Raw genomic sequence first — 104823 nt, forward strand, 5'->3', positions numbered from 1 at the left:
TTTTACAGAAGAGTGAGAGGGTTTTCTTATATTCTTAGTAATATTTACAAAGAGGCCTCCCCCGGAGGGATCCCTCCCTTTCCCTCACTTTTTCCCAAAAGTAACACAAAAAGTTCAATTAAGTTAATAGGAATTCTAGATACAGAAGTATTTTTAATTAAATTGAATTTACGATACCCCACACTTATCATTGATATACTCACAATACAAAACATTTATCTTTGCAAAATAAATCAAACAAATATTTAGTTCACAGTAAACAATAGGTGATAACTTACAACTACTTGAAGGGAACCACTTGGGCGTAACAAGAACGTGTACCTACAAACAATATTATTCTTAAGGAAGTTAATAATTAAAGGAATGCATAATAAATACTCAGATAATCAGAATATAGGTTTGATTCAAAAGGTCAATAAATTATTATGCGTGCATAGTTCCTATAGCACCTACGTTGTTCCAAATTTAAAAATACATCCAGCCATATGTTCACTCAAATTATTAGCAATATAAAATAAAATTAATTTTGAGAATAGATGTCTAAGAATTTTGAGGCACCAGGGGTGCTATTCTGAACCACTCTCGTGGCACGAGAAAACTGTTCTGTCGTGTATTTAGTATGTAAATACACGAGATAATACGGCCACGAGAGCGTTGGGAATACCAGCCCAGGTTCTCTGTATCTCGGAGGTCCATTACTAAATATTCGTCGGAAGTTTTGTCAGAACTACAAAACGCGAATCTGACTTAAAATAATGTTTGCGGATAGGTAACATAATATGCTCCAACAAAAATAATGTAAAATTATTTCGATTTCGTACAAAACTTGTATTAACAGTAAATTTATGACACCGTAAGTAGTAAGACCTATCCGTTTAGCAAATTACAACATTTTGTAAAACGCATTTAAAAAAAATCTATGTCGGAATTATACAGTAAAGTTAACGTGTTTTTACTATGAAATTTGAATCCATTTTGCATCGATATTTTTATCAATAAATAAAAGATGGCTCTCCATTAAAAATAATGAACTTTATTACGTTTTTAACTTACGATTACAATTATTATCGATGAATTTGGATAAAAATTCAATTAAAAATAACCGGCTAAGCCGATGATCAGGATTTAATACAATTTAGTATTCACGAGATGATTGCAAACACCGGAAACTTAATGATATTATCAGTCTCGAATTTGACTTAGCAGTACTTTACACATATAATTTAAAATCTCGCTTCGTATAATCGGGCTTGTAAATATAACGTCTTATTTTTAGCGTCAAAACACACCACAACTAATCCGTTTAGTTTGCAATTTGAAACGTTATTGCTTTGATACAGAGGTAATAATTACTACACAGGCACACTAAACAGCCCGAGTAATTGGTAAGAGACCCGCTTTATGACAAGCGTAGCCTTTAACAAAATATATACTTAAAATCTGCAGAAATGGGTCAAAGTATTACTCTACGTAACACTCAATTTCGGTTGATCGACAGATAGCAATTTAAAATTCTGTTCAATCGCCTAGTAGTTTGTAAGGTATTTTCGTTCTTATGTTGCGAGACTTAATCAATTAAAAATTGCAAAAGCACATGGGTGTTATGTTGTTGTAGCTTTTTATTTGCTACGTATAATGTTGAATTACACAGATAATTAAGTGTTATAAAAGTGTGGAAATGTATACCCCAATATGGCGCATATTTAACATATGCACATTTGTGAAATATGTATAAGAAAAATAAAATATTGTAGACTATTTTACTTCATGGTGCTGGAAAGTATTCATAATATAATACCAATGTTAAATGCCAAGAGTAGAGAATTAATTATAAAAAAAGCTTAAAACTAACATAAAAGAAAATACGTCCACTGACTTTTAGAAGCCATACTAATAATCCAAAGGACACGTTTGGATTTTATTTCTTCTTTTCGTTTTCCGCGTCCACTCCTAAGACGAGCATATGGATATCACCAGACCACTCCGGGTTACCTTATCGATAGCCAGGACTCTCGCCTCCTCCAACCATGTTAATCCTGCATTCCGTAGTTCCGCCGAATAAAGTCGAAAGATCGTCATCGACGGTCTTCCAGGACTTCGGAAGCCCGTAGGTGTGCTGAAGAAGAGACAACTTGGGTTTAGAATCTCTTGAGGCATCAGCAACACGCATCCAAGCCAAATCCACCGCCGCATCTTTAAAATTTTCGCTATAGGAGACTTCTGCGTCCGTTCTCGGACTTAGGTAATAAAATCACCTTCGTTTTCATTTTCGGTGTTTTAAGTTTTGGTAAGGCGTCAGGATTTGCGTTGATACATTTCGTTGTGACCGAATATATACTACAGTCTTTAAAATTTAGCTTGATTAAAATGACAGCTGTCAAACTAATTACAATAGTGATGAGAAATTACTGATCACTGATCATGTACCGATTAAATCGATTTTATTAGTTTTTTTATGCAAACATGAAACTCTGTTTCCGAAAATTTATATAAAAACGCAAAAACAAGCCTATTATTGTGTGTTTAAGACAATTATTTACTAAAAACTAAGACATTAAATACTTTATTTCATGAAAAACAACAAATTATTTATTTTTTTCGATCGATTTACATTGATCAATTTGTCCCATCTCTAACGATTTTGCAAAATGATGTAACCTTGTAAGAACGTCGTTAATAATTAGGTTTATTTTAGTTTTAAAGCTGTTTTTTATATATTTATGTTGATTTATGTCAAGCATTGTATTAAAAAAATTAATTAACATACCAAATACGAATGATTTTTCGTGTGTCAATATAAATCACTCCTTAGACGTTACTACAAAGTTATGTCATAACTTTTTCTGACAACTGTCATTCTAATCATGCTGCATTTTAAGGACTATAGAGATCCAGACAGCACACATTGTGTTAAAAGTTGCTCCAACAATTTCAAAGCGGGTTGCGAGCTCTTTGTGCAGACCACGATCCTCAGCTATGTGAACTCCCAAATATTTAAAGCTGTCAAGTATTCTTAAATATATAAACTTATAATTAGAAATCAAACACTGATTTGAGTCTACTGAACACTTTATTTTATCTTTACAAATATAAACATATAAAAATAAAAACTTCGTGACAATTGTTTCGCCTTATTAGGGCATTTTCAAACGAATTTTCAAACGACATTCGTTTGAAAATACCCTAATAAGACGAAACAATCGTCACGAAGTTTTTATTTTTATGTTTATATTTGTAAAAATAAAATAAAGTGTTCAGTAGACTTAAATCAGTGTTTGATTTCTAATTATAAGTTTAAATATGGAGTTCTACAAAATAAACACCAAATCAATCAATAAATCAATTCTTAAATATGTTTAAAAAAGATTACCCTCAAATTACGCAACTATAACATAATACTTATGTTTAATTATTTTTTACTTATTTATTAATACATACATTTCATATTAGACAAAATGGCGTAAAAAACTCTGACAAATTTTGCTTGTATTAGGAGTAGGCTCAATACATGAAGGATTCGGAAAGCCAGAAATATTAGTATGCCTAATGTTGCAATCGGTCCCTATATGGGCAAATGCCGGTTCTAAGAAACCGATTTGTTGCGGCAAATATGTTTATTGAAATTGTTTCCAATAAATAAAGATATTATTAATGAAACAGAAAAACAGTTGTAGCACAAACGAGAAAAAAAATACGGTTTATTTGGTATATTTTTTTAAAATATATTTAGAAATTATTCAATGGAATTGCATAATATTAAGATTACCATCCTTAACAAATTTTCTGATTCCTTGCTTCCAATGTCTGTCAACCAAATACTGTTGGTTTTTCAGATTTCCCGACTAAATAGTTTAGATCCATTACATAGAAATGATTTTGGAATACCGCTGTACGCGTTATTGGAATCACCGAATCGTTGGAAACTTGATGGAAGCTTTTTCATTGTGAGGCAAATAGATATACGGCTTAGTACAAAAAAAACAGGGTAAAGGCTAGGTATTTATCATAATATGCCGATGAAAATAACGTTTTTTACCCAACCATTATGAATCTATGAAGACGCACTGCATAGATTTACCAATTTCAGCAGATTTCGATTATTAGTTACGAGTACGTATATATATTTTTAAATAGCGGATTAAGAAAATGTAAGTATATGTCGCAAGGCATGTTTATTATTTTCTAAATTGAATCAACGAGTATTCGATAATACGTATAATTGAATACTTTAGATTGCTGTGATAACGTTACGTAAGAAGGGTAAGCTACTACGCAAGTTGCAAGAACTTTTATAATAATATTTAAAAACCAATTATAATAATGAAGTGCGCGGTGAAAGCTATTGATTTTTTTTTAACTGTAATTATTTTCGCTCGGTAAAGTGTTGATGAGGTATTATATATGATATTATGCGGATAGTTCGGTTACTAACAAGTGTTATGAAATTTATAAAGCAGGCGTATTTGGGTTCGTTCTGCAGGGCGCTACTTTCTAATGGCGTTGAATACGTAACGAAGTTATTAATTTGAAGGTAACATCAAAAATGTTACTAACATTTCAGGACCCGTAATTCGAGGGAAAGGTAACAGAGTATCTTCGATTGTCTATAAAATAAAATCGAATTTTCTGTATAAACAATAGAATATTAACGCAAAATATTCCGTTGCAGTTAGCATTCTTTCTCGGACTTCAATGAGAGGAATAAAATCGCACCACCTTATTTATACCTAATTCTTATACCAAAACACAAAAATTTTGTATTTTTAAAATTAGTAAGATGTTAGGATCCAGCGGAAAAGATCAATAGTTTATTTGAGCACGGGTGCCTCTCAAGAGCCTTTATTATGCTTGCTTACGTTGCTAATTTGTCGGCAGTTCATTTCGATACAATAATTAAGGACGCACGGAAGTTGGCAGCTAACAAAGAGGGAGCGAAAGGATATCATGAATCATTATATCATATTTTCAAATACATTCTAAACTTTGAAAATGCGATACGAAGGAAAAAATATTTTAAAATTAAATCTTCTATCGGCTCCAAGGGTGATATGTAATCAATCTTCTTCCTTTTCCGCTGCTACCGGGGGCGGAGGTTGGGCACAATCATCCTAAACCCTTAACGATCCTGGACCAGTCTAAACTGCGCTATTGCATCCGGCACACCGAACCACTGTCAAAAATTTCTGAACCATGATGCTCTTTCACGTTCCACACCTCCCATACCCCATATTTTTCCTTCCACAAGTTGTAGAAGGCAAGGCCTGCCTAGGGTTTACCAGTAAGGCAAGCCCATTTTTTTTATTCACTAGCGTGAAAACATGATGTTTGCTTTCTTCATCTTAGTAGTACAGACTATAAAGCACCCAGAAGGCACATTATGACATATAAAGATAAACAATATCTTGCGAAAATATGCATGGAATGTTAGGCAAGCCCGGCTTATGGGCTTCTATGGATAAAAAGAAGAGCATGCTTCTCGTTTCGAAATATGTGACTAAAGTATGGCGTTTTTCTTCGTTTTGACAGTGGTCAGTGACTCCCTCTCGCTATTCATGATGTTTAAAACCGCTTCATTTGAGACACGATCAGTCCATGAGATTCACATAGTTGGTAATGGTTGAACGATAGGTAATAAAAATAATTTATGCAGATTGAGTACGGTAGCCAGCAAAAAAAGACCATTAATTAAAGGTTCATATGAATAGTATGTCGATGCAGGTAACTTAATGGCAGTTAGTCAAATAACGTTTTCCTTACATACCTATCAAAGAACATTACATTTAATCGACTACCTATTCATACCGATAGACCGTCAGTAGGTAATTCCGGCCAGTTTGCATATAAATCAATAAAGCAAAGTAGCATGTAAAAACAGTAGCATGTAATTTTACGATTTTATTTCGTAAATAACTAAATCAAATCGGATCAGGTATGTTCGGATAATGATATACTAAATTTTTATTCTAATTTCAGTGCCTATCGAGAAATGAGAGAGTAAATAATGTAACCGAGTGAAACGAATGATCACGATCCTAATAGATTGAAATAAAAATTAAAAATCATCACGAGGTATCTACGAGGTTTATCTAATAAAATATTGTTTCGGAGAACTCGTGAGATTTTTCACACCTCTGGAAAGTAAGATATTAAAAAAAACTCCATAGAACAATTATTTTTAATGAATTCTTAAGTGTTAATCAATAAAAACGATATTATTTTTGAGAGCAGTACAATTATCATAAATTTTAAAGCTAACCGGGTCTGCATCCGTTCATCAATATAGTACAAAGCACTTAAGAATCTTATTAATAAGACCGAATGGACGGAACTGTCGCAGTAAACTCTAATGGATTATAATAAATACATTTATGTATTATTTGATTTATAATAATTTTTTTTTAAGGCAATGAAAGTTCAAACCGAACAAACCAACCATTGTTTGCTTTAAAAACAATATCTCCTCGATTTTTTTTTCAATTGATCGCACTGTAGGCTTGGGCAATTTAAAATCCCTAACTACAACAGCAATTTTACCACCATTTTCTATTATTTCCAAAATGTTTAATTTATTTTTGTCACAATAGATCTTCACAGGTCGCAGAGACGTCAGGAGCTTGCATAGCACTGACCCCCGCCTCTAAGAATAAGAACGTCACTACAATGCGAAAAATATCGCGTTATAACGAATTCGCACTCGCCGGGGTCGCGATCAACGGGTTTACCTGTACATGGGTTTTTGCAATATTGATATTCAAACCCAAGCATCCGGAGTCTTTATTCGATCCTTATTTTAGTAATCAATAAAACGGCCAGACCAAAATCGTTAAAGCTAAAGTACTGCCTGAGGATAATACGATTCTATCAAAGATAATTTCAATGTCGTCTTCACTTTCGTATCTAAGTCGAGAAATAGCCAAAGCAATAATGACAGCGCCCGGTTGTGTTACTTTGGGATTTAACGCGATTTCAATAAAGATAATATGGACTTCAAGACACCAGCAGACCTTTAGATAATAAATTACAGGTAAATTACAAAGTGCAATATACCAGGCAGAATTACTAGTGGGTATAGATGTGTTTACTGCACGCTATTCCAATAGGATATGACATATAGCGCAGATACAAAAATAATACACAGCTGAAGGAAAGCTCTTATTAAAATTTAATAATGCAACTAAGTCAACTTTACAAGCAATGTAAATTTCCTGTTTTATAGCGTTGTTATCTTTCACTATCGCATTCCTGTGATATCGTTCGACTATGATATATATATTTTTTAATATGTACATTTGTTTCCCTGTTCCGGTTTATGCCTTTAAGAGAGTATAAAAATATACAATATTTTGAGTTTGTCCAAATTTTTGTACACGAAATACTGAATTTTACCCTCTAGGAAGTCATTAAAATTAACAAATTACAACAGAGATGGAGGACATTTTAGAGAAGGGAATATGGAAGTCAACAAGCTACAGAAAGTGGCTTGGTGGGATTTTAGTTTAAGTAAAAATATGACAATGGAAATTTTAAATATTGTAAAAATGTATTTATTATATGATTTAAATCAAAATAAAAAAATTTAAAATTTAAAAGGCATTTACAAGACTTATGACCTATCGTTGGTTTTCAGGCGATGCCTAGTATTTGAAATAATTCGATCAAATGAATCTCTTCACAACAATAAAGATTTCAACTCTTTAACTTCAGTTAAATCAACAGATGGAAGAATTGAAGAAATATGGACGTTCAAACATAGGCAAATTGTGAATGTTACATAAGCCCTGTAAATGCCTAGACTTCCAAATTACCTTCTCTAAAATGTTCTCCATCTCTGATTTAATTTGTTCATATAAAAATATAATAAAATACCTCGGTACCTTTTCCATTCCATTTCCGTCTTCAAAATTATTTATCCTTTGCATCCGTTCATCCGAAAAACGGAAGTTAAACTAGGCGGTTTTAAGGGTTTTTGAATGGGCCTAGTTCCAGTATCAAAAAAAGATTAAAAGAACCAAACGATATCGATAAACACGCCAGTGGTAAATATCTATATTGTTTAAAAAAAAATTTGCTCTAGTGCCACAATACGGAGAGAAAATACGAGAATACGTATGTATGAAGAAAAGCGAGACCGCGTTTTCTCTTAAATCCATAATTTCAGCATACAAAACAAAATAACGGAGACAGTACTTAGTTAATAATTACAGTTTGTAGCTTCAAAAGTATGTTTATGTTAATAAATATTTTATTTACATAAACATACTGGGGGTGAAATCCAATATTTTGTCTACAAACATTTGGACAATCTCAAAATATTGTAATACAACCAACTGGTTTAAGAAGAAGTTTAATAATTTGAAAATTGTTTTCATGCGTTGCCTAGTATGTGAAATAATTCGCTCGAATGAATCTCTTTATAACAATAAAGGTTTCAGCTCTTTAACTTTACTAAAATTACAGATGGAAAAATTGAAGAAATATGCATGTTCAAACACAGGAAAAATGGTGAATGTTACACAGTGTGTAAAGTGGCCACTTAAACCAGCCAACGACAGATCAAAAGCATTGTAAACGCCTAGACTTCCATATTCTCTTCTCTAAAATTTTATTCATCTCTGTTGTAATTTGTTAACAATCGTATTTGTTAAGTGAATTAAAATCTTCGTTCACATTTCCATGCATTCCGCAATATGCAATATGAATGTAATGTATTCGAAGTGAAAAATAAAATTAGGCATTCGGTTGCTTTAATACGTTGAACGCATTAAATTATGTTATCAATACATTGTAGCTTTGACAACGCTCGAGAAAAAGCATTTAAATGAATCTTTTATTAAGGAAACAGTTTAGCACTCGCCAACAAAGGCGGCGAATAATAATTAATAACGCTTGAGAATTTGATAATTAAATTAAATAACTTAATCCAATAAAATTGCAGCTGTTATATCGCCACACCATAAAGTGAACAGTTCATAGTTTGTCCGGATCGAAGCAATAAAAGTTCGCAGCATTTTAAAGCGACATTTTTTTTACTGGACTCGGTTCAAGATTTTCGTTAGCACCTTCGCTATAGGCATGAACTTAAGGATATTTGTGCTTAACCCTTTGTTCCCCGAACGTAGATCACGAATATGGCATCCTATGTACAATGTGCAGATATCACGCACTGAAAATATACAAAATAAACTGTGTTTTTTGTTGAAACTTGACTGTAAATTCGATCAATATATTCAAATATGTAAAAAAAAAACATCTAAGATACAATGCATCTATTGAAAATTGCCTCTGGTCCAACTGACTATCCCGAATGCGAAAGTTCGGCCCTACAGGAAATTCAATAAAAAAAATGCATTCATGCGCGCGGTAAAACTTAGAGCATTTGCGTTGTGTTGCATTGTGCGGCGAAGTTTCTAGAAAATGTATGAAAAAATAATATAATCGATTTTAATAAAAACGAACTACTTTGCATGACGTCACTAGTTATTCTAAATCAACCACTGGTAAGAGAGTCGCGATAGGTTTCCGGTTTACGAAAAGTCAACTGAAGCATCAGCTGAACTCATTCAGAAGGGAAGAGAACTTGAGACGTCACACGCGAAGTGATTTCAAAAAAACTTTTAAAAATCATAGCGCTGATAATACGATACATTTTTTTTTTTTTTTTTAATTTCCCTTAGTTCAATGGTCTTATAACAAATATACATAACACTAAACACTCTATGATCCTAGAAATAAAATTCTTAGAAATAACCATCTTCTTCATACTCCTCTTGTTTCATCTAATTATAGGAAAAACTCATATTTATGGTGAACTTTCAACAATTTTAATGAAATAACAAAATCATTATACCTACACAGATTTATTTGCGAGTATTCATAATAACGCGCGGCATTTGCTTTCCAAAAAAATCATAGATTTTTTCGTTTGGATTTTGTTTACTGTTAGTATAATTTTTATTTATTTGGGAAAAATAACAATTGTTATACAAAAATAAAAAATAAAGTGCACACATCCAGTTAAAGTTTTTACAAATAAAATGAGAGAATATGTCACACAGTAAAGAGAAAAAATAATATAATGTATAAGACAAGAGAAAAAAAGAGCCAGAAGGAATGAGGAAATATATTTTAGAATATATTTTAACTTACTGTGGTGTTACTTGTGAAAATCGGTAATTGGCTTATTTGTTTTGGTATTTTATATATGATAAATATATGTAGCTCTGGGTTATCCGAATAAAAAATAAAAATAATTTGAAAAATAGAGTTTCTGAACTGTTTCTTTTTGAATTATGTTATTTATATGTATGTAAATTCGAAAACGATTACATAATTTTCTTAGGTTTGTTAAGGAGAAGTAATTTTAAACAACCAAACAAGTAACAGCTCTACGCAAAACTGATCTCCAGGAGTAATTTTTTAAAACTAATTCATTGAAAATGGCCGAACTACTCAAAAATGTCCAAATATGTACTGAGAGTGATTATTTACATCAAATGTATTTACATATAAGATATATGGGTTATTTTACACCTGGACAAATTCGTACCGTTAAGGAGCAAAGGGTTAAAAACTTTTCAGTCAAAAGAAATTAGTACACAGTAGTCAAACCCTCTATCGACTACAACACAAAACGGACAAAAGAGATGATATAACATTTTCTTTCAGTAACACAGTGTTAAAAAGTCTATCAAATAAAAATAATTCATTACAATAAAATCATTTTGTTTTTAAAACCACTTATTTTTTACTTAAATACCAAAACAAGGTTTTTTCATATTTTAAGCTCAAAAGTGACAACCCTACATACTTTTTTGTTAACGAAAACTAAAAAGTGAGAAAAAACTATGCGGACAATTGAAAAACATCTTATTTCGATTTGTTTCTATACTTTTGTAAATGAAAAAAATAAGATTTTTAATTGATTTTTTTAAAGACTATTCTATAATTCTAATAAAAGTATATGCCCAGACGAATGAAATATACAGTTCATGGATGAAATAAATCCATAATCTTTTTTGCAAAAGGGCGTTTTAGCCACGATGGTTACTCTCGGGTACAAATCCTACAAAAGGAAATCAATTGGAGAAATGTCCGCCTCGTAGTGCAGAGGTTACCGCGTTCGTCTTCTATGCTTGAGATCAAGAATTTGATTTCTGGGAGGGTTTAAATGAAATATTTTTTCACCGGGTGGTTAAACACTGCTATATTTTACTGTCCCTAGACTGGCACCCGAAGCGTAAGACTGATCAAATTACCGTCAAATAACAGGTGATCGAGATATGATGCATTTAATGTTCTAATGGAGTGCTCTATGCATCACTGGATGCAGAAAGAAAAATAATGATGGTGATAATTAAATGATTCAAAAAGTGTGTTAAAACAGACCATAGGCATCATCTTCATCATTTCTCTATCACGCAGCGCCATGGGTATGCCCACGCTATGCCACACCCAGGGTGCATAGGGTGCCAGAGTGCATTGGTATTCTACTGCGATTGTAGCGTACCCAGATCATTTTTTTAGAGAATAGAGTGATCATTCGTACGTTTCAGGTGCCAGTCCAGTAACAATAAAAAACGGAAGTGTTGAACCACCTTATAAACCAATATTTCACGTCTTCTTGCCAGGAATCGAACCCAGGATCTTAATTATGGTAGGTGAACACTCCAACCACTACAAGGCGGACTCATCTCAACTCGGTTTCCTTTATCAAGATTTTTACCTGAAAACAGACATCGTGTCAAAAACACGGTTCTATTTCATACACACTACTATATTCTTCATCCGCCCGGACACAGACCATAAGCATATGTGTGAATAAAATAAAAAAGATGAATTAATGTTGCATAAAACGCAGAGCAAAACATTTATTATATTAACGTTGATTTTCTGCCTATGATAATAAAAATAGAAATATTAACGTGTTGGAACATACATCTTTAATTTAACAAAATAAAAAAAGTTAAACAAGTTTTGCGAGGTAATAATGTAGAGGAGATAAATTAAGTTAACACCGGGGTATTGAATCCTCCACAGTCTATAAATCGAACAGGTAGATACAGTACATCGAATTAATAAACTAGAGATAAATAGCATTTACCCATAATAATATTAGTTTGACAAATTAACGAATGTTTGAACATGGTCAAACGGGTAATAGCATCATAAATCTACAAGTGTTAAAAGATTTTATTATTTTAGTTTTAAAAAAGTTACTAAACTTGTAGTGCTCATTATTTATTTAGTAATGCCCGGTATTTATTTATTCTTTTAAATTTTTTTAATTTAAAAAAAAAATAGGTTCCCTCACTGGGGGGAATAATGTCCGTGTCAATAAAAACATTTTGCATCAGTTTAAAATATGCCCAAAATACATTAAAAAACTATTATTAATATTAAAAGCATTAACTTTGTGGTAAAATATTTTACTAAATGTTATTAAATATTTGTATATACCCATTTACCGACTTTTTCTTTGTCTACTAGATTCTTTACGTACCCATTATACGATGTTGCATTGTAATAGTCACCCTATACCTATTAAACTCACGCCTCTCCCTTTATTCTCTCCCTCTTTTTTCAACAATGTCTCCTACAACATTAAAAAATTTCATTAACTGTAATCAGTGCGTGTAAGGGCGCGCCTACTAAAACCATGTCGACGCAATTTTTATACTTCTTCTTGGACCAATTGGTTTAGTTGCAACATTTCGAGTTAATCCAAATGTTTGTAGACATAAGACTGAATTTCACTCCCTAGGGAGGCATCAAAATTAAAAAATTACAATAGAGATAGAGAACATTTTGTTCGTTGCCTAGTACGCGAAATAATTCTATCAGATTATTTTTTTAACAGCAATATTGGTTTCAGCGCTTTGACTTCACTAAAATCAATAGATGGAAGAATTAAGTAAATATAGATGTTCAAACATAAAGCTAATGGTGAATGTTACACTGTGTGTAAAGTTGCCACTTAAGCCCTTAAAACACCTAGATTTCTTTATTCCCGTGTCAAAAATGTTTTTCCTCCCTGTCGCAATAAATTTCGATTTTAATAACTCACTAGGAACATTAGACATTCAAAATAATGTTGATTCTAATATGAGTTAAATAAAACGCGGTTATAAAGACTGTGGAGGCGGTTCTTATTAATGTGATTAGTAACTAGAAAAACAATAACAAAACGCACTTAAATATTAATAAAACATTTATTTTTCTCTGCTTTGATTTCTTTGTTTACTCCCACATAATAAACGCACTTAATAACATAAATAAAGACTCGTGTAACGAATCTAAATTTATGGATCATATAATACAGATGACGTAATTCCATCTACCGGTCTAATAAATACTTTAATTTTATTATATAGTCATAATAAAAAATAGGATCGATGGGTGGTACCCGTGTGTCATCTTTGCTTACCCCTTCGGCGAATTAACTGTTATGTCATAAATTATATTCATAATGTCGAAACGCCGGTTAAATAAATGACTGAATTGTTTTAAATCCGTCTTATTAATTTTGACAAATTGTCTTCTTACGTTGAAAGGGTTCTACACATTTTGTTGATAAATACAAATTTTTGGAAGATCGCCATCGCAAATTAGAATTTTATATTATATTCAATAAAAAAAATCATATGGGACAATATATTATTAAGGGATGGAAATGGCGAATCGCAAATGTGATTTCCGGAAGTCACTTATTTTTTTTCTATATTTGCTCGTATGTGGAGCATGTGGAAATCACCAGACGTCTCCAGGAGACCCTTTTGCCAGCCAGCTATTTAGCAACCTCCCACATTTATCCCGCGTCCCTTCTTTCCACCGAATAAAGCCGAAAAATCGTCATCGAAGGCCTTCCATGACGGCAAGATCTTGGAGGTGTGAAGAAAAGGCAACTTGGGCAAGATTCTCCTAAGGCATTAGAGAATACACGCAGTAAGGTATCTAGGCCAGGTCCACCGCCGCACCCTCGAAACGCTCATTTCAGGAGGCTGCTTCTTATTCTCATCAATTAAATATATATATATTACAACATAATGTGTTTTAAATTATGTTGTTACTATCAATATAATTATTCTTTCAGTCAGATGCCGGCCCGGCCCATCTGCGTATCTGTTGCACACGTATGATACAAAAGGTCTAGTTTTTTTTGTATTATTGCTTATACGTGGCGAATTGTTATTCCAGTAATTAAATTTTAGTAAGCTAAAACTCTAAAAACGGATATTCAAATAAATTATCGATACGAAAAGTTGAGACTTCAATTGAATTGTTTGAAAGATATGTTTACCCTTTTTATTTATTGCTCTACATATGTTACTCGTGCAATTCAACATTAAAACAATAAAACATTTCGGCTCAACACAGGTTTTTACCAACAGAGCTGAAATATATAGAACCAAATTTAACTTAATTCCTGTATTTGAAAATAAAGAAATAAAAATGCGGGGAGAGATAAATAATAATTCTCTAGGTATTTGTTTATTATTACAATATTTAACTTTCAATTTATTATTTAAAATTATTAACGAGAGGTAATGTATTGTTATTACCATAAAAAAATATCTCTGAATTCTTTTAAAAAGAATATTTTTCCATTTTGAAGTTAATAATAATAATAATAATCATGGTTTATTAACAAAAATAACAATTACTTTATCTACTACATACACAATTAAGTAATAGATTTCTCTGGATCATGTCTAGTCTGCCTAACTAGGTACAAATTGTTTTAAGGCAGACATTTTTATGCAAAATAAACAATAAAATTACTACCGACTAGTTAATTGATATATACAGTTATACAATATAATTTATACCATTTATTATTTAAGAATGTATTTTGAGTAAACTTTCCGATTTTTCTCGAACTAAACCCGGTAACCAATATTTTACCAATTTATTTAATTGAATCCGGGTCATGCTTTTGCAATGTTTGGGTAACATATTGAACATTTCGGGGCCCAAAAACCTGAAATTTCTTTGCCCGAATTCAGAGTTTGTGATAGACCCCATGACCATCCTCTAGTTTGATTTCTGGTAGTGTGGGAGTATTCCTTTTGGGATTTGGTAGAATAATTTGCTTTCACAAATATTATTATTCTAAAAATATATAATTGCCTTATATTTAATAATACAAAGTTACATTTAATAATACCCCAAAATTAATTTTTAAGATATTTTGTGAAATTCCATTAAAGGAATTGAATAAATAAAATGTTTCAACAAATATTTTGCTATTAATTCATTAATAGTTAACGTTTTTGCAACAATGGTCATGAATTTGACTCCGGACAAGGTCAAAAATTTCAAAAAAAAAGAAATTCTACAACATATTTCACAGTCGATCGACTAACGCGTGAAGCGTGAGAAAGATCATCTAGCCTTCATGTAAGAAATGATCGAGCCACAATGACCCTACCAACGCAGTTGCCAACGTATTATATGCTGGTAAGGGCATAAGATTAATATATTTACTGCTCTGTTCAACAAATGTATGGTCTATGTTATATTTTTGTGCGTTTTTAATATTAATAATATAAATTTACAGAGGTTTATAGAGAAGTTAAATATATTTATAGTGTTTAACATGTTGTTAATATATCTCTGTATATTATGTTTCCTATGAATATTTTCATACGCAAAACGGATTCCCCAATGAAGACACATAATTGTTATTCTTAAAAATATTATTCCTAAATATAAGATACAGTTTTGGCGGCATTGTCAGTTAGAACCTTATCAGAATAAGATTAAGAAGTATATTAAGCAAAACTATGCATTAGTTTCAAGTACCAACAAATTTGTTTAACTTGGATGCGAGCTTTTTTAATAAATTAAAAAATGCATATAAGAAATAAATATTCAACGCAAAACGATTAGCGTCCACCCACAGTATAACACTCCGAACTTAATATGAAAATTTGGATCGTAAATCATTATAAATTACACTACAATGCTTAATTCTTATAATGCAAAGAGAATGGGTGTATATTTTAAGCAGGGATGACGAAAAGATCGCTGACGGGAACAATAATTTAACTTAGTAAAGACTCGGAACATTATTATTATATCTAAAACGAGCCACCTCATCATTTTTAAGACTGATCTTTTAAATCAGTCAGTAGATATTATGTAAAACGAAATAATTTGAAAACGGTATGAATTTATTTTACGGTATGAACTTACTGAAAAGTAAAGTGTTGAAATATAATTAGTAACTTCATTATAATGGATACAGTAATATGGAATAAATCGTCAGTTGATAGGTAAAACTTATTTATGGACTTTACGTCACTAAATTCCTTATGTTTCAACGATCTCCTGAATGAAAAAATCACCAAGTCCATTATGTGATCCGAAACAGCTGTTTATGACAGCATAATTTCAGTCGCTACAGTTTTGCGAGCGATGGATGAAAAATATAGAACCTAGTGACGTAAATTCATTTAAAAATAAATATGAACTGAATGAGTTTTATTTGTCAACCAAAATAATATGTTTGAGCCTTATTCTGTAACTAATTCGTTTTGTAAATACATTCGTATCCCATGAGAGGACACGAGAGCGAAATACAATTTTGATGCGTTAGAGTGAGATGGACAAATGGACATATGAAGAACGAACGGTCTTACGAAACGAAATTGTATCAGAATACGTCTGCTGGATGGGATCGTCAAGAACTTAACAAAATAAAAGCCATAAAAATGTCTGTTTTTTAACTCATTTGAATAATATTATATAAACTTTTATATACCCAGTAACACTTTGTAGAAAGGTATTTTAGAAAAAAATAATTAAATTCAATTACTATTACTGAATTTCGAATTCTTCGAAAACCGTTTTTGTATAAATACATTTAATTTTAAAATCAAGACACCAGCCTCGTAAGTGACGCGAAAACGATGAAACCGGTGACTAGTTATTCCACATTTGTAGATATAAGTATCACTTGTCTTATATTTCTATAATAAATTCCAACGAACTTTCACTAAGAATTTCCCGAACTTTACCAATAGTTTTAGAGTATTAACTTGTAAACGGGATAAAAATTATGTTGAGCGTAGGCAAATAAAAACAGATTTTTGCTTTCGCAAAATTTTTGTCGTCGAACGCGCCAATTGCACTACGAATCTCCATACGATTTTTTCCAGGATTTTTACATGAGATTAGCAGTTAAGTAAAAAGCCTACCTCCAGGATTCAGTTAATATTTCACACACAGAACAGTGTTTTTCCATCCGCCTGGACGCAATAAAAATTTGAACAAAGTAATAAAAATGTATTACGCCTCAAAAGTTTTAAAAAATTAAAATAATTAAACGAACTTTAATGTCATTGTTTAGTGCAGCAAATTAGATATTCACTGTACAACATATATATTTATATTAGTAAATGTACATTTTTAAACTAGCGTGTAATGATAACTTACGTTTGAAATAAACTACAAAATAACAACAAGAGACGACAGAAAACATAACACGATGTCTTTGCATTATGTGTAGAATGTACAAACGTCGATTCCTTTAAATCAATACATCTTATCCAAGCACGCCAATTATTCTGACTTTTGACATGTCCAAATTAAAGTATTTGTTAGATTGGTCATGCCATGGATTTCTTAGTATTCCTAGTTTTCTGCATCTATCAACATTAGCATCGTGTATATATAACAGTCGTTGTCGGTCCATTCGCTCTATATGTTCGAACCAACTCAGCATCATTTCTTTAATTCCATCAGTAACGCTTGTCTCAGCCTTGCGTACTGCAGAGATCTCGGCATTTTCGTACACTTATTATAAATAATATATAAATAAACATTTTATTTAAAGCGGTATTAATTTAACTCAATTTAAAGATGTCGGTTATATTAGGGATATTACATTATTAGTTCTTAGATTAAAATCGTGTGTATAGTACCAAAGCAAAAGTGAAATCAACACCAATCCCAGAGCATCAGAAAGCTATTTGCACATAATTGTTTACACGGATAAGACGAGTGGACCACTCGCATTGGCAGCCGATATCAGCTCTGTAACCCTGGTAATGTTCTCACAAATGGCGAATAAATAACGCGGGCAACGCAATTGAATCTAAATTACACGACGTTCGTTTTCACTTGACGTCACGTTTTTCCGACCAGTTAGTAATCCTATACTTGATACGAAGACAGACAATGTCGAGGGTATTCGAGAGGATCTGATATGGGCTCGATAATAACAAATGGGTACACGCCTGAAGAAGAACTCTGTATGGAGTGAGCGGAAACTGAGATGGCGTTGGATCAACTTGTATCCATTGTTAGTTACATGGCGCTTAAAAAACATATTTTCGGTACATACATATGATCAAACAACTGCAGTTAAAATGGAGGGAATTTTAAAGTTCAATTTTATTCCGCTATATATTGTTTGTAGTCAAACTTGCTCTTTTGGGTATTTAGAGTATATTATAATTTTATGAAAAAAGAAAAGGTTTTTTTTTACATTTTAAATTATTTCTGACTCGATATAACACAAAGACATGTTACACGAAATATTTAATACCTATTCGTTAAATGGATTTTAAAAGCTCATTGTTTATTTTATATATAAATATGTATTTTGACATTGACGAAGATAAAATACTTAAATTTATTTCAACAGAGAAAGAAAAATTTTTGAGAAGGGAATATGGAAGTCTAGGCATTTACAGGGCTTATGACCTGTCATTGGCTGGTTTAAGTGGCCACTTTACACACTGTGTAACATTCACCATTCTGCCTATGTTTGAACATCCACATTTCCTCAACTCTTCCATCTGTTGACTTTTGTGAAGTAAAAGAGCTGAAACCTTTATCACGTGGGTGAGATTCATCCGGCTGAACCAAATCACCTACTGGGCAACGCCTGAAAACAATTTTTCAATTTTTATACTTCTTCTTTTCCCTTCTCAAAAATTTTTCCCTCTCTGTTGAAATAAATTTAAATATGAACAACTCCCTAGGGAGGAAATCCAGCCAGTCTGCAAGCATTTGGACATAATCTATTTATTGACACTTTATATACATACACAATAAATATACATATAAGGGCGGGCATATTGCCTTAAGGCAATTTCTTCCTACCTACCCAAACCGTTCAGTTTGAGAAAATTATAAATATATGGACATATTGAATCTTACAATTTTATACAAAAATTAAAAGCAAAGATTAACAAAAATAAATATATGTATAAAAAAAAAATAACACTTTACTATGAAGAGAGGAGAGGGGATGGGAAGGAAAGAAGAAGGATAAAGGAACAATTTAAATATTTAGATAGTGACATTTCTTGACATAATCAAACATTGTTAAGATAAAATACGTTTAAAATCGTGTTTCATTTCAGAAGTGATTGAAAATATGTATAGGGATATTATTTGCACATTTCTCGATACACCAACATCAAAACATTCATCACTGCTGTTAATTTTGACTAATGTTAGCTAGAATGAATTTGAAATACTTGTCATTCAAATATGAACGGCGAGCTTGTATACGAAGAAAGTTTGACAGCTGAAGATACGATGTCGCATTTGATTGACAATGTCGAATGCTTTGGGGCACTCGATAAATTCGATTGGTTTTTGATCGACTTCAATCGCATGGCTGGTTCAAAAATACTGTCACTCGTCAATTGACATAAATCGCATGCTATTTTTAAAACGTCCAGCACAAGGCCTCGGGTATTTAAAAACAAATACATACAATATTAGATCGTCTATTTTCCATATTTTATAAAAATAATAATATTATTTAGGTCTGTTATAGCAAAATACGACTTCATTATTGTAAAAATTAGAGATGCATATCAAGTCTTGAATGCATTGTTGAGCAATGTCCGATGTCTTGCAGGGTACCCGCTGGCACAGCGCGGGTTTAAACTGTGCAACTCGGTTATAAGCTTAGCTTTACCCTGTCTGCGTAATATATAAGTGTGAAAACACTACATTTAATGATATGAATCATACACGCATAAAATATGTGAGTCGAGGTCCTGTAAAAATACCAAGACAATGTGAGATCATAGCCACACACAAGAGGGAGTAACTTTGCCTAACGAATATAATGGAAAATTAAGTTAATTAATTAAAATATTTTAAAATAATAAATCAACATTACTAATTAATTTCGATGACCGAGAAAAGTATCACATTATCGCCGTTTATTAACAGTTTACTGGATTTTATGGATATCTTAGAATCTAGATCCTAGTAGTTATTTAAAATAAAACTGTTAAAACGTTAGATGTTTATGGCTATTTTTGGTCTAATATTCCTGGGCTACTAGGGGCTGGACAATAAATGAAGAAATTACGCACCGTACCGGAGTCGCAGATATCATGGATCGTACAACGAAATTAAAATGGTAGTGGACAGTACACTTGGCAAAACAAAATGATGACAGGTGGGCCCAGATTTATAAAGTGGAGACCGCGGGCAAACAAAAGAGGTGTTGGAAGACCGACGACATTAGCTCGGTAGCTGGTAGGGCATGGATGAAAAGATGGCGGAACAGAAAGGAGTGGAAACGTTTGGAAGAGGCCTATATCCAGCAGTGGAGAGAATAAAACTGATGAAGAAGAGGCAGAATTGCAGCTTTGTCTTCAAACACTTTAGGGCCGTTTTTTCACAACTCGACATTCGCTTGAAACATGATTTTTCAGGTGGACTTTTTTGATTCTCAGCAACCCGTGAACAATCTTTGTTTTAAAAAATTACACCTTACAACTAAGCCTGGAGGTAATATTATTCATGACATGGTTGACATGAAATATTTATTTAAAATTGTGGTCCTGTGGCTAGTGTCTCGGACTCACGGACCAAAGGTTCGTGGTTCGAATCCCACTCTACCCCAACTTGATTCCATTTTCTAATAGTGAGTTATTTACAACTCGTTGAAAATGGCCCTCAAAATGAAATATTTGGGTAAATCATAAGAACGCAAATATTTCTTTAAAAAAAAAAAAAAGGCGTTTCTACACTAGAATATTTCATAGTCCCTAGACTGGTACCTAAAGCGTAAGACCGATCACCTTAACTTCATGTAACGAAAAATAATCAAGATACGCTGCGATTGGTGTACCAATGCAGTGCCCTATGCGGCATTAGGCGCGGAAAGGGAATAATGAATGAATGAATAAATATTACTCATAATTTATACATAGTTTAAAATTTTCTTTTGTATTTCATTAGCACCCAATATAATTTATTATATTGATGAAATATTGTTTTTTGAAAAACGATTCCCATCAATACATTAATATTGAAAATATGACATTTTAAAAAAATCAGGATTACTTGCTAATCAAAAAAATTCATTATTTATCGTTTGATATAAGGTCAGCTAACTTTTTCGATTACTTGCGGGTATGTTTTTATGCTTTTTGCAGAATAGTGACGTATTTTACGTTGCATTTCACAAGTTATATCCGACGAGCAAGCAAGGTCTGTTCAGCGAAGACAACGAAATAATTAAGTGGGTATAAAATGTGGCACCGCGTGTAAATCAAAGGTTTAAGCACTTAACCCGGGGCGCATAAATATAGGCGAGTCTTCCTTAACAAGATCGGCTCCGCATGAGTCAACTGGACTGGGCGAACTGTTACCTGTACAACTACAAGAGGTATTCAGTTCGAATCCTGAGATAAATTAAGTAAGTAAATGTTATTAAATATTTGTTTTAACCAAATACCGACTTTTCTATGTCTACCGGTTTCGAAACGTACCCGTCTCTTCGTCAGAACACCAATTAAACCAACATGCAAAACCCACTATACACCTTTAACATAATTGTTGCACAAGGATATAAAACGAACACGACATGCATTTTAATAAACAACCCTTAGAAACGCTGATTAGGTTATGTAAATATTTTATTTTGTAGGATAAATAGTTGAAAAAAGAAGGAGGAGATGAAGGGAGGGGCGTGAGTTGCAATACTGCAACTCACGCCCCTCCTTTCATCCCCTCCCTCATTTTGCAACTATTTCTGCCACAACATACAATATTTTCAATCAGTGCATGTGCTTATTAATATGCATATCGTGTTGGTTTTTATATTTTTGTGCAACAACTATGGTATAGGCTCATATTGGGTTTAGCATGTCGATTCAATTGTTGTCCTGACGAAGAGACGAGAACGTCTCGAAACCGGTAGACATAGAAAAGTCGGTATGTGGTTATATACTAACATGAAATATATTACTATGCGAGACAAAAAACATATGAAAAGCTAACTTTACTTTTTATGCGTTCGGCTTTATGCGGGGGATATGGTTCAACTGTCATTGAGTTCGCAATAATATAAAATGTATTGATTGAACAGTCTAGGTGCCGTGTGGGTACTGTAATCCAACACTATTTAGGCTTTAACCAATTACGGTGAAATTAGTCAATTGTAAACACGAAGCTATGAAAACAGAAAAAATGTGACCGAAAAGGCAAGATATGAAATAAATTACTTGACATTTCAGATTTTGCAACGAATATGAATCGAAACTGTTACCCCATTTCAGAATAAAATTATCTGTAAAAATATCTAAATTCTTCATCGAATAATAACTATACTGGTTTCACGAGGACATAAATTATTTCTTGTTTACAAAATTATATTTTGGATGAAAACAAAAGGTTAACAAGACTTGTTTATTTCGTACAAGTCATGCGAATCATTTTATTTTTCACCATAAGTCAGTTGCCGCAATTTGTCAAAACTTTGATCAAATAGATGATTTAGTTGGGCCACCCAGGATCATTTTTTTTATTTCATACCTAATCGTTAGAGAAATAATTTTATTTTAATTGAGATTTTTACAACAATTGCATAAAAAATCAGTAGAACTATATGAACAATACTAGAGCCAATAAAAAAAATCCACTGTAAATCTAATAATACATAATATATAAGAAAAGACTTTACATAATTATATGCGTGCGACGTTTGTATTCATGTGTGTATGTGAAAGTATGTGTATGTGCGTGTGAGAATGAATGAGGGAGGGTGCGCGTGTGTGGTAAAAAAGTGTAAAACAAAATTCAAAACGTGTATTTATATTAAAAAGGGTATTTATTTATTTATATATAAGCCCAACGGTCATTTTTATGGACACATTTATACATAGAAAATTATTATAACAAAATTAGAAAGACTCAATGGTTTATAGTAGACTTAGTGGGAGTGGAAGCGGGAGAGAGGTGTTTATAATTGAATTTGATTCAGTGATCGTTTGAAAGAAGACAACTTGTTATCAAAGAAATCAAGACTGGTATGTTTGTTGGCAGACCTAAGAATTCTGGGCATAGGGGAACGAAAACCATAGTTAGTTCTATGGTTATCGGTATGAAAGAGTAAGTTTTGTCTGAGGTTTCTAGTTGGGATATTTAATTTTATTGAGCTCAATAGTTCAGGCGTATCAAAGAGTGAGTTGAGAATTTTAAATAGGACTATAAGGTCGGATTTATTTCGACGGTCTTGAAGAGAAGATATATTCAAGGTAGTTTCTAACTCATTATACGTATATAGGTCTCTGGATAAGCTCAACCTCCAGCCTATCTTTCTTAAAAATCGATGTTGAACTGTGTCAATATTCTTGATATGGAGACCAAATAACTGAGGAATATTCTAGGTGCGGGCGAACTAGGGAACAGAAGAGAGTTTTAAGGGTGATATTTTTGAAGTATAGGAGAGAGTTTATGCTTAAGAGATTATGTAAGAAGGTTGCAAAAATTATTAACTAGATTCACTGGTGGAACCCTTTTTTACACGATTTCAAAATAACACTGTACAATAATTAAACAATAATAAAAAACTAAACATTTATTTAGAAATGTAAAATTATACCATTTGAATTTCCATACATCGAGGTTTGCGCAGGGAAGGTTGATAGTGAATAATCTATTTTACGATTTTTTAAGTATTTTTTTCATGTTATATTTGAAATTGCTTGACGACCCTTCATATACTGAGCCTACTCCCAGTAAATGTAAAGTTTGTCAAGAGTGTTTTTTTGCCATTTTGTTAAATATGAAATGTATATAAAAATAAATAAATGAAATATAAAATTAATGCACAATAAATAGTGAACCGGTTCTTTTTTTTTAAATACCGAAATTTTACTATACAACGAATTCTATCCACCGTTGTTATTTTTTCTACGGTACTGCGCGATAGTACAAAAGAACCCTTTTAAAGAACCTATTCTCCGTGTAAAAAGAGGTTCCGGTCTATTTTAACAAGCGGTCGATGTAGAGGGGTGAATTTAGAAAGTGGTAAATTTATAAAAAAATAGGTGAAAGATTTAATCAGATAATTCAGATAAGAATCTGATCTTATCAAACGTACAAAAATGAGATATGCCTGTCTAGAGTCTGGGTAACAAATTAAGTTCATGTAAGGAAGGACACCTTGCGTAATAAATATATTTTACCTATTAATTTATTATATTTTGTTTCGAGATTTTATCGAAGAAGTTGAGAAAGCAGAGATAAAATTAAAATTAGGAGCGCCTGATGTGATCAGCTAGATCAAGGAGGGGGGGGATCTTCAGGTGAACTGGCCATATAATTAGAATGGACGATGACAACCGCATAAACCGCCTTACTCTCTCCGTGCCACAAGGACGACGAAGACTATGAAGAAAGGCGATGGATGGACTGCATCAGTGCGGATACAACAACGTTGGAAGTGAGGAACTGGAGAGGAAGAGCAGCAGACTGACAAGAGTGGAGGAGACTCCTGGATACAGCCAAGTCCCACGCAGGGCTGTAGAGCTTGTGACGATGATGAATAATATAATCTTTACAAAAACATTTTAGAATAGCTTTAATTTTGTTCGTTTTATTTTTTATATTACATTCTGCTTATGTTCAAGTGGCATTATGTACCTATTCTTAGTTTATTTATTTATAATTAAGTATTTCGAGTTTTTGTCAGCCTCACCAAGAGGTCTCGGGTTCGATTCCCGGCATGGTTGATATGAAATATTTATTTATAAGGGTGTTATCACAATAGAATATTTCATAGTCCCTGGACTGGTACTTGAAGCGTAAGACTTATTATCTTATCTTCATGTAACAAAAATGATCAAGATACGCTGATATTGGTGTACAAATGCAGTGCGTTATGCACCATTAGGTGCGGAAAGAGAATGATGACTTCGAGTTTTCTTAATAAGTGTCCTAATCGATATAAAACTGCTAATAAATACACTAACAACAAATTACAATTTCGTAACAGGCTGAGCCGTGTTAAATGACGACTAACATAACCAGAGGATTCACCATATTATCGTTAAATGCTGTTATGTTGTACCTTTATTTTCCTTGAAATAAATATGTTTATGCCATGGAATTAAGAAGAGTCCAGAAGGAGCGTAAAATCATATTTAAAAAAAAAATGTGAATGTGTCCAATAATTCCCCCACTATGCCCTACTTTCGCCGCGCACATTCGTGAAGTCACCGAGTAATGTTGCTTGATGGGGAAAAAAACACAAATGTAAGGTAAAAAACAGGCAATCTGTTAATTTCTCTAAAATATTATTGTGCACGCAGAAACATTGATTGACATAACAGAGTAGATAAGTAAAGGGTCATTTAATAAGAGTAATTGAATAAATGAACTTTGAACTTAAAATATAAAACAAATTTTATTTGACATAAAACTAATATTTCTATATCATGTTAAATAAAATTTTATGTTTTAAAGATAATGTCGTTCAAATGTCCCCCACGGCGTTGTTTAATCCGAGGTCTTATTTTCATTACTTTTTTAATTAGATGAGCAAAGTAGGGTAAAAAAATTGACTACCCTGGCAACACTAACGAAATTTCTATTTTGTTTCTTCGGCAATCTGACAGATGGAGAAATAATTCAATTTTTAAGTAATGCATTTGCTACTTAAACATTCGTTTGTTAATTACACGTGAAATGTGATGCCATACTGTTTCTTTAAGATCCTAGCAGTATTTCTACACTTAAAAAGGACACAACACGGCATAGTTGAATTCAAATAAGGGATTGTGTACTGAGCGACGTCTACAAAGAAACTAATGGGTCAAAACCTAAATCTACTCATTTATGAGTAGTTTAGTCGCCTTCTGTTTGATGTACGTATTTCTGGACTATTCTTAATTATATGGTTTATGCATATTCAATAAATTTAGAAAAAAAATTATCGAGATTTTTCGAAACTTTGATCATTTTTTAATGTACTTCAAATTATAATACCGCTTTATTATTTCGATTATACATCATTCGCTAGAATTTTTATTTTTACGGGTTATATTTCTTTAACATTTTATAGTGAATCGGAGATCGTTTACCACAAAACGGATTGCCAAAGATATAAAATACCTGAAAGGACTTAATAAATTATTCGTGTTGGCGGGAATAAAGCCACCCATTACCGAGTCCAGATCGAGATTCGTGACTGAGGTGACAATACTCTCCGCGAACGGTCGCCAATTCCAAAAGACAAAAAAGTGACGACGAGAGGTGAAATTACTAGCAAGTAAGGGCCTATTCTACTACAAGTATTCATTGTTTTTGAAAATCAATCCAAAAAAATATTTTTTTCTTATACGAGTAGAAGGGGTGTGAGTATTTATAAAAATAAATAATTAAAACTGATTAGAATCGAAATAATTTATAATGATTTGTAAAAAAAATCAAAATTTCCTGGTTCCCGTGCATAGTGGCATAGTACTAACAAACATTGTTTTATTTAATTTTTCAATTTATTATTTCCAAGACAAATTTTAATACGCTCATTGCCATGATTAAGCGACACATGTTTATGAACAAATTTGGCGATTGATATCTTTTTTTGGGATTCAACTCGAGAATATGTTTTTTTCTACTTTGTTAGATTAATTTCTTATTTTCGACACACTTAATTCATCACAGTATGTAGAGGCGTAGCATATTTTATTAAAGTTTGTTTTTTTGCAGTACACCATGCCAGGAGGAGCAATTACAGTACAGCCAACCTTAAGAAAAATCACATTTCATTTTTGTGTTCTCACCGGGAATCGCAGAACCTTCCGTGCGCGCTTCGAGCGTCTTGGCCGATCCACCACGGAGGCTGCTTTGTTGAAGTGTCTTCTCGCGACTCGAGAAAGAAATAAAATTTAAATTTAAAAAATAAATTGTCGATTTTTGTTTTGGTATTAGAATAGGCCTTCGGAGGCCGAAAGACAGAGAAGAGTTGCGGAATAGGAAAGGGACAGAAGATCGAGCCTCGTGGCAGACTGTTAATTAATTAACACATTAGACACGACCGCCCTCAGGAGGCCGCCTCATTAATCCGAAATGGCGCACTATACTGCGGTACCGCACACGGAGACTGGGAACAATCGAGAAAAACTGCTCCTATTAAATCGGTTTAATCGACCTCTCTAGACAGATCAGTCGTACTTAAAGAAGTAAACATCAGGAGGGGTATCACATATCCCTGAGGGGTGTCCATTTCAGAACCTTTCTAAGTGATTATTTTACTATTTTTTAGTTTATTGTACATTATGTGTTTCTCTTTAATTATTTTATGCATCGTATTCATTTAACTTTTACAATTATAAAACCGAGATTAAAGCACGGCTATCGGCAGCAAACATATGTTATTATGGCTTGTTTAAACATCTGGGATCCAAATTGCTCACTAGAAAAACTAAGACCATTATTCACAAAACTCTCCTCAGACCGGTCATAAAATATGGTGCCGAATGCTGGGTTATGACCAAAAGAGATGAAAATATAGTCTTAGTATTCGAAAGAAAAATATTAAGGAAGATATTTGGTGCTATCAACCAAAACGGAGTGTGGACGAGGCGGTTTAATCATGAATTAGAGGCACTGTATGGCGAACCCAACATTGCACAATTCATCAAAATAAGAAGATTACAATGGTCGGGCCATGTGCACAAAACGAATGATAACCGTACCCCAAAAATATTATTTATACCACTCCGGAAGGCAGACGAAGCAGAGGCAGACCAAAATTAAAATGGCTGGATAATGTGGAAAGTGACATTAGAGCGATTGGCCTGACGAACTGGAGAAGAGCCGCGGGGTGCAGGGACGAATGGAAACAAATTCTGGAGGAGGCCAGGGCCCACAACGGGCTGTAGCGCCACTGATGATGATTCATTTTATTACGTAATTATTATTTTTATTGAAAATATATTTATTAATTATTGTCAATAAATACAGTAAAATTGATTGTGCGCTGATATTAATAATGCATCAAAAAACTGTTTCTTTTTCTATTGGGTTCCACTTACTTAAGAATAATTTTTAATTTAAGATTACGCAGGTACATTTTTTGAAAGGGTAAATATATATCTTCATAAATAAACAAATGCTGTATTTGACATGTTATACGAAAAAAAAAATATTGTTGTTTATATTGGCGAAAAACTGCTATTAAATATAAAACTTATAATAATAATAATAATAATCATGTTTATTGTGTATGCATATAATTGGTAGAATTCCATATTTAATTTGGTAATGTATCTAAAATAAAACAAGTTTATTGAATTATGATTCTACTTTATTTTTTATAAAATATACAAATACAATATACATTTGGTATATTTTATAAAAAATAAAGTAGAATTATAATCCAATAAACTTGTTTTATTTTGGATACATTACCAAATTAATAATAATCATGGTTTATTGACAAAAAATGACAATTTCTTTATCTACTACATACACACTTTGGTAGTAGATTTCTCCATTCAAGCTGTGAATGTATAAGGTGACATTCAGTATGAAAATATGTTGTTTTACTACATGTCTTTATAAATTAATTAATTTTTAAAATTGAAATATTTACGTATTCATCCACTCTAATTTATTTAAAAAAAAACTGCATTTCTAAAAGCATTAATATTCCCATTAGCATGAATATCGTAAGATTTTTCTAGTGTTATGGGTGTTTTCTGAAAATTGAGAAATGCCGTTTTTATGATCATCACTAATTTCAGAAGGTGATTACAGTTTTTTTAAAGAAAGCGGCCTGGCTGCTTTTAGCAAATCACAGAATCGACCTTACTGCATTCGATAACACCAATATAATTTTTTTCAAAATTGTGGACTGGCTGCTTTCTGCATCCTACGTTTAATTGGTCCTACTGAAACACTCCCAAGAATGGCTTACCCTCTTCCTTCGAACGTTCGACATTGCAGTCGGTAGATAAAACCATCACTGTTTTAATTTTTCATTTATAAATAACCCTTTTAAACATTAAACAAAGCCACGTTCATCACAGACGTAAGAAGATATAACTCAGAAGCCACGCTTACTGAAGAAAATAAAAAGACGCATAGAGTCACCAAGTATTTATTTGCATACCTTACGAGCATTGACCTTAGGTTGAATTTCCCTGTCAGTTTTATTCGTGCTGTGTTTCTCGATAAAACTGACAACGATGTCACATCAACTGAAAAATTATAGCATTTAACCTTTCGAACCAACTAGGTAAAAAGCGGCTATGTTCATGTTTTAAAAATTGTTCGAAGTTCAGTCGAGTCAAATCGATTGTAAATTGCTGTTGAATCATAGAGCTGGAAAATACAGCCAAAACATTTACATTTTTGAACTCCGAAATAACATACAAATTTAATGTCCAACCATCTGCTTTGGAAATAAAACATTTAAAATAATTTTGTTATAAAATGAGCTCATGATTTATTTAGTAAGAATCTGATGTTATCTTTTATTTTTATTTATTTGTTACAATACAAAAAATACATTTTAATTGTGATGAGTGTATTTCAGATCAATAGGTAAAAACCCGCGTCAAGCGGAAATGTTTTACAAAAGAAATAATACTTATCAAATACGATATTAGACTTGTTAACCCTGTTCTTAGCAATGTATCCTATGGCATATATATTATGATTTCATTTTTTCTCGCGAAGTTAAGCAGCATAGTTAGAACTGCTTAACCATATTTTTCATTCGTAGCTTAATTATCACAACTCATAATAAACTTTGATTCAAACCGAAAAAAAATTGTTTAAAATTCTAAAGCCTTTTACCCATCAAATGTTTTTCACAAATCACAAATCCGAAATGACAGTACGAAATAATAATAATATACAAACATATTAAATAAAAAAAACATCCTTAAGTACCGTACAACGAAAAAAAAAGTTTATAACAGAATTATTATTATAAATGTAAAGTTGTTAGAAAATACGTTTTTTTTAATAAAAATATATCCAAATATAATTGATAATTTTAAGAAAAACTTAAAATCGAATAATAATTAATACACACATGTTTTTTAATGTTTTTTTGTATGATTACGAATAAAAACAGGCATTAAATTATCAATAATAATTTTAAGGAAACTGTAAATTAAATATTAATACTTAATAAAAACATTTTTATCCACCAATATATTGACTGTTTGACACATTTCAGGTAATGCGGTTACAAGATTCGATCCCAGCAGAATGCTCGTACGAGGTTTTCCTGTAATTTGAATGATTTAATACCAAAAACACGTACTTCATTTGCTCGGAAGAATTTCTCTTTTGTGGTCCCATGACTGTTCAATGTCCTGGATGAACATTTTAAATTCTCCAAAACGAAAGCCATTTTCAGAAAGATTGTACAAGTTTGGATTTTGTCTAAGGGAAGAGATTATTGCAGGAGACAGAGGATACCGCATAGATAAGATACTATTAAGAGTGTTGTCCAGATGTTTTTTTATATATATGTTTATGTAATAATTTTTACTTTTAATCTTTGATATTATTTAACAATGTACAAGCTTTACCCTCCATGTGGCGGCCTCCGCGGTGCAGTGGTCAAGACGCTTGACTCACACGGAAGGTTCCGGGTTCGATTCCCGGTGAGAACACAAAAATTAAATGTGATTTTTCTCAAGCCTGGGTGTTCTGTGATGTAATTCACCACTGTAATTGGGCCTCCTGGCCTGTTGTGGTGCAAAAATAAAATAAAAATTAAAACTATGTTGTATCCCAACTTAACACAGGAATCTTGGCCTCATTGAGTTTGGGATAAGTAATTATTTTTTTTGTTTGTAATATACATGTTTTTGAATGAATAAAATACTTACAAAAATAGCAAATAACAGACAACACGCGATCATTATCATAAAACATGTACTTTAAAAAATTGTTTTCGTAGAGACGATGAGAACTAACTATATCAAAACGGATCAACATGCATTTGCATAAATATTATAACAATTTAATAAAAAATATGAAAAGAACTTACGTACTGCCTATGCTATCTGCCTTTTTCTAAAATTTGCGAGACAAGCAAATAATTACTTCTGTCACGAAAGTGTGAAAAGAATATAATATGAACTCCGTAAATTTGAGAGATAGAAGAAGTTTAGAGATATATCCTTTTGTCATATAAGAGAATCAGATTTAAGTATTTTTTTTATTTTTTGCCATCACTACCAAAATATTTTACTATCCCTTATAAAATTCCGCTTGTCTCTTCTAACTCAACAACAAAATCTAAAAAACCCTCGAATACTCTACTATGCGGTTATTTATGAAAGAGTTGCATTCAGGTCGGTCGTCCGTCATACTTTTGTTTTTCAGATCCTCCAATAGCCTTTCTGGGAATATAATGTATTCACGCCTGAAAATGTAAAAAATGGTATTCCCAACAAGGAGTGTGAGGATCGGGGGTGTTAGAAGTGTGGTTCGCGAGCAATAAACAGCCGCGGGGGGCTGACACCCGCCTACGCCAGATAACACCCGGCAATCCTTTGTTTTTAAATGGTTCATTCTATCTTGAAACGAGAACCATTGCAACAGATAAACGAGACAAATTTAATGCTTTCAAAAACCATTCGGTAAGTCTTTTTACTTTTACTTATGTGCACCCTGGCGAATATTTTATATTCCCAGAGAAGAGCAGACTACTGCCATCAATATGTATCGTCTTTTTTAGGTGATCCCGTGTAGATAGGATTCGTTCCGACATTTCAACTACTGTTGCAGGAGCCAGTTTCACGGTAAAGTATATGTTGTGCAAATATTTAATTGAGTCGAAAACACTCGTCCAAGATTCTGGTTCTATTGTATTAATTACACGCTTAAACACTGACAAACACATTGATCCTGATAAATATTATACAAAGTATATCAATATTTCACGTCTTCTCATCCCCCTCTCCTTTTTCCAAACCATACCACCAGAGTCTACAGTTGCGAGAATAACATAGAAAATATATTTTGTTAAGTGCTACAGGCAAGCCAAATTCAGAGTACAACAGTATCGAACTGCTTAAATAATATAGTAAATTATAATAACCACAAACATGGAAAAACAGACGGCCATTGTTTATATTTAGTTTTTGAGTAGTAATTTTGAATCGTTCGAGTTCTACATACCTCCAACAATACTAAATTCAGTAGCTGTTTTATGGTGTCATTCTGCCCCGCATATATTAACGCAACTTTTAAGTCATAATGAACTGAAAATAACTTTTTCCAATATAATTAAAGGCTCAAAGATTCCCAATTTTAGATTCGGATTTGATTGTAACCATTTGAATTGCAGATTTTTTTAGTAGTCAAATAAAACGCACTTCCGAGCACTTGTTACTCCCACGCCAAATATCAAACAGTAGGATAGCTACCACACATTACCGTTTTAAAACTCCTTAATCTCGCACCAACGGCAACGGGTTGTGTTATTTATCTGAGACAGAAACTTAACGATCTCGTATCTACAACTTTGACCATATGATAGCCCTCGAATGAGATTACAACTCTCTTCAAGCCTCAATGTTTTTATTTATTTATTTGTTATATCCTAATTAAACAAAATATTTCATTTTCTTATTACCTTTCTTACTAGGTAACCCTGTATTATGGGTACACATTTTTTCAGTTAAGTCATTGGGTAAAACACACTTTATTATAAATAAAATCTTCCAATAACTTCTTCGATAGGTCCAAAACCATTTATTTATTTTTTTAATTCCTTGACCTGCTGTAAGCTGTTGAAAACTTTTGGTCCCATAATTAAGTGACTTCGCTGTCCGCATACCGTTAGGAATTTAGGTACGTTTTCGTTTGCAGATATGCATGTTTACTTTTAATTCTTTAAAAAATCTTAAACAAAGTGACTCTTGGATAGATTTTTCTTATTATATGCTCATTACATTAAACCTTAATAATACCTCTTCTGTGGGTGTACGGGTGGCACATTCGAAATATATTTTTTGAAACTCTAATAACTGTCACCGTTTTACGATCAACTTAGTACCGAGGTTCGAGTTGTCAAACCGTTTGAATTGAAGATGATATTACTTTATGTGAACTTCAATGTTATGATACTATGAAAAAGCAATATAATAAAACGATTTGAATACGGTGGTTGCAAATAAAATAATGGCAGATATAAATAAACACATAACATAAATGGCGATATATTTAATGGTATTCGGGTGAAAGGTTGTAAATATATTTATGTATAAAACTGCAAATGCATTGGCCCTGGTTCTCGTTAATTTAAAGGAAAGATAATTTCAGCATAGCAAGGGTGAGTTTCTTATACATTTGTTGCATCCTTTCTTCATACAACAATGGGTGAACATAGAAGAATTCAGAGACTAACATTTTAAAATCCACACAAAAAAAAAATCAGAAGAATTTTGAAGAAATTGAATTAAGTTCTCGTATTTTTTGACATAAATTAATTGGTTTTAATAATTACATTATTAAATTATTGACGAGGTGAAAGCAAAAATTTCAAAGAAAATTTCAGTAAGTCCCCAAAAGAATTCATTGATAATTCTTATACGAGCAGAATACAAGACTTTGTTTTAAAAGGGACCGTATAAAATAAATTTTATAATTTAAATTAATGGTAATTACATGAAAAATATACGGTACCTAGTATCTACACAATAGGCCAATTTAAATAAAAGTTTAATTTTTAAATATTTATATGATATAAGCAACATTTTTTATTCTATTTTGTTTGCTTAGGAATATACGAAAAATTTTATATTATATTCCCGAGAAGCAAAAATCAAATATGTACAAAAGCAGAATGAAAATAAATGTAAAATTTCCGATGAATAATGTTATTTTCACAGATATTTTTTTTTATTATTTATAACTATTTCAAATGAAAATATAAATTATTACCTAATTAAAACGGAATAACATCAAAAATAGTCAATAAATAACGTAAATCGTACGTATAATTCACTCTGTCTTGATAAACATATTCACATATTCACAATACTTATCGAAGAATTATTTCAAAATATATATAACACAACTAATTATTACACCCTATTAAACTCAAGCTCCTCTTTTAATCCTCTCTCCTTTTTTTCAACTAATTCTCAAACAACATTAAATGTTTTCATAACCTAATCAGTGCATGTTCGTCATAATCAGTACATGTGCTTATTAAAATGCATGCCGTGTTGGTTTTATATTTTTGTGAAACAACTATGGTGAAGGTGTATAGTGGGTTTTGCATGTTGGTTTAATTGGTGTTTCGACGAAGAGACGGGTACGTCTCGAAACCGGTAGACATAGAAAAGTAGGTAAGTGGTTATATAAAAATATTTCGTAACATTTAGTAAAATGTTTGACCACAAAGTTAATGCTTTAAATATTAATAATACATATAATACACATTAAAAGGTTTGTTTTTTTCTCATTAATTGGGACCTTCTTCCAAAACACGTTAAAATCGAACAAAAGCAAGTTACTTACATGATCTAAACATTATGATGAAATAACGTAGAAACAACAAATGCAAAAAAGGCAAAGGATAAAAACATTAAAAAAACATACATATACATACGAGAATAACATAAAAGAGCTGGGTATTATCTTAGAGCAATAATCGTTAATAATAATATACACATTTTGAAGTAAGTACTATCAGAAAAAATCCACTAAGCTTCCAGACAAATTCAGTTTAAAATTTTGAGAATAGGTTTGATATTTATGCGCTGGAATGAAATTCATTTCGATTCACTATTTATTGAGTAGTATTCTTCGCGCTACATAAAATGGGTTTGTCCTGTCAGATCACGCATATAAGCAATGAGCTGTGTGTTCGTAATCCTATGTCATTCAATAAACAAACGCAATCTTTATCGACATCTTTACGCGCCAGGACATGTCCAGACTCCCTCCAGACAGATTGGGCGCCATAAAATGCTATTCTGGTATGTAGAAGTGGAGGCAGTCGACAAAGAATTTGTTCCGGCGGGATATCTCACGTGAACAATAAACACGCGCTACATATCCACAACCCCGTGATAGACGATAAACCGAGTATCAAGAACCTGGGACCTACCTCACTTGATTTAACGTCAGCCTCGCGAGACACGCGTCGGTTTTCCTCGCCAAATCGGACAACAACAACAAAGAACAATTATACAAAACATTTGTTTTTTGAACATAAATGAAATAAGTACAGACGCCGCGCGGCACAGTGGTGTGTCCCTATGCAAGAGATTGGACATAGGAAACTGAAAAATTCAAAGTCGTGATTTTACAAAACTTATTTCACCATTCGATTTCTTTATTAAAAAGTAACATATATGACCGAGATATCTTTTGAGACTGGACTTATTATTTAAGAGTTAATCGGATAAAACCGCTTTTCATGTATGGGAAGCAACATATAAATAAGAATATCTCGTGATTTTAGTCGATTTTTGTTCTGGAATTTATACACTTAATCTTATCATTAAGTCACACGTTTTCTTCAAAAACACATCCTGCTACTTTTTTTGACTGTTTGAGATATTATGAAAATAATATAAAATATGATTGAATATTTGTAGATTGTATAATATTAACTAAGCTCTGTTTTTTTTTATTTAAAAAATAAAAATAAATACCTTCATACAAAATAATATTTACAAAGTTTACATTTAAAAAATAATATATATAATAATACAGTCCACTCACACATTAAAAAGCATCGTCAGATTATAATACACGTACTAACCTACGTTAAAATCCTAATTAAACTTTATAATATAACGTAATCCTACCTTAACGCGGTGTTGTTAGTTAATGAACGATATTTTAAATGGTTTGGTTACCCGTGTGACCTGACCCTAAAAAAGGTTTTATTTGATCATAAATAAAGTTTAGTGATGTGCGACATTAATAATTCATACATTTACTTGTTGTTAGATTCGCGGACCGTGTACCGTAAGTCCATACCTATGATTATCAATATACAGGCGCCTACGCCGTGGCGCAGTTGATTAGACGACCAGCTGCTAAACTAGCGTCCCGGGTTCGATTTCTCCTAGTTACAATTAAAAAATCCAAAATCTTTTTTTTTGTGATGTATTTTTTAATGGCTTCCTTCTTCATCCTCTCTTTCCCACCAGCTCACAAGCCTCTAAAATAGAAGCATAGCTGGTTATTCCTTTAAAAAAACTCTTATATTCAATTTTTTGATTTGGTCAAATTATCAATATAAATTTTATCATCTCATCTTATCTTTTTTTGTTTTAATTTCAATTTTATTTATTCATATATATACATGTACATTATAAAATAGAAATTTTAATTCATATATATAGAAATAATAAAAATAAAAAGTAAATAAAATTAGGCAAGCATATATAAAAATAACACGTAGGTAAACATAATATCTTGAGAATATGTTAAAAAAGTAAGCGAATCTTGTAACGAAAAATACCCTCAGAGACGTGAAAAATGTCAGTATCCAAAGTAACATTGTTCAACATAGATAAAGCCCTTCCAAAAGGCATAACCATTGGCAGGTTGGTCCTGTATATTGGAATGTAGAACAGTCTCTGTTGACGCTGTCTAAGGTAAATTATCCGAAACATAAAAGCTAGCGCGCCGCATAATTTCAGGGTTGTCAATAATACTGCGAAGCAATCGAAAGAAATACATAGTTACATACACATTCCTTCTGGTCTTCAAACTTTAGCAATCAAGCATACCCTGGAGAAACTCAGTGAAATAAAGCCATGGATAATATCCGCACTCCCTCATGTAGAGATCCGAAGAAATTTCCTCTGAAATCCTCTCCACCATAAGAGAATACGTCGACTCACACGGTCACCAAATTTTCTAGGCGCTCTCAAGTCTACTTCGCATCTACGAGTTATTAAGAATTATCAGTACTTGTGTATTACCAAAAACCCTGGCAGTACGCGGAACGAATCTTAACATCTTCAACGAACAACCACAGACTGTTTCGATCTGATCATGAAATGTCAGGGAACTCACAAAATTAATTCCCATATATTGAACCTTCGTAGTCCGCAAAAGATTCTGGACATTCATTCTATGGCGGAAGAAAAGCGTTTTGTGGGCCCTGGTTAAAGACATAACTGAGCATTTTAAAATATTGAACAATAATTTATTTCGTCTTCCCCATTCAGATACGTTTATTATATCCGCTTGGAGAGAACGAAAATCATCCAAAGTTTTAACCCTCAAAAATAGCTTCAAGTCATCCGCGAATAATAAAAAACGCGATTTGACTACAACTTTTTTAATATCATTGATAAAAATAGAGAGCAGTAATGGACCCAGGTTGGATCCCTGGGGAACACCTGAGTAAGTATTAAAGATTTTTGATGCAAACAAGCCATGTGAAACGTATTGATTTTGGTTTCGGAGGGAGCTCGCCATTAATTTTAGCATTCCATCCGAGAAACCGATCTCACTTAGCTTTTTTAACATAACATCATGATCGACTGTATCAAAGGCTTTGGCAAAGTCATTATATGAACAGTCAACCTGATGTCCTGCATCTAATGCAGCCGTAATATAGTCTGTAAATATCATTAAATTTTTTTCAACCGAGCGACCCTTCCTGAACCCATGCTGTTCATCTATTGTAAATGACTCGACTCGAGAAGCGATGATTTTACTTATTAAAATTTCAAATACCTTAGCTGGCGCTGAAAGTACAGCTACAGGTCTATAGTTTTCTACGGATGACTTAGAGCCACTCTTGTGTATAGGAGTAACTTTAGATATCTTCCGAATTTCAATTACCACCCGTGTAAGGAAAAAACGACTTGATTTATTGGGTCCACGTGTAGTATTTAGTGAACATGATAAAAATGGAATCAATTCATTAGTTACGACATTAGACATAACTGAGCATTTAAAAATATTTAATAATAATTTATTTCATCTCCCCATTCAGATACGTTTATAATATCCGCCTGAAAAGTACGAAAATCATTCAAAGTTCAAAAATATACAACGTCCATCATCCAATCATCCAACCCTCAGAAATAGTTTTTAAAAAAACTCATTTCTTGGACAGACAAAAGCAAGTTTATCGAATCATTCGTCTCAGTTTCGACTGGGTTTTTGCCAGCTTCGACTCCACATATTATGTTTTTCATACAATTTATAAGCCACATTTTCTTAGTTATGAATATTCCATTGTATTGAATTTATTCAAGAGAAAAAATACATTCATATCTTAAAATTGTTTTTACGGGTACACCCTTCAATTGTATACTTTAGCTAGTGATACCTGCTTTGGTGTTTATTTCTCACTGCATTAACTGAAAGGTGATAAATAAAATAAATTGTTCGTGTTGTTCGACTAAGCAACAGTATTCTAAATAAAAATAATATGACTCGTGCAGACCGAAATACGGTCGGCATGAGCGGAACTGAGCACAATAACACATCGGCAAAAGGAAGTGCAAGACCATTACACATTTTCCGTTATTAATTCGAGTCCTGACTATTACTTTTATGGCCTGCTAACGCTCGTCTGATTTGTGGACCATAACACTCATTGAGAGTCCACCATATTCCTCAAATAATCATAAATATGAACGTGAGCAAGCACAAGCACAGAATTGTCTCACAATACTGCAGCCATTTTATGGGATACTAATTTTAGGAGGCTTTATTTTCATTCCGCTTTTCAATAGAACGAGTTAAATTTATATAAACTATCATTAAAATGTCAATTAAATTATTTATTTGAATTTTAGGACAGTACATAAACATAATCAACGAGGCATCATAATGTTATTTTAGATATTTAAATATATCTCAGTCGAATTGGCACATTAATTCTCTGTTCCCTAGAATTTACTCCCTCGCGAACAAACACACTGATAGCAAAAAAAATATATCTATTTGCTGTAACTTTACCAAACTTCAAGAACCAATACTATTTCTTAAAATTTTAAATAATAATTGAGTTTCTAGTATTTTCAATTGTTTTTTTTTATAGATGTATATTTTTTTCATTTCAAATTGTATTTTTATATTTCTAAATTGTTTATAAGCTCTGTATGTATAAAAGATCTTTGGGCATTAATAAATTAATAATCTTAATATTTCTTTTTTTTTAAATAACAAATTAAGCAGTAGAGTACAGTATCAGACACTTTAAAATCCAACCATCAAAAAGTGACGCACAAGAATACAAAATGTTACCAGGGCCCCGATCACAATGGGAAGATAACAGCGGTATTCTTCGAATGTCTTTGGGGTAAAATCGATTTTATTTACGAAAATGTGTAAAAATATGTAAAAATTTAAAGCATCTTCGTCGGTAACCTATAATAATTGAGCATGTATAAAAAAAATGGATGGGTATTACTTTTTTCATAGATAACATTTCATTTCACTTAAGAGACAATTGAAGATAACTCTTAATAATAAAAATACGTATATGGTTTTATTCCACTTTTATATATAAATTTTTGCAAGTGACCGGGTTTCGTCGTGACTGACATCGTCAGACTGCTGGGAGACTAAACAATTTTCTAGGTTATATACAATTGCAAGCAGGGTATTTTTATTATTATAATGAAAATGCAGTTCCACCAAGAAATGTCAGTAGAAAAACTCAATCTACGAAGTTAACTCTATTAACTTCCCACTGTTATAATAGCCCAGGTCAGATAGGCCCATTTCACCCGATTTAAATTAGGGTGGGTGGATATTTATTTATTATTTTATTTTTTCGTTTTATTTCTTTAGTCTTCTCGCAGGTGATAATTTCGCTAAAGAAAATCTAGGGAGATTAGTCAGCCTCGTGGTGAACTGGTTCGTGCATTTACCTTCCAATAAATGAAATTAAATAGTTTTAAAAAATAATCACTATACGATAAAAGTCAATCCAAAAGGCAGTGCAAAATAAAAATAAAACGCGACTACCTACTGGTATATTTCATATGCATGTTTAAAAATCTATACTATTGTTTATGTAATTCTTCTAACCAAACCCAAAACCACTAACCATTTTTTTTACCAATTTATTCAATTAAATCCAGGTCATAGTTTTACAATGTTCTGGGAATACATTGAATGTTTTGGATCGCAAAAACCTGCAAGTTCTTTGCCATAATTCAGAGTTTGTGATCTATCACAAACTACCACATGACCCATTTTCCTGGTAGTGTGGGAGTGTTCCTTTGGGAATTTCACAGAATAATTTACCTTTACATTCATTGCCATTTCTAAATATACAATTATTGCCTTACATCTAAAACCACAGTCCATTATTTTCTTCAGCTCATTTGTATGGAACTGCGAAGCTATAAACGGGATAGTTTGTAGTTTTATATAAACCAAAGTACAATGAGATGACTGGATTATTCACTGGTTTTATTCTATTTCGCGTTTTCTTTCTTTATTGTATTTATACGCGTTTTTGTGCACGGTTTTCTATGGAACGTATCCACCGCGTAAAAATAGAATCTGTTCTATTTTCTTTCTTGCGTCGGTATCGTGCTGAACTTCGTGATCTATTGGCTCACTCGAGCCGAAGAAAAAAGTTATGCAATTCTGGCGACAACTGAAAAACTAAAAATTAACACCATAACTTCACGAAAGATGACCTTTAATATAAAATCTGGTATTTACACAAAAAAATACCGTCCGTAATTATTGGTATCGGTATCGTTTCATAATTTGTGTCTGCGGCTCAAATTAAGCAACCAACAACTGAGGTACAACTATAGAAGATAAATGTTAATTCATAGAATTAAGAATAGTCCAGAAACCGCATACGCACATCAAACAGAAGGCGACTCAACTACTCATAAATGAGTAGATTTACGTTTTGACCCATCAGTTTCTTTGTAGACGTCGCTCAGTACGCAACTCCTGATTTGAATTCAACTATGCCGTGTTGTGTCCTTTTAAAGTGTAGAAATACTGCTGGGATCTTAAAGAAACAGGATGGTATCACATTTCATGTGTAATTAGCAAACAAATGTTTAAGTAGCAAATGAATTACTAAAAAATTGAATTATATTTCCATCTGTCAGATTGTCGAAGAAACAAAATGGAAATTTCGTTAGTGTTGTCAGGGTAGTAATATTTTTTTCCCTACTTTGCTCATCTAATGCAAGAACTAATGAAAATTAGACCTCGGATTAAACAACTCTGTGGTGGACATTCGACCGACATTATCTTCAAAACATCAAATATTATTTAACATGATATAAAAATATCAGTTTTATGTAAAAAAAAATATTTGAAAATTATTTGAAATTATTAGTTTTATATTTTAAGTTTAAAGTTCATTAATTCAATTTCTCTTATTAAATGACCCTTTCTACTCTGTTGTGTCAATCAATATTTCCTAGTGCACAATAAAATTTTAGAGAAATTAACAGATAGCTTTTTTTTCACCTTAAATTTGTGTTATGATTTTTTTCCCATCAAGCAAAATAACGCTGCAACCTCACGAATGCGCGCGGCGAAAGTAGGGGATAGTGGGGGAATTATTGGACACAGTCCGATGTATTCATTCAAATATGATTCTACGCTCCTTCTGGACTATTTTAAATTCTATGTATAAAGTAGAGTAAGTATTGTACATTGTTTTATTCACATTTCCGTAATCGTAACGGAAAATGAAAGGAGAATGGAGGCTTTGAAAATCGCCCTGTAGCTTTTGCTCCGCGACAGCCACCGCCATTACTCTCTGTTTATTTTTCATCTGAATTAACATTTATATTGGGATTGTAACAACTGGCTCGGACGTGTGTTTTCGAGAACCTGAGTCGCATTAGAATCAACGCTTTATACCGGCTGCCAATTCGATCGTTTCGCGGTGTGTAAGGTACTTACACGAGTATGAATTTAAATCTACACGACCAGCAGCTTGTAGAGCCGAGTATTATAAGTCAGTGTTTTTCTGAATGCTTTCTGGAATAAACTCCACATGAAACTACACAAAAACAACATTTGCGATAATTGGACAGAATAATATCGTATCAAGCAACACGTACGAAATGCAGGATGTTAATTTATTTTACGAGAGATTTTATATTGTAACATAAAAAAATGGCAGGTTACTAGAAAATGTAAATTGTTCATAAGTGCAATAAAACTCGTTTTTCAATTTCATCAAAATTTATTTGTAAAAATAAAAAACCTCGATTTCGATATTATGTATTTAAACACATTGCATTTTGTTGTAAAAGAAACTTCGTCGGTTCGATTAGTAAAGGCACAGCTTCGTTACTAACTAACAATTTTAGAAATAAGATAAGAAATTAACAATAAAACATTACAAATGGAAAAGATCTTAAATTAACATACATCGATACATAAAATTTTATTGTAATTTAAATAAGAACATTGTCAAATAAAACTAACGTTGATTACTACTACTACTACTATTACCATCACGCCATTTCTCCATAGGGGTAGGTAGAGAGAATGGACCGCCACACACGTCTATCTTCACATATATTACAGCTTCTTCCACATTCATACATCCTGTCATACATGCACTTCAGTTCTGTCCACTTTTGACAAGACCAGATTTAAAATTTTGGTTTATCTAATCATGCCACGATACGATATGATACGATATGCAAAAATACACAATGTATGATTTTCAGAAGCCCAAATCCGTTTCAGTTGATATTTAAAGTATCGTCAACAATTTAACAGTTTAATTTACCTAAAAACAAAACGTATGGGAAAATTTAAAAACTTACGAGGACAATTATGTTTTAAAACTTGGTGAAACGTAAAATTTAAGTTTACTGTGTGGAAAAAAATGCAAAAAAAAAAATCAATCAGAATAATAACAAATTTATTTTGTGTATACTATTTTGTAATGCTGCTTTTACAAAATTAAACTTTTTTTAATTTTCTTGAAAATAGTGATTCAATTAAAATAATGAATTTACTATAACCTGCAAGTATTATAATAAATATATTGTAACATTCCTATATTGCACTGGAGATGATAATAAAGTAAAAATAAAATAATAATAATAAATTCAGTCTGAATAAACGCCATAAAGCAAACTCGCCGACAAGTCAGGCATTGCCCCTTTATTCGCCATTTTAATTTTTCCGTCTTGCATTGCATTGAAAGTGCTACCTTAATTGAATTTTCGGTTGAGCGGACATATGAGAGAACCGGCCGACATATTCAGATTTAAAATCGAAGTTGCTTTCAGTCACTCGCGATAAACAAATGCGCAGACTTAACAACTAATTCCTCGAGCACACATGCGCTTAAGTGCATCAAGGAGAAAAGCGCTAGGCAGTAAGTATAATAATAATCACAAATGTCAGTAAATATTATTATACAACAACTTACCGACTTTTCTATGGCGACCAGTTTCGAGGAATACCCATCGAAAAAACGTTTTACAGTAGAATTTAATACAGTAGTTATCAACATACGGCTTTACTTTAGTTGTTGAAAACGTCGGGTTAATTTGTAAAAAAAAATCATGTGTATAACATAAATATTTTTACTAATACTAACGTTGTCGGAATAATACAATGAGGTTGTGGTCCCGTGGCTAGTTTTGCGGAGCCCACTTTACCCCAACTTGATTCCCATTTTTCTAATAGTAAGTTATTTACAGCTTGTTGTAAATGGCCACCAGAATTAAATTTTTTAGGTAAATTATAAGAACGCAAATATTGATTTTGCAAAAAATGTTCTATCTACTCTTTAAAAACGGGTGAAATTTGAAAACAAAAAAATTTGTTAAAAAACGAAATACCAATTTCGACAAATCTTTATTCTGATCAGTCTGTTTTTTGATCGGCTGGGAGGTATTAATTTTAACAATAATCCCGCTAAATTGCATATATTTTTTGTGCTTCAAGTCTTAAATGAATCAATATTTTGAGTATGTCTAAATGTTTCTAGACAAGGCTGGATTTCATTACGAAGGGAGTGTAAAGTGGCCACTTAAACCAGCCAATGGCAGGTCGTAAGTTCGGTAAATGTCTAGACATCCATATTCCCTTCTCGAAAATGTTTCCCCTCATCGTTGGCATAAAGCTCAATCTATTTTTACGTTATTTTCCAGAGAAGTTAAAAAAAACCCGAGAAGAATCCCGAGTGGACGGACGATAGTATTATAAGATAACACGGAGCAGATGGACAGAATAGCAGAAGGCAAGGCGTGGGACGTCAGGAGAGACATATTCAATTATGAACTGGAAATGACTGTCTGTGATCGCGATGAAAATCTAAATAATAATCACATAAATAAAACTCATTATTCGTTACTTGTCGAGAATGAAATGTGAAAACAAACTCGAAAAACTGTTATTTTTAATATTGTTATTTAAATTATTCCGTTTACAGCATTTCGGGGTTTAACTCATATTAAGGTATAAATATCAAACATATTGTAATATTTATATTTAAATATAAGTTTTTATTTTGTCAGCATAAGAGATAAATATTAATTTATTCAATAAAAAAAAACTGTGTGTAGCACACAAACATTATAAGTTTGCTGACCTATAAATTTTACAACTCATGTAACGAATGGCTGGATGCATTACGCTTTAAATGTAGAATGATAATAAATCCTATGGATTGTAAATCTGATGGACCTAATGTTTGTTTTCAAAATACTTAATCTCTGTTGCACATGGTCCCAACCGTGTCACCATAAGTCAAAATCTGCTATTTATCAAATCTATGTGAAATAATTCAGTCAGATGAATCTCTTCACAACAATAAAGGTTTCAGCTCTTTAACTTCACTAAAATCAACAAATGGAAGAATTGAAGAAATATGGATGTTCAAACAAAGGAAAAATTGTGAATGTTACACAGTGCGTAAAGTGGCCACTTAAACCAGCCAATGACAGGTCATAAGCCCTGTAGATGCCTAGACTTCTATATTACCTTCTCTAAAATTTTCTTTATCCCTGTTGTTATATTATGTTTATATTAACTCCCCGGGGAGTTGAATCCAGTCCTTGTCTACAAAAAATTTGGACGAACTCAAAATATTGTTGGTTTATTGTGTTTTTAGTAAAAGCGTTTTGGACGTACTTTTGTAAAATAAAGATAAATCTTTAGATACTTAAATGTTAGATACACATTTGTGAGACTAAATTGACTTTCGAAAACAATTCATTTCAAGTAGAAAGTATATGATCATACGAGTCAGCAAGAAACTATTTTCATGGAAAATATCATATTGCATAAAATATAATGAGTTCTGTAGAGCGTGTTTTGTTCATCAAATATTTAGTAAGATGTACATTATAATATTACATCTATATCAAACCCGGGGTCAAAATGTATCGCAATACACATTCTGTGGTTTGAAATTGTTTTCCTTATTCAGTTCGCCATAGAAAAATCATGTACACAACGTTGTACTCTGTATAAAATAAAAAGATGTTTTGTGGAGTGGTTATGTTAACAATTTGCAAACTATTATAAATAGAGCCGCTAGAAATCTACGGTCGACATAATTTAAAATCATATTCTCACGCTACATCGCGGCGAGCAATTTGGTCGAGATGAAGACGAAGCTGAAAGACGGCAAACCTACAGATTATGGCAACTAAAATACGAAACATGAAGAGATACATGAAAAAAATAAATACGTTAAAGCTTTTTTAAATTTATTTATAAAATTATGTAGCGGTCTTCATAAAAGAAAAAATATATATTGCGATCAATTGACAAAACTGAATGCGGCTCTTTATAAGGACAGGCCAGATTTAAAGGCCGTTTACACGTGGACAATACAATAGGAAAATATCACATACTACGAATACCGATAAAAATATATGAAATGGATTTAGAATAATATTTTTTTTTTAAATCAATATGGATATTGTGGAGAAATGTTTTCATGTATAAATATTTTTTTTAAAACACGTATCTAAAAAAACCCGACAAGTTTGGCCTGATAGTTGTGACGCCCAGATTTGTGATAATGTTCTAAGCATTTGAATGGTCACAATTTGAATGGTCAGGAACAAATAAACATGAATGGTGACGTATTGGGGGCGTGGCTAATGGAATGACCGTTTTTGCGGAAATTCAAAATTACGAATATTTTTTGTGCTACTCATAAGTAACAATTTTTATTTTTTTCAAATATATTTTTTAAGTAATATTTCCCTATTTTATTATTTACTGTTTCAGCATTTACTTTGTGAAAAAACATTTTGAATTTATTTCAAATGAAACACTTTGTAATTTTTACCACATAAGAGTTTAACATATAGTTTAATATTCTAGCAAAAGTTTTTCTAAATTTGCAAACTATATTATAGATGCAAACCATTCTTTTCATTCACACAAAATAAAACTTTTACATTCTGTCACAAATAAAGGTATTGGAATGAAACTTAATACTAACTAAAATAAAATACTGAAATAACAAATTCAGAGAAAACTTCCATTAATAATATTATATTCCAAAATTCTTCATCCCTGCTATCAATATTCCCCATAATTAGAAAAAACTTACCCCCTCCACCACATTGCCTTGCCCCTTTCACCTGACACCATCAGTACCTAAGTACTAATCTGTGTATATATTTTAGTTTAGTTAATATTTACACCTGATGATGGGTAATTCAGAATACCTGAAACTAGTAGTGTAATTATATATTAAACTCTAACGTGGTAAAAATTACTAAGTGTTTCATTTCAAATAAATGGACCATACAATATTATTTTGTCCCAGAAGTCAACCATTTTCCACGTGTAAACAGTAATTTGTAGGGCAAAACATTGTTCCGAGACATTGCCACAGAGATAGACGGGCAGACTATATCCGCGAAAAAATAATTACCTCCACCACCGCGCGCGGCCGCATTGTCCTCGTGCAAACGCGCACGGACTGTACCTTATGGCAACAGCGATTAGCTCGACGCGTGCGCGTCGCTCCCGCGTATTTTAAAAAACATATTTACTATTTAGCTCGTTGCTATATAATAAAAATAGTATTTTTCTTGAACTCGCTCGTAATAAACACAGTCGTGTAATGCTCACGTTTAAACTGAGGTTGAATGTTCGTATTGTCCCAGCGTTCTGTCCTGCGCGATCGAGGCTGTTCACGGAGCTGGGACAAAACAATATTGTCATATCTTTTTTATTGTCTACATGTAAACGATACTTTAGTGAACAAAAAAGGAGTAGTGTTTCACTACCGCAACCAATTAAATTGGGAGATGATAAAACATTCCTCCGAATCTTACACTGTCTGATATTCGCTTCAGATCGCTAGAGAATTTAAAAATTAAATTTAAAAAAATTACTTCTATTGCAGAAGTCAAAACATACCTGCTTTTTTTGCATTAAAGTATGGTGATTTTTTTACTAATGAAATAAATAGCTCAAGAAATAATAAAAAATGTTACAGATAACAATGGTAATTATAAAATTGATAGTTATAAAGTTATTGAAAAAAAAAATTGTTCATCAACCTATTATTTTTATTATCGGTACAAGCACGTTAAAGCTGATTCATATAAATTAAATAACAAACTAATAGTTTGTATCGGGTATCAATCAGTATTTATTTTATTTTATCTCCGTGGTATTTATACATTTGTCATATAAAATAAGACAATACGCCCGTTCGTTATGTCAGGCAACCGGCACAACACAATTTTGTCATTATTTTATTACATTATTATTGGGTATTAACACAAATTGCATCCGTTTTCTTCGAAATTTAAAAATGCATACCAAAAGTTTTAAAAAGGCGGTAAAGGTTATACCTACGTCATTCGAAAGAATTTTTTCTGCTCTAAAGGGTATTGTTTTTACGGTATGGCTTTTACATTAAATATATAAAATACGTTTAAGTTTGTAAGTGAAAATTCTTGATGGAAGTAATTCGGAGATGTGTCGGAAGCGATGAAACCGGTCACTGGATATTACAAATTTGTGGATCAAAGTATCACTCGTCTTTTATTTTATTTAATTATAAACATTCAAAATGGAGTGTAAAGTAAACGAAAATGAGCATTTTCGACACCTCCTTCTGTTCGCATTCAATCTAGTGAATAAAACTGCTAAAGATGCTCGCGATATTTGCGCAGTTTCTGGTGAAGATGCTATGAATTATTGACTAATTTAATGCAAAATAATGAAGGAGAATACAATATTGACTAATTTGTATTTTTTTGTTTGTCCACTTTTTATCTTCATTTGGAAAAAACGGATTATGTGAACACCTTTTTAATGTCGTCGCTGTTCAGACAAAAGCCACGTACCCTAAAAAAGACGGTTTTGAGTTCGGTATTCAAAGCGTAAATTTATGTTCTTTAGGAGGTAAAAGTCACCAAAGTTACAGAGAAAAAAGATGTGAATCGAAATTATTTGCTGTTAGTGAAAAACAGCGCTGTGACTTTCAGTGAAATCTTACCAAGCATTAATCACTAAAGGCAGATATAATTTATTAACAGTTGAGAAAGATTTTTATATTTTTTTTAAGTATGACAGTTTTCTTCATAAAAACAACATTTTGTTTTTGTTTAGGTATTTGTATAATAAAACAATATTGCCGTGGCGCAGTTGGTTAGACGGCCAACTGTGAAACAGGCGTCGCGGGTTCGATTACCATCAGTTGCAAGAAAAAAGATAATCCAAGAAATATTTTTTTCTGTTGGTCTGGGTGTTGAGGTATATTTTATTACTTCCTTCCATATCCCCTCTTTCCTACCTGCTGAGAAGCCTTGCTAAATATCATAAATATAATAAATAGAACGAACATATACCTACATGGACTATTTAATCCTATATATAAAAAAATCCTATATTAGAATATTCTGTAATTTTCTGGAGAATTTTTTGGAAGAAGATGCAGGCGGCAGGGGGTACGAATGATAGCAGTCGACCCTATCAAGAGTAAGTACTTTGAAAGAATCAAAGGAATATATATGTATTTTTTAAATACATTATGAAACGGCAAAATAGCTCTGTGACTTATTGTGTGTAAAATAAATATATTTATAAAAAGTATTTAATTACAATCATCGAACTGGCATCTGAAATTTAAGGCGTATCGCCTAACCCTGATGTAACAAATAATTGAGATACGTTCCATTTGGTTGTTCAATGCAGTGCCCTATGCGCAAGTGATTACTGAGAGGGAAATTATGATTTTCGTGGAATCGCTTCAAAATAATCAACACGTTAACACAATATAAACTGGCTTAGTAAGGGTTGTTTATACAATACAAAGTTGTAGTTTGTATTAGAAACATGCTCATTTAAACTAATAAAAAGCATATTGTTTTTTTATATGGAGTAAAAAATACACCAAAAAACATCCGACTTAAGCATAAAAAAACTTAAGAAAACCACCAACAATAAAACATTTGGTATCGAATAAAATGAAATTGGGATTTCTAGGGCACAGGGTACCAGAAGTATGAAACCAACAGTCTCACCGGGTACTTCGTGTCAGTTCGTGTTCCAATATCCTAGTTGAAATCGCTCTGCACATCTCTTCATAGCTCGTGTGAAATGTTCCCATTGCCCCGAATAGTAATGGCTACCGTTAACCACACCGTTTATTGTGAAGCAGGAAGATAAATCACGTATCTTGGTCTGTATGCCACCGGCCATTATGCTGAAGTACCACTTCGCTATCCCGTGAACTGGTTTCCTAATAATGCATTATGAATGTTCGCAAAAACGATGCAAAAAACTGATTCGTGAAACGTGTTAACTAAATTGATGTCACAATATTATTTATTATACTTTATATAGTTATCTCAACAGAGACAGTATAGTTTTCACACTTATATAGTGGACGAGCTAAACCGGCAATGCTTTGCTATTGCTAGATTTGAGTATATATTCGTTTATAGATTAAATGAACTCAATCAAAAGTTTGATATCAATTATCGTATTTAGTTCAAATAACATAAGTACATAAACATTTATTTTGCACTTTTTATACAAATACAATTTATATATATATATAAGGGCGGGCATATTGCCTTAAGGCAATTTCTTTCTACCTTTCCAAACCGGTCAGTTTGAGAAAATTACAAGTACATTGACATATTTTAAGAGAATCTTATAAAACAATTTACAACAAACATTAACTAAAAAATGTACAATTATAATTTTATACAAAAATTAAAAACCAAAATTAACTAAAAACATTAATATTATTTTGTTTCGGATTACATACATTGTGAGGATGTGCAGCGACAGGGAATTTTGATAAATAGGTAATTTAACATTGTTCTGTCACTGTTTTGCTGATAGCCAAAATCGACAAAATCGACGTTTCGTTGTCCCGATTTCCGCACCTCAAAACTGAATCGATTTTTTTAGATGGACTATCAGAAAGAAATTTTATTTTTCGTTCCTCTTTGCGTTTTTTTAAAAAATAGTTATATTCGTATACCGTGCGCCCGAAGACAGCAGATAAAACTTGGCGCTTTTGTTGGTTTTTGGATGGTTCTAGTTCCCATAGTAAACTATTTATCAAAAAAACAAAACAATAGGTACACGCCAACGGTAAATATCTATAGTGTGCAAAAAATCACTGCTATAGCTAATGCCATATTCCAGGGAGAAAATACGATAATACGTTTGTATAAAGAAAAGTCAGACCGCGTCTCCTCTATTAAGTACATTTACAAAATTTTTCCTTAATATTGATTTTACGTTACCATACAAACAGGTTCGGTTTTCTTAAATTAAACCATTGACACATAGATGCACCTTGAGCCCTAAAAAATTATGAAACTTAACTCATGCTAAACGCGTATTTAGTCGTTCTTTAAATGCCAACTGGGTTTTGACGTGAGCTTGACATTTAATTCGAAACCAAAATGCCTGATTGTGTATTAAAAGTGTATAAAAACTGTCCGGATAAACATAAAAGGGATGATGTAACTTTTCATTTCTAAGTAGGTCCCAAGGAATTTGCTTATGAAGAAAATAAAATAAAATAAAAATATTTAAATATATTATGTTTATATTTTTGATGCTGAAAAAGGAGGCATGATCTTGTGCCTGGAGAGAGCTCGTTCGCTTGCAATGCTTGAGGTCCTGGGTTCGATACCTGCGCTTCGATCCCGAACGCTCACGCGGCCGTAGAAAGCACTTTTATAGCGCGTATTTAGTATGTAAATGCGCGCTATAAAAGCTTTATCTACGGCCGCGAGAGCCTTTGGAATAGCAGCCCTAGGAAGGTTGACGTGAAATATTTGTTTATAAGGTTGGTGGTTTACTGCAATATTTTACTGTCCCTGGACTGGAACCTGAGTCGTAGCACTGATTACTTTACGTTCCTGTAACATACGATCGAGATGCGCTACATTAACTTAAAACATGCAGTGCTCTGTGCACCACCAGGTGTGAATGAGGACTTGATGATGATAATGTATACAGGTACATTTTGAGGATAAAAGTAACATATTATGATGTTACTTTATAATTTATAGTTAACGAAATAAAACCAATATAAATTTGACAAGGTTGTCATTAAAAACAGTCTACGCCCAAAAATAATTTAAGAACCTTTAGTTATACAAGTATACATTTTGAAAGTAAGCATTTCATATCTGACCTTTGTCGTTTGTCTTGAAAGAATAATTAAGATTTTACTATCTGTAATAAATATTGTTGTAATCAGAACAAGGGCCTTGAGATGCCATAAAAATCCACTTTAAAATTATGGATTTACTATAACCACTATACAAATAATAGCGGTTTGTTATAAAACCAACTGTTAAATCCAAAGAATGCGATATTTTAAACGATCGTAGACCACCGATAATAACAGAATGAGCGCAGAGCAGTATCGACTAACCTCAAATGAAATAGGCAAGTACGTAATAACACTGATCAAATAGAGCCAGGTTGTGGTCCCGTGGCTTGTGTCACGGACTCACGGATCAGAGGTCCAAGGTTCAAACCCTACTCTACCGCAACTCGATTCCCATTTCCGAATGAGTTATTTAGAACTCGTTGAAAATATCCCCCGAAATTGAAATTTTCGGTAAACCATACGAGCGCAAATATTTTTTTTTCATTTACTTTTAAATTATAAAATAACTATAAAATAAACTTATTGGGTACCTACTTATTTTCGAATAAACCTAGTTTATTTATTGAGAATATTTTTTTTATATCGCCATTTTCGTAAAAATCACCTCAAGTGCGCTGTCCAATAAAGATCCCAACATGTCTTGCAGCTACAGAGCGCATAAGCGGTAGAGGTTCTTGTTCTCCTTATCCAATTGTTTAATTTTAATGATATTATGGGGCTAGATTTCAACACGTCTTGCAGCTATAGAGCGCATGGATGGTTAGAAATTTAGCTCTCGTTTACATTTTATATCAATGTTGACAAAGACTGGATTAAGTAGATTTAAATTTATTACAACAGAGAGAGAAAACATTTTTGAGAAGGGAATATGGAAATCCAGGCATTTACAGGTCTTATGAAGCATGATGTTAAATCATTTAAAATTAAGAATTTATTTACGCTCAAAAATATTACTAGGCTTGTGACTAGAGATGCAAGGCGGTAAAATTACCGCGGTATTTTACGGGAATTTTACCCAATTTCGGTAAAATACGGTATTTTGAAAAAAATGTTGCTTAAAAACAGTTTTTTGTGTATAATTAGGTCCCTGAAAGTTTTTTAGAAAAAAAAATTACAAAAGTCCGAGAAAATTAAATTTACTTAAAAATCGTAATTTTTTTTTTTTTTTTTTGGATTAATATTTTCCAAGATACACGTTTGAACATCAAATACATTTTATCAAAATAGCGGAAAAGCGGTATTTACACTAACTTTTTACTAATTATTTGATAGTGGACCTACGAAAAGTCATCAATAAAAATTAGTACGTCAAATTCGTTTCTTACCGAAAATTACCGTAAAATACCGTAAATTACGTAATTTTGCATCTTTACTTGTGACCTGCTATTGGCTGGTTCGAGTAGCCACTTCACACAAACATTTACTACTCTGCATATGTTTGAACATTAATATATATATATATATATATATATATATTTGTAATTTAATAATATTTTTAATTTGATATATTTTTTATTGCGCAATATTATATATCCTTCAATTCTTACAACTAGATTTTTGTGAAGTAAAAGAGCTGAAAATGTTATTTATGCGGGAGAGATTCATCTGACTGAATTATTTTACCTAAATACTAGGGAACGCTTGAAAATATTTTTTTCAATGTGTATAATTATTTTTGGACCAGTTTTTATAAACAATATTTTGTGTATAATAACTCTCTGGGGGGTGATATCCAGTCCTTGTCATAATTTGGGCATACTCAAAACATTGTTGAGTAAAGTTTTTATTTCCGATCAAAGCCTCGATGTCAGCAATAGAACGTACGGCAATTGGGTATATTGTTCAACGTAAATAAACCATAGTAATGATTTAATGGTGTATTTCGATAGATAACATGTTCGAGTGCGGTAGGTATCGGGTATCGAATATCAGGTAACAGGGAATAACGGATTGACACTCACGTTCCTGTTATTAGCTATTTCTATAGACTAGATCACGATTACCAGATGCAATGTTGACCAACTTAATAGAACATGAATTCACATCCATCAACTCCACACAGATAGAACAATAAAACCGGGGAAAATTACAGGTTCATTTAAGTGGCGAACCCTCCATTACAGAAATCGTAAAGTACACAACACGGCATTTGACTAAACTTCGTAAAACTAAACAGTTGGTCGAAATTCTAGATGAGTATCAAAATGTTAAATCTAGTAATAATACTCATTTAAAGGCATGTTTTCCACAAATCTACACCTTTGATAGATTTTTTTCTTAATGGTGTACTTGACCATAACGGGCTGTGGTTTGTTGTTTTCTGAGGGTTGGGAACACTGAGTGGTAGAAGGGGACCTCCTGACAGAGCGAGCATAGCAGGAACACAGTTGGCATGGGTAACTCAAGATTATGTTTTGAGCTGCAGGTCAGCTCGCAACTCAAATACTTGAGCAGGAGTTTTGAACCGGCACGCAGATCAGCTCGATGGTTACTGAATCACCACTAACCCGCTGACTTAGCTGACCTGAAGCGTCGCGTATACGTACGATACGGACGAAACTCACAATGAGCCGCTGTGAGCTGTGAACCACCTATTAGAAGTTTGAACTGCAGCTCAACAGCTCGAAGCGTTAGAACCGTCTTTTTGAACTGGTTCAAAATTGAGTTACCTATGCCTAGAACACAGTAGTAGGTTAACTCACGTTGTAGTGTCCAGTTGCGTGAAAGATGAGGGCAATAATCCCGGCAAGTGCGAGCCAAGCGCTGTGAACGCTTCCTAATCGCGATTTTTTTTCGCGAATCAAAACGGTTTACGGTGAAGGTACCATGAACAGAACGAGTGTGTTTAAGTGGTGTAGGGAGTTTAGTGGAGGCAGAACAAATGTTCATGACGAAAGAGGAGTGGAAGACCACAATCAGGGGGAGACGATCAATGCACAACGATATTGTGAGAATCTAAACAAACTCAAAAAGAGCATTCGAAACAAAAGGAGGGGAATGCTGACGAGAGGAGTGTGCTTGTTGCACGATAACGCCCGTCCTCACACAGCCTTAGCCACCAAGGCGCTCTTGTATTTATTTAGTTGGAAAGTTTTGAACCATCCCCCGTATTATCCTAATTTGGCGCCATCAGGTTATCATCTTTTCACCTCCCTGAACGCACGTGTGGGTGGCTTAAATTTTCAACCGACGAGCTGGTGCAGAAAGTGGTTCTGAAGTGGGGGAAGGAGCTGGCGAGAGAGTTCTTCGAGAAGGGCATAAAGAAGCTCGTGCCTCGGCTTACCACATGCATTGAACGGGTTGGCGATTATGTGAAAAAATAGTCAACATATGTATCAACAATATTATGTAAAAAAAAATTCAAATACACCTTTTCTAAAAAAAAAATTAAATCTAACTTTCTGAACGTGCCTCGTACATAGTAACCCTTATAAAAATAAAAAATGTGTATTAATTATAATACACAATATAATAAAACAATTTATACATATAAACATCAACTACATTCCCTTCCCGTACATAATGGTGCATAGGGTACTGCATTGGTACATCAATCGCAGCGTATCTTAATTATTTATTGTTACATGGAAGTAAGATGATCAGTTTTACGCATCAGGTACCAGTCCAGGGACTATGAAATATTCTGGTGTGAAAACACCCTTTCAAATAAACATTTCATATCAACCATTTTGGGAATAAAACCAGAGACCTCTCGCATGGTAGGCAAACGCGCTGACCACTACACCACGAGGCCGACGAAACGCCCAAGGTAATTTTAATGTGAATTGCCATGTGTATTTGCACGTTCCATCTGAAAAAAACGTATATCAATACCACCGTATTGTACTATGCAAAATAGTAAAAATATCTGACGCTGAAAATCTCCTTGACTTGCATCAATAAATAGTATTACGTTCAATATTAAGAACTGCTGGCGACGCGATAATTAAAATATACGCGGCGTGATAAGGCTGTATACAGACAGCCGTTTATGTCGACAATAATGTAATGTATAAAGCATCACTAGAAACAACGGAGCTAGGTCCTAAGCAGCCTAGGGAATGGGCGAAGAGTGGAAATCTCTTCCGGGACGTGTAGAATTGTGTGTATGTAGTAAAGTTTCGCGTGTGCGTTATTGGTTGCAAGCACGGCAATCACATATTTCTCCCTAATTGACAAGCCGGCCGCGGTATTATCGGTTATCTGGCCGGCGTCGTGCTCCCAAATAACCAATAACTTGGGCCACAATACCCTCTGATGATGTACAAACGAGGCCCCTTACATCGTGTCGAGTCAATCTCTAGATGAAGAGATACGAACGGGCTCTAGCAAGTGTTGGGAGGTCAATATCAACATCAACATTACCATCGGAACGTGATTTAGGATCCTGCGTCATGGAGACCAAAAAGCATATTCATCTTGTTAATATATTACCTACTTTGAACAATTATTAAATGTGTGGGGAAAATACATTACAGATCATGCATGGCGATGAAAGCAACCACATGATAAACGATCAGACAGACATTCAAGTTACTTTAAAAAATAAGAAATAAATTTAACTTTTTACAATTTTAGACAATTTATATACATATAAGGGCAAGCATATTAGGCATTTTTTTCCTACCTACCCAAACTGTTTAGTTTGAGAAAATTACAAGTACATGGACATTTTCTAATTTGAAACAAAAATTAACTAAAAATCTACACTATGCTATGAAGAGAGGAAAGGGGATGGGAAGAAAAGAACGACTTAAACATTTTAATACTGATATTTCAATCTTGATTTAAATGTAAATAAAGAAGGAGCGTCTCTAACATTAGTTGGTAGATTATTCCACAATCGAGCAGCTACTAATGTGAAAGAGGAGGCAAAAAAATAGAGCGGTGAATGGGTATTAAAAAGGTTCTATCGTTACTAGAACGAAAAGATGGTCCATGTTGCAATAGAGGTTGGAAGAGCTCTCTCAGATAAACGGACGAAGTGGGATTATTTAAAATATTGTGAAGAAGTGATAGAATGTGAATGTTTCTTATACGCCTGGTACTGAGCCAGTGTAGTTGCGTGCAGTATTCAGTAAAAACCTTAATCTGCATACAAAATAACCTCAAGTATTTCCACCTTTTCCGTCATTTAAAATATCAAACAACTTCATCAACTGGTTAGGAAATGTAACAGGCACCTGCAATTCAACGTTCGAATGAAGTTTCACTTTATCCGATTTTAATAATAATCGGTGATTTACAAAATACAGGTACATTACGTTCGAAGCTTTACAACGTTACGAGATTATTGAACAAATGGCCCTAATGTAAAATGTTTCCTATGCCTTAAGCCAAAATACTTAATCTTAGTCGGCAAAATATCCGCGTTTATGTGTTACCTAAAAATTTTTCGTAGCGCACAATACTAGATTTTCCTGTTTAGAATAAATACATATAGCGTACTAAACTAACGAGTTGGCACGACGCTACGGGTTATCGACGTCGGCGCCATTAAAATTTTACCAGATTACGTAATATACTTGTAATATATAGGTTTCCATTCTCCATTGCGCATGTTATCCGATTTTTTTAATACAAGGTTCTTTAAATATTTTTTTCAACCGCAAAACAGTACATTACTAAACGAGTTTTGTTATTTTCATAAATCGGCCAAATGAAGAAACACAAATAATAATGAGGTTCAGTTCAGTGCTACGGGAAATTGGATGTGAAAAATGTTTTCTCACACGCGGTAAAAATTAGAGCATTTAATGCGGCGAAGTTTCTCGAAAATGTATTAATAAAATGAACTACTTTGATCGACGTCACGAGTCTTGTAAATCAACCAATGATAGTGTTGTGATTTTCTGGTCTACGTAAAACCATAAATATTCACCAATCAGCAGAACTCACCGCAAAAAAATTGTGACGTCACAGGCGGAGTAATTTGAAAATCGCAAAACTTCAAAAAATCATAGCGCTGATAATATGATACACAAAAATGAAAATAATAGGCTTAGTTTGATAGTCTATTTAACCTTTCCCTCACTAAGCATTCAAAAATTACACATGATCCGAACGGGGGACCAAACGACCCCAGCGCTTACTTGTATATGGCGTCAGGAGAATAAAACGTTGAAAGTGTTTATGTCCATGCAATAATTTATTAATGTTTTCGCGTACACATATTTTACTCATTCGTGTATTTTATTCATTTTTGTTAGTTTGCCGAATGCTTATGTGCATAAAGTAAAATGGACCCTTGTATTATTTACGTCTTTTTTTGTTTTAATATTTTTAAAAAAACAACTATTTCAAAATTTATAAACAAAAACGGGAAAATGCTTATTCTTATAAATTTCACGATTGCAAAAAATATACGGCAAATACCTTTAATAAAACTTGAGTTGTCGAATTCAAATCGGTCTATGGGGGATTCGAATACCCCCCTTCGGTCCGGCTAGGTTAACAACTTCTACAAAATTGTTTAATATTTATCACGAGGAGAGATCTGAAAAAAGGTCATTTTAAACTTTGCACAAAGACAAAAATAACAGAAATCCATACTATAATATACAAACCATCATAGGATATTTGGTTTTATTTACAAATTTACACAGTTTTATTTACTGCTTCATAAATAATATTGATGTGCTCTTGTTGCAGTATCACGTAGACACGAGTTTCTCGGTTGAGATGGCGATATTGTCAATTAACAAGTGAACGTCATACTATACAATGAGCGTTTATTGCGCTTTCTCGTTTCCCGCGATTTATCAAAATATGGAAATGAAGACGATGAATTTATGGCGGATGAATATTTATCATGTGTTCAACTACTAGTTTAGAAATATTTACGGAACATCATAGAATAAATTTTATCTACGCTTTGAACTCGGCTTCACCTTTAAACGTATGTACGAGTACATGTTCCATTCTGCAGTAAATGAACACGCTCTCAATATATTGCTAATTTTCTTCTTCAGTTGCAATATTAGGGGTTGATTGACAGCGAAGCCTTACATCTCTTTCTCCACTCCGCTCGGTCTTCAGCGATCCTATTCAGCTATGTATAGGATGTACAGGCCATATCATGACATATTTACTCCAAATACTCTCGGCGAAGACGTCATCGGCCAGTTGATCCATTAACCATTATCTCCAGTAAGTTGAGACGGATATTTTCATATTGCAGCATATGACCTATCTATTCGTATCGCATATCGTTTGAGAGGTGCCTAATTTTTTCGATCCTGACGAGAACTTCGTTATTTGTAATGCGGTCTCTTCGGGAAATTCTTAGAATTCGTCTATAGGTCCACACCTTGAAGGCCTTCAATCTTTTTCGACATCTTTCCCTTAAGCACCATATGTCTCGCAACCATACATAAAAATAATAAACACACATATTTTCACTATTTGCTTGGTCCATGTTGCTGGATACGAAAATCTTTGATTTCTTATTAAAGGCGAGTTTTGCTCGGTGAATGCGACTGCCAAGCTCTAATTTTTTAAGGTCTCTTTAACTTTTTGCAAATTTTATATGAATATAAAGGGGTATTTTTTTGTCTCATAATGCCAGTTTAGCACAGTCCATATCGAAGAAGTTTATTTATCATTTCCGTGACATTAGTCATTAGGTATTACGCCATAGTAATCATTGTTTATTGTTCGAGCAGATTGGAGCGGATTAAGGCTGCGGGCGTGTATGGGAATTGAACATAACGAAGTAAATTTGTACGCCGAAATCCACGACGCGTTCCTTCAGAAAAAGAGTCACATTGTTCCGCCGGCTCATTGTTGGTAGCGGTACATGACAGACTTAGACACAATTCACGAATAAATTGGTATCTCTTTATGTTGGCCGTAGAAAAACTCATATAATGGTGGTTCAATGACACGCATCCGAGTGAGGCGAAGATATGCAAAGGACCGGCAAATCTAATTACGGCTGTATCACCTATGGTCTATAAATCACATGGGACCAATGCAAATCACGTCGGACGCATTTTATACACGGTTATACACTTCTTGGTTTGTACAACGCTGTCTAATTTCGAATAAACATTCTCGGTAAAATACACATGTGTTGAGAGAGCTTTCTAGTATCTTCTATAGTATTTTTTCTATAACGATACGGGGGGCGGTCTGACTTTTTTATTACAAAAATATTCCCGTATTTTCTCCCTCTTTTTTCGCACTAGAGTGATGATATTTTTACACAATTTGGACATCCACTATTGGCGTGTAATATTTTTATGTTAATTGTCTTTTAAAGGAGCTAGAACCGTCTGAAAAACCTTTGAAAGCGCCTAGTTTTATCTGCCGTCCTCAGAAGTACGGTATACAAAAATGATAACTATTTTTGAAAAAAGCGAAACGTACCGACAAGAAAATTTCATTTTGATACTCTTAGAAAAACTATCACAATCGGTTCAGTTTTAGGGTGCGAATAACATGTCCGACGTGCAGTTGTCTTTTTTCCTCGGCATTCGGGAAGGCGTCTGCAAGAGTGACAGAAAAACTGTATTTAAATACCTATTCATCAAACCGCTCTTCGCCGCATGTCCTCTTAATGGTGTGATTTTGAATGGATCTGCACACAAGTGCGAGAATTACATGAAAGGCGATAACGATTTTTGTTTGGCTGTTAGAGGCGCGGATGAAAGCGGCTCGATGGATACATCAATCCGCGTAGTTTCTGCCAGGTAACGCGAAGTTCACACATAATCCTTTGGTACGCTATAATCCGATGTTAATTCATGACATGTTTCCATGTATACCCGCCAAACAATATGGATATTATTGTTTTCTACCGGAGTGACACATTGCGTACCGCGGCGTACACCATTGTTCTCTCTAAAAGTGTTTCGAAAGTCATAAACCGATAACGCATAAGTACGGTTAAAGGTTCAAATCCAATAATCATTAGAAAATAAATATAAAACTACTTTGTTTTTAACCACACAGCTACGCAAGCTTTTTTATCAAGAAATTGCATACTATTTTATTTTAACAGTGATTACTAAATATTACATCTATGCATTTGGAGCTAATAAGTCAAGTCTTCAAGAATCTAGTTTAGCTTTATTAATTATTGTTTTCCACATAACAAACAAAGATTAATAATAAAAATACTGTTATCTCACTGGGGTTACCCGTGCCGAGGACACTTAACAATATACTTTTTTTAAATATTTTTACATGTGAGAATAAACAAAGAAGACTTAGTGTACAGATATAATTGACATAATCATATTTGAAATCGGTCGGTAGAAAAAACAAAAAATAAGCGGGTAAAAAAAAGTTGTTTTATATTTATTTTATTATAATGAATAGCGACAAAGTTAATGCTTCAAATAATTTTTTAATTTCAATGTATTTTTTTTTAAACAAAGGAATGAGGAAGTTCGGTGGTTTTATTTATATTTTTATTTGTTATTATAGTACCCAACTAAGCCACAAAATGTGTGTATTTATATTTTTATGCATCGTATTATCATCGCAATGATTTTTTTTAATTTTGTCATTTTGAAATTACTCCGCCCGTGACGTTACAAGATCTCGTCTGCAAGTTCTGCTGACTAGTGAGTTGGTTTCCCGGAAACCGGAAATCTATCACAACACTATCATTGGTCGATTTGAAAGAACTTGTGGCGTAGTTCCATTTTTATTATTTTTTTCATACATTTTTTAGAAACTTTACTATGCAATTGAATGCTCTAATTTTTACCGCGTGTAAGAAAACTTCTTTTACATCCCATTTCCCGTAGCACTGAACTTCTTAAATTATCGTTATATTTCTTCTCAAAATCACGTATGTACACAAAAATAAACCTTCTTCTTTGAATACCTATGATTATAAACTATCAGCTATATAAATATTTCAAACCGGATAAGTAGATACGTAATACTCTTACAGGTTAAAATATTTTTTTATTTTTCTTGGTATATCTTTAATTGTTTGAAATATTATGAGACCAAGTCAAACACATACGAAAAACTAGCCTTAAATGTATTGTATTTTGCGGACGATGAGACGCACCGGACCATAAGACGCACCCCAATTTCTTGTTGAATTTTCAGAGTAAAAAAGTGCGTCTTGTGGTCCGAAAAATACGGTACAATATTTTTTGAAGTTCGTAGGTTTTCACGGTGTTATAATCAGCCCAGATGATGGACACTGAAACACTGCAAAAATTTTGTATGTTAATATAGTTCCCTACTAAGTTAAAGACTTTTCAGTGAAACAATAGTTTTAATATATATACTTTAATATTATGTCGGGGAAGTGTATTTGAAGTTTGTATTTTTTCATTTTATAATATTTCGTATGACTTATGGTCTCCGGAAGATTATTGAGTAATCCTGGAATAACATAATTTTATGTTCTTTCTACGATTCTAGAAAAGGAAAGATAACCGGCAGTTTTTAATCTAGTATTAAGTAAGTATAAGAAAAAAAATATACTTCGGATCAACAAAATGAATTTCAATGATTTAAGTCAAGGCTGTTTTATCGGCGGAACATCACAGAATTTCAATACCTTATATATATATATTTAAAGTAAAAATTAAAGTTGATATTCTTAAATCTATTTTTTTAAATTAATTATTGGCATATTTCAACTTTTTCAAAACAAATCCAATCCATTTTTTAATTGAGACTACAAGTTTAGACTAGCTCTTGTGGCAGCTTAGGCAGGTTCGAATCCCACTTTACCCCAACTTGATTTCCATTTTCTAATAGTGAGTTATTTACAACTCGTTGAAAATGTTCACCAAAATTGAAATATTTTGGTAAATTATAAGAGCGCTAATATTTCATTTTTTTAAATAATATATTATCTGAGGCGTTTTTATTGACATTTAAGTCATTAACTATGGAGTTTTATAAAAAAAAAGAAAAATATAAATAATGTCAAATTGAAATAGGTACTGACGAATCTAATAAATGTCAGTCTACTATAATTTTACCGTGCCGTTTAGATTAAGATGATAGTGTGAAATAGGCTATTCTCCGTCAGGTATCACGCGGCTGGTTTGTTTACTTGGAAATTCTTGTAATAATGAACAGACTTTAAGCATTCATTACCTACACCAAAGGTAGGTTGTGGTTCCCAGAAAAGGATTCTCCATTTGTAACCCATTGGTGCATATCGCAGTAAAACAACGAATTCAATACGATGAGCGATTAATCGTTTCACACTTAACTGATTTTGTTTTTTTTTTTTTTTAATATCCATGAAGTTAATTGTTTTTACGAATATTTAATTATTTGTGGGAGATGACACGAGCTGCGATTGTGGAGAGGTGCAGGACGATACTCATCTGCTGCGGTGTCCACAAATGCGGCTGACTTGTGAAGAGAATGATTTGATGATGGCCACTGACAAGGCGATATATGTCGCAGCACATTGGAGTGGCAAGGTCTGAAGTCCGGACCCGATAAGTAATTATTTGTGTGTTTTTAATTATTTTTGTTTTTAACCTTCACTTCCCGGTGATGTGTAGCTACTACACATTGCGTCCAATAACTTTATCTTCTCGGATTTAAATTTTCGGTATTCCTCCGTCATACTCGTACGTACATTTACGTATCGGCTGAAATATTATTTTATTGAATAATAAATACTTGTTGGGTACAGAAAAGCATAAAATATCAAATCTGAGATAAATCACCAATACAACCAATGTGTCGCAAGTCGCGGCGTATGAAGTAAAATATGCCGAATTTACAATTGTCTCACACTATTTAAGTACGTCTCACTCTCGATGCTACAGGTACATTCGCAAACGAGAAAGACAATTTTACGCGTCACGCAGGCCTACAACCGAGAGCCAGTACACTACACTGCCGGGCGCCAGCAGCTCTACGAGTTTTGCTAAGGGTTGTCCTCTCACTCGCGCTGCGACCGTCAACTTATGTTTTTTTTTCATGTTTTTAGAAATAAGATTTAAAATACTATCACTTTTGACTTCCAACTATGGACAATCGAAGTTATTGCCTATGAATATTCCATTTTTTTTCCGATTTAAAATCTCAAATTTTTGCATGTGTGAAATGACTACACAGCACCGAAACGCGTGGATGTTTTTGGCACAGTAAAAGAAGGGTTAAAACCACCGCGGGATATGGTATTACTCGTGACCTCAGCATTTCTTCGCGTGGAGAAGGTTCGCGCATTTTTTTTTTCATTGGTCCGATTGTCACTTGTTTTATAGTTCGTTAACGCCATTTCACCTCGTTTAACGCAGAGATTGTGTAGAATAAGTTATTTGATTTTGGCAAGTTATTAGATTGTATTGACAAACTTTTTGGATTTCAAATATCAACGGCAAATGAAAAATTATGACGACAAAAAAAGTAAGTTTATAATGAGAGGGATTTATTCCATATTTTAGGGAAGTTAAGCTGAGAAAATATAAAAATGAAAATCTAAACTTCAGCAGAAAAAATCACAGGTAAAAACTGAGCTCAAGCAAGAAAAGAATGGATAAGAGGAGAAATTTTAAATATGATAGAAGAAAGAAGGCAACTCAAGAAGTAACCAAGTGATGCAGCTCAAAAGAAATACAGAGCGATGAGAAACAAAATAAACAGAGAATCACAAATCGCCAAGGAAAGGGACTATCAGGACCAATGCAATGAAATAAATGACAACCTTAATTGAGGAAATTTTGATAAAACTCATGGCACAGTAAAATACTTCTTTAATGTTATAATCGGAAATGGCAATGCAGTACGATGAGACAGTGGAAAGGACAATACAATAGAAGGAGAGAATGGAAAAATACTACTGAAGATAAATAATCAAATAGGAGATGAAAAAGATACCTGGAAATACTATACAATGGAGAAGATAATATTGACCTTGAAAATTAAACTGAAGTGGACGCTGATGATCTGGGTGACCCGATCACAAGATAAGAATTTGTCTATGCATAGAAAAATTTTAAAGATAGTAAAGCACCAGAAGTTGATGAAGTACCGGCCGAGCTAATTAAATCAGGAGGAAAGAGACCTTCAGATGATCTGTTAAAGATGGTCCAAATTATATAAATGGGAATGATACACAATGAGGTGAGATGCTAATAATTATATGATGATGATAACAGCATAAAACTCCCATCTGATGCCTCCAAAATAATGACTGATATGATTTTGAAGAAATCGAACAAAAATTATAGAACATTCTTACTAGGGACCAGTATGGATTTAGAAGGAAAGTAGAACTCAGAGACGCAATACCGTCACTGCACATAATAATAAAAAAGAAAATCAAAAGAAACCAAAACACATACATTACATTAGTAGATATAGAAAAAGCCTTAAAGAACAACGAAGCCAGCATAATTAGATGTGGTAACGATAAAAAAGAAGCTAACATAAGGAGTAAGATAGGAGTAAGATAGGGATGCTCTCTATCACTAGTACTTTTTAATGCACACATTTAGTGTGCGGTTGATGAACTAAGAGAGCGAATGCGCCACAGGGAAGATGTAAAAATTCATGGACAAAAGATAGATATGATTAGGTTTGCTGACGACATTACTTTGCTTGCCGAAAGCAAAGCGGAACTTGGAGAAACCTGAACAAATATGAAAAATATCCTGGAGAGTAAAAATATAACATGATAATTAACGAAGGAAACTAAGATAATAGCCGTGGGCCGAAACGAGCAAAAAATTAATGTTATATCAGGAATTCCACTAAAGAATGCAAAGGAGTTTGTCTACCTTGGGAGTAAGATTACGTGAGATGGTCGGTAAAAAAAGCGATGTTGTTAACCGTATACATCAGGTAAGACTTGCGTTTACAAAAAATAACGAGGTTCTGAGTAGAATCAATAGAGGGAGGTCGAATTTTTAAGCATGTTTATCATGCTGATAGTTGATTTTGATATTGACAAAACGATATTATATTCAATTACAATTGAGGTACACTGTAAAGATTTGCTCTGAAAAGGGATACAAGATATTTAATGTTTTATAAACACTTCACTCACCTGTTAAGTGATTCCCCGTGAACTCAAAGTCGTCATCTTGATCCCAATGTTTGAGAGAAAGGTTGCCCAGCGGAGTAGCATTGGCGAATTCCAAATTGGCAAAGTGCCAATCCAATATCTGACGGTCTCGCACAGACAGATAAACAGAACTGTTAATAAGAAAAAAAGTGTGCATCTTTAAAATCAATTTAAATTTCGGCAATTACTACTTAGCTTATTATTTTTTACCCTTATCTGAACCTAATCAGGACGGCACTGTTGTGTTCTAAATAATAAATAAATAATAAGTCTAGTATGGTGTAGTAAACGAGCGATATTAAATGCATTAACAGCAGGCGCATCAGAATTCCAAATTCGCCATTACTTTGATTTGTACTTATTTCAATACATGCCAGCACTGTAAGTAACTAAATCTTTAAAATAATTTTGACCAATATTCTCTCTGAACGCATGTTCAAAGTAAGAATACAAGAGAACTGTCCATGCATATGCTGGCACTGCATTGATTATTTATATATTCTGTAACTCATGATTTACCACTAAGAAATATGCTTCCGACTATGGCTTAACTCGCTTAACCCACTGTTTCACCAAACTTGATATGATACATACAAATTTTGAAGTTTGTGCAAAACAAATATGCATGGCAATTAACACATGAGCTAACAAGATAAGATCATCCACTAAAAACAATCTTGCTAGATTTATGACGCACTTATATACTAAGAAACCACATTTGGTATCAACGAAACCCAAACACCCATTGTGGGGTCATCATCAAATGCTCTATCATCTCCAATGAGGAAGTTCAGTAGTTTTTTTTATTTTTTAATAGACTAATAAACTAAGCTAATTTTTTTTTTCACTTTTTATATATCGTATTATCAGAGCTACGATTTTTTAAAGTTTTGTATTTCTGAAATAACTCCGCGTGTGACGTCAAAGGTTCTTTTCCGGTTATTCTCGATCAGTTCTTCCCATTGGCCCATCCACGACAAGCAAACCGGAAGTCTTCCATAACTCTCATATTATCATAGGTTCATTCATATGAACCAGGGACGTCATTCAAAGTAGTTAATTTTTTATTATTTTTTCGCACATTTTCAGGAAACTTTGCAGTACAATGTAATGCTCCAAATTTTACCGCACCTAAGAAAACATTTATCGTATCCAATTTCTCGTAGGGCTGAAGTTCCTCATTCCACATCAACCCCAAGAAACTTCTTTCACATTATAGTACTTTCAGACTAGAATTATTGATGAAACACAGGAATGCATTCTACTATGGTCATCCAATTTACAAACTGCTTAAGTGATATTTTAAAAGAAGAAAAATGCAGAAAAAATGTATTCTATATTTACGCACACTAGCAAAGGTTGCTTGCCTACAATCCAATAATAATATAGTCAAAACAGAGTCTCACATTTCAGATGCCAGCTTAAGGACTAAAATTTTAGAGATTTATTAAATTATTTTATGCCAACTTTATTGTTAATCCAAGTAACATTAACAACTCTTTAGCATCTAATGAAAAAATGAATTCTTATACTCAAGTTTTACTTAAATGTTAAGTCAAATTAAATTATGTTCTGCATAGTATTATTTTATAAAGCGCTCGTCACGTATGGAAATCTAGGCATTTAGATTTTGCAATTATTACGATTTATTTACGATGACATATACTTAAATTTATTTTATCTCTATAGCATGCCCTGGCTACCTTGATAAAAACCTTAATGTGAGGCAGTTAGCTAGTTTAATAAACAAGACATTGTATTTGTACTGTTTCTCAAACTACGTACTAATCAACTCAACATTATTATGACATAGAAGCTATAGACATTTCGGTAGTTGATAAAATTATATGGGTCTTTAAATCTGGATTCAATCCCAAATTACATTTTCATAGATTAAACATTGAGAAATCAAATCAAGGGTTGTTTATACCTGGGTGGATTAGCTTCAAGTTCCTCCAAACTATCTTCAATTGTTTTCAATTGTTCGGTAAGTTGATCATACTGATTGCAGAGAGATGACATTTCTTTATGAAGACGTCGCCAGTTAAATTCTTGTACAATACCCCATGTGCCACTGCTTGGGTTTGCTTTCAACTTAGCCAACAGGTCTTTCTCCACTTTCATGGATTTGAGAAGTTCGTATATTTCCAGCATCCTAAAAAAGTGTTTAATTTGCTTTTTAATAATAGGGAAACATTCAGTAATCCATTATTAATGTATGTAAACTATAGTCGTGTCATTTTTGTAATTAAAGATAATGTATCACTTCTACAATAGTTTTTCATTACAATATAAAACTCAATTAAGCCCATTTAATTAAATGTAATAAATAAAGTACGTTTTTTAGTTTTAACTACTTCTAATTTAAAATTGTTCACCAGCAACTGCCATCACATGGCAGTCATGACTCGTGACGAAACCTGGTCATTGGTAAAAATTTGAAATTTAAAGTGGTCAAAACTAAAAATGTATTTTACTTATCGTCGTTTCGCAGGAAATATCTGATTTTCATTTTTAAAAGTATTTTTGAATTCACATTAAGATAACACAATTTTGTTTCAGCAAAATATACAATAAAATTACATATTTTTCCTTAAAATAATGTGGAAAAAAATCCATCATCGAATGGTACGTTGTTTTATTTATCTCCTTAACAATTTTAATGTTACTTAACAGATATTGAGAACGCAACGACGTTATAATTAAAATGCACTTTCACCAATAAATGTCAGTATAGAAACTCAACATATTAAGCCTATTTAATATATCGTAATTTTTCCGTGCTTCTACATTAAACAAGCCAATTGCCAATGTTTTCTCCAAATGTTGTTTAATTTCCAATAATTTTGTGCACACAGCATTTCTAAACAAACAAAAGATCTGCCCCAATTAGTGTATGCTTAAAATAGCACAGGACCAATCATCGATCTCAACATTTTTATACAATTTTGTATATACTTCTTTTGAACCTTGAGATTTCTAGGCTGAACTACTCGCAATACGAGAAGCTCTCGAATGGTTATTAAAAAAACAACCAGAGAGATGGGTTATTGCAAAAATATTATCAGATTGTCGTTCGGGCGTTCAAGCTATAATGGATACTCGGTCGGTAAATCCATTCATTGTAGATATTCAGAGTAAAATTAAGCATCTAAAAATAAGAGGGATGAACATTCAAATATGCTGGATAAGAGGACATGCTGGTATCATAGGAAATGAGAGAGCGGATGAACGAGCAAGAGCCGCAACTTGTAAAAGAACGGCACCTTTCTTCTCAGAATTTCCCCTTAGCTTTGCTAAACGCTGTATAAAACAAAATACGCAGCAGCGTTGGGAGGATCATTACCGCGCTTCTTCTACAGGTAAAATCACTAAAATGTTTTTCCCAACGCTGGCTGATGCAGCAAACTTCCGTCATCATCACCAAAGTACTTTTGAAACGACCCAAATTTTTACCGGACACGGAGCTATGAGAAGTTATCTATATAGGTTTAAATTAAGGAATGATGACTATTGTCCATGCGATGATATTTCTTCACAGAGTATCGAACATCTGTTATTTCAGTGCCCATTGTTCAGTTTGCAACGCCATAATCTTGAAGCAGAATGCAGGAAAGATGGAATATCCTTAACAGATATCCACACTGTAGTTAAAAGTAGTTATCACGCGCCATTGTTCTTGAACTTTGCAACAATGGTGATTGGACTCATAAAGGTAATAAACCAAAATCAGTGATCGAACATCCCATTTCCAAGACAAACAAAAACGATTTTTTCCGAGTACCTTAGCCTTACAGATAGTGTTTTTCTGGGTTATTATGCCGTGTTTGTGGGCTTTGTATTGCCGACGTTTCGGAGCACATTGCAGTGTCCATCTTCAGGGCTGAATTTATGAGTGTAGTTTTTAGTGTGTTTAATTGTGAGGAATTTGTACCGTGTCGCAGTCGGGCAATGTATGTGGTTAAGTGTGTGGAGTTTGTACCGTGGGCTTTGGAAGCACCGGGTACCATGAGGTTCGTAGTCGTAACCCATCATCCCTGTTTATGTTATTAGGATGCTTGTATATTTCTATGGCTTCCTTTATTAAACGGGCTTGATGATTTTTGGGCTTTCCAAGGACATTTGGCTCAAATGAGAAATTATGCCCTGTTTCTATGTAGTGCTCTGCAAGAGCTGATTTATCCGGGTAGCCCAACTTGCATGCACTCTTGTGCTCTTTTATTCTTGTCATTATGTTTCTGGCAGTCTGCCCTATGTAGACTGTTTCACAGCTTTTGCAATTTAATTTATATACTCCATCTGTTTCAAGTGGGTCCCGATCTTTTACTGATTTTAGTAAGTTTCTTACTTTTGAGGTCGTACCGAACACTGTCCTTATGTCCCGTTTCTTAAGCGTTTTTGCAATTCTATCCGTGACATTTTTGACATAGGGAAGGAACGCTATTCTTTTATCCGTATTAGCATCATCCATCTTGGAAATATTCTTTGGATTTGTTACCGACATTATTCTTCTTTTTATATCCTTCTTTTCATAGCCATTACTTTCTAATACTTTTGTCAGTATATTCAATTCCTCTTCTAGGTTACTTTCTTCACAAATACGTGTTGCCCTTCTGGCCAGCGTGTTTATGATGCCTAATTTTTGAGATGGGTGGTGATGTGAGGTAGCATGGAGATACCGGTTTGTATGTGTGGGTTTTCTATACACCGTATGTCCCAGTCTGCCATCTTCCTTTCTGCTTAATTTGACGTCTAGAAAAGATAGGCTTTTGTCCTCCTCTACTTCCATAGTAAACTGTATTGCCGGGTGGAGATTATTTAGGTGGTCTAAAAACACTGTTAATCTTTCTGCACCATGATTCCAAATGACAAATACGTCATCTACGTATCGAAGCCATACTTTGGGTGCATATGGAGCTGTGTCCAAGGCCGTTTCTTCAAATGTCTCCATGAAAAAGTTTGCTAGAACCGGCGATAAAGGATTGCCCATAGCCACTCCTTCTAACTGTTTAAAAATTTCATTTTCAAAAGAAAAGTATCCATTTGTTAAGCAGTACTCAAATAAAGCGCACATGTCTTCACTAAAAATCTCTCTTATAAGTACCATTGCGTCATTCAGGGGCACATTCGTGAAAAGTGACACTACGTCAAAACTGACTAATATATCATCCTTCTCAACTTTTAGCTCCTTTATTGTATCCACGAAATGTGAAGAATCTCTGACAAATGAAGTGGTTTTTCCCGTGTGTTTTTGAAGGAGACTTGCCAAGTATTGTGAGAGTTTGTATGTAGGAGCACCTATAGTGCTTACTATTGGCCTCAAAGGAGTGCCTTCTTTGTGTATTTTTGGTAGTCCGTATAGTGCTGGAGTTTTCGGAGCTTGTGTAAATATCTTCCAATGTAAGTCTTTAGGAATATTAGATTTCCTCACTAACTCCCTTATTCCTTTATCAATCTTATTGGTGGGATTTTTCTTTAGTTTTTCATATGTCTTGCTTTTTAATAGCTCACGCATCTTGTCAGAATATGTTTTTTGATCCAATACCACGGTTGCGTTTCCTTTGTCGGCTGGTAGAATTAAAATATCTTTATTGTCCCTTAGTTCTTTTAAGGCTATGCGTTCCTGTTTGGATATGTTAGATGGTGGTAATTTAGTTTTTCTTAATATCAGGCAAGTATCTTGTCGGATTTCTTCCGCAACTGCAATAGGGATCTTCTTACTTAGTGCAAATTAAATTGCAAAAGCTGTGAAACAGTCTACATAGGGCAGACTGCCAGAAACATAATGACAAGAATAAAAGAGCACAAGAGTGCATGCAAGTTGGGCTACCCGGATAAATCAGCTCTTGCAGAGCACTACATAGAAACAGGGCATAATTTCTCATTTGAGCCAAATGTCCTTGGAAAGCCCAAAAATCATCAAGCCCGTTTAATAAAGGAAGCCATAGAAATATACAAGCATCCTAATAACATAAACAGGGATGATGGGTTACGACTACGAACCTCATGGTACCCGGTGCTTCCAAAGCCCACGGTACAAACTCCACACACTTAACCACATACATTGCCCGACTGCGACACGGTACAAATTCCTCACAATTAAACACACTAAAAACTACACTCATAAATTCAGCCCTGAAGATGGACACTGCAATGTGCTCCGAAATGTCGGCAACACAAAGCCCACAAACACGGCATAATAACCCAGAAAAACACTATCTGTATTCTGAAGGCCGTGAAAACCTACGAACCTTGATTACCTTAGCCTTGTACATGACACGTAAGGCTACTAAATACAGGGGTCCAAATATATATTTAAAAAAAAAAGAAAATAAAAAAAGAACATTGAGATTTTCAGCAATATTTTTGTAGCTTATTAATTAACTAAAAATTATATGTAAAATCAGATAAAAATGACGTAATAATTTTTATCTTTTGTTAGAAAATTGGTTGACATTTTATGGCACTTTAGGTTGAAATTAATAGCATTAATTAAGTATATACTGGGAATTAACATACTGAGAGTACTATTTTCGTATTTTCTATTCAGGCTAATAATATATTTTGTATTTATTTATTTTGTTCATTAACGCCCAAAAGACATTTACAAAAAATTATTGAAAAATAATTAGAAGACTTAAAAATAATACTAACGAATGCCAGTGCCACGAAAATATAATACAGTAATTATCAAATAAAATTTAATTTCCAATAAAATTTCAAAATGGACACCTGGTTTGATTTTCTTTGAGATTGTCTTGAAGTCCAATAACAGATTTCAGATGATGACTCTGTTTCTGTTTTACATTTTTCTGTTGCAATTTAATCACCCACTCTAGCGCCTGTCCAAGGGAAACCGGAGTATTGCCAAAGTAGTTATAGTCCACTTGATGGGATATATACGATGTTGCATCTAAAAGTCTATTAAATTCACGTTCCACCTGTAATTTTTCCAATTTTGATCAATACAATTATTTTTTTTTGATAAAAACTCAACGAGACGAGTTTAAATTAATATTTTCCCAAGAACTGTTAAAGTCAACTACAGGATTATATTTTATCGAAGTAATTAAAAAAAAAAGATGTAATCAAAAACATGATTTATTAAGATACTTCAAAGATTGCCAAAATTATTAAATGTGCTTATTCCTTACAAAAAGTTATATGCTCATATTTCACTCAAAAACAATATTAATTAATGTCATCCAATACAGCAGGGCCTCGATAGTCCGAACACTCAAAATTTATACCCTGTTCGGATGTACGAAGCGTTCGGATTAAAGTATGCAGATATTTGGAAAGTCATTATTTTATACAAAGCAAACATTTTTTTGGAATTGAGATATCGACTTCATCTGCCCATTCCAAGCAAGTATTCAAGGCAGACACAGCTTGAGTATGTGGAATCCTTGCAACTGGTTCTCGCTGTCTCATTTATTATTTTTCTTACTATTTCTTCATCAGTTAATTTTTTTATTTTTTTTAAATTTATTTATTTACATACATAAGTTTATTGTACATTATTTGAGACATAAGTCCCAACTCCACGGGAATAAAAGTCCTGTGTTAAGATAGGACTAGCAATTAGTTGACACAGACACATGAGTATATCACCACAAATATAGGATCAGAAACATATTTTTTTAATACATTTATATATGGCACATGAATATGGTAAACAGTTAATGGTTCCAGACAATTAATATTATCATTTTCTAATCAAGAAATTGTTAATTTCTACATCTGAAAAGCCTCTGTTTCGAAAAAGGCCTTATGATTTCTTCATGGTCAAAATATTTCGCATTTCGGCCGGAAATATCATCAGATTCAAATAACAAAGGCCACAGAGGCTGCACAGAGGTAGAAGGGTCGTTCGGATTACAGAGACGTTCAGATTAGCTGGGGTTCAGACTATCGCTCTGCTGTATTACTGTTCTTCAATAATTCTTAACGATAGTGAACTGTGGTGGAAAAGAATGGAACAAACTCATCTGCCATAATTACCTACTGTAAGATATTCTTGGATCTGAAGCACATAGCATAATTTTACTAAGTAACAAGGAAATTACCATTTCGTCTTTATGTTTTGGGACTTGATTTCCAGTTGCTTCATAGAGAGGGCATTTTTGTTTGATTTTATGCAATTCCATGTCCATTTGCAAGGAGAGCGTTGTGACAGGATTACCTCCTAAACCAGTAACAACCATTGCACCTGAAAAATAACAAGGCATTATTTTCCAAATAATATTATACATTTTTTACTACATAATTCTCGATCAGCATGAATCATTTTACAACATATTTATATCTGATCTTATATAAATGATCTAACTCGTATCCACACACAATAGTGCACATTTCATTGATTAAAAAAAGAAGAAAAAAAAAATAAAAAGCTAAAAATATATAAAAATAGAAATAAACGTATTTGTTTATAAATTACCTTAAATCAAAACTATTACTCAATGGGAAAAAGGAAAAAAGAGGAAAGAGGAAAGGAGGAGAGATTAAGGAAGAGAAAGGAGATGTTTCTTCAGACATGATTTAAACAGAGATAATGTGGTAACATCTTTGATGGTGGATGGGAGATGATTCCACAGTCGAGCCGCATGGACACTATATGAGTTAGAGAAGAAAGAGGAATTGTGGATGGGTATTAAGAGAGTGCCTTGAGAATTAAAACAAAGAGGTAAACCATGAACTTATAAGCGTTGAAATTTTTCATGCAGGTATATAGGAGCGTTAGGACTATGAAGTACATTGAACAGAACTTATCTATGTACCATTTGAAAATCATGTGTATAGAATATAAATATTTATGATTAGGTAGTTTGATAAGTTGCTAGCAGATACTGAAAGTATTACTTTTTTTTAACACACTATATAATACCAGCAGTTTATTAAATAAGAGTTCTCTTTTGTAATTGTTTGATTGCATGCAGAAAACTGTAAATGGGCTTCTGAGGGTCTTGAATTTTTGTGTTTATTTTGAATTTGTAATGGCTGTCGTTTTCACTAATAAAATAAAAGATTTACATACCTAAATCAGCGACGTAGGGACCCTTCCTGTATGTAACAACCCTTCCTCCTACTCTATCTCTTCCTTCCAGCAATACAACTTCACATCCCGCTGATTGGAGTTGGCGGCCAGCAGCGAGACCAGAAACTCCTAAAAGTAAATTCAATTGAATTAAGAAAATATGAATTCAATAATCACGCACAATGTTTATTTTCTGATGATACTAAATTTACATTCAATAGATTTATAATAAATTTTATTTTATAGGAATGGGATTATACAAGTGAACGAATACAGTTGTTGCTACCATAATTTCATTGCATTAAAGTTATGATGAAGAATGAGACAATATTCGACTTAAGCCTTCCATACAAATTGCCAAACTCACTCACTCTTTATGAAATTGAAATAAATAAAAAACCTTTATTTAAAACAAAAATGATGTACTTAACCAACATGATGACCCTTGGTACTTAAAAACAGTTTTCGGATATGTGGAGTGGACTGCTTTTACTGTTGGTTTGAAAACTTGTTTTATTGTCATATTCATAATGTTGCCAAAAACCATATCATTTAGGGGATAAATAAATGATAGGTAACATAAGTATTTAACTTTATTTCATATTATACTTTTATACGGCTGCCCGTGTGATGTGATGGATAAGACTTGCCTCACCTCACAGATGGTAGGTTCCAGGTTTAATTTCCAGTGAGACCACAAAAATCACAATTGGCTTGGTGTGGTGCAAAAAATGTCAATATTCCTTTTTTTTTAATATTCATCAAATTGAAATGTCAAAAAATGAATCACAACCTAGCAATTACTGAATGAGATTTTTTTTACATTTCAATTCATTTTTCAATAAGTTATTAGCATGAAAATATTAGTAAGAAAATAATACTGTCATTACCCGCTCCAACAATGATGACTTTTGGAGCAATTTTGCCTTTGGCTGGTGTCGAAATCGGAGTAAGTCTCTTGTAAATGCCATAATTAATAAATCCATGTCTTTCCAAGAAGCTGTGAACACGATTTAGCAAAACCGGGTCACTATTATAAGGAGCCTGAAAATATTTTTTTTATAAAAATAAGTAAGGTAAAAAAGGATTAACTATTATGAACTTTTAAGAAGTGAATACCGATAAAATGAATTAATGAAAGATTACTCATGTTCCGGACATGCAAACTAAGAGTTAAATTAGCAAAGAACCTCGGTATTTGTTACCTAACTGCTGGACCCTCAATAAAGAAGAGGGTTCGCTTTCGGGTCTGGCCTCAGCAATGCCAAAGAGATTTTAGCCTAGAAACTGTATTGAGAAAAATAAATAATGATTCACCCATGTTATAAGCCCAAAAAAGGATGCTAGAAGAGTTGATAAAATTGTATTTGCTATGCGCATCGTGGTCATAGACGAAATGGCCCATACGGGCGTTGCGGGCCATTATTTATTAGCACGGTAACTGACATGGGAACTGAAATAGTGGGAGTGGTACAGCCCCCTCCCCTCCAGATCACATGGCACCTCTGATCACCTGTTAACCCAACGCGCGGTGCTTAAAAAGGGTGTAATTTTTGTGTAATAAATCAGTTGTGTTCCAGTCTCTGGCAAGTTAACATAGCATTTTATTTCCATCTATCAGCCCTGTTTGTTGTCCGGTCTTCGCCTCTGCTCTGCACGATAACTGCCTTCACCTCTTTGCATCGCTTGGACCGGGTGGGAAGTCCATTTCAATGTTATTGAGGCTGACTTATGGTTGATGCAATCGTGCTCCTACCTTCCGTCTTTATTTTTTGGCCCTGCCTGGAAAGATGGCCTTCCGTTTACACCGCCGGGAGTGGGGTAGACGGCCAGTGACAAACTAGCAAACACGTGGTAACGCTTATGTTACAACTCAATACGGATACTTTTGGTTTTACTTACATACAAAATACACTCTTTATCATTTTAATATGAATATCGATCAAAGAAGGGATCTTAATGGTTTTAAATTACTCAAATATTTCTTTCAATTTATTTGATATATTTAAGGTACACTTCAGACCCTTCAATGCCCATCGTTCACAGTACTCATTCATTGTTTAAGTATTTCATTGAATCAGTAACCAAATACGTTAGATATAAAGTTTATATTTGAAGCACTAACTTTGTGGTTATTCATTATAATAAAATAAATAAAACAACTTTGTTTTTAACCACTAATTTTTATTTTTCACCGACCGGTTTCAAAGCAAACAAGCTTTTTTGTCAAGGTTTACGTAACGAATGAATTGATTCCTTTTAATTTTATTTCTATCATGTTCACTAAATACTACACGTGAACCCAATAAATCAAGTGTTTTTTTTTCTTTTTTTCCTTACACGGGTGGTAATCTGATATCATTATTTTCGAAGTAAGCCAGGAGAGGACTAAAAGAAATATTGTTTATTTGGTTATTAATTATTGTTTTCTTATTATGAATCGCTTTTTTAATTTCTAAGATTTCTAAGTTGTCTAATTTTAATATTTTATTTTCAACATGAAGTACTTTTAATCCAGTGTCTTTATTGAAGTTATGATTATTTTCTATTAAATGATTTGCGAATTCAGAAAAATTATTATTAAGATCTTTATCAGATAAAACCAGTTCTTTTAAATTCTCATAACAACTTTAAATTTGTTAGATTGTTACAAAAATCATAAAAAACGAAATGAGATTACAGCTGATTAAAACTGAATCTGTTATTCGATTCTCATTGGATATTTAACTCTTTTTTCCATTCTTGGCATACATTATTTTTTTATACAAAATAAATCATTTGTAATATCTGTGAATTCCATATGAATATTGATTGTATTTACCTCCATGTTTTCAAGGCCATTTTCCGCAGTGAGTTGAAGTTTTGGATTCTCAACCCACATCTTTAACAGGCGATTTCTGACTTGAATAAACACATGGAGTGTCGGTCCAGTTAAATCCGGGAAGCATCCTGCCTCCAAGGAAGACAGACGGTCAAATGGTAATCTTGATTGAAATGCGGCACCTTCAAGGCTGGAACATAAAATCAACTCAATTTAGTATATTTTATGTGATGAACATCTATCATCCATTTTATTTTTTTTTTTTTTTTTCAAAAATATTTACAAAATAGTCTTAAATTAAAGTCCTGCTGAGTTGCATACATACAACTCGTCAGCAGGTTTTTATAAATTACATCGATTATTTACACTTAACCTACATTAACAATAATTTTACTTGAAAAACATTACATATTACATTATGAAAAATTAAAAACTATCACTAATACAAAAAACTTTTTTCTTATAACCATAATTTGAGCAAACGTCTCACTCCTGTATTTAACTCAGCATTTTTAATATTGTTTGGTAACATGTTAAATATTTTAGGTATACTGTATTGCAGTGTCCTTTTGCCATATTTATTGCAATATCTAGGAAAAGCTATCAACAGATATCAACAACGTTTTGAGAGTATTCTCGTCTTTGAAGACAAATCTTGGCTTGAGTGATTTTATATGTACACTAAATGAGGCAAATTTAAGATAATAATCCTTTCTTGCACATATTTCTCCTTAATTCTGAAACATTTCTTTTTTTAAATTCACTATTTAAAGTTATTGTGCAACTATTACTAAGAAGTTTTATATAATACTACTTGCAATGGAGAAATGCAATTATTGAACAGTATTTTTCAATACACAAGATTTTTCTTGCTTTCATCGTTAATTTCATCAAATGCTTTTATTGTTCAGTTTATACACAATTCATACACACATCTACACATAATATATTTATCAATGGAGTATCATAACTTATTGTCAACACAAATACGATGTCTGTTTTTTAAATAAGGTTCTTCATATTGTTTAAGAAGTATATTTGGTCAGTCAAAATATTGCCCATTTATTAACTATATCAACGTAACAGATTTTGAATTACATTTGCCAGTCAAATTACATCTATCGAAAACGCGCTCAAAAATGAAATGTGAGAAATATTAATTTATAGCATACCTACATACTTATTTTCAAATACAAGCTAATATTAGGTAAAAATATAAATAGTAATAATACTAAACAGTTATATTTACCCTGATGGCATTTCTCTGTAATTCACTTCTTCCGGTTCATCTACTTTTTCTTCAGAAGCTGGCTTCTCATCCTTCTTTGGGAGTGTTCCCTCACTGGGAGGATTGTCCAACGAAGCTCTTATGGATGATGTTTCTTGCACAAGCGAAGGACTGTTTGACACAGTTTTACCCTTTTCAGACTGCTCAGGCTCAGTATCTTCTGGCACTTTCAATTTGTCTTCCATCTCCTTGCCGTCCACCTTAAAATTTCAAAAATATATAAACATAACCCTAAAAAAATATCATAATTCATTTCTTGATTTAGTATGTGGGACATTGAATAATCAACGAAGTACTTAATATTTAAATAAAAGTTTTCGTACTTTTACTTTTTTACGACGGCTCATTTTTCTTTTAAGTTTTTAATGTCCAATATTTCGTAAAATTATTTTATAAATCTGACAGCGGCCGCCGGTAATATTATAATAAACATAAACAAGAAAACAAGAATTTCTATGGAAAGTCAAACAAATCAATGAGCATAAATTTTCATAGTGTGGCCATCGTATCAGTAATAACAGATAGTATTTTTTATTCATTTGTAGGTAAAATCAAATTTGAATAAAATTTAGTGCAGCAAAAAAATTTTTTTTTGGCTGAACCATTTTTTCTTTATAATTTCCTTCTCACATTTATAAACACTATCCATGTAATCATTTTGTTCATGATGCGTCCGTTTTTTTTGCGTTATTTTCTTGGATTCTTGTATATCTCACTATGACACAATTTTTTGCCAATATCCAACTTATAAGTTTTTTTTGTAAAAAAGGAAACAAGTTTAGTTCTTTTTGATCAAGCATCTCATAAAACTATGTTTTTTGCGTTATTTTCATTCTACTATCACAAACAAATCTATAAAGAAAAAACAATTGAATCTAGATTCAACATTTCACTGCCCCTTATGTATGACAAATTTCTTAAATTCCATCCAAACAGAGACGTTAAATTACCACTATACGTTCAAAATCTTACACATTTTTATTGTGAAATATTACTTTTTTTTTGCAAAATAACGATTGGTGTCTGTATTTTTAATAATATATTTATATTCTTTCTGTTACCTTAATGTAAGTCTCATTTTGTAACATGAGTTTATTTTCCGAATAAATGTAATATTTGCATTCACATAAGTAACTCGTTTTGTATTTATTTTACGTGATTGATGAGATTTCAGAAATTTAAATTTATTTCAACAGAGAGGGAAAACATTTTTGAGTGGGGAATATGGAAGTCTAGGCATTTCCTTCTCCGTTGAAATAAATTTAAATATGAACAACTCCCTAGGTAGGAAATCCAGCCAGTTTGCAAGCATTTGGACATACTCAAACATTGTATATTTCAGAAAATTTTAATAACGGACTACTGCCTGAATGTCTCCTTAAACCGGTAGTTATTTATATTTGCATCGTTAGAACGCATAAGAAATAAAAACATATTTTGATATTTTTTGTTAGCATCCGGCATCCAAATATTCTTTTTCTCTTTTCATTTGAATTATTTTTGGGTCTTCTTAATTAGATTTCTTACTTGTTTAGAATACAAATATACGGTTTTATTTTTTTAAATCTGGGTATACGTTTTTTATAATGATGCAAATTCAATAATTGCTTGTGATAGTACTTATTTTCATTTTCTTGTAATCATATTGTTTTTTTTACAACTCCTTTATTTGATTTTTACATATTTATAATAAAAAAACATAACGGTTTTTATTTGTATTAAATATAGCCATATATACTTTTTTAAAATACAAATATAATCATTGCTTGTCATCATTCTTGTTTCGGTTATGATTATCAAATTGGGTGGCCTATTTTCAAAATTCATCTTGTTAAAATTCTTATTTAAAATTAACTGACATCATTTTACGATTTATTAAAGGAGACCCAAAAATCTTTAATAATAAACATGCAAAATATATGTTTTTCGGTCAGCATAACGGCTGTAAAGTATTGTCAAATTTCAAAACGCAACTTCTCCGTCTGCTCCGCATTTCCAAATAATATCATGTCGATTTTGAGGTTATATGCTTTGTACTTATTTATCAAAGAATTAAGAGACCATTTTTAATTCTATGTTATTTATATTCTTCTTGTCTCTAAAATAATTATTCTTGTCTCCTTAAAACATTTCCAAAATACCATAACGCATTTGCTCAACTTATTTTGCCATAAAAAATATTATCCATGATATATTTTTAGATCCAAATGATTTAAAAAAAAAAAAAGAGGTCGATACATATTTTAAAGCAAAATCGACAATATCTTCTTTATAAATGCACAATAATCTTATCCCGGCATATATTTTTTTAAAGTCAAGCTCTTTCAATTTTGTTTTTATTTATAATTTACAAAAAGGAAATAAAAAATAAAGTAAATCCTGTATCGTAAATTAAAGTTCTTATTTAGTCATTATGCGCTAGCCATATAAATATTAAAATTATTGCCATTTGAAAAAATATTTGATTGTTAGCAAAATTTCAAATATGGCGTCGGAGTTTTCGCAAAAATTGAAGTAATGTCGCCTTGCTGTCATAATTAAGTTCGCAGAAATTAATTGCCAATGGGGTTGTATTTCAATCATCATCTTCTTTGACTATCAAAGCTAATGTAAATCAGTAAAGTATCCGTTGAATACACATCCTAGGATGTCGTCTCCTGGCGGCGTCACCGCAACGTCAATCGGCTCCGGCAAAGTACGGGGTCCCGGTAGGCCCCCGAAGAAAGTCGTCATTTGTACGTGGTGCGCGGAAAGTAAAACACCACTCAAGTTCGTACTTCCCACTCCGAACGGAAAAAAGGAGTTCTGCTCCGAGACATGCTTGTCAGAATTCAGAAAAGCCTATAGCAAGGGAGCTTGCATGTTTTGTGATAATGTCATCCGAGGAAATGCTCCGTCGAACGGTAAAGATTTTTGTTCAACTTATTGCCTCAATAAATATCAGAAAAAAACTGATAAAACAGCCCATTCTCCCCTGTCGGTCATTGCGCCAACGGGGGCAGATCACCCAGGTAGCGCCGCATCCCCAGCTGGTCCTTTTCAATACGAGACATATCAGATTTTCGACTGGACGGAGTATTTGCGAGAAACTAATAGTGTACCAGCCTCGCAAGATTGCTTCAAACAAGCCCCTCATCCTCCTCACAATGACTTTAAAATAGGAATGAAACTCGAAGCGCTGGATCCGCGCAACTTGACTTCAACTTGCATCGCCACCGTGGTGGGAGTGTTGGGACCCCGGTTGAGGCTAAGGCTCGACGGCAGTGACAACAAGAATGACTTCTGGAGGCTAGTGGATTCTAGCGACATCCATCCCATCGGACACTGCGAAAAGAATCGCGGGATGTTGCAACCTCCATTGGGTTTCCGTATGAATGCAAGCAGTTGGCCGATGTTTTTATTGAAAACATTGAATGGCGCAGAAATGTCACCTGCCAAAGTTTTTCAGACGGAGCCCCCTACTCCAGAAAGCAATCTCTTTATTGTGGGACAGAAGCTAGAGGCGGTAGATAAAAAAAATCCACAATTAATCTGCACAGCTACGGTGGGGGCTGTGAAACAAGACCAGATTCATGTTACCTTTGATGGATGGAGAGGTGCCTTTGACTATTGGTGTCGATACGACTCTCGGGATATCTTCCCAGTGGGTTGGTGCGCCCGCTCCGGGCACCCCATGCAGCCGCCGGGTCAAAAGACAGTTCAAGGAACCAACAGGTAAACTATTATTTTTGTGAAATTTTGATGTAATCATTCTCACAACTGTACACTGGAACATCTTTTTACACGGGGGATACTTCCACGCGGTACCATGTAAAAAACAAACAGTAGTGGATAGGTTTTCTTGCTTAAACGTCAAATCAATTTGGAATTTCAAATAAATGAAATTATTTATTTACTTATTATACCTTAATTTTGTTTAAAAATATAGCATGAAAATAAAATGCTTAATTAAACCGTAACGAAGATTATTCACTATTACTCTCATAATATATTATGTGCCTAGTGCGTAAGAACGCGATGTAGAGATTTCCAAAGAGGAACAATATAATTATATTACTGCCAATCATTAAATAAATGTTCAAAAAAATTTTTAATTCATTTGAACATTTATTTAATTTATTTTTGTGCTGTGTAAAAGAAAGGGAAAGAAGAGATTCCTATGTACTTAAGTACAGATCACAATAAGAACTACATTTTGGTTGTTTAAAACTTCGTATTTTACTATATAAGTTTATGGTTCTTTAAAGCATCTATAAATAATTCCTAAAGCCATTACAAATATTATTCGATAACATATTATATTTTTATTGCTCACTTTATGGCGCTCTTATAATAAAACAATATTTAATGGGGTCTTTTTACAGATTTATGTTATTTATAACTTTTAATTTAATTTTCTTTTATTCAGTAAACATACAGTATATTTACATAGTTTTATATTTTACACAGTTAGACTTTTAAAAAAAGTCATTTAAAAGTTTGTAGTTAGTATTTACAAATGGAAATAATGTTAAAAATGAAGAAATTTTTTTTTGTAAAAGTAATTAAAAGGTAAGAATAATTAAAATAAAGAATGAAAAACATGCTCAGATGTAAAAAAAAAAAAAAAAGGAAAAACTTAAGACATACTCATACATATTTTATAGGATTCAAAGAAACGATGAGAAGAATCTTTAAATGAAATATAAGATAACAAATTTAAGTCAATTTAAAAAACATCTTCAAAATTAATGACACATTATAGTAAGAGCAGCAATATATTGATTTTATATACATATACAATATAAGTAATTTAAAGTAGTTTAAAAGAATACAAATTTCAATGTCAATGCAGCAGAGAAAAAAGAAAGAATAGAATAACAGGTATAGCAAGTAATCTTTAAAATTTGAGAAAACAATATAATATTCGGTTGATTTTTACGAAAATAGCACTATGAAAATTATTCAGAATAAAATACCTAAATAAATAAATTTTATATCAAAAGCGCTCAACTTAATAAAGTAGCATTCATTAAAATATTTTCAGCTCTAAAAAGGTTTGTTTATAATATATCCGATTTTTTCTTATACAGTTGAACTTGGTTATAACGCTCATGAAAATAGCAAGATCTCAGATGTAATGAGGAAACAGTTGACATTTTGGTTTATGGTTTCCTCCATACATTTATTAATTTTTATAACTTCTTCTCGAACAAAAATATGGTCAACAGTTAAAAAAATTCAACAATGGATTATGTCCAAATGCTTGCAGACTGGCTGGATTTCCTCCCTAGGGAGTTGTTCATATTGAAATTTATTTCAACAGAGAGGGAAAATTTTTTGAGAAGAGAATATGGAAGTCTAGGCATTTACAGGGCTTATGACCTGTCATTCTTATGACAGGTCATAAGCCCTGTAAATGCCTAGACTTCCATATTCCCTTCTCAAAATTTTTCCCTCTCTGTTGAAATAAATTTAAATAAGTTAAAAAAATTGTTTGAAAACATCATTTTCAAAATAAGGAACTAAGTAAATCCAAAAAGGAGGCTAATTTATCACCTATGCTGCTAGGTGTCGGGGATCCGATTACATTTATGAGACTATGTAAGTGTCTTTTCTCTTCCATGTCTTTGCATACAGCTCTCGCTTCCTCTACATTCATTCATCTTCTCACGAAGAGAAAATGTAAAACCCTCTAAATGGCAAAATTTAAAAAAACAAAGAAATATTTTCAAGCTTTATCAAATGATAAAATCCTCTAAATCCTCTGAGGTTTAGTTTCAAGGTTAGTGTGTATACATGTAAACCCACTAAAATTGGTAAAAACCATTATTCCACTTACCAGGTATTTTTTGTTTAAATCTCATGTATTGAAACAATTTTAAAAACTAAGATGGTTTCATAAGTATGTATCATATCTAAAATATGAATAGAGAAGACCGGAAAAGACTTGTCGCGTCAAACATTCTAATGTATTTTTCTCGGTATAGGCAATAATGCATTTAGAGGGTTTTATCAGTACACTGATGATATTTAAAAAATACGAAACTTTCTCATTCCACATCCGTTTCATCTTTATTCCAGGTTCAAGGTCCGCCCGTCCGTGGCCGCGCTCCCTGAAGCGGACAGCCCCTCCCTCGGGGGCCCCGTTCGCGTGGGAGTTCGCGCGGGCTGCGCGGGTGGTGCGTACCTGCGGCCCTCTGTGCGCGCCCCCCTGCCTGTGGCAGCTCTCTCGGTTTCCGGGGCCGCACGTCTCATACTACAAGAGTTGGTTACTGCCTGCGCGGATATCCCGGCTGTCGTGGCCAGGTTAAGCACGATGGATGGATTCGAAACACCGGTATTTTGTTTGATTTTATGCGAATACAATTTTAGTGACGTTCCGATATCCTTTGAGGGTTAGTTTTTTATTATAACCTTCTACGTTTTACGACATTTTACAAAATTGTGACAGGCAGTTGACGCATGTTTAGGAAGAATAAAGTCTTTATATCAATAAATTACGATGCAGAATGTTTAAAAATGTGGCAATAGAAATATTTTTTAAGTTATTAACATAATGTGAAAAGAAGATAGTTTTAACAGTTCATCGTAATTGTAGAGCAACGACGGATGTGCATAAAATGCAACATTGACTTTCTTTTAAATTTGATCTTGACAAGGTTATATAAAGGCTTTATAATCCAGGTTTAAAATAAATAATTTTATTCCAGGTTTAAAATAATAAAATATATATCTAACACAATTATCAAATGATACACTTTTCTATTTATTAAGTTGTGACACAAAAAAAAATAAGGTGAAGAAAATCGCATACGTCATTGTTCTACGGTCTTGATGAGTTATGTGAAACAGTTTTGCAGCGATTCATATGACAGTTGTGGGGCTACGGTAAAAATAGTGATGCCATATCAATAAAATTTCCCAGCATTTAGGGGAAAAAATATTGTATGTATTTTATTCAAATTTTCTTTTCCTTGTTTTTAAATTTATTTACCTACATGAAATTATTTAAACATGTTTTTTTTAATTCAATAAAAATAATAAAAAAAATATAATATTGATTGAAAAAACAAACAATATTTTTGATGAAATCATTGAAAATATGTAAACATATTCATAATACCCGATTTCACGTCAATTTTTCTGCCAGTATATTTACACTATAGTCTAGTACATAAATTTAATTCTTATTTAATTCCACTTCTCCCATACAATTTTTATTTCCTCACTTACTGTATTTTAATTGATATTAACTCTTACTAAATGTTGGCAAGAATAAAATGAAATCAGACATTAACACTTTTAGAGCCAAGAGTTGTAGTAATTATGTCGGCCTCGTGGTGTAGTGGTTAGCGCGTTTGCCTACCATGCAAGAGATCTCGGGTTTGACTCCCGGCATGGTTGACATGAAATATTTATTCAAATAGTGTTTTAGTGTAGTCCCTGGACTGGTATCCGAAGTGTAAGACTGACCATCATACCTTCATGTTACAAAAATGATCAAGATACACAGCGATTGGTGTACCAATGCAGTGCTCTATGCACCATTAGGTGTGGAAAGGGAATGATGATGAGTAATTATCCCGCGATATCATAACACATAAGTTTCACACAAAAAACATGCTCACATATACAAAATATTAAATCAATATGTGCAAAATAAATATTTCAATAAAAATAAACAAGTTTGATGAAGATGGTTAGTGATACCTGAAATGATTTTTTTTTTTTAATAAACATGGCTTTAAAATTGAATGTACAAAATGTACAAAAAAACAGTTTAATCTCTAACACATTTCAGTTTTTGCTGTCATCAATTGTCCATGCATCAGCTAGGAAATACACAGAAATCACAATTTATCATAAAATAACCATAGAATTCTTAAATGTTTTTAAAAAAATGTTGTTCAAAATATGTTTTTTTATATTTTTTATTTTAGCTTGTGGTTGGTAGCAAAACATATACATTGAAAATTCCCACAATAGACTCTCTGGAGGGAACTGGAGGTCTAGTGGCGTGGATGGAGTCCTTAAGCTCTTGCCTGGGCTATTGTTCCGGACTTTTTGCTTTAGAACCCATCACCAGCATCTGCCCAAAGTGCAATTCTACACCACAGAGACCGGCAACTATAAAACGACACAATGAGGTTTGTACATAAACATAATTATCATGTTTTTGCAGGAAGAGTGAAAAATATTCAACCATTTTACATTAGTTATCATTGCCGTCTTTTGTGCTATACTCGTCTAATTATCTAAAACATTCATAAATAAAAAAACAGTCTACATTATAAAGAAACGTGTTTCAAAAAATTTTTAATTAAACAAAATGGAAAAATACGATAAAAGCTAAAGCTTCCAACTTGTGCAAACTGTGAATTAAATAAAATTACGACCATCAGCTTCAATTCTAATAATTTATTTAGTTTATTATACTTCTTACCACTTGCCTGTAAAAAAATATTGTGTTTTTTGCGTACAGACTAAATATTGTAACAATTATCGAATAATACCGTATTAAAGGAATCTATAACTGTCAAATGTTTTTAGTAGGGGCTTCTATTTGAATAATTTATTTGGTTGTTAATTATAGGAATATTATTATTAACAGGTTTTGTTCAGTTTTTTTTGTCAATAGTCATTTCAATAGGTACATACAATATTTTATAAATTTTGTCATATTAAAAATATTTTGAACAACGGCAACATTACATACATATTATAATATAATAATTATATAAATAAATATTTTAGTATCCCACTAAAGGTAGTAAAGAGTTTAGGTAGGATAATCTAGTGTTTTACACTTTCAGACCTGAATTAACTCCTGTGGATATAAAAATATAGTGTTCCGCCTCGTGGTGTAGTGGTCAACACGTTTGCCTACCATGCAGGAGGTCTCGGGTTTGATTCCCGACATGGTTGACATGAAGTATTTGTTTAAAAGGTGTTTTTATGCTAAAATATTTCATAGTCCCTGAACTGGTACCTGAAGCGTAAGACTGATCATCTTATCTTCATGTAACAAAAATTATCAAGATATACAGCAATTGGTGTACCAAGGAAGTGCCCTATGCACCATTCGGTACGGAAAGGGAATGATGATGATGTAATAAAGGAATTATTAGATTTTTTATGTATATTTTTTTATGATTTCATGATTATTTGAAAGAACACTGAATCGCAAACTGATTAACAATTTTATTTTAAATCATAAAACGTGAGTTCTTATTCTATAATTCATGTTTATTGGATCAAATCAATTGAGTTTTTGTGAAATATGCTTAAAATTTTCCTTGAATATCATTTAGCAGGATGATGGGTCGCTCCAAAACAAACAAGGCAGCTGTCAAATTAATAACTAACTTTTCTCTTTAAAGTAGAAAAAAAATAGACGCGTATTTAGGGATACCAGTAATTTATAAATACACTCACCGTTTTTTTATTTCAATTGTTATGAAAATTTTTTTTTTTTTCAATTTGTACGAAAAAAGGGCTAAGCAGATTTTTTTAAAAATTAAAATTATATTGGTTGTAGTAAATTAGTTGATTTTATGCGCCTTCACAAAGGAACAGCTGTGTTTGAAACTAGTCAGCATATTTTTAAGAGTAAAAATTATGATAAATAAGATTTTATCTTATATTTAAATTTATTTCAACAGAGAGGGAAAACATTTTCGAGAAGGGAATATGAAAGTCTGGGCATTTACCCATATGCCTAGACTTCCATATTCCCTTCTCAAAAATGTTTTCCCTCTCTGTTGAAATAAATTTAAATATGAATAACTCCCCAGGGAGGAAATCCAGCCTGTCTGCAAGCATTTGGACATTCTCAAATATTGTTGAAGATCTTATCTTGTTCATTAATATTGTATCAAATACTTTTAGGATGGACAGCGTACAGAGAGCCCAACGGCGGCCGCCACTCCGGCTAAGGTGAACCGAGTGTCCCCTGAGCCGGCTACCTCCACCACCCCCTGCGAGGGCCCCCCCTCCCCACGGCCCAGCCCCCCGCCGCCTGCGCCCTCCCCTCCTGTGCAGCCCCCCGCCCCCGCACACAAGCCCTCACACCACCCAATGGACTGGACCATAGAGGACGTAATAGCCTTCATCGCCGCGTCCGATCCTGCACTCGCTGTGCACGCCGATCTTTTCAGAAAACATGTGAGAATTTTTATCATTAAATAAACAGTTAAACTTGGTTATAACGATCACAGAAATAGCGAGATCTCAGATGTATTAAGAAAACATTCACTGACATTTTAGTCTATGGTTTTCTCCATACATTTGTTTACTTTTATAACGAGCTACTTCTCGGACATACTGAACAAAAATATTTTCACCAGTTCAGCAAAAACTGTTGAATGTTTAACAAGCAATCATTATAATGCGATATATGAACTAATTTAGGAGCGATGCGATGAAGTTTATGGCACCATGTAATTGACTTAGTACCTGATTGGTGTTTTTTTGAAATCTAATGACATCCTTGTTTTGAGGGGGGTCTTTTTTTTTACAATGTTTTTCAAAACATTTTTTTAAAGAAAATTATTTCTTTTATTTTTTTACTCATAACTGTTGTGATTGACTTAGGCTAATAAATACATAAATAGCACCTCACAGCAAAATATTAGTTATGAACAATTATAATTATACTTTTCTCCGTAAAATTTCTGTCTGCTCGTTTTTTCCCTCCCTGTTTTCATGATATTTATTTTTGTATAATTTTTTTACATGTAAATTTTTAAGATAAATATATTTGTTTTTATATCATTTGTTATTATTGACTGTTTATGTCTTTTATATTTATTTTGTTGGTTGGAGTCATTGATGTAGCAGTCCACCCAGTCCTATTTGGTACAAATGTTTTAAATGAAAATCTTTTATATAAAGTTTATATTTGAAGCACTAACTTTGTGGTTATTCATTAATATCTTAGTCTTCTCAAAGCTATAGTTTTGAATTAACTGCTCGAAGATGCTCCTTCAAAAATCTCTATTTCTGTAAAAAAATTTTTTTACTAAAATGATGTATTTACTTAAATGTTGATCATTTTATTTTGGTCAGTTATTGGACAAATCAACCTAATGTACCCATATATATTAAAAATCTTTTAAACAATGCCCAGTTGTAGAACCTCCCGTAATGGCAATTATTCACCATGGGAGTTAAAAATAAAAAAAAACATTTCCACATATTTTGTTAAATGTTCAAAAATTGCTTTCTTTTTATTAAATCTAAATTAATTCAACAAATACTCGAAGGTGGACATGTAGAATAATCGGCATGCATGCATGAGAAGATGCATGAATGTAGAGGAAGCGAGGTCTATATGCAATATGGCATTCTATCCTCTGCCTACCCCCATGGTGAAACGGCGTGATGGTTTGTTGTTTGTTAAATATTTTTGTGATGATTTCAGGAGATTGATGGAAAAGCTCTCCTTCTTCTGAACTCGGATATGATGATGAAGTATATGGGTTTGAAGCTCGGCCCGGCACTGAAGATCTGTAACTTGGTAACTAAAATAAAAGGAAGGAGACAATATTCAGCATGAAGTGTAGAGAAACCACTGTTAGTTAAGGCTGTACAGAAAGTTACGGGACATATTTTTATATTTTGTAAAGTTTTCTTTTCATTGGGGCTGTTATAGCATTTTATTTAGGAATGCCATAGGTATTGTGTGATTTATCTTTACTGTGTTGATAGCACACCTTGTAAATAAGACCACTCAAATAATTTTTAATGTATTTTTTTACAATCTAAATTCTCCTTTTTTTTATTGATCTTGAATTTAATTGTGGTTCTGTGAATTATATTTCTTTTTTAGTAGCATTTAATACATGGCAATTAAAGTATCATTCCACTTTGTACAGACTTATTTTCCAAAATATGATACTTAAATTATTAAAACCATAAATTAATATAAATGTTATGCATCAAAGATTTATTACTAGAGTACATATAGTTTTAAACAACATTATTTTCATTATAATTGTACATTTGTATGTATTTAAGATTTCTTTAAGTACTTTTTCTTTAATTTACGTTTTGTACAAATGTTTATAACAAAACATTTGTCTGCAGTTACAAATTGATATCCTTTACTTCGTTTCTATCTTTTCGAAGACAATTCATGTTAACTATGTTTGAGATCATGTATTACTATTTTTTTTTCAATGACAGTTACAAAATGTTTTGTATGTACCGCATGTAATATGTTAAGAAACGGTTGAAATATGAAATAAAAAATGTAAACAAATACATTCTCTGTAATAGACGGTTTCCGGTCTTTATGTTGCTGTAAAAAAGTTCATAATTAGTTGTTGCAATATACCACACATATATTTTTATTTTATAGGGCATTATACATATGTATTTTATGTAATAGTTTTCTTATTTACCAACTTAGTAGTTACAAGTCACAAATAGATACATACTTTCATCTCGTAAAGCTTTGTAAGAACCTATCTCCTAATTAACAATACATAGTTTTGGTACACTTATAGACAAGTATATTGTATTCAACAGTATATCATTATACATGAAAATGCTTACCTTTATATTGACCAGTCAAGCAACTTGAGGGTTACGTTTTATTTAACAAGCATTTATTTAAAGTATGTACAATTAAAAACAATATGTTATCATGGAAATATAACTAGAATTATGTTGTTGAACATTGTGTAAATATTAAAATATATAATATAGGGATGATATTACTGTTTACTTAATTTGCAAACATTAACAAGTATCATATATATTATTTCCTATCTATATATATGGTTATTTTATATTATCTCTTTTCTGAAATTTTGCACGAGTTATTGAGAAAAATTGAGTTATTTTATAATTTAAACATTGTTTTCATTGAATCTAGCAATAAAATAAGTTTTTTTAAATCAACAATTTTACATTAACATTATTGAAATTCATTTTTGGTGTTTAAAATTTAAATCACCATTAAGTTGTCATTTTTATACATCTGCTCAATAAAAAGAATTACATAATAGATCTGCGCCTTCAATAAGTAAACTGGTACAAAAATTAGTATATATACATAATTTAAATATGTATGTCAAATATATAAAACGAAAATAGTAAAGCATTTCTAGGGCACGTATTTTGTATTCTGAATTTATCAATATAATTTATTCCTGTGTAACCTTTTTCAAAAGATTCACTCAATGTGATGAAAATACATAAAATACTTTAATGCCTTTCTTTATTTCCCCAACTTCACAATCCTCAGACTACATATATTATGTTTTAGTATAAGTCAAATTTTCCATTATAAAACCATGTTTATTTGTAATTTGAAAAAATAAACACTATAATTCATGATATTTAATATGTTTTGTTTGACTGCATTAAAGAAGACGTGTGCTCGAACAAAGGAACACGAAGCTGCCGAGAGGCGTATCAACTAGATGTATGAACCGCATTTCAAAGTTGAAGGAACAATGAAAGACAAGATCCTGGATATCCAAGGTTTCCATATTAGGAAAAGTACAGGATGGGCCATCTAGTGGTTTGTTTTTAAATCATAGGATACGGCAACACTGGTGTAACCGATTTGCTTGAAATTTTGACTACTCGTCAGTTTGATATTCTGCGGCACGAATCAAACATATTTTCTCTTGAGGAGCGTTTTGAAAAATGAAAAACTTAGTTTCAAAGTCAGTGTTGTGTAGCTGAAACCGTGCTAATTTTGAAAAGAAATACGGGTTGTAAAAGAGCACCAAGCGAAACTGCTGTAGCGAAATACGTGAGGAAAGTTAATGAGACAGGCTTGCTATTGGATAACAGAAGTGGTCCCCTAGCTCCAACAGTATGCACGCCCGAGAATATTAAGGCTGTGGCCTGTAGTGTGAGACAGAATCCATTGACCTCAACTCGACGCTGATTGCAGCAACTGGTCATTAGTCGCACCAGCCTGAGGAGAATACTGCACAAAGACCTCGGATGATTTGCCTACAAGGTCCAGATAACTTGGGAGTTGAAAGCAAATGATAATCCGCTTCGATATCAGTTCGCTGTGTGGGCCACAGATCAGCTCAATAATGTAATTTTTTTTCAGAAAATGTTGCTGTAAATGCCAATGGCGACATACCCTTACAGATGCTGACCAACTTTTTATAGCCTCAAATCGACGCTATGAATGTGGACGACCTTTATACGAATAATCAGCCGTTTTGGAGATGTCCATTGGCCTGCACAGAGTTGCGATTTTACGCCATTGGACTCTTTTCTGTGGGGTGCCATTAAGGATCGATGATATGCGGATATTTTTGCTGCTAGGACGACCAGCAATTCTCAAATTTGCCTCAGTTTTGACATTGAAACATCTAAAAATCTAACGATCTGGTTATGTGTTTTCGTACATCATGTTTTTTCTGCTTATGTCCACGTCTAAGTGACAAATTTTGTAAGTGTACGCTTTAAAAAATAAGACTAGTTCTGACCGTGTACTTCTATAATTGTTAACATTTTGCTGAAAATTAATATTTTACGTCTTTCCAATAGTCAAAATACACTATTTCTCTTTTGAAGGATCAGTTTCAAATTTAATATGTTATGTTTTCAATTTAAATATAGATTTATAAATTATTGTCACGTTAACATATTATTTTGTAATATTGATGTTTTTTGTTGATATATCTTGATAAAACTCCGTAGTTAATGATTTTGATAAAATTATAAATAAAGTTATCAATGAAACTTCTTGGTTTAGTTTTACTTTTTTATTATTTTGACGTTGGTCCCCCGTTAAAATACACACTTATTTGATCTTCTTATCTCCAAAATTTGTTAAGAATAGTATAAAAGCTGTAAACAATTCACCAGTCTTGAAGATGCCTACTTAGGTGAAAGCGCTCGTTGGTCAAACTAATAAAAAAGTAAAACTAAACCAAGAAATTTTATTGATAACTTTATTTATAATTTTATCAAAATCATATTATTTTGTATTGTGCTTGGACAAACAAAAACAAAATACGCCATGACGGCTCACTCATTGGTGATTTAAAAAAATATATAAATAAACTACATGATTTAAAATATGTGTTCTACCTAAAGAGTGTTTTTTTTATTTTGTCTCTTATCTCGGATTTAAATCTGTAATGAAAAGGAACATATGAGGCATGTTCAGAAAATAATGGGTAATTTTAGTTTTTTGAAAAAATATATTTATTTATTCGTCTACAATAATGTTGTCGCCTTCAAAGTGGTTCCCATTAGATATTATGCACTTGTGCCAGCGCTTCTTCCAATCCTCGAAACAATTCTTAAACTCGATCTTTGGGATAGCCTGTAGCTCCTTCAGCGATGCGCTTTTAATGTCATCTATGCTTGTAAAATGACGCCCCTTTAAGGTTCTCTTTATTTTTGAAAATAGGTAAAACTCACACAGAGCCATGTCTGGCGAATATGGAGGCTGAGACATCGTTACAGTATTGTTTTTGGCCAAAAATTCACGAACTAGCAATGAAGAGTGAGCAGGTGCATAATCATGGTAAAAAATTTTGGCCACACAGTTCGTATAAATTGTAACAATAATGATATTTTGTCTTTTGGCAACAATGCAATGTACTGTGCCAAATATTATTTATTCATTTACCTACAGTATAATATTTTATTCACCGAATATTATACATATATATATATATATATACACCACAACAGGCCAGGAGGTCCCATCACAGTGGTGAAATAGATCACAGAACACTCAGGATTGAGAAAAATTCCATTTAATTTTTGTGTTCTTACCGGGAATCGAATCTGAAACCTTGACCACAGAGGCCGCCTAGCCGCCGTTATGCATATACATATATTTTTAAAATGTTTTTCGCTAAAAAACCTTGTAAAATGTATTCCTCGGCACGGGATTTCCCAGTGAGGAATACATTACTACCAAATCACGTATATTTTTCATCAATGAATTACTTAATAAATAAAAATAAATTAAGGTAGAATCTACCTTGCTTAAAAATGTTTATTTATACATTTAGACTTCATTACTTTGTCGCCATTGTTTTAAATGTGGGTTATTTAAAAAAATATTTATTAGTTTGTGATTTTTTATGTTTAAAAAATATTTATCTTTGTGCGTCCAATAAAGTCAAATTTACCCCATGCAATTCTGCCAGTGTTTGCCCCAAGCTTCCCAACGTTGAGTCATACTTGGCCAGAGAGAAAAAGTATGTACGTTAAATAAAGCACTTAGTCCATCTAGGTAGTATCGCGGCCATAAACTACGAGGTGTAAAAACTTTTATGGAAAGTCTTGAATCTCCCGCAAAATATTCTAAGTGGTAGATCTGAACTTGTTATAGTTCTACAATTAAGTCTGATGTTAACATGATTACGGAATGTAAATTAAGGTTGGTAACAATAATTTTTGTGAAATAGATTATTTTGTAATACATATTTTACGTAATCCTTTTTTTTGTTGTACACATTGGCATCTTTCATGAAGGGCGAATAAAATAATAACACATTTTCACTTTAAATATTTATTTGGGAAAAATATTTGATATGGAATCATGTTACTATAACAGCATCAGATTCTATTTGTCAACACTTAACAATTAAATTCATACATGTATGTAGATATTTCTATATTATTAATACATACAACACTACTTAAGATTTTAATAAAACTTATTGAAAAGGCTCAAAAGCGTTGCTAATAATAATAAATTATTTACTTGAACGTAATAAATTATAATATGCGTGTTTGAAGAAATGTCCCTGCTTATTGAAAACAATTGTGTTATGTTGCTTTAAGGTTTAATAATTATTTACTTAATTTGTTCTTTATAATAAATCTATAGACATACTGGCAGTCGGATGTCAATCACTTCAAACATTACTAGAAATGAGCTATGTCAGGATTACAGAGCAACAAAAGTAGAGAAGATAGATTGTACTAGTGTCTGCCAAAGTTCATTGGAAACATATTATACCCTAAGAGAAAAAGGTGCTGTTGTGATATTTAATTATGATAAACAATTTATTATCATTAGATTAACAATTCAGTACTAAAGTCCCTTGTATGTAACAACATCTAGCATATTATTATTATCTTTTGAACAATAATGCTACTAATTCTTCTTATAATAGAAATATGGAAGCCAGCAAATGAATGAAACTATTTTAAACATTCATAAACTACATAAATTTTCTTATTCTTTAGTAACAATTCCACAATAGTAATTCATTTATTACACCTATGTGTGTGTATATAGGCTTAAATAATCTGTCTTAAATCTATACAAGAAGCACATAGTATAATTTTAGTGAAAAAGCACATCAATAATTAGAAAAGTGTTTTAAAGAATTTGAGGCTTAATTTGGAAACGTACAAACATAAACGTACAAACATAAACGGTACTACATATATGAGTAAAACCGGTAGAGAACACTAACTGTTGTCTGCAGATATATTGCATATTTTTAAAATTCCCAAATCACACTTATTTTTACTAACACATTATATTTATTTCTTTCCTGTTAGTCTTCAAAACTTTATTTAACCGATTATACGTATGCCATTTCCATAGACATATTAAAAATATTTTTGTATCTTAAAAGTTGGCTTGACAAAATAACTTATTTTCATGTTAGGAAAGATGCTAGGAAGGATGCTATACATGCTAGGAAAGAGAAAAAATCGATCAAGACAAAGATAAATCACCACATAAATTATCCTCATCTTATGTAGAAATATAATTACAATGATCTATTTTGAATAGCACACAAAAATGGAAAACTGGGCTTAGTTTTGACAATTTCAATGCGAGTGGTAGCCAACATGAAAACGAAGGTTAGAAGTTAATATTGAGGATTTAAAAAAAAAAAAATTGTAAAGAAATGCAAAAGAAAGCTTATTCAGAGGGTCAACTGGAGAAATAAAGTGAAACCAAAAGTCTACATTATTATCTATCGATTGTTTATGCATGGAATTATAAATATTAACAAACCCATACTTGGGTCATTTGAAATGTTTTTATTTTATCATTAATGAAAAGTGTGTGTTCTTTATATAGCTAAACTATCTAGCCAGCACATTTCAATAACAAATTATTCCAATATAACACCCACCATGAACTCAAATATGTGTGAGATGGTGAAGACTATCATAAAAGCTATGATTTTAGATATTCATACAATCACAATGTATATTAGATATTTAGTATAAGTAATGAAATCCCTGCAGATTTTGAGCATAGTTAATGAGGAAAACTACCAAACATAAATGGATTGCGGGAGAACTAAATAAAGCACTAATGAAAAAGAGCAAAATATATGATATCGACATACCGTCGCGTTGGGGAAACAATGTTCTAACAATTTATATTTAACTTTTATTATATTTATATTTAAATATCGGTTCAATCTGCACCAAAATTTTAAAGAAAAACGAAATCAATCCTTAATTATTACTAAGACAATATTAATAAAACATATTAGATTATATAATGTCTTTATTTCAAACTTTCATGTCTCAAAAAAATTATAAATCTACATAGAACCTTGTTTCCCCAACGCGACGATACATATTTTTACATGTTATGTTGTTTCTACTGAGAAATTATAATATGTAAGTTCATATGTATTACAATTTTTAATAGAAATTACAATTCCATTATGCAAACAAGTCTAATAAAAAAAAACAGTATAATAATTCGGTTCTTGGACCATGCTTAGTACTAGGAATTTTTTAAATTTAAAACGGTTCCATTGTTTATTGAAATTAAAAGTAGTATCATTTCATTAATTACCACATAGATGTAGATAACAGGGCCAACAAAAAATCTTATTTTTATAGAAAAATTCAGTACCATTTTATCTATAACTCAAAATAATTATATTCCAAAGTTGAGTTTTAAAAACGAAGAATAAATCGAGATAGTGGTAATAAATGAATATTATAGAATTTACCTACCCTGACATCTAGCATTCTAAGTTCCTTTATTCTAGCAACTACATAGAAATTTCCGTAAAAATAAAACATCACAAGACGCATTAGAAGTACGCAGTCTGTATATTATATGTATGTACATATATCATGTCCTCAAAAAACATTAAATTTTAGTATCATGATAATTCATGTAACTTTTTTCTATTCAATTTTATTATAGTTTGCATACAAAAATATGCGAGAAAATGCATTTCATAAATTTCTAACTTCTTATGAATAGGAAAACTATTTCATATGAGCCATTTTCAATATATGTATGTACATCAGTGAGTACGCACAAAGTAATAATATGTAAATACACTTTGCTGTTTTTAAAATCTCACATTTTTCAACGTTTATTTTAAATGAGGAAGCTGTGTTTTTTTTTAAATTTGTTAATAGACTATCAAACTAATCCAAATTTTTAAAAAATATATATATTTCTCTGTATCGTTATCATTGCTATGATTTTTTGAAAGTTTTGTAATTACTCTGCCGTGACGTCACGAGTTGTCATAGGTGAGTTGTACTGACATTTAAAAGTAGAACCCCGTAGCTGTCAACACTAAACGTTGATAAAAATGGCTACCTGGAAAGCTATCACAACACATAACAACTCTATAACTGATTGTTTATTGTTGACAAGAACTTGTGATGTTTCGAAGTATGTAGTTCATTTTTATGAATTTTTTCGTACATTTTTGAGAAACTTCGCTTTACAATTAAATGCTGTAATTTTTAAAACCTTTTTATCTCCAATTTTCCATAGCACTAAACTTCTTCATTGGTAAAGAATTTCAATTTAAACTTGCAATATTTATCTAAAATTGCTTTCACAAAAGCTAGAAAAAGTTTTAATTATAAAAAAAAAGCTCATTTCATTCCCTCTTGATGAAAACTTCTAAACATTATTTCACAACTTTACAATTGACATTAGATTACACTGCTTCTTGTACAGTGGAAGGAAGTAGAAGGATCTGCTAAAAATTGAGAAAAATACATTTTTCATAGGCCAAGTCAACACTCACTGATAGAGTGTTTAACATATAATCCCAATACATATCTTGAAGGAAAATAATTATGATAGCTCAAATGAAGGTCAGCTGAACAAGAAAATGAGTTGAGACCAAGACGGAAGAAGAAAATAATGCAAATCTTTTGAATACTTCTCAGCTTCAATTATATTAACAATCTCAACTATTCCTTCAGACAACCTTAAACCTCATAAATTAACATTGCCTTCAATGTTAGCATAGAAATAGAAACACCAGTTGCCTCAACCTCAAATTTCGTTTCTTTTGAAACAATTTCACAATTTTCACAATCAGCGTGAAATTCAAAATACTATCGAGTTTGTCATATACAAAGTAACTTCAAATAAAAGAAACAGTGAAAACAGATTATTTTAGATTTCCACCAAAGTGAATAACAAACTAATTTTGTAAAAATGTTATTGAAATCCATGTACATGCATCAAAAGGGTTGTTTCACAGATAGTTATTGCCTGAATTTTGGATTTTAATAACACTTATGGAGTGGGAAATTTCCACCATGTACTTCCAAAAAGGGAATCAAACTTGGAATAACAGTTTTGATATTTTTTGTTCTATAGAGATATATTATTTTCATTTAATGGAAAGGACTAATAAATTATTTGTAAATATAAAAAAAAACTATAAAACATTACACAATATTAAACTCATTAAATAATAATATTAAAAAAAAAAATTGGAATACATTTGTAAGCGGAAATGTCTATGAAAAATGATTTGAAGAAATAAAATTTCATCAAATCATTACAATGTCCATAACCTTTAAATTCCGAACAAACACACACAGTATGTTTTAAATTTGATCACATTTAAATAAACTGAAAAATCATGGCACAGATTGATTAACTAACTAAATACATAGACAATGGTAAACCATCTTTAAAAATAAATTTGTTTTTGCATCTATGTATAAATATTTTACTCAATTAAAATGTATGTTTACATTCGTATTTATAATCATATGCTTAATCTATTAACAAGTATGTATGTACATTGAATGCTTAGAGAGACTGACTCAAAAGCATATTAAGATAAATTCATTAATTACACAATAAAACAAATTAAGCTGTACGATAAACAAAGATTAATATTGTTTTATAATAATATACATTGCATAATCAAAATCGTAAAAAAAGAAATCCACCAGAAAGGCCCAAATTATATTATGATTTTGGATTATTAAAATACATATTTATAAAGATAAGACTTACATACATACATACTGATCATTGTGGTTTCGGATGTGACAGGGTTTAAAGAACACCTGTATATTTCAAATATTGTTAAATATAGGTGCAATATGTTGATTTTTAATTTTATGCTATGCCTAGAATAAGGATTACTCTTTCAAAGCTTTAAAAAAAAAAAAGAAAATTGTGGGAGAAATAATGCATTGAAAGAATAAAAAAGCTTTAAATGCGATTATCTCTGAACTTGTTTTAATGAATTAATGCATCCTCTCAGTAAATCATCGATATTATAATAATAATTTACTGAATAATTAACTAGATAACCGAACTTGTACTAACTAATTTACAGTAGCAGGCATTGCGGGCACAGATATTTCGATGTTAATATATATTATGTTCCAACATAAAGTAGCAGACTACCATAAATAATTAATCAATTAAATAATTACCAGAGTAATTATTTTAATAATAAACCAGCGCTTTATAGTTATGCTTTTAATTATTATTATTATTATTAATGTCAGTAATAAAACGTTACTTAAAAGGTTTTCTTTTTTATAATGTATTAGGGACTTGAGTAAGTTATCGCTGTTTCCTTTAGCTTTTTAATATCCGGCAATAATACAGCCAACTTTATTGTGAAGCTCCACCATTAGGCTTAAAATGACAGTATACGTTATTCTGCCGAAGTGTAAACAACATATTTTTTCATAGCGTTAAAACATTTTCGTGTCAAAAAAAAAATATTTGCGGGGAATTTTACTGCATTTTTTTTATATATGCAGCTGAAGCACATAGATATCTTGCGGAGTCTTACGGCGACCATGCTCTGTCGGAAACAACATGCAGAGATTGGTTTCGACGCTTTAAAAACAATGATTTTGATGTTGAAGATAAAGAACGAAGAATTGGAAGCATTACTGGATGAAGACCCATGTCAGACGCAAAACGAACTTGCAGAATCACTAAGAGTTGATCACACAACAGTTGCTAAACGTTTAAAAGCATTAAAAATGATTCAAAAGAAAGAATATTGGGTACTGTACAAATTGAAGCCGAGAGATGTTGAATGGCGTTTTTTCATGTGTGAACAGCTGATCCAACGGCAGAAAAGGAAAGGTTTTTTGCATCGTATTGTGACTGGTGATGAAAAAGTGGATACGCTACAATAACCCGAAGTGTCCATGAATTAAAATCGACAGCAAAGCTGAATATCCATGTTTCTAAACCTATGCTCTGTATCAAACCCAACAAAACCATCACCATTATACAGCATAACAATGCTCGTCCACATGTTGCAAGGCCAGTCAGAAACGCTCAAATGGGAAGTCCTACTCCACCCGCCTTATTTATCGGACATTGCCCCTTCCGATTACTACTTGTTCCAATCGATGTCTCATGGCCTGGCTGAGCTGCACTTAAATTCTTATGAAGATGCCGAAAAATGGCTCGATTCGTGGATAACCTCCGGCAAAACAGCGAGAACTTACGCAAGTCCCCAATATATTATGAACTTATTTAAGATAATTAAAAATGGTAAAAACAAGGGGGCCGTACAAAAAACATCCTAACACGTCTTGCAGCTACAGAGCGCACAGGCAGTAAGGATTCTAATTTCTTATTTCCAATTATGTTACATTTTTATAATTATATAGGAGCTAGTTTACAACACGTCTTGCAGCTACAGAGCGCACGGACATACATACAACTAGCCTTAATTACTAAAACTACTAAGAAGTTCTTTGAATTAATAAATAATTGTTTACAAAAATATTTTAGATCACTTGTCCTGCAGCTACCGAGTGCATGGGCAGTTGAAAATCTAGACCCTATTTACAGTTGAAGTTTAAGTTAGAAATACTTTTGTGTTAATTTCATTTACATAATATGGAAGTTAACATCACCAAAAGTCTTGCAGCTACAAAGCACATGGACGAGTGGAATTCTAGCAACTTGAAAAATATTTTTAAAAGTTAGGTTAATAATAAAGCAGCGCTTTTCATCATGAATATTAATTGATTATATAAATAATAAAATACACTTTATAAGTTCTCCTTTTATTATGATTATTTACATTAGTGATAAAATAAGCGTTTTATAGGTTATCCTTTTATATATTATTATTTATGTTAATAATAAAACGGCGCTTTATTATAACATTGAAATTTATCTGTAGCCGCATTGCTTACCGCTGTAAATTAGTTTGTAAAAGTTCGGTTATCTTCGGTTACCTACACAGGTCAAGCGGTTCGAATTTAGTAATTTTGCAATCCGCGAAAAAATAATGACTTACGAGGAGATATTTGATACAGTTTAGGCTGAAAACAGATGAAATTAATTTTTGGTGTAGACTTTTTGTACTGAAATCAATTACATACTGTGTAATAGGGAAATATCACATACTACGAATGCTGATAAAAATAAATTAATTGGATTCATAATAATTAATTGTATTTTTAAAATCAATATGGGTATTGTGGAGAAATGTTTTCATATTTAACTTTAAAAAATAAATTATAAAAAAATATGTCAGCAGAAAAACGCAATAATAATAACAGTGAATTGTAGATTTGTGATGGTGTTCTATAAAAATTTGAAAGGTTAGGGGAACAAAGTTCAAAATTAACATGAATCGTGACGTACTGAGGGGGGCCAACGCAATGAATGTTTTTCACAAATTTGAAAATATTATTTATGATACTAGTAAGTAGAAAAAATATTATTTTTTTACTCTACAGTATTTCATAGACCCTTATTACTTTACAAATGTAAAAAAAAGTGATATTTTCCTATTTCGGCGTGAAGTTAAATGCATGTTAATATGCGCGTGGCAGTCTGGACTTTTGCGGGGGCTCGCATGTAAAGATGCGTATGGCACGGATTGGGTTAATTTATTATTAACCTCATATCTCATATTTGACAAAATATTATGGACATTGACAAGTGATATAAACAAGAATGATTAAAATATTTTTTTGTATTATGTACCAAGAAAAAGTTATTTACCTAATTTGAGACAACTAATATTTTGAAATTTAAAATGCTAAAGAATGTTTACACGTTCGTTAGGAATGCATTCATAGATGGTTGATTTTTATAATAATTTGATTGTAATAAGGTACTTTCAAAAATACATAATCATTTTTGTGGAAAATGTGTGAGATAAACATTGTACCTGCATAATATAAATGTCATTTCCTACAAATGATTTAATATGTATCTATATACACATTTACTGTAGCCTATAAATTGTTAATTCAACTAAGTAAATAACAACAACGAAGTAAATAAAATAGAGAAATAATGTTATCGAGGTTTTTCATTTGTGACGGATATTTTTACCATGCATATTTAAATTAATATAAGAAACATTTATTCCCTATCCGTAATAATATGAGGTACAGCAATAAAGACCGCAATTCAATATACACTATGATCATAGCTCAAACTTAAGATTAGAGACTATATCATGCATGCATTTACTAGCCTTACAGTTATATTCTATATACTTATATTTAAGACTGTAGAGATATGATTTGCCTGTTGTACTTAGTTTAAATTTAACATCACTATAAAAATATTTAAGTGCAATTCTATGTGTAAAGCGTACAATTATTGTTATTAAAAGGCAAAGTTATTTTGTGTGAATGGATTTGTTCGACGTTTCAATAGTGTTTTTTAATTATAATTTTATACTGTGTAAACATTTACATAAATATATAGAAATATAATAACAATCATTATTACTTATTTAATTAAGATTTTGAAGTACATTGTATGTATAACATTTAATATTGTTATAAGATACAACATTTAATATTGTTGCTGTGTCTCTGTATTTGGTAAATGAAAATAAATATAAAAAATGGAAACATAAAAAATATAAAGAATTAAAATTCCAGCAAATAAAACCAGCAAGTTCTACAAATGTCTTACAGTCTATTTACATTTTTAGTTTTACATTTTACAGTCTAAGTTTGCAGTTGTATAATATCATCTTATTGGCTTCAGTTTATTGGAGAAAAAAAAATTGGGAGCAACTATATAAAAATAACAAAAAATTGGTCTCTTTTGAACTCAAAAGCAGCAAATATGTGTATGATAATAACTATGCATAGTTCAACATAACTACGTAGAGATGTTGTTTACACACATAATAGTATTTTTATAGTTTCTAAATAAATAAGGATACAATATTATATATATATATATATTTATTATACACTAAGATATAATAATTTTGTTCTATAGATAGGAATACAAATTTAAGGTTTGTATATAATACATGTACATATATGTAAGGTAAGAAAGTGAAAAAATAAATGATTCTCACATTACATTGTACTTGATTTAGTAGAATAGATAAGATATTAATATACTTATTAAAGAGTGTACTAATATTTCATTAATAAAGTGATGCACATTAATAGGAGTATTTAAAAATATAATACACATATGCATCAAGTACAAAATATCGATGTAAATTCAATATAACATAATAATAGTAAAAAACAGTTGAATATTGTACACGTAATACTGAATAAAATAAACAAATGTTTAAAAAGGAGGAAAAACTTAATGCGAAATATAATAAAGGTACACAATGACATATTGTTCCATTATGACTAATGTAACAAGAAAAATATGTAT

General features: G+C 32.3%; 2 protein-coding genes across 2 annotated transcripts; one reads left to right on the forward strand and one right to left on the reverse strand.

The window, feature by feature from the left end:
* Nucleotides 1–24654: 24654 nt before the first annotated feature.
* On the reverse strand, nt 24655–79423 carry LOC148279945 (lysine-specific histone demethylase 1A-like). Its single transcript, XM_088229165.1, has 10 exons — nt 79310–79423; nt 78948–79186; nt 77699–77888; nt 75768–75921; nt 74878–75006; nt 73907–74049; nt 72570–72778; nt 67768–67992; nt 65820–65968; nt 24655–24821 (listed from the first exon to the last, which is right to left on the reverse strand). Exons 1-10 carry the CDS (start codon nt 79331–79333, stop codon nt 24655–24657), a joined length of 1629 nt encoding a protein of 542 aa, XP_088085291.1. The 5' UTR covers nt 79334–79423.
* Nucleotides 79424–81449: 2026 nt separating this feature from the next.
* On the forward strand, nt 81450–90704 carry Scm (Polycomb protein Scm). Its single transcript, XM_088229169.1, has 5 exons — nt 81450–82700; nt 85050–85305; nt 86909–87115; nt 88857–89132; nt 90391–90704. Exons 1-5 carry the CDS (start codon nt 81634–81636, stop codon nt 90523–90525), a joined length of 1941 nt encoding a protein of 646 aa, XP_088085295.1. The 5' UTR covers nt 81450–81633; the 3' UTR covers nt 90526–90704.
* The last annotated feature ends 14119 nt before the right edge of the window (nt 90705–104823 follow it).

Source organism: Micrasema longulum, unplaced genomic scaffold (genome assembly GCF_059751315.1).
Source record: "Micrasema longulum isolate JH-2025_06_02 unplaced genomic scaffold, ASM5975131v1 h1tg000639l, whole genome shotgun sequence".
Classification (NCBI taxonomy): domain Eukaryota; kingdom Metazoa; phylum Arthropoda; class Insecta; order Trichoptera; family Brachycentridae; genus Micrasema; species Micrasema longulum.

Excerpts from the sequence above, each read along its gene's own strand:
- LOC148279945 (XM_088229165.1), bottom strand. The coding sequence starts at position 79,333 with ATGAGCCGTCGTAAAAAAGTAAAA. Across the intron at positions 75,007-75,767 it reads AGTCATCATTGTTGGAGCGG|GAGTTTCTGGTCTCGCTGCT; the intron begins GTAATGACAGTA and ends ATTTACTTTTAG. Across the intron at positions 74,050-74,877 it reads TCCCTACGTCGCTGATTTAG|GTGCAATGGTTGTTACTGGT; the intron begins GTATGTAAATCT and ends GTTATTTTTCAG.
- Scm (XM_088229169.1), top strand. The coding sequence starts at position 81,634 with ATGTCGTCTCCTGGCGGCGTCACCGCAACGTCAATCGGCTCCGGCAAA. Across the intron at positions 87,116-88,856 it reads CTATAAAACGACACAATGAG|GATGGACAGCGTACAGAGAG; the intron begins GTTTGTACATAA and ends AAATACTTTTAG. Across the intron at positions 89,133-90,390 it reads CCGATCTTTTCAGAAAACAT|GAGATTGATGGAAAAGCTCT; the intron begins GTGAGAATTTTT and ends TGATGATTTCAG.